The 144179-nt window shown below is 48.5% G+C and overlaps 1 protein-coding gene across 1 annotated transcript; it reads left to right on the top strand.

The window, feature by feature from the left end:
• The first annotated feature begins 37595 nt into the window (after window positions 1-37595).
• ST8SIA1 (ST8 alpha-N-acetyl-neuraminide alpha-2,8-sialyltransferase 1) lies at window positions 37596-110877 on the top strand. Its single transcript, XM_069762808.1, has 5 exons — window positions 37596-37914; window positions 96337-96481; window positions 97214-97323; window positions 99805-99897; window positions 108551-110877. Exons 1-5 carry the CDS (start codon window positions 37733-37735, stop codon window positions 109026-109028), a joined length of 1008 nt encoding a protein of 335 aa, XP_069618909.1. The 5' UTR covers window positions 37596-37732; the 3' UTR covers window positions 109029-110877.
• The last annotated feature ends 33302 nt before the right edge of the window (window positions 110878-144179 follow it).

Here is a 144179-nt window from a genome sequence, read left to right as displayed (position 1 = left end):
AATGTATCTGATCGGTGTAATGCAGAATGTATCTGATCGGTGTAATATTTGATACAATGTATCTGATCGGTGTAATATTTGATACAATGTATCTGATCGGTGTAATGTAGAATGTATCTGATCGGTGTAATGTAGAATGTATCTGATCGGTGTAATATTTGATACAATGTATCTGATCGGTGTAATATTTGATACAATGTATCTGATCGGTGTAATGTAGAATGTATCTGATCGGTGTAATGCAGAATGTATCTGATCGGTGTAATATTTGATACAATGTATCTGATCGGTGTAATATACAATGCATCTGATCGGTGTAATATTTGATACAATGTATCTGATCGGTGTAATATACAGTGTATCTGATCAGTGTAATTTTTGATAGAATGTATCTGATCGGTGTAATGTAGAATGTATCTGATCGGTGTAATATTTGATACAATGTATCTGATCAGTGTAATTTTTGATAGAATGTATCTGATCGGTGTAATGTAGAATGTATCTGATCGGTGTAATGTAGAATGTATCTGATCGGTGTAATATTTGATACAATGTATCTGATCGGTGTAATGTAGAATGTATCTGATCGGTGTAATATTTGATACAATGTATCTGATCGGTGTAATGTAGAATGTATCTGATCGGTGTAATGTAGAATGTATCTGATCGGTGTAATATTTGATACAATGTATCTGATCGGTGTAATGTAGAATGTATCTGATCGGTGTAATGCAGAATGTATCTGATCGGTGTAATATTTGATACAATGTATCTGATCGGTGTAATATACAATGCATCTGATCGGTGTAATATTTGATACAATGTATCTGATCGGTGTAATATACAATGCATCTGATCGGTGTAATGTAGAATGTATCTGATCGGTGTAATATTTGATACAATGTATCTGATCGGTGTAATATACAATGCATCTGATCGGTGTAATGTAGAATGTATCTGATCGGTGTAATATTTGATACAATGTATCTGATCGGTGTAATGCAGAATGTATCTGATCGGTGTAATATTTGATACAATGTATCTGATCGGTGTAATATACAATGCATCTGATCGGTGTAATATTTGATACAATGTATCTGATCGGTGTAATATACAATGCATCTGATCGGTGTAATGTAGAATGTATCTGATCGGTGTAATATTTGATACAATGTATCTGATCGGTGTAATATACAATGCATCTGATCGGTGTAATGTAGAATGTATCTGATCGGTGTAATATTTGATACAATGTATCTGATCGGTGTAATGTAGAATGTATCTGATCGGTGTAATATTTGATACAATGTATCTGATCGGTGTAATATACAGTGTATCTGATCAGTGTAATTTTTGATAGAATGTATCTGATCGGTGTAATGTAGAATGTATCTGATCGGTGTAATATTTGATACAATGTATCTGATCGGTGTAATATACAGTGTATCTGATCAGTGTAATTTTTGATACAATGTATCTGATCGGTGTAATGTAGAATGTGTCTGATCGGTGTAATGTAGAATGTGTCTGATCGGTGTAATGCAGAATGTATCTGATTGGTGTAATGTAGAATGTATCTGATTAGATACAATGTATCTGATCGGTGTAATATTTGATACAATGTATCTGATCGGTGTAATATACAGTGTATCTGATCGGTTTAATGTAGAATGTATCTGATCGGTGTAATATACAGTGTATCTGATCGGTGTAATGTAGAATGTATCTGATCGGTGTAATGTAGAATGTATCTGATCGGTGTAATGTAGAATGTATCTGATCGGTGTAATATTTGATACAATGTATCTGATCGGTGTAATATACAATTTATCTGATCGGTGTAATATTTGATACAATGTATCTGATCGGTGTAATATACAATGCATCTGATCGGTGTAATGTAGAATGTATCTGATCGGTGTAATGCAGAATGCATCTGATCGGTGTAATATTTGATACAATGTATCTGATCGGTGTAATATACAGTGTATCTGATCGGTGTAATATTTGATACAATGTATCTGATCGGTGTAATGTAGAATGTATATGATCGGTGTAATGTAGAATGTATCTGATCGGTGTAATGTAGAATGTATCTGATCGGTGTAATATTTGATACAATGTATCTGATCGGTGTAATATACAATTTATCTGATCGGTGTAATATTTGATACAATGTATCTGATCGGTGTAATATACAATTTATCTGATCGGTGTAATATTTGATACAATGTATCTGATCGGTGTAATGTAGAATGTATTTGATGTGTGTAATATACAATGTATCTGATCGGTGTAATGTAGAATGTATCTGATCGGTGTAATATACAGTGTATCTGATGTGTGTAATATACAATGTATCTGATCGGTGTAATGTACAATGTATCTGATCGGTGTAATGTAGAATGTATCTGATCGGTATAATGTAGAATATATCTGATTGGTGTAATGTAGAATGTATCTGATCGGTGTAATGTAGAATGTATCTGATCGGTGTAATATACAGTGTATCTGATCGGTATAATGTAGAATGTATCTGATCGGTTTAATGTAGAATGTATCTGATCGGTTTAATGTAGAATGTATCTGATCGGTATAATGTAGAATGTATCTGATCGGTGTAATGTAGAATGTATCTGATCGGTGTAATGTACAATGTATCTGATCGGTGTACTATACAATGTATCTGATTGGTGTAATGTACAATGTATCTGATTGGTGTAATGTACAATGTATCTGATCTGTGTAATGTACAATGTATCTGATCGGTGTAATATACAGTGTATCTGATCAGTGTAATTTTTGATACAATGTATCTGATCGGTGTAATGTAGAATGTGTCTGATCGGTGTAATGTAGAATGTGTCTGATCGGTGTAATGCAGAATGTATCTGATTGGTGTAATGTAGAATGTATCTGATTAGATACAATGTATCTGATCGGTGTAATATTTGATACAATGTATCTGATCGGTGTAATATACAGTGTATCTGATCGGTTTAATGTAGAATGTATCTGATCGGTGTAATATACAGTGTATCTGATCGGTGTAATGTAGAATGTATCTGATCGGTGTAATGTAGAATGTATCTGATCGGTGTAATATACAGTGTATCTGATCGGTTTAATGTAGAATGTATCTGATCGGTGTAATATACAGTGTATCTGATCGGTTTAATGTAGAATGTATCTGATCGGTGTAATGTACAATGTATCTGATCGGTGTAATGTAGAATGTATCTGATCGGTGTAATGTAGAATGTATCTGATTGGTGTAATGTACAATGTATCTGATCGGTGTAATGTACAATGTATCTGATCGGTGTAATTATACAATGTATCTAATTGGTGTACTGTACAATGTATCTGATTGGTGTAATGTACAATGTATCTGATTGGTGTAATGTACAATGTATCTGATTGGTGTAATGTACAATGTATCTGATCGGTGTAATGTACAATGTATCTGATCGGTGTAATATACAGTGTATCTGATCAGTGTAATTTTTGATACAATGTATCTGATCGGTGTAATGTAGAATGTATCTGATCGGTGTAATGTAGAATGTGTCTGATCGGTGTAATGTAGAATGTATCTGATCGGTGTAATTATACAATGTATCTAATTTGATACAATGGATGTGATCGGTGTAATGCAATATACAGTGTATCTGATCGGTGTAATGTAGAATGTGTCTGATTGGTGTAATGTAGAATGTATCTGATTTGATACAATGTATCTGATCGGTGTAATATTTGATACAATGTATCTGATCGGTGTAATGCAGAATGTATCTGATCGGTGTAATTTTTGATACAATGTATCTGATCGGTGTAATGTAGAATGTATCTGATCGGTGTAATATTTGATACAATGTATCTGATCGGTGTAATATTTGATACAATGTATCTGATCGGTGTAATGTAGAATGTATCTGATCGGTGTAATATACAATTTATCTGATCGGTGTAATATTTGATACAATGTATCTGATCGGTGTAATTTTTGATACAATGTATCTGATCGGTGTAATGTAGAATGTATCTGATCGGTGTAATGCAGAATGTATCTGATCGGTGTAATATTTGATACAATGTATCTGATCGGTGTAATATACAATGCATCTGATCGGTGTAATGTAGAATGTATCTGATCGGTGTAATGCAGAATGCATCTGATCGGTGTAATATTTGATACAATGTATCAGATCGGTGTAATATACAATGCATCTGATCGGTGTAATGTAGAATGTATCTGATCGGTGTAATATTTGATACAATGTATCTGATCGGTGTAATGCAGAATGTATCTGATCGGTGTAATGCAGAATGTATCTGATCGGTGTAATATACAATGTATCTGATCGGTGTAATGTAGAATGTATCTGATCGGTGTAATGTAGAATGTATCTGATCGGTGTAATGCAGAATGTATCTGATCGGTGTAATATTTGATACAATGTATCTGATCGGTGTAATATACAGTGTATCTGATCAGTGTAATTTTTGATAGAATGTATCTGATCGGTGTAATGTAGAATGTATCTGATCGGTGTAATGCAGAATGTATCTGATCGGTGTAATATTTGATACAATGTATCTGATCAGTGTAATTTTTGATAGAATGTATCTGATCGGTGTAATGTAGAATGTATCTGATCGGTGTAATGTAGAATGTATCTGATCGGTGTAATATTTGATACAATGTATCTGATCGGTGTAATATTTGATACAATGTATCTGATCGGTGTAATGTAGAATGTATCTGATCGGTGTAATGCAGAATGTATCTGATCGGTGTAATATTTGATACAATGTATCTGATCGGTGTAATATACAATGCATCTGATCGGTGTAATATTTGATACAATGTATCTGATCGGTGTAATGTAGAATGTATCTGATCGGTGTAATATTTGATACAATGTATCTGATCGGTGTAATATACAATGCATCTGATCGGTGTAATGTAGAATGTATCTGATCGGTGTAATATTTGATACAATGTATCTGATCGGTGTAATGCAGAATGGCAGACGCGGTACTGAATAAGGTGCGCGTCTCTGACTGGGGAGCACATAGAGAGAGCTGCACGTAAAGGTTGTCAGTGCCAGTTCCCCCCTAGCATCACTCCCCCTTAGTGATGCACTAATTAGAAGACCCCCAGCCGGCCAGTGGTCACTAGAGGGGAGGGGTCCTACGGCCACTCCTACAGGGGTTAAATCCAGGTGTCCGGCCGGGAACTTTCTCTTTCACTCTCGGCAGGACACCTGGAAGCTTTTGTCCCACCCACCCTCCCTTTTAAAGGCTAATGATGAAACTAACCCGCAGGATAATGTAAATGTGTGAATTATGTTGTAATATTTATTAAAAAAAAAAAATGTATTTACATACGTATGTTGATATAACTAACCCTGGTAGCCTCTATTAAGTCACAGCGGAAGAAGCGGAGGAGGGCAAAGGTCGTAACCGCTCGTTGGGCCAATTCCCCTGTCGATCACGGACAGGAGCTCGGCGCGAGCCGCTCGTTACGATATGTAATTGCCTTTCTCTGCTTATTTAATTAATAAACTGTGACCGACCTGTTCAACCCACCTAGGACTGTGTGTGTTTCATTACGGGAGTGATGGGAGGGGGGAAGGCACTGGTTACGACACCCAGGTCTCCACAGTCTGTATCTGATCGGTGTAATGCAGAATGTATCTGATCGGTGTAATATTTGATACAATGTATCTGATCGGTGTAATATACAGTGTATCTGATCAGTGTAATTTTTGATAGAATGTATCTGATCGGTGTAATGTAGAATGTATATGATCGGTGTAATGTAGAATGTATCTGATCGGTGTAATATTTGATACAATGTATCTGATCGGTGTAATATACAATGTATCTGATCGGTGTAATATACAATTTATCTGATCGGTGTAATATTTGATACAATGTATCTGATCGGTGTAATATACAATTTATCTGATCGGTGTAATATTTGATACAATGTATCTGATCGGTGTAATATACAGTGTATCTGATCAGTGTAATTTTTGATAGAATGTATCTGATCGGTGTAATGTAGAATGTACATGATCGGTGTAATGTAGAATGTATCTGATCGGTGTAATGTAGAATGTATCTGATCGGTGTAATATACAGTGTATCTGATGTGTGTAATATACAATGTATCTGATCGGTGTAATATACAATGTATCTGATTTGATACAATGGATGTGATCGGTGTAATGTAGAATGTATCTGATCGGTGTAATATACAGTGTATCTGATCGGTTTAATGTAGAATGTATCTGATCGGTGTAATGTAGAATGTATCTGATCGGTGTAATGTACAATGTATCTGATCGGTGTAATGTAGAATGTATCTGATCGGTGTAATATACAGTGTATCTGATCGGTTTAATGTAGAATGTATCTGATCGGTTTAATATAGAATGTATCTGATCGGTGTAATGTAGAATGTATCTGATCGGTGTAATGTACAATGTATCTGATCGGTGTAATGTACAATGTATCTGATCGGTGTAATGTAGAATGTATCTGATCGGTGTAATGTACAATGTATCTGATCGGTGTAATGTACAATGTATCTGATCGGTGTAATGTACAATGTATCTGATCGGTGTAATATACAGTGTATCTGATCAGTGTAATTTTTGATACAATGTATCTGATCGGTGTAATGTAGAATGTATCTGATCGGTGTAATGTAGAATGTATCTGATCGGTGTAATGTAGAATGTGTCTGATCGGTGTAATGTAGAATGTATCTGATCGGTGTAATTATACAATGTATCTAATTTGATACAATGGATGTGATCGGTGTAATGTAATATACAGTGTATCTGATCGGTGTAATGTACAATGTATCTGATCGGTGTAATGTACAATGTATCTGATCGGTGTAATGTACAATGTATCTGATCGGTGTAATATACAATGTATCTGATCGGTGTAATGTAGAATGTGTCTGATCGGTGTAATGTAGAATGTATCTGATTTGATACAATGTATCTGATCGGTGTAATATTTGATACAATGTATCTGATCGGTGTAATGCAGAATGTATCTGATCGGTGTAATGCAGAATGTATCTGATCGGTGTAATTTTTGATACAATGTATATGATCGGTGTAATGTAGAATGTACATAAATAGAGAAAAAATGAAGAGACTGGATCATAAGTAATTTAAACTATAAAAACCATCTATTTATTAATTACAAAAATATAAAAACATCATGACATAACACTTACAATAACAAAGTGAGAAACGGTCACACAAACGGAGTCTTCACAGAGCCAAAGGCTGACATCCCCTCTCTCCAAATAGAGTGACTACAGGTTAAGGTATAACTAGTCCAGCTGCACACTAGTAGCATACTGTCATAACGAGTCACTGGTGCAATGGCGCAGCTAAATACATACACCACATGTAACGCCTAAACCTAATCTAAATATAATAGCTCATACAAGTTGATAGAGTACTAGGTGCGTGGCAAAGGCTGCATATATGGTGAAGTAAACGCGGTGATAATACCTGTAGTCATGTTGGTCAGACCCAGAAGAGAGGGGACACACAACCTGGAGCGCACCTCGACGCGCGTTTCGCCGGGCTACCGGCTTCGTCAGGAGGTAGTCCTAGTGCTGCCCTGGTCTTCTTATAGCGGTCATGTATTCCTAAATTGCTGCCATGTGTGGGAAGTTGCGCACCGCCGCCATGATGCATCGTCACTGAGAGAGACAGCGCTCAGTACGTGCGTCATCCCCAATTCTGAGCAGTAGATGCCGTTATGGCTGCATGGTATGTGGCTAGTGTGTTATAGTATGTGCACTTAGATACTCACATCTTGCATGTCTGTGTGATGACGCACGGCGCGCATGCGCTGCATCGCCGCTGTGGGGAGGCGCTCTCTGGTTGCGATGCGTGGTCATGGTTACCTGCCGGGTCATGTGACCCGGACATGTGACCGGATGACGCACGTACTGAGCGCTGTCTCTCTCAGTGACGATGCATCATGGCGGCGGTGCGCAACTTCCCACACATGGCAGCAATTTAGGAATACATGACCGCTATAAGAAGACCAGGGCAGCACTAGGACTCTACCTCCTGACGAAGCCGGTAGCCCGGCGAAACGCGCGTCGAGGTGCGCTCCAGGTTGTGTGTCCCCTCTCTTCTGGGTCTGACCAACATGACTACAGGTATTATCACCGCGTTTACTTCACCATATATGCAGCCTTTGCCACGCACCTAGTACTCTATCAACTTGTATGAGCTATTATATTTAGATTAGGTTTAGGCGTTACATGTGGTGTATGTATTTAGCTGCGCCATTGCACCAGTGACTCGTTATGACAGTATGCTACTAGTGTGCAGCTGGACTAGTTATACCTTAACCTGTAGTCACTCTATTTGGAGAGAGGGGATGTCAGCCTTTGGCTCTGTGAAGACTCCGTTTGTGTGACCGTTTCTCACTTTGTTGTAAGTGTTATGTCATGTTGTTTTTATATTTTTGTAATTAATAAATAGATGGTTTTTATAGTTTAAATTACTTATGATCCAGTCTCTTCATTTTTTCTCTATTTATGCCCATTATATATTAATGGAGGGATCTTAGCAATATTATGAGGATATTTGTAGCTATAATGTAGAATGTATCTGATCGGTGTAATGTAGAATGTATCTGATCGGTGTAATATTTGATACAATGTATCTGATCGGTGTAATATACAATTTATCTGATCGGTGTAATATTTGATACAATGTATCTGATCGGTGTAATTTTTGATACAATGTATCTGATCGGTGTAATGTAGAATGTATCTGATCGGTGTAATGTAGAATGTATCTGATCGGTGTAATGTAGAATGTATCTGATCGGTGTAATGCAGAATGTATCTGATCGGTGTAATATTTGATACAATGTATCTGATCGGTGTAATATACAATGCATCTGATCGGTGTAATATTTGATACAATGTATCTGATCGGTGTAATATACAATGCATCTGATCTGTGTAATGTAGAATGTATCTGATCGGTGTAATATTTGATACAATGTATCTGATCGGTGTAATATACAATTTATCTGATCGGTGTAATATTTGATACAATGTATCTGATCGGTGTAATTTTTGATACAATGTATCTGATCGGTGTAATGTAGAATGTATCTGATCGGTGTAATGTAGAATGTATCTGATCGGTGTAATGCAGAATGTATCTGATCGGTGTAATATTTGATACAATGTATCTGATCGGTGTAATATACAATGCATCTGATCGGTGTAATATTTGATACAATGTATCTGATCGGTGTAATATACAATGTATCTGAACGGTGTAATGTAGAATGTATCTGCTCGGTGTAATATTTGATACAATGTATCTGATCGGTGTAATATACAATGTATCTGATCGGTGTAATATTTGATACAATGTATCTGATCGGTGTAATATACAATGCATCTGATCGGTGTAATATTTGATACAATGTATCTGATCGGTGTAATGTACAATGTATCTGATCGGTGTAATATTTGATACAATGTATCTGATCGGTGTAATATACAATTTATCTGATCGGTGTAATATTTGATACAATGTATCTGATCGGTGTAATTTTTGATACAATGTATCTGATCGGTGTAATGTAGAATGTATCTGATCGGTGTAATGTAGAATGTATCTGATCGGTGTAATGTAGAATGTATCTGATCGGTGTAATGCAGAATGTATCTGATCGGTGTAATATTTGATACAATGTATCTGATCGGTGTAATATACAATGCATCTGATCGGTGTAATATTTGATACAATGTATCTGATCGGTGTAATATACAATTCATCTGATTGGTGTAATGTAGAATGTATCTGATCGGTGTAATATTTGATACAATGTATCTGATCGGTGTAATATACAATGTATCTGATCGGTGTAATATTTGATACAATGTATGTGATCGGTGTAATATACAATGTATCTGAACGGTGTAATGTAGAATGTATCTGCTCGGTGTAATATTTGATACAATGTATCTGATCGGTGTAATATTTGATACAATGTATCTGATCGGTGTAATATACAATGTATCTGATCGGTGTAATGTAGAATGTATCTGCTCGGTGTAATATTTGATACAATGTATCTGATCGGTGTAATATTTGATACAATGTATCTGATCGGTGTAATATACAATGTATCTGATCGGTGTAATGTAGAATGTATCTGATCGGTGTAATGTAGAATGTATCTGATCGGTGTAATATACAATGCATCTGATCGGTGTAATATAGAATGCATCTGATCGGTGTAATATTTGATACAATGTATCTGATCGGTGTAATGTACAATGTATCTGATCGGTGTAATATTTGATACAATGTATCTGATCGGTGTAATATACAATGTATCTGATCGGTGTAATGTACAATGTATCTGATCGGTGTAATGTAGAATGTATCTGATCGGTGTAATGTAGAATGTATCTGATCGGTGTAATGTAGAATGGATCTGATCGGTGTAATGTAGAATGGATCTGATCGGTGTAATGTAGAATGGATCTGATCGGTGTAATGTAGAATGTATCTGATCGGTGTAATGTACAATGTATCTGATCGGTGTAATGTAGAATGTATCTGATCGGTGTAATGTAGAATGTATCTGATCGGTGTAATATTTGATACAATGTATCTGATCGGTGTAATATACAATTTATCTGATCGGTGTAATATTTGATACAATGTATCTGATCGGTGTAATGTAGAATGTATCTGATCGGTGTAATGTAGAATGTATCTGATCGGTGTAATATTTGATACAATGTATCTGATCGGTGTAATATTTGATACAATGTATCTGATCGGTGTAATATTTGATACAATGTATCTGCTCGGTGTAATATTTGATACATTGTATATTACACCGATCAGATACATTGTATCTGCTCGGTGTAATATACAATGTATCTGATCGGTGTAATGTAGAATGTATCTGATCGGTGTAATATACAATGCATCTGATCGGTGTAATATTTGATACAATGTATCTGATCGGTGTAATGTAGAATGTATCTGATCGGTGTAATATACAATGTAGCTGATCGGTGTAATATTTGATACAATGTATCTGATCGGTGTAATGTACAATGTATCTGATCGGTGTAATGTAGAATGTATCTGATCGGTGTAATGTAGAATGTGTCTGATCGGTGTAATGTAGAATGTATCTGATCGGTGTAATGTACAATGTATCTGATCGGTGTAATGTAGAATGTATCTGATCGGTGTAATGTAGAATGTATCTGATCGGTGTAATGTACAATGTATCTGATCGGTGTAATATTTGATACAATTTATCTGATCGGTGTAATATTTGATACAATGTATCTGATCGGTGTAATGTAGAATGTATCTGATCGGTGTAATGTAGAATGTATCTGATCGGTGTAATATTTGATACAATGTATCTGATCGGTGTAATATTTGATACAATGTATCTGCTCGGTGTAATATTTGATACATTGTATATTACACCGATCAGATACATTGTATCTGCTCGGTGTAATATACATTGTATCTGCTCGGTGTAATATACAATGTATCTGATCGGTGTAATGTAGAATGTATCTGATCGGTGTAATATACAATGCATCTGATCGGTGTAATATTTGATACAATGTATCTGATCGGTGTAATGTAGAATGTATCTGATCGGTGTAATATACAATGCATCTGATCGGTGTAATATTTGATACAATGTATCTGATCGGTGTAATGTAGAATGTATCTGATCGGTGTAATGTAGAATGTATCTGATCGGTGTAATATTTGATACAATGTATCTGATCGGTGTAATGTACAATGTATCTGATCGGTGTAATGTAGAATGTATCTGATCGGTGTAATGTAGAATGTATCTGATCGGTGTATTGTAGAATGTATCTGATCGGTGTAATGTAGAATGTATCTGATCGGTGAAATGTAGAATGTATCTGATCGGTGTAATGTAGAATGTATCTGATCGGTGTAATGTAGAATGTATCTGATCGGTGTAATGTACAATGTATCTGATCGGTGTAATGTACAATGTATCTGATCGGTGTAATGTACAATGTATCTGATCGGTGTAATGTACAATGTATCTGATCGGTGTAATGTACAATGTATCTGATCGGTGTAATGTACAATGTATCTGATCGGTGTAATGTACAATGTATCTGATCGGTGTAATGTACAATGTATCTGATCGGTGTAATGTACAATGTATCTGATCGGTGTAATGTACAATGTATCTGATCGGTGTAATGTAGAATGTATCTGATCGGTGTACTGTACAATGTATCTGATCGGTGTAATATTTGATACAATGTATCTGATCGGTGTAATGTAGAATGTATCTGATCGGTGTAATGTAGAATGTATCTGATCGGTGTAATATACAATGCATCTGATCGGTGTAATATAGAATGCATCTGATCGGTGTAATATTTGATACAATGTATCTGATCGGTGTAATGTACAATGTATCTGATCGGTGTAATATTTGATACAATGTATCTGATCGGTGTAATATACAATGTATCTGATCGGTGTAATGTACAATGTATCTGATCGGTGTAATGTAGAATGTATCTGATCGGTGTAATGTAGAATGTATCTGATCGGTGTAATGTAGAATGGATCTGATCGGTGTAATGTAGAATGGATCTGATCGGTGTAATGTAGAATGGATCTGATCGGTGTAATGTAGAATGTATCTGATCGGTGTAATGTACAATGTATCTGATCGGTGTAATGTAGAATGTATCTGATCGGTGTAATGTAGAATGTATCTGATCGGTGTAATATTTGATACAATGTATCTGATCGGTGTAATATACAATTTATCTGATCGGTGTAATATTTGATACAATGTATCTGATCGGTGTAATGTAGAATGTATCTGATCGGTGTAATGTAGAATGTATCTGATCGGTGTAATATTTGATACAATGTATCTGATCGGTGTAATATTTGATACAATGTATCTGATCGGTGTAATATTTGATACAATGTATCTGCTCGGTGTAATATTTGATACATTGTATATTACACCGATCAGATACATTGTATCTGCTCGGTGTAATATACAATGTATCTGATCGGTGTAATGTAGAATGTATCTGATCGGTGTAATATACAATGCATCTGATCGGTGTAATATTTGATACAATGTATCTGATCAGTGTAATGTAGAATGTATCTGATCGGTGTAATATACAATGTAGCTGATCGGTGTAATATTTGATACAATGTATCTGATCGGTGTAATGTACAATGTATCTGATCGGTGTAATGTAGAATGTATCTGATCGGTGTAATGTAGAATGTGTCTGATCGGTGTAATGTAGAATGTGTCTGATCGGTGTAATGTAGAATGTATCTGATCGGTGTAATGTACAATGTATCTGATCGGTGTAATGTAGAATGTATCTGATCGGTGTAATGTAGAATGTATCTGATCGGTGTAATGTACAATGTATCTGATCGGTGTAATATTTGATACAATTTATCTGATCGGTGTAATATTTGATACAATGTATCTGATCGGTGTAATGTAGAATGTATCTGATCGGTGTAATGTAGAATGTATCTGATCGGTGTAATATTTGATACAATGTATCTGATCGGTGTAATATTTGATACAATGTATCTGCTCGGTGTAATATTTGATACATTGTATATTACACCGATCAGATACATTGTATCTGCTCGGTGTAATATACATTGTATCTGCTCGGTGTAATATACAATGTATCTGATCGGTGTAATGTAGAATGTATCTGATCGGTGTAATATACAATGCATCTGATCGGTGTAATATTTGATACAATGTATCTGATCGGTGTAATGTAGAATGTATCTGATCGGTGTAATATACAATGCATCTGATCGGTGTAATATTTGATACAATGTATCTGATCGGTGTAATGTAGAATGTATCTGATCGGTGTAATGTAGAATGTATCTGATCGGTGTAATATTTGATACAATGTATCTGATCGGTGTAATGTACAATGTATCTGATCGGTGTAATGTAGAATGTATCTGATCGGTGTAATGTAGAATGTATCTGATCGGTGTATTGTAGAATGTATCTGATCGGTGTAATGTAGAATGTATCTGATCGGTGTAATGTAGAATGTATCTGATCGGTGTAATGTAGAATGTATCTGATCGGTGTAATGTACAATGTATCTGATCGGTGTAATGTACAATGTATCTGATCGGTGTAATGTACAATGTATCTGATCGGTGTAATGTACAATGTATCTGATCGGTGTAATGTACAATGTATCTGATCGGTGTAATGTACAATGTATCTGATCGGTGTAATGTACAATGTATCTGATCGGTGTAATGTACAATGTATCTGATCGGTGTAATGTACAATGTATCTGATCGGTGTAATGTACAATGTATCTGATCGGTGTAATGTACAATGTATCTGATCGGTGTAATGTAGAATGTATATGATCGGTGTACTGTACAATGTATCTGATCGGTGTAATATTTGATACAATGTATCTGATCGGTGTAATGTAGAATGTATCTGATCGGTGTAATGTAGAATGTATCTGATCGGTGTAATGTAGAATGTGTCTGATCGGTGTACTGTACAATGTATCTGATCGGTGTAATATTTGATACAATGTATCTGATCGGTGTAATGTAGAATGTATCTGATCGGTGTAATGTACAATGTATCTGATCGGTGTAATGTACAATGTATCTGATCGGTGTAATGTAGAATGTATCTGATCGGTGTAATGTAGAATGTATCTGATCGGTGTAATGTAGAATGTATCTGATCGGTGTAATGTAGAATGTATCTGATCGGTGTAATGTAGAATGTATCTGATCGGTGTAATGTAGAATGTGTCTGATCGGTGTACTGTACAATGTATCTGATCGGTGTAATATTTGATACAATGTATCTGATCGGTGTAATGTAGAATGTATCTGATCGGTGTAATGTACAATGTATCTGATCGGTGTAATGTACAATGTATCTGATCGGTGTAATGTAGAATGTATCTGATCGGTGTAATGTAGAATGTATCTGATCGGTGTAATGTAGAATGTATCTGATCGGTGTAATGTACAATGTATCTGATCGGTGTACTGTACAATGTATCTGATCGGTGCAATATACAATGTATCTGATCGGTGTAATGTAGAATGTATCTGATCGGTGTACTGTACAATGTATCTGATCGGTGCAATATACAATGTATCTGATGTGTGTAATGTACAATGTATCTGATCGGTGTAATGTAGAATGTATCTGATCGGTGTAATATTTGATACAATGTATCTGATCGGTGTAATATACAATTTATCTGATCGGTGTAATATTTGATACAATGTATCTGATCGGTGTAATTTTTGATACAATGTATCTGATCGGTGTAATGTAGAATGTATCTGATCGGTGTAATGTAGAATGTATCTGATCGGTGTAATGCAGAATGTATCTGATCGGTGTAATATTTGATACAATGTATCTGATCGGTGTAATATACAATGCATCTGATCGGTGTAATATTTGATACAATGTATCTGATCGGTGTAATATACAATGTATCTGAACGGTGTAATGTAGAATGTATCTGCTCGGTGTAATATTTGATACAATGTATCTGATCGGTGTAATATACAATGTATCTGATCGGTGTAATATTTGATACAATGTATCTGATCGGTGTAATATACAATGCATCTGATCGGTGTAATATTTGATACAATGTATCTGATCGGTGTAATGTACAATGTATCTGATCGGTGTAATATTTGATACAATGTATCTGATCGGTGTAATATACAATTTATCTGATCGGTGTAATATTTGATACAATGTATCTGATCGGTGTAATTTTTGATACAATGTATCTGATCGGTGTAATGTAGAATGTATCTGATCGGTGTAATGTAGAATGTATCTGATCGGTGTAATGTAGAATGTATCTGATCGGTGTAATGCAGAATGTATCTGATCGGTGTAATATTTGATACAATGTATCTGATCGGTGTAATATACAATGCATCTGATCGGTGTAATATTTGATACAATGTATCTGATCGGTGTAATATACAATTCATCTGATCGGTGTAATGTAGAATGTATCTGATCGGTGTAATATTTGATACAATGTATCTGATCGGTGTAATATACAATGTATCTGATCGGTGTAATATTTGATACAATGTATGTGATCGGTGTAATATACAATGTATCTGAACGGTGTAATGTAGAATGTATCTGCTCGGTGTAATATTTGATACAATGTATCTGATCGGTGTAATATTTGATACAATGTATCTGATCGGTGTAATATACAATGTATCTGATCGGTGTAATGTAGAATGTATCTGCTCGGTGTAATATTTGATACAATGTATCTGATCGGTGTAATATTTGATACAATGTATCTGATCGGTGTAATATACAATGTATCTGATCGGTGTAATGTAGAATGTATCTGATCGGTGTAATGTAGAATGTATCTGATCGGTGTAATATACAATGCATCTGATCGGTGTAATATAGAATGCATCTGATCGGTGTAATATTTGATACAATGTATCTGATCGGTGTAATGTACAATGTATCTGATCGGTGTAATATTTGATACAATGTATCTGATCGGTGTAATATACAATGTATCTGATCGGTGTAATGTACAATGTATCTGATCGGTGTAATGTAGAATGTATCTGATCGGTGTAATGTAGAATGTATCTGATCGGTGTAATGTAGAATGGATCTGATCGGTGTAATGTAGAATGGATCTGATCGGTGTAATGTAGAATGGATCTGATCGGTGTAATGTAGAATGTATCTGATCGGTGTAATGTACAATGTATCTGATCGGTGTAATGTAGAATGTATCTGATCGGTGTAATGTAGAATGTATCTGATCGGTGTAATATTTGATACAATGTATCTGATCGGTGTAATATACAATTTATCTGATCGGTGTAATATTTGATACAATGTATCTGATCGGTGTAATGTAGAATGTATCTGATCGGTGTAATGTAGAATGTATCTGATCGGTGTAATATTTGATACAATGTATCTGATCGGTGTAATATTTGATACAATGTATCTGATCGGTGTAATATTTGATACAATGTATCTGCTCGGTGTAATATTTGATACATTGTATATTACACCGATCAGATACATTGTATCTGCTCGGTGTAATATACAATGTATCTGATCGGTGTAATGTAGAATGTATCTGATCGGTGTAATATACAATGCATCTGATCGGTGTAATATTTGATACAATGTATCTGATCGGTGTAATGTAGAATGTATCTGATCGGTGTAATATACAATGTAGCTGATCGGTGTAATATTTGATACAATGTATCTGATCGGTGTAATGTACAATGTATCTGATCGGTGTAATGTAGAATGTATCTGATCGGTGTAATATTTGATACAATGTATCTGATCAAAGACATACTGATAGGAATTCTAGATTGTGAGCCCAATCGGGGACAGTGATGATAATGTGTGCAAGCTGTAAAGCGCTGCGGAATATGTTAGCGCTATATAAAAATAAAGATTATTATTATTATTATTATCTGATCGGTGTAATATACAATGTAGCTGATCGGTGTAATATTTGATACAATGTATCTGATCGGTGTACTGTACAATGTATCTGATCGGTGTAATGTAGAATGTATCTGATCGGTGTAATGTAGAATGTGTCTGATCGGTGTAATGTAGAATGTATCTGATCGGTGTAATGTACAATGTATCTGATCGGTGTAATGTAGAATGTATCTGATCGGTGTAATGTAGAATGTATCTGATCGGTGTAATGTACAATGTATCTGATCGGTGTAATATTTGATACAATTTATCTGATCGGTGTAATATTTGATACAATGTATCTGATCGGTGTAATGTAGAATGTATCTGATCGGTGTAATGTAGAATGTATCTGATCGGTGTAATATTTGATACAATGTATCTGATCGGTGTAATATTTGATACAATGTATCTGCTCGGTGTAATATTTGATACATTGTATATTACACCGATCAGATACATTGTATCTGCTCGGTGTAATATACATTGTATCTGCTCGGTGTAATATACAATGTATCTGATCGGTGTAATGTAGAATGTATCTGATCGGTGTAATATACAATGCATCTGATCGGTGTAATATTTGATACAATGTATCTGATCGGTGTAATATACAATGCATCTGATCGGTGTAATATTTGATACAATGTATCTGATCGGTGTAATGTAGAATGTATCTGATCGGTGTAATGTAGAATGTATCTGATCGGTGTAATATTTGATACAATGTATCTGATCGGTGTAATATACAATTTATCTGATCGGTGTAATATTTGATACAATGTATCTGATCGGTGTAATTTTTGATACAATGTATCTGATCGGTGTAATGTAGAATGTATCTGATCGGTGTAATGTAGAATGTATCTGATCGGTGTAATGCAGAATGTATCTGATCGGTGTAATATTTGATACAATGTATCTGATCGGTGTAATATACAATGCATCTGATCGGTGTAATATTTGATACAATGTATCTGATCGGTGTAATATACAATGTATCTGAACGGTGTAATGTAGAATGTATCTGCTCGGTGTAATATTTGATACAATGTATCTGATCGGTGTAATATACAGTGTATCTGATCGGTGTAATATTTGATACAATGTATCTGATCGGTGTAATGTAGAATGTATATGATCGGCTGTAATGTAGAATGTATCTGATCGGTGTAATGTAGAATGTATCTGATCGGTGTAATATACAGTGTATCTGATCGGTTTAATGTAGAATGTATCTGATCGGTATAATGTAGAATGTATCTGATCGGTGTAATATTTGATACAATGTATCTGATCGGTGTAATATACAATTTATCTGATCGGTGTAATATTTGATACAATGTATCTGATCGGTGTAATATACAATTTATCTGATCGGTGTAATATTTGATACAATGTATCTGATCGGTGTAATGTAGAATGTATTTGATGTGTGTAATATACAATGTATCTGATCGGTGTAATGTAGAATGTATCTGATCGGTGTAATATACAGTGTATCTGATGTGTGTAATATACAATGTATCTGATCGGTGTAATGTACAATGTATCTGATCGGTGTAATGTAGAATGTATCTGATCGGTGTAATGTAGAATGTATCTGATCGGTGTAATATACAGTGTATCTGATCGGTATAATGTAGAATGTATCTGATCGGTTTAATGTAGAATGTATCTGATCGGTTTAATGTAGAATGTATCTGATCGGTATAATGTAGAATGTATCTGATCGGTGTAATGTAGAATGTATCTGATCGGTGTAATGTACAATGTATCTGATCGGTGTAATGTACAATGTATCTGATTGGTGTAATGTACAATGTATCTGATCTGTGTAATGTACAATGTATCTGATCGGTGTAATATACAGTGTATCTGATCAGTGTAATTTTTGATACAATGTATCTGATCGGTGTAATATACAGTGTATCTGATCAGTGTAATTTTTGATACAATGTATCTGATCGGTGTAATGTAGAATGTGTCTGATCGGTGTAATGTAGAATGTATCTGATTGGTGTAATGTAGAATGTATCTGATTAGATACAATGTATCTGATCGGTGTAATATTTGATACAATGTATCTGATCGGTGTAATATACAGTGTATCTGATCGGTTTAATGTAGAATGTATCTGATCGGTGTAATATACAGTGTATCTGATCGGTGTAATGTAGAATGTATCTGATCGGTGTAATGTAGAATGTATCTGATCGGTGTAATATACAGTGTATCTGATCGGTTTAATGTAGAATGTATCTGATCGGTGTAATATACAGTGTATCTGATCGGTTTAATGTAGAATGTATCTGATCGGTGTAATGTACAATGTATCTGATCGGTGTAATGTAGAATGTATCTGATCGGTGTAATGTAGAATGTATCTGATTGGTGTAATGTACAATGTATCTGATCGGTGTAATGTACAATGTATCTGATCGGTGTAATTATACAATGTATCTAATTGGTGTACTGTACAATGTATCTGATTGGTGTAATGTACAATGTATCTGATTGGTGTAATGTACAATGTATCTGATTGGTGTAATGTACAATGTATCTGATCGTTGTAATGTACAATGTATCTGATCGGTGTAATATACAGTGTATCTGATCAGTGTAATTTTTGATACAATGTATCTGATCGGTGTAATGTAGAATGTATCTGATCGGTGTAATGTAGAATGTGTCTGATCGGTGTAATGTAGAATGTATCTGATCGGTGTAATTATACAATGTATCTAATTTGATACAATGGATGTGATCGGTGTAATGCAATATACAGTGTATCTGATCGGTGTAATGTAGAATGTGTCTGATTGGTGTAATGTAGAATGTATCTGATTTGATACAATGTATCTGATCGGTGTAATATTTGATACAATGTATCTGATCGGTGTAATGCAGAATGTATCTGATCGGTGTAATTTTTGATACAATGTATCTGATCGGTGTAATGTAGAATGTATCTGATCGGTGTAATGTAGAATGTATCTGATCGGTGTAATATTTGATACAATGTATCTGATCGGTGTAATATTTGATACAATGTATCTGATCGGTGTAATGCAGAATGTATCTGATCGGTGTAATGCAGAATGTATCTGATCGGTGTAATTTTTGATACAATGTATCTGATCGGTGTAATGTAGAATGTATCTGATCGGTGTAATATTTGATACAATGTATCTGATCGGTGTAATATTTGATACAATGTATCTGATCGGTGTAATGTAGAATGTATCTGATCGGTGTAATATACAATTTATCTGATCGGTGTAATATTTGATACAATGTATCTGATCGGTGTAATTTTTGATACAATGTATCTGATCGGTGTAATGTAGAATGTATCTGATCGGTGTAATGCAGAATGTATCTGATCGGTGTAATATTTGATACAATGTATCTGATCGGTGTAATATACAATGCATCTGATCGGTGTAATGTAGAATGTATCTGATCGGTGTAATGCAGAATGTATCTGATCGGTGTAATATTTGATACAATGTATCAGATCGGTGTAATATACAATGCATCTGATCGGTGTAATGTAGAATGTATCTGATCGGTGTAATATTTGATACAATGTATCTGATCGGTGTAATGCAGAATGTATCTGATCGGTGTAATGCAGAATGTATCTGATCGGTGTAATATACAATGTATCTGATCGGTGTAATGTAGAATGTATCTGATCGGTGTAATGTAGAATGTATCTGATCGGTGTAATGCAGAATGTATCTGATCGGTGTAATATTTGATACAATGTATCTGATCGGTGTAATATACAGTGTATCTGATCAGTGTAATTTTTGATAGAATGTATCTGATCGGTGTAATGTAGAATGTATCTGATCGGTGTAATGCAGAATGTATCTGATCGGTGTAATATTTGATACAATGTATCTGATCAGTGTAATTTTTGATAGAATGTATCTGATCGGTGTAATGTAGAATGTATCTGATCGGTGTAATGTAGAATGTATCTGATCGGTGTAATATTTGATACAATGTATCTGATCGGTGTAATATTTGATACAATGTATCTGATCGGTGTAATGTAGAATGTATCTGATCGGTGTAATGCAGAATGTATCTGATCGGTGTAATATTTGATACAATGTATCTGATCGGTGTAATATACAATGCATCTGATCGGTGTAATATTTGATACAATGTATCTGATCGGTGTAATGTAGAATGTATCTGATCGGTGTAATATTTGATACAATGTATCTGATCGGTGTAATATACAATGCATCTGATCGGTGTAATGTAGAATGTATCTGATCGGTGTAATATTTGATACAATGTATCTGATCGGTGTAATGCAGAATGGCAGACGCGGTACTGAATAAGGTGCGCGTCTCTGACTGGGGAGCACATAGAGAGAGCTGCACGTAAAGGTTGTCAGTGCCAGTTCCCCCCTAGCATCACTCCCCCTTAGTGATGCACTAATTAGAAGACCCCCAGCCGGCCAGTGGTCACTAGAGGGGAGGGGTCCTACGGCCACTCCTACAGGGGTTAAATCCAGGTGTCCGGCCGGGAACTTTCTCTTTCACTCTCGGCAGGACACCTGGAAGCTTTTGTCCCACCCACCCTCCCTTTTAAAGGCTAATGATGAAACTAACCCGCAGGATAATGTAAATGTGTGAATTATGTTGTAATATTTATTAAAAAAAAAAAATGTATTTACATACGTATGTTGATATAACTAACCCTGGTAGCCTCTATTAAGTCACAGCGGAAGAAGCGGAGGAGGGCAAAGGTCGTAACCGCTCGTTGGGCCAATTCCCCTGTCGATCACGGACAGGAGCTCGGCGCGAGCCGCTCGTTACGATATGTAATTGCCTTTCTCTGCTTATTTAATTAATAAACTGTGACCGACCTGTTCAACCCACCTAGGACTGTGTGTGTTTCATTACGGGAGTGATGGGAGGGGGGAAGGCACTGGTTACGACACCCAGGTCTCCACAGTCTGTATCTGATCGGTGTAATGCAGAATGTATCTGATCGGTGTAATATTTGATACAATGTATCTGATCGGTGTAATATACAGTGTATCTGATCAGTGTAATTTTTGATAGAATGTATCTGATCGGTGTAATGTAGAATGTATATGATCGGTGTAATGTAGAATGTATCTGATCGGTGTAATGTAGAATGTATCTGATCGGTGTAATGTAGAATGTATCTGATCGGTGTAATATTTGATACAATGTATCTGATCGGTGTAATATACAATGTATCTTATCGGTGTAATATACAATTTATCTGATCGGTGTAATATTTGATACAATGTATCTGATCGGTGTAATATACAATTTATCTGATCGGTGTAATATTTGATACAATGTATCTGATCGGTGTAATATACAGTGTATCTGATCAGTGTAATTTTTGATAGAATGTATCTGATCGGTGTAATGTAGAATGTACATGATCGGTGTAATGTAGAATGTATCTGATCGGTGTAATGTAGAATGTATCTGATCGGTGTAATATACAGTGTATCTGATGTGTGTAATATACAATGTATCTGATCGGTGTAATATACAATGTATCTGATTTGATACAATGGATGTGATCGGTGTAATGTAGAATGTATCTGATCGGTGTAATATACAGTGTATCTGATCGGTTTAATGTAGAATGTATCTGATCGGTGTAATGTAGAATGTATCTGATCGGTGTAATGTACAATGTATCTGATCGGTGTAATGTAGAATGTATCTGATCGGTGTAATATACAGTGTATCTGATCGGTATAATGTAGAATGTATCTGATCGGTTTAATATAGAATGTATCTGATCGGTGTAATGTAGAATGTATCTGATCGGTGTAATGTACAATGTATCTGATCGGTGTAATGTACAATGTATCTGATCGGTGTAATGTAGAATGTATCTGATCGGTGTAATGTACAATGTATCTGATCGGTGTAATGTACAATGTATCTGATCGGTGTAATGTACAATGTATCTGATCGGTGTAATATACAGTGTATCTGATCAGTGTAATTTTTGATACAATGTATCTGATCGGTGTAATGTAGAATGTATCTGATCGGTGTAATGTAGAATGTATCTGATCGGTGTAATGTAGAATGTGTCTGATCGGTGTAATGTAGAATGTATCTGATCGGTGTAATTATACAATGTATCTAATTTGATACAATGGATGTGATCGGTGTAATGTAATATACAGTGTATCTGATCGGTGTAATGTACAATGTATCTGATCGGTGTAATGTACAATGTATCTGATCGGTGTAATGTACAATGTATCTGATCGGTGTAATATACAATGTATCTGATCGGTGTAATGTAGAATGTGTCTGATCGGTGTAATGTAGAATGTATCTGATTTGATACAATGTATCTGATCGGTGTAATATTTGATACAATGTATCTGATCGGTGTAATGCAGAATGTATCTGATCGGTGTAATGCAGAATGTATCTGATCGGTGTAATTTTTGATACAATGTATATGATCGGTGTAATGTAGAATGTACATAAATAGAGAAAAAATGAAGAGACTGGATCATAAGTAATTTAAACTATAAAAACCATCTATTTATTAATTACAAAAATATAAAAACAACATGACATAACACTTACAATAACAAAGTGAGAAACGGTCACACAAACGGAGTCTTCACAGAGCCAAAGGCTGACATCCCCTCTCTCCAAATAGAGTGACTACAGGTTAAGGTATAACTAGTCCAGCTGCACACTAGTAGCATACTGTCATAACGAGTCACTGGTGCAATGGCGCAGCTAAATACATACACCACATGTAACGCCTAAACCTAATCTAAATATAATAGCTCATACAAGTTGATAGAGTACTAGGTGCGTGGCAAAGGCTGCATATATGGTGAAGTAAACGCGGTGATAATACCTGTAGTCATGTTGGTCAGACCCAGAAGAGAGGGGACACACAACCTGGAGCGCACCTCGACGCGCGTTTCGCCGGGCTACCGGCTTCGTCAGGAGGTAGTCCTAGTGCTGCCCTGGTCTTCTTATAGCGGTCATGTATTCCTAAATTGCTGCCATGTGTGGGAAGTTGCGCACCGCCGCCATGATGCATCGTCACTGAGAGAGACAGCGCTCAGTACGTGCGTCATCCCCAATTCTGAGCAGTAGATGCCGTTATGGCTGCATGGTATGTGGCTAGTGTGTTATAGTATGTGCACTTAGATACTCACATCTTGCATGTCTGTGTGATGACGCACGGCGCGCATGCGCTGCATCGCCGCTGTGGGGAGGCGCTCTCTGGTTGCGATGCGTGGTCATGGTTACCTGCCGGGTCATGTGACCCGGACATGTGACCGGATGACGCACGTACTGAGCGCTGTCTCTCTCAGTGACGATGCATCATGGCGGCGGTGCGCAACTTCCCACACATGGCAGCAATTTAGGAATACATGACCGCTATAAGAAGACCAGGGCAGCACTAGGACTCTACCTCCTGACGAAGCCGGTAGCCCGGCGAAACGCGCGTCGAGGTGCGCTCCAGGTTGTGTGTCCCCTCTCTTCTGGGTCTGACCAACATGACTACAGGTATTATCACCGCGTTTACTTCACCATATATGCAGCCTTTGCCACGCACCTAGTACTCTATCAACTTGTATGAGCTATTATATTTAGATTAGGTTTAGGCGTTACATGTGGTGTATGTATTTAGCTGCGCCATTGCACCAGTGACTCGTTATGACAGTATGCTACTAGTGTGCAGCTGGACTAGTTATACCTTAACCTGTAGTCACTCTATTTGGAGAGAGGGGATGTCAGCCTTTGGCTCTGTGAAGACTCCGTTTGTGTGACCGTTTCTCACTTTGTTGTAAGTGTTATGTCATGTTGTTTTTATATTTTTGTAATTAATAAATAGATGGTTTTTATAGTTTAAATTACTTATGATCCAGTCTCTTCATTTTTTCTCTATTTATGCCCATTATATATTAATGGAGGGATCTTAGCAATATTATGAGGATATTTGTAGCTATAATGTAGAATGTATCTGATCGGTGTAATGTAGAATGTATCTGATCGGTGTAATATTTGATACAATGTATCTGATCGGTGTAATATACAATTTATCTGATCGGTGTAATATTTGATACAATGTATCTGATCGGTGTAATGTAGAATGTATCTGATCGGTGTAATATACAATTTATCTGATCGGTGTAATATTTGATACAATGTATCTGATCGGTGTAATGTAGAATGTATCTGATCGGTGTAATGTAGAATGTATCTGATCGGTGTAATGTAGAATGTATCTGATCGGTGTAATGCAGAATGTATCTGATCGGTGTAATATTTGATACAATGTATCTGATCGGTGTAATATACAATGCATCTGATCGGTGTAATATTTGATACAATGTATCTGATCGGTGTAATATACAATGCATCTGATCTGTGTAATGTAGAATGTATCTGATCGGTGTAATATTTGATACAATGTATCTGATCGGTGTAATATACAATGCATCTGATCGGTGTAATATTTGATACAATGTATCTGATCGGTGTAATATACAATGTATCTGAACGGTGTAATGTAGAATGTATCTGATCGGTGTAATATTTGATACAATGTATCTGATCGGTGTAATGCAGAATGTATCTGATCGGTGTAATATTTGATACAATGTTTCTGATCGGTGTAATATACAATGTATCTGATCGGAGTAATGTAGAATGTATCTGATCGGTGTAATATACAATGTATCTGATCGGTGTAATGTACAATGTATCTGATCGGTGTAATGTAGAATGTATCTGATCGGTGTAATATTTGATACAATGTATCTGATCGGTGTAATATACAATTTATCTGATCGGTGTAATATTTGATACAATGTATCTGATCGGTGTAATTTTTGATACAATGTATCTGATCGGTGTAATGTAGAATGTATCTGATCGGTGTAATGTACAATGTATCTGATCGGTGTAATGTAGAATGTATCTGATCGGTGTAATATTTGATACAATGTATCTGATTGGTGTAATATACAATTTATCTGATCGGTGTAATATTTGATACAGTGTATCTGATCGGTGTAATTTTTGATACAATGTATCTGATCGGTGTAATGTAGAATGTATCTGATCGGTGTAATGTAGAATGTATCTGATCGGTGTAATGCAGAATGTATCTGATCGGTGTAATATTTGATACAATGTATCTGATCGGTGTAATATACAATGCATCTGATCGGTGTAATATTTGATACAATGTATCTGATCGGTGTAATATACAATGTATCTGAACGGTGTAATGTAGAATGTATCTGCTCGGTGTAATATTTGATACAATGTATCTGATCGGTGTAATATACAATGTATCTGATCGGTGTAATATTTGATACAATGTATCTGATCGGTGTAATATACAATGCATCTGATCGGTGTAATATTTGATACAATGTATCTGATCGGTGTAATGTACAATGTATCTGATCGGTGTAATATTTGATACAATGTATCTGATCGGTGTAATATACAATTTATCTGATCGGTGTAATATTTGATACAATGTATCTGATCGGTGTAATTTTTGATACAATGTATCTGATCGGTGTAATGTAGAATGTATCTGATCGGTGTAATGTAGAATGTATCTGATCGGTGTAATGCAGAATGTATCTGATCGGTGTAATATTTGATACAATGTATCTGATCGGTGTAATATACAATGCATCTGATCGGTGTAATATTTGATACAATGTATCTGATCGGTGTAATATACAATTCATCTGATCGGTGTAATGTAGAATGTATCTGATCGGTGTAATATTTGATACAATGTATCTGATCGGTGTAATATACAATGTATCTGATCGGTGTAATATTTGATACAATGTATGTGATCGGTGTAATATACAATGTATCTGAACGGTGTAATGTAGAATGTATCTGCTCGGTGTAATATTTGATACAATGTATCTGATCGGTGTAATATTTGATACAATGTATCTGATCGGTGTAATATACAACGTATCTGATCGGTGTAATGTAGAATGTATCTGCTCGGTGTAATATTTGATACAATGTATCTGATCGGTGTAATATTTGATACAATGTATCTGATCGGTGTAATATACAATGTATCTGATCGGTGTAATGTAGAATGTATCTGATCGGTGTAATGTAGAATGTATCTGATCGGTGTAATATACAATGCATCTGATCGGTGTAATATAGAATGCATCTGATCGGTGTAATATTTGATACAATGTATCTGATCGGTGTAATGTACAATGTATCTGATCGGTGTAATATTTGATACAATGTATCTGATCGGTGTAATATACAATGTATCTGATCGGTGTAATGTACAATGTATCTGATCGGTGTAATGTAGAATGTATCTGATCGGTGTAATGTAGAATGTATCTGATCGGTGTAATGTAGAATGGATCTGATCGGTGTAATGTAGAATGGATCTGATCGGTGTAATGTAGAATGGATCTGATCGGTGTAATGTAGAATGTATCTGATCGGTGTAATGTACAATGTATCTGATCGGTGTAATGTAGAATGTATCTGATCGGTGTAATGTAGAATGTATCTGATCGGTGTAATATTTGATACAATGTATCTGATCGGTGTAATATACAATTTATCTGATCGGTGTAATATTTGATACAATGTATCTGATCGGTGTAATGTAGAATGTATCTGATCGGTGTAATGTAGAATGTATCTGATCGGTGTAATATTTGATACAATGTATCTGATCGGTGTAATATTTGATACAATGTATCTGATCGGTGTAATATTTGATACAATGTATCTGCTCGGTGTAATATTTGATACATTGTATATTACACCGATCAGATACATTGTATCTGCTCGGTGTAATATACAATGTATCTGATCGGTGTAATGTAGAATGTATCTGATCGGTGTAATATACAATGCATCTGATCGGTGTAATATTTGATACAATGTATCTGATCGGTGTAATGTAGAATGTATCTGATCGGTGTAATATACAATGTAGCTGATCGGTGTAATATTTGATACAATGTATCTGATCGGTGTAATGTACAATGTATCTGATCGGTGTAATGTAGAATGTATCTGATCGGTGTAATGTAGAATGTGTCTGATCGGTGTAATATAGAATGTATCTGATCGGTGTAATATTTGATAGAATGTATCTGATCGGTGTAATGTAGAATGTATCTGATCGGTGTAATATTTGATACAATGTATCTGATCGGTGTAATGCAGAATGTATCTGATCAGTGTAATTTTTGATAGAATGTATCTGATCGGTGTAATGTACAATGTATCTGATCGGTGTAATGTAGAATGTATCTGATCGGTGTAATGTACAATGTATCTGATCGGTGTAATATTTGATACAATTTATCTGATCGGTGTAATATTTGATACAATGTATCTGATCGGTGTAATGTAGAATGTATCTGATCGGTGTAATGTAGAATGTATCTGATCGGTGTAATATTTGATACAATGTATCTGATCGGTGTAATATTTGATACAATGTATCTGCTCGGTGTAATATTTGATACATTGTATATTACACCGATCAGATACATTGTATCTGCTCGGTGTAATATACATTGTATCTGCTCGGTGTAATATACAATGTATCTGATCGGTGTAATGTAGAATGTATCTGATCGGTGTAATATACAATGCATCTGATCGGTGTAATATTTGATACAATGTATCTGATCGGTGTAATGTAGAATGTATCTGATCGGTGTAATATACAATGCATCTGATCGGTGTAATATTTGATACAATGTATCTGATCGGTGTAATGTAGAATGTATCTGATCGGTGTAATGTAGAATGTATCTGATCGGTGTAATATTTGATACAATGTATCTGATCGGTGTAATGTACAATGTATCTGATCGGTGTAATGTAGAATGTATCTGATCGGTGTAATGTAGAATGTATCTGATCGGTGTATTGTAGAATGTATCTGATCGGTGTAATGTAGAATGTATCTGATCGGTGTAATGTAGAATGTATCTGATCGGTGTAATGTAGAATGTATCTGATCGGTGTAATGTAGAATGTATCTGATCGGTGTAATGTACAATGTATCTGATCGGTGTAATGTACAATGTATCTGATCGGTGTAATGTACAATGTATCTGATCGGTGTAATGTACAATGTATCTGATCGGTGTAATGTACAATGTATCTGATCGGTGTAATGTACAATGTATCTGATCGGTGTAATGTACAATGTATCTGATCGGTGTAATGTACAATGTATCTGATCGGTGTAATGTACAATGTATCTGATCGGTGTAATGTACAATGTATCTGATCGGTGTAATGTACAATGTATCTGATCGGTGTAATGTAGAATGTATCTGATCGGTGTACTGTACAATGTATCTGATCGGTGTAATATTTGATACAATGTATCTGATCGGTGTAATGTAGAATGTATCTGATCGGTGTAATGTAGAATGTATCTGATCGGTGTAATATACAATGCATCTGATCGGTGTAATATAGAATGCATCTGATCGGTGTAATATTTGATACAATGTATCTGATCGGTGTAATGTACAATGTATCTGATCGGTGTAATGTAGAATGTATCTGATCGGTGTAATGTAGAATGTATCTGATCGGTGTAATGTAGAATGTATCTGATCGGTGTAATGTAGAATGGATCTGATCGGTGTAATGTAGAATGTATCTGATCGGTGTAATATTTGATACAATGTATCTGATCGGTGTAATATACAATGTATCTGATCGGTGTAATGTACAATGTATCTGATCGGTGTAATGTAGAATGTATCTGATCGGTGTAATGTAGAATGTATCTGATCGGTGTAATGTAGAATGGATCTGATCGGTGTAATGTAGAATGGATCTGATCGGTGTAATGTAGAATGGATCTGATCGGTGTAATGTAGAATGTATCTGATCGGTGTAATGTACAATGTATCTGATCGGTGTAATGTAGAATGTATCTGATCGGTGTAATGTAGAATGTATCTGATCGGTGTAATATTTGATACAATGTATCTGATCGGTGTAATATACAATTTATCTGATCGGTGTAATATTTGATACAATGTATCTGATCGGTGTAATGTAGAATGTATCTGATCGGTGTAATGTAGAATGTATCTGATCGGTGTAATATTTGATACAATGTATCTGATCGGTGTAATATTTGATACAATGTATCTGATCGGTGTAATATTTGATACAATGTATCTGCTCGGTGTAATATTTGATACATTGTATATTACACCGATCAGATACATTGTATCTGCTCGGTGTAATATACAATGTATCTGATCGGTGTAATGTAGAATGTATCTGATCGGTGTAATATACAATGCATCTGATCGGTGTAATATTTGATACAATGTATCTGATCGGTGTAATGTAGAATGTATCTGATCGGTGTAATATACAATGTAGCTGATCGGTGTAATATTTGATACAATGTATCTGATCGGTGTAATGTACAATGTATCTGATCGGTGTAATGTAGAATGTATCTGATCGGTGTAATGTAGAATGTATCTGATCGGTGTAATGTACAATGTATCTGATCGGTGTAATATTTGATACAATTTATCTGATCGGTGTAATATTTGATACAATGTATCTGATCGGTGTAATGTAGAATGTATCTGATCGGTGTAATGTAGAATGTATCTGATCGGTGTAATATTTGATACAATGTATCTGATCGGTGTAATATTTGATACAATGTATCTGCTCGGTGTAATATTTGATACATTGTATATTACACCGATCAGATACATTGTATCTGCTCGGTGTAATATACATTGTATCTGCTCGGTGTAATATACAATGTATCTGATCGGTGTAATGTAGAATGTATCTGATCGGTGTAATATACAATGCATCTGATCGGTGTAATATTTGATACAATGTATCTGATCGGTGTAATGTAGAATGTATCTGATCGGTGTAATATACAATGCATCTGATCGGTGTAATATTTGATACAATGTATCTGATCGGTGTAATGTAGAATGTATCTGATCGGTGTAATGTAGAATGTATCTGATCGGTGTAATATTTGATACAATGTATCTGATCGGTGTAATGTACAATGTATCTGATCGGTGTAATGTAGAATGTATCTGATCGGTGTAATGTAGAATGTATCTGATCGGTGTATTGTAGAATGTATCTGATCGGTGTAATGTAGAATGTATCTGATCGGTGTAATGTAGAATGTATCTGATCGGTGTAATGTAGAATGTATCTGATCGGTGTAATGTAGAATGTATCTGATCGGTGTAATGTACAATGTATCTGATCGGTGTAATGTACAATGTATCTGATCGGTGTAATGTACAATGTATCTGATCGGTGTAATGTACAATGTATCTGATCGGTGTAATGTACAATGTATCTGATCGGTGTAATGTACAATGTATCTGATCGGTGTAATGTACAATGTATCTGATCGGTGTAATGTACAATGTATCTGATCGGTGTAATGTACAATGTATCTGATCGGTGTAATGTACAATGTATCTGATCGGTGTAATGTACAATGTATCTGATCGGTGTAATGTACAATGTATCTGATCGGTGTAATGTAGAATGTATCTGATCGGTGTACTGTACAATGTATCTGATCGGTGTAATATTTGATACAATGTATCTGATCGGTGTAATGTAGAATGTATCTGATCGGTGTAATGTAGAATGTATCTGATCGGTGTAATATACAATGCATCTGATCGGTGTAATATAGAATGCATCTGATCGGTGTAATATTTGATACAATGTATCTGATCGGTGTAATGTACAATGTATCTGATCGGTGTAATATTTGATACAATGTATCTGATCGGTGTAATATACAATGTATCTGATCGGTGTAATGTACAATGTATCTGATCGGTGTAATGTAGAATGTATCTGATCGGTGTAATGTAGAATGTATCTGATCGGTGTAATGTAGAATGGATCTGATCGGTGTAATGTAGAATGGATCTGATCGGTGTAATGTAGAATGGATCTGATCGGTGTAATGTAGAATGTATCTGATCGGTGTAATGTACAATGTATCTGATCGGTGTAATGTAGAATGTATCTGATCGGTGTAATGTAGAATGTATCTGATCGGTGTAATATTTGATACAATGTATCTGATCGGTGTAATATACAATTTATCTGATCGGTGTAATATTTGATACAATGTATCTGATCGGTGTAATGTAGAATGTATCTGATCGGTGTAATGTAGAATGTATCTGATCGGTGTAATATTTGATACAATGTATCTGATCGGTGTAATATTTGATACAATGTATCTGATCGGTGTAATATTTGATACAATGTATCTGCTCGGTGTAATATTTGATACATTGTATATTACACCGATCAGATACATTGTATCTGCTCGGTGTAATATACAATGTATCTGATCGGTGTAATGTAGAATGTATCTGATCGGTGTAATATACAATGCATCTGATCGGTGTAATATTTGATACAATGTATCTGATCGGTGTAATGTAGAATGTATCTGATCGGTGTAATATACAATGTAGCTGATCGGTGTAATATTTGATACAATGTATCTGATCGGTGTAATGTACAATGTATCTGATCGGTGTAATGTAGAATGTATCTGATCGGTGTAATGTAGAATGTGTCTGATCGGTGTAATGTAGAATGTGTCTGATCGGTGTAATGTAGAATGTATCTGATCGGTGTAATGTACAATGTATCTGATCGGTGTAATGTAGAATGTATCTGATCGGTGTAATGTAGAATGTATCTGATCGGTGTAATGTACAATGTATCTGATCGGTGTAATATTTGATACAATTTATCTGATCGGTGTAATATTTGATACAATGTATCTGATCGGTGTAATGTAGAATGTATCTGATCGGTGTAATGTAGAATGTATCTGATCGGTGTAATATTTGATACAATGTATCTGATCGGTGTAATATTTGATACAATGTATCTGCTCGGTGTAATATTTGATACATTGTATATTACACCGATCAGATACATTGTATCTGCTCGGTGTAATATACATTGTATCTGCTCGGTGTAATATACAATGTATCTGATCGGTGTAATGTAGAATGTATCTGATCGGTGTAATATACAATGCATCTGATCGGTGTAATATTTGATACAATGTATCTGATCGGTGTAATGTAGAATGTATCTGATCGGTGTAATATACAATGCATCTGATCGGTGTAATATTTGATACAATGTATCTGATCGGTGTAATGTAGAATGTATCTGATCGGTGTAATGTAGAATGTATCTGATCGGTGTAATATTTGATACAATGTATCTGATCGGTGTAATGTACAATGTATCTGATCGGTGTAATGTAGAATGTATCTGATCGGTGTAATGTAGAATGTATCTGATCGGTGTATTGTAGAATGTATCTGATCGGTGTAATGTAGAATGTATCTGATCGGTGTAATGTAGAATGTATCTGATCGGTGTAATGTAGAATGTATCTGATCGGTGTAATGTAGAATGTATCTGATCGGTGTAATGTACAATGTATCTGATCGGTGTAATGTACAATGTATCTGATCGGTGTAATGTACAATGTATCTGATCGGTGTAATGTACAATGTATCTGATCGGTGTAATGTACAATGTATCTGATCGGTGTAATGTACAATGTATCTGATCGGTGTAATGTACAATGTATCTGATCGGTGTAATGTACAATGTATCTGATCGGTGTAATGTACAATGTATCTGATCGGTGTAATGTACAATGTATCTGATCGGTGTAATGTACAATGTATCTGATCGGTGTAATGTACAATGTATCTGATCGGTGTAATGTAGAATGTATCTGATCGGTGTACTGTACAATGTATCTGATCGGTGTAATATTTGATACAATGTATCTGATCGGTGTAATGTAGAATGTATCTGATCGGTGTAATGTAGAATGTATCTGATCGGTGTAATATACAATGCATCTGATCGGTGTAATATAGAATGCATCTGATCGGTGTAATATTTGATACAATGTATCTGATCGGTGTAATGTACAATGTATCTGATCGGTGTAATATTTGATACAATGTATCTGATCGGTGTAATATACAATGTATCTGATCGGTGTAATGTACAATGTATCTGATCGGTGTAATGTAGAATGTATCTGATCGGTGTAATGTAGAATGTATCTGATCGGTGTAATGTAGAATGGATCTGATCGGTGTAATGTAGAATGGATCTGATCGGTGTAATGTAGAATGGATCTGATCGGTGTAATGTAGAATGTATCTGATCGGTGTAATGTACAATGTATCTGATCGGTGTAATGTAGAATGTATCTGATCGGTGTAATGTAGAATGTATCTGATCGGTGTAATATTTGATACAATGTATCTGATCGGTGTAATATACAATTTATCTGATCGGTGTAATATTTGATACAATGTATCTGATCGGTGTAATGTAGAATGTATCTGATCGGTGTAATGTAGAATGTATCTGATCGGTGTAATATTTGATACAATGTATCTGATCGGTGTAATATTTGATACAATGTATCTGATCGGTGTAATATTTGATACAATGTATCTGCTCGGTGTAATATTTGATACATTGTATATTACACCGATCAGATACATTGTATCTGCTCGGTGTAATATACAATGTATCTGATCGGTGTAATGTAGAATGTATCTGATCGGTGTAATATACAATGCATCTGATCGGTGTAATATTTGATACAATGTATCTGATCGGTGTAATGTAGAATGTATCTGATCGGTGTAATATACAATGTAGCTGATCGGTGTAATATTTGATACAATGTATCTGATCGGTGTAATGTACAATGTATCTGATCGGTGTAATGTAGAATGTATCTGATCGGTGTAATGTAGAATGTGTCTGATCGGTGTAATGTAGAATGTGTCTGATCGGTGTAATGTAGAATGTATCTGATCGGTGTAATGTACAATGTATCTGATCGGTGTAATGTAGAATGTATCTGATCGGTGTAATGTAGAATGTATCTGATCGGTGTAATGTACAATGTATCTGATCGGTGTAATATTTGATACAATGTATCTGATCGGTGTAATGTAGAATGTATCTGATCGGTGTAATGTAGAATGTATCTGATCGGTGTAATATTTGATACAATGTATCTGATCGGTGTAATATTTGATACAATGTATCTGCTCGGTGTAATATTTGATACATTGTATATTACACCGATCAGATACATTGTATCTGCTCGGTGTAATATACATTGTATCTGCTCGGTGTAATATACAATGTATCTGATCGGTGTAATGTAGAATGTATCTGATCGGTGTAATATACAATGCATCTGATCGGTGTAATATTTGATACAATGTATCTGATCGGTGTAATGTAGAATGTATCTGATCGGTGTAATATACAATGCATCTGATCGGTGTAATATTTGATACAATGTATCTGATCGGTGTAATGTAGAATGTATCTGATCGGTGTAATGTAGAATGTATCTGATCGGTGTAATATTTGATACAATGTATCTGATCGGTGTAATGTACAATGTATCTGATCGGTGTAATGTAGAATGTATCTGATCGGTGTAATGTAGAATGTATCTGATCGGTGTATTGTAGAATGTATCTGATCGGTGTAATGTAGAATGTATCTGATCGGTGTAATGTAGAATGTATCTGATCGGTGTAATGTAGAATGTATCTGATCGGTGTAATGTAGAATGTATCTGATCGGTGTAATGTAGAATGTATCTGATCGGTGTAATGTAGAATGTATCTGATCGGTGTAATGTACAATGTATCTGATCGGTGTAATGTACAATGTATCTGATCGGTGTAATGTACAATGTATCTGATCGGTGTAATGTACAATGTATCTGATCGGTGTAATGTACAATGTATCTGATCGGTGTAATGTACAATGTATCTGATCGGTGTAATGTACAATGTATCTGATCGGTGTAATGTACAATGTATCTGATCGGTGTAATGTACAATGTATCTGATCGGTGTAATGTACAATGTATCTGATCGGTGTAATGTAGAATGTATATGATCGGTGTACTGTACAATGTATCTGATCGGTGTAATATTTGATACAATGTATCTGATCGGTGTAATGTAGAATGTATCTGATCGGTGTAATGTAGAATGTATCTGATCGGTGTAATGTAGAATGTGTCTGATCGGTGTACTGTACAATGTATCTGATCGGTGTAATATTTGATACAATGTATCTGATCGGTGTAATGTAGAATGTATCTGATCGGTGTAATGTACAATGTATCTGATCGGTGTAATGTACAATGTATCTGATCGGTGTAATGTAGAATGTATCTGATCGGTGTAATATTTGATACAATGTATCTGATCGGTGTAATGTACAATGTATCTGATCGGTGTAATGTAGAATGTATCTGATCGGTGTAATATTTGATACAATGTATCTGATCGGTGTACTGTAAAATGTATCTGATCGGTGCAATATACAATGTATCTGATCGGTGTACTGTACAATGTATCTGATCGGTGTAATGTACAATGTATCTGATCGGTGCAATATACAATGTATCTGATGTGTGTAATGTACAATGTATCTGATCGGTGCAATATACAATGTATCTGATCGGTGTAATGTAGAATGTATCTGATCGGTGTAATATTTGATACAATGTATCTGATCGGTATAATGCAGAATGTATCTGATTTGATACAATGTATCTGATCAGGGGGACCTCAGACTTCCCGGGCCCCGGGTTTGGGCTGTGGCCGGGGGCTCTGGGGGTCTTCATTGTCTCGGGGTCCTGGACTCGCAGGACAATAGCGGGGCTGCAGATTTGGGCGCTGGGGGAGGAGGCGGATCGGGCGCAGGGGGAGGAGGATCTGTGCTCGGGGATGGGGATGCTGCTGCTGCAGACTTCTTCTCCTGGAGGCTGCTCGGCAGGACAGGACGGTTAGGGCCCCGGGGGCCCCCGGCTCCTCCCCGGCATGGTGCACGGTGCCCCCAGCTGAAGCCGCAGGAAGATGTGGTGGAAATGCCCCCGCACCCGACTCCCGGTGGGCGCCGGAGCCCTGGCGGTGACCGTGCTGTGCTGGCTCTACGTCTTCCCGGTGGAGCGGCCGCCGGACGAGAAGGAGCTGGTGCGGGAGGTGGTGCGGCGCGGCCGGGCCTGGGCGCGGAACCTCAGCGCGGTGCGGGCGTTCAGGTACCGGCTGCGACCCCCGAGATGTGTGTGCGACCCCCAATGTCTATGTATTTACCCCCAATATGTGTGTGCGACCCCCCGAGATGTGGGTGCGACCCCGAATGTCTATGTATTACCCCCGAGATGTGTGCGACCCCCAATGTCTATGTATATACCCCCGAGATGTGTGTGCGACCCCCGAGATGTGTGTGCGACCCCCAATGTCTATGTATTTACCCCCGAGATGTGTGCGACCCCCAATGTCTATGTATTTACCCCCGAGATGTGTGTGCGACCCCCCGAGATGTGTGTGCGACCCCCCGAGATGTGGGTGCGACCCCCCGAGAAGTGGGTGCGACCCCGAATGTCTATGTATTACCCCCGAGATGTGTGTGCGACCCCCCAATATGTGTGTGCAACCCTCCAAGATGTGTCTGCGACCCCCCAAGATGTGTGCGCGCCCCCTAGTGTCTATGTATTACCCCCCAAGATGTGTGTGCGACCCCCCAACATGTGTGTGCGACCCCCCAATGTCTATGTATTACCCCCCAAGATGTGTGTGCGACCCCCCAATGTCTATGTATTACCCCCCAATATGTGTGTGCGACCCCCCAAGATGTGTGCGACTCCCCAAGATGTGTGTGCGACCCCCCAATGTCTATGTATTACCCCCCAAGATGTGTGTGCGACCCCCAAGATGTGTGCGACCCCCCAAGATGTGTGTGCGACCCCCCCAATGTCTATGTATTTACCCCCAAGATGTGTGTGCAACCCCCAATGTCTATGTATTACCCCCCAAGATGTGTGTGCTACCCCCAATGTCTATGTATTACCCCCAAGATGTGTGTGCGACCCCCCAAGATTTGTGTGCGACCCCCCAAAGTGTATGTATTACCCCCCAAGATGTGTGTGCAACCCCCCCAAGATGTGTGTGCGACCCCCCAAACTCTATGTATTACCCCCCAAGATGTGTGTGCAACCCGCCAATGTCTATGTATTACCCCCCAATATGTGTGTGCGACCCCCCCCAAGATGTGTGCGACCCCCAATGTCTATGTATTACCCCCCAAGATGTGTGTGCGACCCCCCAAGATGTGTGCGACCCCCAATGTCTATGTATTTACCCCCAAGATGTGTGTGCGACCCCCAATGTCTATGTATTTACCCCCAAGATGTGTGTGTGACCCCCCCAAGATGTGTGCGCGACCCCCAATGTCTATGTATTTGCCCCCAAGATGTGTGTGCGACCCCCAATGTCTATGCATTACCCCCCAATATGTGTGTGCGACCCCCAATATGTGTGTCACCCCCTATATACACATCTGGCCCCCAATATTGGCGGACACAGACAGATGTGGCCCCTGTGTAAGAACAGTATCCAGGAGCCCAGAAGCCGCTAAAAATGCAAAATTGCACCTGCTTTGGAGTTAGATGTGGCCCCCAATATATGTATGTGACCCCAATATATCAACAACCAATTCATGTATAGGTGTCACCCCTCCTACTCCTCTACACCCCCCGCTCTCACCCCTCCTACTCCTCTACACCCCTCGCTCTCACCCCTCGTACTCCTCTACACCCCCCGCTCTCACCCCTCGTACTCCTCTACACCCCCCGCTCTCACCCCTCGTACTCCTCCACACCCCCCGCTCTCACCCCTCGTACTCCTCTACACCTCGCTCTCACCCCTCGTACTCCTCTACACCCCCGCTCTCACCCCTCCTACTCCTCTACACCCCCGCTCTCACCCCTCGTACTCCTCTACACCCCCCGCTCTCACCCCTCGTACTCCTCTACACCTCCCGCTCTCACCCCTCGTACTCCTCTACACCCCTCGCTCTCACCCCTCGTACTCCTCTACACCCCCCGCTCTCACCCCTCGTACTCCTCTACACCCCCCGCTCTCACCCCTCGTACTCCTCTACACCACCCGCTCTCACCCCTCGTACTCCTCTACACCCCCCGCTCTCACCCGCTCTCACCCCTCGTACTCCTCTACACCCCCCACTCTCACCCCTCGTACTCCTCTACACCCCCGCTCTCACCCCTCGTACTCCTCTACACTCCCCGCTCTCACCCCTCGTACTCCTCTACACACCCCGCTCTCACCCCTCCTACTCCTCTACACCCCTCGCTCTCACCCCTCGTACTCTTCTACACCCCCCGCTCTCACCCCTCGTACTCCTCTACACCCCCCGCTCTCACCCCTCGTACTCCTCCACACCCCCCGCTCTCACCCCTCGTACTCCTCTACACCCCCCGCTCTCACCCCTCGTACTCCTCTACACCCCCCACTCTCACCCCTCGTACTCCTCTACACCCCCGCTCTCACCCCTCGTACTCCTCTACACTCCTCGCTCTCACCCCTCGTACTCCTCTACATCCCCGCTCTCACCCCTCGTACTCCTCTACACCCCCGCTCTCACCCCTCGTACTCCTCTACACTCCCCGCTCTCACCCCTCGTACTCCTCTACACCCCCGCTCTCACCCCTCGTACTCCTCTACACTCCCCGCTCTCACCCCTCGTACTCCTCTACACCCCCCGCTCTCACCCCTCGTACTCCTCTACACCCCCCGCTCTCACCCCTCGTACTGCTCTACACCCCCCGCTCTCACCCCTCGTACTCCTCTACACCCCCCGCTCTCACCCCTCGTACTCCTCTACACCCCCGCTCTCACCTCTCGTACTCCTCTACACCCCCCGTACTCCTCTACACCCCCCGCTCTCACCCCTCGTACTCCTCTACACCCCCCGCTCTCACCCCTCGTACTCCTCTACACACACCGCTCTCACCCCTCGTACTCCTCTACACCCCCCGCTCTCAGCCCCTCGTACTCCTCTACACCCCCGCTCTCACCCCTCGTACTCCTCTACACCCCCCTAACTCACCCCTCGTACTCCTCTACACCCCCCGCTCTCACCCCTCGTACTCCTCTACACCCCCCGCTCTCACCCCTCGTACTCCTCTACACCCCCCGCTCTCACCCCTCGTACTCCTCTACACACCCCGCTCTCACCCCTCGTACTCCTCTACACACCCCGCTCTCACCCCTCGTACTCCTCTACACCCCCCGCTCTCACCCCTCGTACTCCTCTACACCCCCCGCTCTCACCCCTCGTACTCCTCTACACCCCCCGCTCTCACCCCTCGTACTCCTCTACACACCCCGCTCTCACCCCTCGTACGCCTCTACACCCCCCGCTCTCAGCCCTCGTACTCCTCTACACCCCCGCTCCCACCCCTCGTACTCCTCTACACCCCCCGCTCTCACCCCTCGTACTCCTCTACACACCCCGCTCTCACCCCTCATACTCCTCTACACCCCCCGCTCTCACCCCTCGTACTCCTCTACACCCCCGCTCTCACCCCTCGTACTCCTCCACACCCCCCGCTCTCACCCCTCGTACTCCTCTACACCTCCCGCTCTCACCCCTCGTACTCCTCTACACCCCCGCTCTCACCCCTCGTACTCCTCTACACCCCCCGCTCTCACCCCTCGTACTCCTCTACACCCCCGCTCTCACCCCTCGTACTCCTCTACACCCCCCGCTCTCACCCCTCGTACTCCTCTACACCCCCCGCTCTCACCCCTCGTACTCCTCTACACCCCCCGCTCTCACCCCTCGTACTCCTCTACACCCCCGCTCTCACCCCTCGTACTCCTCTACACCCCCCGTACTCCTCTACACCCCCCGCTCTCACCCCTCGTACTCCTCTACACCCCCCGCTCTCACCCCTCGTACTCCTCTACACCCCCTGCTCTCACCCCTCGTACTACTCTATACCCCCCGCTCTCACCCCTCGTACTCCTCTACACCCCCGCTCTCACCCCTCGTACTCCTCTACACCCCCGCTCTCACCCCTCGTACTCCTCTACACCCCCCGCTCTCACCCCTCGTACTCCTCTACACCCCCGCTGTCACCCCTCCTACTCCTCTACACCCCCACTTTCACCCCTCGTACTCCTCTACACTCCCCGCTTTCACCCCTCGTACCCCTCTACACCCCCGCTCTCACCCCTCGTACTCCTCTACATCCCCGCTCTCACCCCTCGTACTCCTCTACACTCCCCGCTCTCACCCCTCGTACTCCTCTACACCCCCCGCTCTCACCCCTCGTACTCCTCTACACCCCCCGCTCTCACCCCTCGTACTCCTCTACACCCCCGCTCTCACCCCTCGTACTCCTCTACACCCCCGCTCTCACCCCTCGTACTCCTCTACACCCCCGCTCTCACCCCTCGTACTCCTCTACACCCCCCGCTCTCACCCCTCGTACTCCTCTACACACCCCGCTCTCACCCCTTGTACTCCTCTACACCCCTGCTCTCACCCCTCGTACTCCTCTACACCCCCCGCTCTCACCCCTCGTACTCCTCTACACCCCCGCTCTCACCCCTCGTACTCCTCTACACCCCCGCTCTCACCCCTCGTACTCCTCTACACCCCCCGCTCTCACCCCTCGTACTCCTCTACACACACCCCGCTCTCACCCCTCGTACTCCTCTACACCCCCGCTCTCACCCCTCGTACTCCTCTACACCCCCCGCTCTCACCCCTCGTACTCCTCTACACACCCCGCTCTCACCCCTCGTACTCCTCTACACACCCCGCTCTCACCCCTCGTACTCCTCTACACCCCCGCTCGTACTCCTCTACACCCGCCGCTCTCACCCCTCGTACTCCTCTACACCCCACTCTCACCCCTCGTACTCCTCTACACCCCCCGCTCTCACCCCTCGTACTCCTCTACACCCCCGCTCTCACCCCTCGTACTCCTCTACACCCCCCGCTCTCACCCCTCGTACTCCTCTACACCCCCGCTCTCACCCCTCCTACTCCTCTACACCCCCGCTTTCACCCCTCGTACTCCTCTACACTCCCCGCTTTCACCCCTCGTACTCCTCTACACTCCCCGCTCTCACCCCTCGTACTCCTCTACACTCCCCGCTCTCACCCCTCGTACTCCTCTACACCCCCCGCTCTCACCCCTCGTACTCCTCTACACCCCCCGCTCTCACCCCTCGTACTCCTCTACACCCCGCTCTCACCCGTCGTGCTCCTCTACACCCCTGCTCTCACCCCTCGTGCTCCTCTACACCCCCCGCTCTCACCCCTCGCACTCCTCTACACACCCCCCGCTCTCACCCCTCGTACTTCTCTACACCCCCGCTCTCACCCCTCGTACTCCTCTACACCCCCCGCTCTCACCCCTCGTACTCCTCTACACCCCCGCTCTCACCCCTCGCACTCCTCTACACACCCCCCGCTCTCACCCCTCGTACTTCTCTACACCCCCGCTCTCACCCCTCGTACTCCTCTACACCCCCCGCTCTCACCCCTCGTACTCCTCTACACCCCCGCTCTCACCCCTCGCACTCCTCTACACACCCCCCGCTCTCACCCCTCGTACTTCTCTACACCCCCGCTCTCACCCCTCGTACTCCTCTACACCCCCCGCTATCACCCCTCGTACTCCTCTACACCCCCGCTCTCACCCCTCGTACTCCTCTACACCCCCGCTCTCACCCCCCGTACTCCTCTACACCCCCGCTCTCACCCCTCGTACTCCTCTACACCCCCCGCTCTCACCCCTCGTACTCCTCTACACACACCCCGATCTCACCCCTCGTACTCCTGTACACACCCCGCTCTCACCCCTCGTACTCCTCTACACACCCCGCTCTCACCCCTCGTACTCCTCTACACACCCCGCTCTCACCCCTCGTACTCCTCTACACCCCCGCTCGTACTCCTCTACACCCGCCGCTCTCACCCCTCGTACTCCTCTACACCCCCCGCTCTCACCCCTTGTACTCCTCTACACCCCCCGCTCTCACCCCTCGTACTCCTCTACACCCCGCTCTCACCCGTCGTGCTCCTCTACACCCCTGCTCTCACCCCTCGTGCTCCTCTACACCCCCCGCTCTCACCCCTCGCACTCCTCTACACACCCCCCGCTCTCACCCCTCGTACTTCTCTACACCCCCGCTCTCACCCCTCGTACTCCTCTACACTCCCCGCTTTCACCCCTCGTACCCCTCTACACCCCCGCTCTCACCCCTCGTACTCCTCTACATCCCCGCTCTCACCCCTCGTACTCCTCTACACTCCCCGCTCTCACCCCTCGTACTCCTCTACACCCCCCGCTCTCACCCCTCGTACTCCTCTACACCCCCCGCTCTCACCCCTCGTACTCCTCTACACCCCCGCTCTCACCCCTCGTACTCCTCTACACCCCCGCTCTCACCCCTCGTACTCCTCTACACCCCCGCTCTCACCCCTCGTACTCCTCTACACCCCCCGCTCTCACCCCTCGTACTCCTCTACACACCCCGCTCTCACCCCTTGTACTCCTCTACACCCCCCGCTCTCACCCCTCGTACTCCTCTACACACACCCCGCTCTCACCCCTCGTACTCCTCTACACACCCCGCTCTCACCCCTCGTACTCCTCTACACCCCCGCTCGTACTCCTCTACACCCGCCGCTCTCACCCCTCGTACTCCTCTACACCCCCGCTCTCACCCCTCGTACTCCTCTACATCCCCGCTCTCACCCCTCGTACTCCTCTACACTCCCCGCTCTCACCCCTCGTACTCCTCTACACACCCCGCTCTCACCCCTCGTACTCCTCTACACACCCCGCTCTCACCCCTCGTACTCCTCTACACCCCCGCTCGTACTCCTCTACACCCGCCGCTCTCACCCCTCGTACTCCTCTACACCCCACTCTCACCCCTCGTACTCCTCTACACCCCCCGCTCTCACCCCTCGTACTCCTCTACACCCCCGCTCTCACCCCTCGTACTCCTCTACACCCCCCGCTCTCACCCCTCGTACTCCTCTACACCCCCGCTCTCACCCCTCCTACTCCTCTACACCCCCGCTTTCACCCCTCGTACTCCTCTACACTCCCCGCTTTCACCCCTCGTACTCCTCTACACCCCCGCTCTCACCCCTCGTACTCCTCTACACTCCCCGCTCTCACCCCTCGTACTCCTCTACACCCCCCGCTCTCACCCCTCGTACTCCTCTACACCCCCCGCTCTCACCCCTCGTACTCCTCTACACCCCGCTCTCACCCGTCGTGCTCCTCTACACCCCTGCTCTCACCCCTCGTGCTCCTCTACACCCCCCGCTCTCACCCCTCGCACTCCTCTACACACCCCCCGCTCTCACCCCTCGTACTTCTCTACACCCCCGCTCTCACCCCTCGTACTCCTCTACACCCCCCGCTCTCACCCCTCGTACTCCTCTACACCCCCGCTCTCACCCCTCGCACTCCTCTACACACCCCCCGCTCTCACCCCTCGTACTTCTCTACACCCCCGCTCTCACCCCTCGTACTCCTCTACACCCCCCGCTCTCACCCCTCGTACTCCTCTACACCCCCGCTCTCACCCCTCGCACTCCTCTACACACCCCCCGCTCTCACCCCTCGTACTTCTCTACACCCCCGCTCTCACCCCTCGTACTCCTCTACACCCCCCGCTCTCACCCCTCGTACTCCTCTACACCCCCCGCTCTCACCCCTCGTACTCCTCTACACACACCCCGATCTCACCCCTCATACTCCTGTACACACCCCGCTCTCACCCCTCGTACTCCTCTACACACCCCGCTCTCACCCCTCGTACTCCTCTACACCCCCGCTCTCACCCCTCGTACTCCTCTACACCCCCCGCTCTCACCCCTCGTACTCCTCTACACCCCCGCTCTCACCCCTCGTACTCCGCTACACCCCCCGCTCTCACCCCTCGTACTCCTCTACACCCCCGCTCTCACCCCTCCTACTCCTCTACACCCCCGCTTTCACCCCTCGTACTCCTCTACACTCCCCGCTTTCACCCCTCGTACTCCTCTACACCCCCGCTCTCACCCCTCGTACTCCTCTACACTCCCCGCTCTCACCCCTCGTACTCCTCTACACCCCCCGCTCTCACCCCTCGTACTCCTCTACACCCCCCGCTCTCACCCCTCGTACTCCTCTACACCCCGCTCTCACCCGTCGTGCTCCTCTACACCCCTGCTCTCACCCCTCGTGCTCCTCTACACCCCCCGCTCTCACCCCTCGCACTCCTCTACACACCCCCCGCTCTCACCCCTCGTACTTCTCTACACCCCCGCTCTCACCCCTCGTACTCCTCTACACCCCCCGCTCTCACCCCTCGTACTCCTCTACACCCCCGCTCTCACCCCTCGCACTCCTCTACACACCCCCCGCTCTCACCCCTCGTACTTCTCTACACCCCCGCTCTCACCCCTCGTACTCCTCTACACCCCCCGCTCTCACCCCTCGTACTCCTCTACACCCCCGCTCTCACCCCTCGCACTCCTCTACACACCCCCCGCTCTCACCCCTCGTACTTCTCTACACCCCCGCTCTCACCCCTCGTTCTCCTCTACACCCCCCGCTCTCACCCCTCGTACTCCTCTACACCCCCGCTCTCACCCCCCGTACTCCTCTACACCCCCGCTCTCACCCCTCGTACTCCTCTACACCCCCCGCTCTCACCCCTCGTACTCCTCTACACACACCCCGATCTCACCCCTCATACTCCTGTACACACCCCGCTCTCACCCCTCGTACTCCTCTACACACCCCGCTCTCACCCCTCGTACTCCTCTACACACCCCGCTCTCACCCCTCGTACTCCTCTACACCCCCGCTCGTACTCCTCTACACCCGCCGCTCTCACCCCTCGTACTCCTCTACACCCCCCGCTCTCACCCCTTGTACTCCTCTACACCCCCCGCTCTCACCCCTCGTACTCCTCTACACCCCCCGCTCTCACCCCTCGTACTCCTCCACACCCCCCGCTCTCACCCCTCGTACTCCTCTACACCCCCCGCTCTCACCCCTCGTACTCCTCTACACCCCCCGCTCTCACCCCTCGTACTCCTCTACACCCCCGCTCGTACTCCTCTACACCCGCCGCTCTCACCCCTCGTACTCCTCTACACCCCACTCTCACCCCTCGTACTCCTCTACACCCCCCGCTCTCACCCCTCGTACTCCTCTACACCCCCGCTCTCACCCCTCGTACTCCTCTACACCCCCCGCTCTCACCCCTCGTACTCCTCTACACCCCCGCTCTCACCCCTCGTACTCCGCTACACTCCCCGCTTTCACCCCTCGTACTCCTCTACACCCCCGCTCTCACCCCTCGTACTCGCTACACTCCCCGCTCTCACCCCTCGTACTCCTCTACACTCCCCGCTCTCACCCCTCGTACTCCTCTACACCCCCCGCTCTCACCCCTCGTACTCCTCTACACCCCCCGCTCTCACCCCTCGTACTCCTCTACACCCCCGCTCTCACCCCTCGTACTCCTCTACACCCCCGCTCTCACCCCTCGTACTCCTCTACACCCCCGCTCTAACCCCTCGTACTCCTCTGCACCCCCCGCTCTCACCCCTCGTACTCCTCTACACCCCGCTCTCACCCGTCGTGCTCCTCTACACCCCCCGCTCTCACCCCTCGTACTCCTCTACACCCCCCGCTCTCACCCCTCGTGCTCCTCTACACCCCCCGCTCTCACCCCTCGCACTCCTCTACACACCCCCCGCTCTCACCCCTCGTACTTCTCTACACCCCCGCTCTCACCCCTCGTACTCCTCTACACCCCCCGCTCTCACCCCTCGTACTCCTCTACACCCCCCGCTCTCACCCCCCGTACTCCTCTACACCCCCGCTCTCACCCCTCGTACTCCTCTACACCCCCCGCTCTCACCCCTCGTACTCCTCTACACACACCCCGATCTCACCCCTCGTACTCCTCTACACCCCCGCTCTCACCCCTCGTACTCCTCTACACCCCCCGCTCTCACCCCTCGTACTCCTCTACACACCCCGCTCTCACCCCTCTACACACCCCGCTCTCACCCCTCGTACTCCTCTACACACCCCGCTCTCACCCCTCGTACTCCTCTACACCCCCGCTCGTACTCCTCTACACCCCCCGCTCTCACCCCTTGTACTCCTCTACACCCCCCGCTCTCACCCCTCGTACTCCTCTACACACACCCCGCTCTCACCCCTCGTACTCCTCTACACCCCCCGCTCTCACCCCTTGTACTCCTGTACACCCCCCGCTCTCACCCATCGTACTCCTCTACACACACCCCGCTCTCACCCCTCGTACTCCTCTACACCCCCCGCTCTCACCCCTCGTACTCCTCTACACCCCCCGCTATCACCCCTCGTACTCCTCTACACACACCCCGCTCTCACCCCTCGTACTCCTCTACACCCCCCGCTCTCACCCCTCGTACTCCTCTACACCCCCCGCTCTCACCCCTCGTACTCCTCTACACCCCCCGCTCTCACCCCTCGTACTCCTCTACACACCCCCCGCTCTCACCCCTCGTACTCCTCTACACCTCCCGCTCTCACCACTCGTACTCCTCTACACACCCCGCTCTCACCCCTCGTACTCCTCTACACACCCCGCTCTCACCCCTCGTACTCCTCTACACACCCCGCTCTCACCCCTCGTACTCCTCTACACCCCCGCTCGTACTCCTCTACACCCGCCGCTCTCACCCCTCGTACTCCTCTACACCCCGCTCTCACCCCTCGTACTCCTCTACACCCCCCGCTCTCACCCCTTGTACTCCTCTACACCCCCCGCTCTCACCCCTCGTACTCCTCTACACACACCCCGCTCTCACCCCTCGTACTCCTCTACACCCCCCGCTATCACCCCTCGTACTCCTCTACACACACCCCGCTCTCACCCCTCGTACTCCTCTACACCCCCCGCTCTCACCCCTCGTACTCCTCTACACCCCCCGCTCTCACCCCTTGTACTCCTCTACACCCCCCGCTCTCACCCCTCGTACTCCTCTACACACCCCCCGCTCTCACCCCTCTTACTCCTCTACACCTCCCGCTCTCACCCCTCGTACTCCTCTACACACCCCGCTCTCACCCCTCGTACTCCTCTACACCCCCGCTCGTACTCCTCTACACCCGCCGCTCTCACCCCTCGTACTCCTCTACACCCCGCTCTCACCCCTCGTACTCCTCTACACCCCCCGCTCTCACCCCTTGTACTCCTCTACACCCCCCGCTCTCACCCCTCGTACTCCTCTACACCTCCTGCTCTCACCCCTCGTACTCCTCTACACACCCGCTCTCACCCCTCGTACTCCTCTACACTCCCTGCTCTCACCCTTCGTACTCCTCTTCACCTCCTGCTCTCACCCCTCGTACTACTCTACACCCCTGCTCTCACCCCTCGTACTCCTCTACACCTCCCGCTCTCACCCCTCGTACTCCTCTACACCCCCCGCTCTCACCCCTCGTACTCCTCTACACCCCCCGCTCTCACCCCTCGTACTCCTGTACACCCCCCGCTCTCACCCCTCGTACTCCTCTACACCTCCCGCTCTCACCCCTCGTACTCCTCTACACTCCCCGCTCTCACCCTTCGTACTCCTCTACACTCCCCGCTCTCACCCCTCGTACTCCTCTACACACCCCCCGCTCTCACCCCTCGTGCTCCTCTACACCCCCCGCTCTCACCCCTCGCACTCCTCTACACACCCCCAGCTCTCGCTCTCACCCCTCGTACTTCTCTACACCCCCGCTCTCACCCCTCGTACTCCTCTACACCCCCCGCTCTCACCCCTCGTACTCCTCTACACCCCCGCTCTCACCCCTCGCACTCCTCTACACACCCCCCGCTCTCACCCCTCGTACTTCTCTACACCCCCGCTCTCACCCCTCGTACTCCTCTACACCCCCCGCTCTCACCCCTCGTACTCCTCTACACCCCCGCTCTCACCCCTCGCACTCCTCTACACACCCCCCGCTCTCACCCCTCGTACTTCTCTACACCCCCGCTCTCACCCCTCGTACTCCTCTACACCCCCCGCTCTCACCCCTCGTACTCCTCTACACCCCCCGCTCTCACCCCTCGTACTCCTCTACACACACCCCGATCTCACCCCTCATACTCCTGTACACACCCCGCTCTCACCCCTCGTACTCCTCTACACACCCCGCTCTCACCCCTCGTACTCCTCTACACCCCCGCTCTCACCCCTCGTACTCCTCTACACCCCCCGCTCTCACCCCTCGTACTCCTCTACACCCCCGCTCTCACCCCTCGTACTCCGCTACACCCCCCGCTCTCACCCCTCGTACTCCTCTACACCCCCGCTCTCACCCCTCCTACTCCTCTACACCCCCGCTTTCACCCCTCGTACTCCTCTACACTCCCCGCTTTCACCCCTCGTACTCCTCTACACCCCCGCTCTCACCCCTCGTACTCCTCTACACTCCCCGCTCTCACCCCTCGTACTCCTCTACACCCCCCGCTCTCACCCCTCGTACTCCTCTACACCCCCCGCTCTCACCCCTCGTACTCCTCTACACCCCGCTCTCACCCGTCGTGCTCCTCTACACCCCTGCTCTCACCCCTCGTGCTCCTCTACACCCCCCGCTCTCACCCCTCGCACTCCTCTACACACCCCCCGCTCTCACCCCTCGTACTTCTCTACACCCCCGCTCTCACCCCTCGTACTCCTCTACACCCCCCGCTCTCACCCCTCGTACTCCTCTACACCCCCGCTCTCACCCCTCGCACTCCTCTACACACCCCCCGCTCTCACCCCTCGTACTTCTCTACACCCCCGCTCTCACCCCTCGTACTCCTCTACACCCCCCGCTCTCACCCCTCGTACTCCTCTACACCCCCGCTCTCACCCCTCGCACTCCTCTACACACCCCCCGCTCTCACCCCTCGTACTTCTCTACACCCCCGCTCTCACCCCTCGTTCTCCTCTACACCCCCCGCTCTCACCCCTCGTACTCCTCTACACCCCCGCTCTCACCCCCCGTACTCCTCTACACCCCCGCTCTCACCCCTCGTACTCCTCTACACCCCCCGCTCTCACCCCTCGTACTCCTCTACACACACCCCGATCTCACCCCTCATACTCCTGTACACACCCCGCTCTCACCCCTCGTACTCCTCTACACACCCCGCTCTCACCCCTCGTACTCCTCTACACACCCCGCTCTCACCCCTCGTACTCCTCTACACCCCCGCTCGTACTCCTCTACACCCGCCGCTCTCACCCCTCGTACTCCTCTACACCCCCCGCTCTCACCCCTTGTACTCCTCTACACCCCCCGCTCTCACCCCTCGTACTCCTCTACACCCCCCGCTCTCACCCCTCGTACTCCTCCACACCCCCCGCTCTCACCCCTCGTACTCCTCTACACCCCCCGCTCTCACCCCTCGTACTCCTCTACACCCCCCGCTCTCACCCCTCGTACTCCTCTACACCCCCGCTCGTACTCCTCTACACCCCCCGCTCTCACCCCTTGTACTCCTCTACACCCCCCGCTCTCACCCCTCGTACTCCTCTACACACACCCCGCTCTCACCCCTCGTACTCCTCTACACCCCCCGCTCTCACCCCTTGTACTCCTGTACACCCCCCGCTCTCACCCATCGTACTCCTCTACACACACCCCGCTCTCACCCCTCGTACTCCTCTACACCCCCCGCTCTCACCCCTCGTACTCCTCTACACCCCCCGCTATCACCCCTCGTACTCCTCTACACACACCCCGCTCTCACCCCTCGTACTCCTCTACACCCCCCGCTCTCACCCCTCGTACTCCTCTACACCCCCCGCTCTCACCCCTCGTACTCCTCTACACCCCCCGCTCTCACCCCTCGTACTCCTCTACACACCCCCCGCTCTCACCCCTCGTACTCCTCTACACCTCCCGCTCTCACCACTCGTACTCCTCTACACACCCCGCTCTCACCCCTCGTACTCCTCTACACACCCCGCTCTCACCCCTCGTACTCCTCTACACACCCCGCTCTCACCCCTCGTACTCCTCTACACCCCCGCTCGTACTCCTCTACACCCGCCGCTCTCACCCCTCGTACTCCTCTACACCCCGCTCTCACCCCTCGTACTCCTCTACACCCCCCGCTCTCACCCCTTGTACTCCTCTACACCCCCCGCTCTCACCCCTCGTACTCCTCTACACACACCCCGCTCTCACCCCTCGTACTCCTCTACACCCCCCGCTATCACCCCTCGTACTCCTCTACACACACCCCGCTCTCACCCCTCGTACTCCTCTACACCCCCCGCTCTCACCCCTCGTACTCCTCTACACCCCCCGCTCTCACCCCTTGTACTCCTCTACACCCCCCGCTCTCACCCCTCGTACTCCTCTACACACCCCCCGCTCTCACCCCTCTTACTCCTCTACACCTCCCGCTCTCACCCCTCGTACTCCTCTACACACCCCGCTCTCACCCCTCGTACTCCTCTACACCCCCGCTCGTACTCCTCTACACCCGCCGCTCTCACCCCTCGTACTCCTCTACACCCCGCTCTCACCCCTCGTACTCCTCTACACCCCCCGCTCTCACCCCTTGTACTCCTCTACACCCCCCGCTCTCACCCCTCGTACTCCTCTACACCTCCTGCTCTCACCCCTCGTACTCCTCTACACACCCGCTCTCACCCCTCGTACTCCTCTACACTCCCTGCTCTCACCCTTCGTACTCCTCTTCACCTCCTGCTCTCACCCCTCGTACTACTCTACACCCCTGCTCTCACCCCTCGTACTCCTCTACACCTCCCGCTCTCACCCCTCGTACTCCTCTACACCCCCCGCTCTCACCCCTCGTACTCCTCTACACCCCCCGCTCTCACCCCTCGTACTCCTGTACACCCCCCGCTCTCACCCCTCGTACTCCTCTACACCTCCCGCTCTCACCCCTCGTACTCCTCTACACTCCCCGCTCTCACCCTTCGTACTCCTCTACACTCCCCGCTCTCACCCCTCGTACTCCTCTACACACCCCCCGCTCTCACCCCTCGTGCTCCTCTACACCCCCCGCTCTCACCCCTCGCACTCCTCTACACACCCCCCGCTCTCACCCCTCGTACTTCTCTACACCCCCGCTCTCACCCCTCGTACTCCTCTACACCCCCCGCTCTCACCCCTCGTACTCCTCTACACCCCCGCTCTCACCCCTCGCACTCCTCTACACACCCCCCGCTCTCACCCCTCGTACTTCTCTACACCCCCGCTCTCACCCCTCGTACTCCTCTACACCCCCCGCTCTCACCCCTCGTACTCCTCTACACCCCCGCTCTCACCCCTCGCACTCCTCTACACACCCCCCGCTCTCACCCCTCGTACTTCTCTACACCCCCGCTCTCACCCCTCGTACTCCTCTACACCCCCCGCTCTCACCCCTCGTACTCCTCTACACCCCCCGCTCTCACCCCTCGTACTCCTCTACACACACCCCGATCTCACCCCTCATACTCCTGTACACACCCCGCTCTCACCCCTCGTACTCCTCTACACACCCCGCTCTCACCCCTCGTACTCCTCTACACCCCCGCTCTCACCCCTCGTACTCCTCTACACCCCCCGCTCTCACCCCTCGTACTCCTCTACACCCCCGCTCTCACCCCTCGTACTCCGCTACACCCCCCGCTCTCACCCCTCGTACTCCTCTACACCCCCGCTCTCACCCCTCCTACTCCTCTACACCCCCGCTTTCACCCCTCGTACTCCTCTACACTCCCCGCTTTCACCCCTCGTACTCCTCTACACCCCCGCTCTCACCCCTCGTACTCCTCTACACTCCCCGCTCTCACCCCTCGTACTCCTCTACACCCCCCGCTCTCACCCCTCGTACTCCTCTACACCCCCCGCTCTCACCCCTCGTACTCCTCTACACCCCGCTCTCACCCGTCGTGCTCCTCTACACCCCTGCTCTCACCCCTCGTGCTCCTCTACACCCCCCGCTCTCACCCCTCGCACTCCTCTACACACCCCCCGCTCTCACCCCTCGTACTTCTCTACACCCCCGCTCTCACCCCTCGTACTCCTCTACACCCCCCGCTCTCACCCCTCGTACTCCTCTACACCCCCGCTCTCACCCCTCGCACTCCTCTACACACCCCCCGCTCTCACCCCTCGTACTTCTCTACACCCCCGCTCTCACCCCTCGTACTCCTCTACACCCCCCGCTCTCACCCCTCGTACTCCTCTACACCCCCGCTCTCACCCCTCGCACTCCTCTACACACCCCCCGCTCTCACCCCTCGTACTTCTCTACACCCCCGCTCTCACCCCTCGTTCTCCTCTACACCCCCCGCTCTCACCCCTCGTACTCCTCTACACCCCCGCTCTCACCCCCCGTACTCCTCTACACCCCCGCTCTCACCCCTCGTACTCCTCTACACCCCCCGCTCTCACCCCTCGTACTCCTCTACACACACCCCGATCTCACCCCTCATACTCCTGTACACACCCCGCTCTCACCCCTCGTACTCCTCTACACACCCCGCTCTCACCCCTCGTACTCCTCTACACACCCCGCTCTCACCCCTCGTACTCCTCTACACCCCCGCTCGTACTCCTCTACACCCGCCGCTCTCACCCCTCGTACTCCTCTACACCCCCCGCTCTCACCCCTTGTACTCCTCTACACCCCCCGCTCTCACCCCTCGTACTCCTCTACACCCCCCGCTCTCACCCCTCGTACTCCTCCACACCCCCCGCTCTCACCCCTCGTACTCCTCTACACCCCCCGCTCTCACCCCTCGTACTCCTCTACACCCCCCGCTCTCACCCCTCGTACTCCTCTACACCCCCGCTCGTACTCCTCTACACCCGCCGCTCTCACCCCTCGTACTCCTCTACACCCCACTCTCACCCCTCGTACTCCTCTACACCCCCCGCTCTCACCCCTCGTACTCCTCTACACCCCCGCTCTCACCCCTCGTACTCCTCTACACCCCCCGCTCTCACCCCTCGTACTCCTCTACACCCCCGCTCTCACCCCTCGTACTCCGCTACACTCCCCGCTTTCACCCCTCGTACTCCTCTACACCCCCGCTCTCACCCCTCGTACTCGCTACACTCCCCGCTCTCACCCCTCGTACTCCTCTACACTCCCCGCTCTCACCCCTCGTACTCCTCTACACCCCCCGCTCTCACCCCTCGTACTCCTCTACACCCCCCGCTCTCACCCCTCGTACTCCTCTACACCCCCGCTCTCACCCCTCGTACTCCTCTACACCCCCGCTCTCACCCCTCGTACTCCTCTACACCCCCGCTCTAACCCCTCGTACTCCTCTGCACCCCCCGCTCTCACCCCTCGTACTCCTCTACACCCCGCTCTCACCCGTCGTGCTCCTCTACACCCCCCGCTCTCACCCCTCGTACTCCTCTACACCCCCCGCTCTCACCCCTCGTGCTCCTCTACACCCCCCGCTCTCACCCCTCGCACTCCTCTACACACCCCCCGCTCTCACCCCTCGTACTTCTCTACACCCCCGCTCTCACCCCTCGTACTCCTCTACACCCCCCGCTCTCACCCCTCGTACTCCTCTACACCCCCCGCTCTCACCCCCCGTACTCCTCTACACCCCCGCTCTCACCCCTCGTACTCCTCTACACCCCCCGCTCTCACCCCTCGTACTCCTCTACACACACCCCGATCTCACCCCTCGTACTCCTCTACACCCCCGCTCTCACCCCTCGTACTCCTCTACACCCCCCGCTCTCACCCCTCGTACTCCTCTACACACCCCGCTCTCACCCCTCTACACACCCCGCTCTCACCCCTCGTACTCCTCTACACACCCCGCTCTCACCCCTCGTACTCCTCTACACCCCCGCTCGTACTCCTCTACACCCCCCGCTCTCACCCCTTGTACTCCTCTACACCCCCCGCTCTCACCCCTCGTACTCCTCTACACACACCCCGCTCTCACCCCTCGTACTCCTCTACACCCCCCGCTCTCACCCCTTGTACTCCTGTACACCCCCCGCTCTCACCCATCGTACTCCTCTACACACACCCCGCTCTCACCCCTCGTACTCCTCTACACCCCCCGCTCTCACCCCTCGTACTCCTCTACACCCCCCGCTATCACCCCTCGTACTCCTCTACACACACCCCGCTCTCACCCCTCGTACTCCTCTACACCCCCCGCTCTCACCCCTCGTACTCCTCTACACCCCCCGCTCTCACCCCTCGTACTCCTCTACACCCCCCGCTCTCACCCCTCGTACTCCTCTACACACCCCCCGCTCTCACCCCTCGTACTCCTCTACACCTCCCGCTCTCACCACTCGTACTCCTCTACACACCCCGCTCTCACCCCTCGTACTCCTCTACACACCCCGCTCTCACCCCTCGTACTCCTCTACACACCCCGCTCTCACCCCTCGTACTCCTCTACACCCCCGCTCGTACTCCTCTACACCCGCCGCTCTCACCCCTCGTACTCCTCTACACCCCGCTCTCACCCCTCGTACTCCTCTACACCCCCCGCTCTCACCCCTTGTACTCCTCTACACCCCCCGCTCTCACCCCTCGTACTCCTCTACACACACCCCGCTCTCACCCCTCGTACTCCTCTACACCCCCCGCTATCACCCCTCGTACTCCTCTACACACACCCCGCTCTCACCCCTCGTACTCCTCTACACCCCCCGCTCTCACCCCTCGTACTCCTCTACACCCCCCGCTCTCACCCCTTGTACTCCTCTACACCCCCCGCTCTCACCCCTCGTACTCCTCTACACACCCCCCGCTCTCACCCCTCTTACTCCTCTACACCTCCCGCTCTCACCCCTCGTACTCCTCTACACACCCCGCTCTCACCCCTCGTACTCCTCTACACCCCCGCTCGTACTCCTCTACACCCGCCGCTCTCACCCCTCGTACTCCTCTACACCCCGCTCTCACCCCTCGTACTCCTCTACACCCCCCGCTCTCACCCCTTGTACTCCTCTACACCCCCCGCTCTCACCCCTCGTACTCCTCTACACCTCCTGCTCTCACCCCTCGTACTCCTCTACACACCCGCTCTCACCCCTCGTACTCCTCTACACTCCCTGCTCTCACCCTTCGTACTCCTCTTCACCTCCTGCTCTCACCCCTCGTACTACTCTACACCCCTGCTCTCACCCCTCGTACTCCTCTACACCTCCCGCTCTCACCCCTCGTACTCCTCTACACCCCCCGCTCTCACCCCTCGTACTCCTCTACACCCCCCGCTCTCACCCCTCGTACTCCTGTACACCCCCCGCTCTCACCCCTCGTACTCCTCTACACCTCCCGCTCTCACCCCTCGTACTCCTCTACACTCCCCGCTCTCACCCTTCGTACTCCTCTACACTCCCCGCTCTCACCCCTCGTACTCCTCTACACTCCCTGCTCTCACCCCTCGTACTCCTCTACACACCCGCTCTCACCCCTCGTACTCCTTTACACTCCCTGCTCTCACCCTTCGTACTCTTCTTCACCTCCTGCTCTCACCCCTCGTACTCCTCTACACACCCGCTCTCACCCCTCGTACTCCTCTACACTCCCTGCTCTCACCCTTCGTACTCCTCTTCACCTCCTGCTCTCACCCCTCGTACTCCTCTACACTCCCCGCTCTCACCCCTCGTACTCCTCTACACCCCCCGCTCTCACCCTTCGTACTCCTCTTCACCTCCTGCTCTCACCCCTCGTACTACTCTACACCCCCGCTCTCACCCCTCGTACTACTCTACACCTCCCGCTCTCACCCCTCGTACTCCTCTACACTCCCCGCTCTCACCCCTCGTACTCCTCTACACTCCCTGCTCTCACCCCTCGTACTCCTCTACACTCCCTGCTCTCACCCTTCGTACTCCTCTTCACCTCCTGCTCTCACCCCTCGTACTCCTCTACACCCCCCGCTCTCACCCCTCGTACTCCTCTACACCCCCCGCTCTCACCCCTCGTACTCCTCTACACCCCCCGCTCTCACCCCTCGTACTCCTCTACACCTCCCGCTCTCACCCCTCGTACTCCTCTACACCCCCGCTCTCACCCCTCGTACTCCTCTACACCCCCGCTCTCACCCCTCGTACTCCTCTACACCTCCCGCTCTCACCCCTCGTACTCCTCTACACTCCCCGCTCTCACCCTTCGTACTCCTCTACACTTCCCGCTCTCACCCCTCGTACTCCTCTACACTCCCTGCTCTCACCCCTCGTACTCCTCTACACACCCGCTCTCACCCCTCGTACTCCTCTACACTCCCTGCTCTCACCCTTCGTACTCTTCTTCACCTCCTGCTCTCACCCCTCGTACTCCTCTACACACCCGCTCTCACCCCTCGTACTCCTCTACACTCCCTGCTCTCACCCTTCGTACTCCTCTTCACCTCCTGCTCTCACCCCTCGTACTACTCTACACCCCTGCTCTCACCCCTCGTACTCCTCTACACCTCCCGCTCTCACCCCTCGTACTCCTCTACACCCCCCACTCTCACCCTTCGTACTCTTCTTCACCTCCTGCTCTCACCCCTCGTACTCCTCTACACACCCGCTCTCACCCCTCGTACTCCTCTACACTCCCTGCTCTCACCCTTCGTACTCCTCTTCACCTCCTGCTCTCACCCCTCGTACTACTCTACACCCCCGCTCTCACCCCTCGTACTACTCTACACCTCCCGCTCTCACCCCTCGTACTCCTCTACACTCCCCGCTCTCACCCCTCGTACTCCTCTACACTCCCCGCTCTCATCCCTCGTACTCCTCTACACTCCCTGCTCTCACCCTTCGTACTCCTCTTCACCTCCTGCTCTCACCCCTCGTACTACTCTACACCCCCGCTCTCAACCCTCGTACTCCTCTACACCTCCCGCTCTCACCCCTCTTACTCCTCTACACTCCCCGCTCTCACCCCTCGTACTCCTCTACACTCCCCGCTCTCACCCCTCGTACTCCTCTACACCTCCTGCTCTCACCCCTCGTACTCCTCTACACCCCCGCTCTCACCCCTCGTACTCCTCTACACCTCCCGCTCTCACCCCTCGTACTCCTCTACACCCCCGCTCTCACCCCTCGTACTCCTCTACACACCCCGCTCTCACCCCTCGTACTCCTCTACACACCCGCTCACACCCCTCGTACTCCTCTACACCCCCCGCTCTCACCCCTCGTATTCCTCTACACCTCCCGCTCTCACCCCTCGTACGCCTCTACACCTCCCGCTCTCACCCCTCGTACTCCTCTACACCCCCCGCTCTCACCTCTCGTACTCCTGTACACCCCCCACTCTCACCCCTCGTACTCCTTTTCACCTCCCGCTCTCGCCCCTCGTACTCCTCTACACCCCCGCTTTCACCCCTCGTACTCCTCTACACACCCCGCTCTCGCCCCTCGTACTCCTCTACACCCCCGCTTTCACCCCTCGTACTCCTCTACACACCCCGCTCTCACCCCTCGTACTCCTCTACACCCCCCGCTCTCACCCCTCGTACTCCTCTACACCCCCGCTTTCACCCCTCGTACTCCTCTACACACCCCGCTCTCACCCCTCGTACTCCTCTACACCCCCCGCTCTCACCCCTCGTACTCCTCTTCACCTCCTGCTCTCACCCCGTATGACTCTATACTCCCCACTGTCACCCCAGTTCTCCTTTACACCCCCACTCCTTCCCTGTACTCCTCTACACCCCCCGCTCTCACCCTGTACTCCTCTACACACCCCGCTCTCACCCTGTACTCCTCTACACTTCCAATGATGACTCCCTCGTTAACCCCCCGTGGTCCACTCTGCAGCTTTCCACCCCTATTCCCAATCATTGGTCTCTGCACACAAAGCCTCTGCCCCTTCCCCTCATTGTCAGACCCTTAGACCCCTTGGACAGAAGCCAGCAATGGCGGAGATGATGTCACGGCCCCCTGTTAACCCTTCATGTCTGTTGTCTTTGTTTCATCTCTTTGGAGGAATCGGAGATCTGGAAATGTCAATCAGATAGATTGTATCCGGCGTCACATGACCTGCGGCGTCTCCAGATGCCGGGAGATGATGAATCTGGGGCTGATGTGTAACTGCGAGAAATTAGCCACAGCGGCGGCCCCCATAACCCAGTGACACCAGAGTAAGGGAAGACTGTGCTCGGTGACTGCCCCCGAGGGGCAAGAGACTGCGCACGGTGACTGCCCCCGAGGGGCAAGAGACTGCGCACGGTGACTGCCCCCGAGGGGCAAGAGGCTGCGCACGGTGACTGCCCCCGAGGGGCAAGAGGCTGCGCACGGTGACTGCCCCCGAGGGGCAAGAGACTGCGCACGGTGACTGCCCCCGAGGGGCAAGAGACTGCGCACGGTGACTGCCCCCGAGGGGCAAGAGGCTGCGCACGGTGACTGCCCCCGAGGGGCAAGAGGCTGCGCACGGTGACTGCCCCCGAGGGGCAAGAGGCTGCGCACGGTGACTGCCCCCGAGGGGCTAGAGACTGCGCACGGTGACTGCCCCCGAGGGGCAAGAGACTGCGCACGGTGACTGCTGTGCAAGAGGAAAAGACTGCCTCAGAGGGGCGAGAGGATTTTTCACTTCATATTGATGATCTCTCCATTAATATCAGCTGGGGAGGCACCCACTGACAAGTGGCCTCGGGTAACCAAGTACAGCGCTCCTTGACATTGTGTTGTGGCTGCTCCATACACAATGTGAAACAGCGCCGTACTCCATCACACCCGGCCATACAGTGTGAAACAGCGCCGTACTCCATCACACCCGGCCATACAGTGTGAAACAGCGCCGTACTCCATCACACCCGGCCATACAGTGTGACATAGCGCCGTACTCCATCACACCCGGCCATACAGTGTGACATAGCACCGTACTCCATCACACCCGGCCATACAGTGTGAAACAACGCCGTACTCCATCACACCCGGCTGTACAGTGTGACATAGCGCCGTACTCCATCACACCCGGCCATACAGTGTGAAACAGCGCCGTACTCCATCACACCCGGCCATACAGTGTGAAACAGCGCCGTACTCCATCACACCCGGCCATACAGTGTGACATAGCGCCGTACTCCATCACACCCGGCCATACAGTGTGACATAGCACCGTACTCCATCACACCCGGCCATACAGTGTGAAACAGCGCCGTACTCCATCACACCCGGCTGTACAGTGTGACATAGCGCCGTACTCCATCACACCCGGCCATACAGTGTGACATAGCGCCGTACTCCATCACACCCGGCCATACAGTGTGACATAGCGCCGTACTCCATCACACCCGGCCATACAGTGTGAAACAACGCCGTACTCTATCACACCCGGCCATACAGTGTGAAACAGCGCCGTACTCCATCACACCCGGCCATACAGTGTGACATAGCGCCGTACTCCATCACACCCGGCCGTACAGTGTGACATAGCGCCGTACTCCATCACACCCTGCCGTACAGTGTGACATAGCGCCGTACTCCATCACACCCGGCTGTACAGTGTGACATAGCGCCGTACTCCATCACACCCGGCTGTACAGTGTGACATAGCGCCGTACTCCATCACACCCTGCCGTACAGTGTGACATAGCGCCGTACTCCATCACACCCTGCCGTACAGTGTGACATAGCGCCGTACTCCATCACACCCGGCCATACAGTGTGACATAGCGCCGTACTCCATCACACCCGGCCATGCAGTGTGACATAGCGCCGTACTCCATCACACCCGGCCATGCAGTGTGACATAGCGCCGTACTCCATCACACCCGGCTGTACAGTGTGACATAGCGCCGTACTCCCAAAAAAATGATGAAGGACAGCATCCAATCCAGGTGAAAAAAACGTCTTTTATTGTGCCAAGTGCAACGTTTCAACATCAGCATGCTTGAAAAAGACCTTTGATGGTTGAAACGTTGCACTTGGCACAATAAAAGAAGTTTTTTTCACCTGGATTGGATGCTGTCCTTCATCATTTTTTTTAGGTATGTACACTTCCACTTTGGTCCGTGGGACTAGGACAGGCATCCCATTGCCAGTTGTGCTGTCAGCTACTCTCTGAATTTCAAATAGCACCGTACTCCATCACACCCGGCCGTATAGTGTGACATAGCACCGTACTCCATCACACCCGGCCGTATAGTGTGACATAGCACCGTACTCTATCACACCCTGCCATACAGTGTGACATAGCGCCGTACTCCATCACACCCGGCTGTACAGTGTGACATAGCACCGTACTCCATCACACCCGGACACAGTGCCGTACTTCATCACATCAGGCTGTACAGTGTGAGTAGTGGAAAACCCCTTTAACTCTTTCCTTTCTGCTACGACAAGGTCTCATAATGTGTTGTCAGTTCTGCAGCTTCCTTATTGTTTCCATTTGTAAGAATGTTCATGAGCTCTGCTTGCTGTCAGTGACTGGTGATGATTGTGTCCATCTGAGGGTCCAGAGATTGCGGGTCAGGACGGTTCTGTTTACCCATAGAAGTAGGGCGGCCTCTTGTCACCTGTGTGACGTCATCTACAGACAGAACTTTAAAATGACTGTAAACAGGAGGGGTTACTCATATATATATTTATAAAGGGGTGCACCCCTGTATCAATCATGAAAACAGGGTGCAAAACCTGGTCTGTAGAATAAATTGAATGAAACACAGAAGAGAAAAGACTTGACCAATCTGTCTGACTATCTGTCAGTCCTGCCCCCTTTCTGTCAGTCCTGCCCCCCATTCTCAGTCCTGCCCCCCCCTTTCTGTCAGTCCTGCCTCCCTTTCTGTCAGTCCTGCCCCCCATTCTCAGTCCTGCCCCCCATTCTCATTCCTGCCCCCTTTCTGTTAGTTCTGCCCCCCATTCTCAGTCCTGCCCCCCTTTCTGTCAGTCCTGCCCCCATTCTCAGTCCTGCCCCCCTTCTGTCAGTCCTGCCCCCCATTCTCAGTCCTGCCCCCCTTTCTGTCAGTCCTGCCCCCTTTCTGTCAGTCCTGCCCCCCATTCTCAGTCCTGCCCCCCATTCTCAGTCCTGCCCCCCTTTCTGTCAGTCCTGCCCCCTTTCTGTCAGTCCTGCCCCCCATTCTCAGTCCTGCCCCCCATTCTCAGTCCTGCCCCCCATTCTCAGTCCTGCCCCCCATTCTCAGTCCTGCCCCCCTTCTGTCAGTCCTGCCCCCCATTCTCAGTCCTGCCCCCCTTTCTGTCAGTCCTGCCCCCCATTCTCAGTCCTGCCCCCCCATTCTCAGTCCTGCCCCCTATTCTCAGTCCTGCCCCCCATTCTCAGTCCTGCCCCCCTTTCTGTCAGTCCTGCCCCCATTCTCAGTCCTGCCCCCCCCCTTCTGTCAGTCCTGCCCCCTCTTTGTCAGTCCTGCCCCCTTCTATAAATTCTGCCCCCTTTCTGTCAGACTGCAGAGACACGTGTGTCATAAATAGTGCCTTCCCCCCTACCACCAATCCCGAAAAGACAACACGAACAGGCTCAGATGGGTTGAACTAGTCGGTCACAGTTTATTATTTTGATAAGCAGGGAGGGGCAAATTAAATTTCGCAATGGGCTCACAGCCGTGGGCCCAGTCTGCGACCGACGGGCGGGCAGCCAATGAGCGGCTACGAAGCTTCGCCCGTCCCTCCACTTCCGCCATGGAGGATCGTGTACTACCTACACGTGACTCCGACCCCCACCCATCAGCGTTTGGGCCTGTTCGATTCCGTCTTGTAGACCTGACAAAAATATATCCAGACCAATGTCTGTGAGGTGAATGCCGTCGGGCCTGAGCAGTCCTGATTTGTCACCTTCCAGTTAGTAGTGGCGAACTACAATGCCAAATTTTGATTTTACAAATCTTGCCATTCTCAGGTTGACCTTTTTTCTTGATCGTTCTAAGCCTCTTGGGTCCTTAGCCCCGTGCCAGACTGCTCGTGGCTCCATCTCCGACCACACCAATATATCAGGCAACAGGTGGAAGAAACGCTCGATATCAGCTGTCATCGTTGAAGTGAGCTCAGTACATCTCCGTTTTCCCAGATCGTTGCCGCCGGCATGCAAGACTAGGATCACTGGCCCTTTGGCCCTATTAGCGATGTCAACGACTTCTGGGAAGATTTTTGGCCACTGTAGGCCTCTTATCCCTCTCCAGTTGACCTCTACGTTCCTGAAGCCTAGATTCACACCCCCGGGCCGAAGTTCGGCCCATGTCTTTGCCCAGTAGATATATGAATGTCCAACCACCCAAACTGCAGGTTTTTGGGCGCCTGAAGAGACAAGATATGTTACTTAAGCAGGTCGGGTCTTATGTATCTGGCGAAGCATGCGGATTTCCATCGACACAATCGCTGCACTTCAGCCTCTGGGATCCCAGCTTTAGCCGCCTCGGTAGCAGCCCCTATACGGAAAGAATGTGTTCCGTATTCCGATGGATTGACGCTAACGGCTTCGAGACACCGATTAAAAATTGTGTGGAACTGGTATTTAGTAAGGGGGGAGCCATCTGCATGTGACAGAAAGAATCTACTCGCGCGTTTCGTTGCTATGTATCTTTTTACTACGTTTAGTGGGCATACGGGACCATCTGACGACTTAACGAGGACCCACGTCCCTCTCCCGGCGGGGTCGCATTTGGATTTACGCACCCTAATGCGCAGTGCGTCGTTACATATGATGAGGTCTTCTGTTGTGAATTCTGTGGCTGAATTCACTCCTGTGGTCACAAGTGGTACTGCAGCTTCTGGGCTTCCTCCCTCAGGTGTTCTGGTGAGCTCGTTGGCTGCCTTGTTATTTAACTCCACCTGATTCTGTCTTCCTTGCTCCTTGTCAATGTTCCAGTGTTGGATCTGAGCTTCTGGATATTTCCTTTGGCCTGCTGCTCTGCTTAGATAAGTGCTTCTTTGCTTTTGTTGCTGTTTTTTCTGTCCAGCTTGTCTATTCGTTTTTGCTGGAAGCTCTGAGATGCAAAGGGTGTACCGCCGTGCCGTTAGTTCGGCACGGTGGGTCTTTTTGCCCCCTTTGCGTGGTTTTTTGCTTTAGGGTTTTTTGTAGACTGCAAAGTTCTCTTTGCTATCCTTGCTCTATCTAGAATATCGGGCCTCACTTTGCTGAATCTATTTCATCCCTACGTTTTGTCTTTTCATCTTGCTAACAGTCATTATATGTGGGGGGCTGCCTTTTCCTTTGGGGAATTTCTCTGAGGCAAGTCAGACTTGTTTTTCTATCTTCAGGCTAGTCAGCTCCTCAGGCTGTGCCGAGTTGCATAGGTAGTGTCAGGCGCAATCCACAGCTGCCTTTAGTTGTGTTTAGGATAGGTTCAGGTATTGCGGTCTACAGAGATTCCACGTCTCCGAGCTCGTTCTATTGTTTTTGGGTTATTGTCAGATCACTGTATGTGCTCTGATTACTGCACACTGTGTCACTGGATTGCCTACATAACAGTACAAGGAGCCAACCTAATGATTCTCAATAGAGGGAAAAAAGAAGTTCTGACATCATTTTTTTTTCTCAGCTCTGTGTTCAGTCTTTTTTTTCCCCTAGACATTAGGGTGCTTCAGGACACAGCTGTGAACATGGATATTCAGGCTCTGTGCTCTTCAATGGATAATCTCGTTATAAATGTACAAAAGATTCAAGATACTATTGATCGGAAATCTATGCTAGAACCAAGAATTCATATTCCTGATTTTTTTTGGTGATAGAACTAAGTTTCTGAGCTTCAAAAATAATTGTAAGCTATTTCTGGCCTTGAAACCTCATTCTTCTGGTAATTCTGTTCAACAGGTTTTGATTATTATTTCTTTTTTGCGCGGCGACCCTCAGGACTGGGCATTTTCTCTTGTGCCAGGAGACCCTGCATTGAGTGGTGTCGATGCGTTTTTCCTGGCGCTCGGATTGCTGTACGATGAGCCTAATTCAGTGGATCAGGCTGAGAAAAATTTGCTGGCTTTGTGCCAGGGTCAGGATGATATAGAAGTATATTGTCAGAAATTTAGGAAGTGGTCAGTACTCACTCTGTGGAATGAATCTGCGCTGGCAGCTTTGTTCAGAAAGGGTCTCTCTGAGGCTCTTAAGGATGTCATGGTGGGATTTCCTATGCCTGCTGGTTTGGATGAGTCTATGTCTTTGGCCATTCAGATCAGTCGTCGCTTGCGCGAGCGTAAATCTGTGCACCATCTGGCGGTATTGTCTGAGGTTAAACCTGAGCCTATGCAGTGCGATAGGACTATGACTAGAGTTGAACGGCAAGAACACAGACGTCTGAATGATCTGTGTTTCTACTGTGGTGATTCCACTCATGCTATTTCTGATTGCCCTAAGCGCACTAAGCGGTCCGCTAGGTCTGCCGTCATTGGTACTGTACAGTCCAAATTCCTTCTGTCCATTACCTTGATCTGCTCTTTGTCATCGTATTCTGTCATGGCGTTTGTGGATTCAGGCGCTGCCCTGAATCTGATGGATTTGGATTATGCTAAACGTTGTGGATTTTTCTTGGAGCCCTTGCAGTGTCCTATTCCATTGAGAGGAATTGATGCTACACCTTTGGCCAAGAATAAACCTCAGTACTGGGCCCAGCTGACCATGTGCATGGCTCCTGCACATCAGGAAGTTATTCGCTTTCTGGTGTTGCATAATCTGCATGATGTGGTCGTGTTGGGGTTGCCATGGCTACAAACCCATAATCCAGTATTGGATTGGAATTCCATGTCGGTATCCAGCTGGGGTTGTCAGGGAGTACATGGTGATGTTCCATTTTTGTCTATTTCGTCATCCACTCCTTCTGAGGTCCCAGAGTTCTTGTCGGACTTTCAGGATGTATTTGAAGAGTCCAAGTCCGATGCTCTACCTCCGCATAGGGATTGTGATTGTGCTATCAATTTGATTCCTGGTAGTAAATTCCCTAAAGGTCGATTATTTAATTTATCCGTGCCTGAACACACCGCTATGCGCAGTTATGTGAAGGAATCCCTGGAGAAGGGACATATTCGCCCATCGTCATCACCACTGGGAGCAGGGTTCTTTTTTGTAGCCAAGAAGGATGGTTCGCTGAGACCGTGTATTGATTACCACCTTCTTAATAAGATCACTGTAAAGTTTCAGTATCCCTTGCCATTGTTATCTGACTTGTTTGCTCGGATTAAGGGGGCTAGTTGGTTCACTAAGATAGATCTTCGTGGTGCGTATAATCTGGTGAGAATCAGGCAAGGAGATGAATAGAAAACGGCATTTAAGACGCCCGAGGGTCATTTTGAGTATCTAGTGATGCCGTTCGGACTTGCCAATGCTCCATCTGTTTTTCAGTCTTTTATGCATGACATCTTCCGTGAGTATCTGGATAAATTCCTGATTGTTTACTTGGATGACATTTTGATCTTCTCAGATGATTGGGAGTCTCATGTGAAGCAGGTCAGAACGGTTTTTCAGGTCCTGCGTGCTAATTCTTTGTTCGTGAAGGGATCAAAGTGTCTCTTCGGTGTGCAGAAAGTTTCATTTTTGGGGTTCATCTTTTCCCCTTCTACTATCGAGATGGATCCGGTTAAGGTCCAAGCCATCCAGGATTGGACTCAGCCGACATCTCTGAAAAGTCTGCAAAAGTTCCTGGGCTTTGCTAATTTTTATCGTCGCTTCATCTGTAATTTTTCTAGCATTGCCAAACCATTGACCGATTTGACCAAGAAGGGTGCTGATTTGGTTAATTGGTCTTCTGCTGCCGTGGAAGCTTTTCAGGAGTTGAAGCGTCGTTTTTATTCTGCCCCTGTGTTGTGTCAACCAGATGTTTCGCTTCCGTTCCAGGTCGAGGTTGATGCTTCTGAGATTGGAGCAGGGGCGGTTTTGTCACAGAGAGGTTCTGGTTGCTCAGTGTTGAAACCATGTGCTTTCTTTTCCAGGAAGTTTTCTGCTGCTGAGCGTAATTATGAAGTGGGCATTCGAGGAATGGCGTCATTGGCTTGAAGGAGCTAAGCATCGCGTGGTGGTATTGACTGATCATAAGAACTTGACTTATCTCGAGTCTGCCAAGCGCTTGAATCCTAGACAGGCCCGTTGGTCGTTATTTTTTGCTCGCTTCGATTTTGTGATTTTGTACCTTCCGGGCTCTAAAAATGTGAAGGCGGATGCTCTGTCTAGGAGTTTTGTGCCCGACTCTCCGGGTTTATCTGAGCCGGCGAGTATCCTCAAGGAAGGAGTCATTGTGTCTGCCATCTCCCCTGATTTGCGGCGAGTGTTGTAAAAATTTCAGGCTAATAAACCTGATCGTTGTCCGGCCGAGAAACTGTTCGTCCCTGATAGGTGGACTAGTAAAGTTATCTCTGAACTTCATTGTTCGGTGTTGGCTGGTCATCCAGGAATCTTTGGTACCAGAGAGTTAGTGGCTAGATCCTTCTGGTGGCCATCTCTGTCACGGGATGTACGTACTTTTGTGCAGTCCTGTGGGATTTGTGCTAGGGCTAAGCCCTGCTGTTCACGTGCCAGTGGGTTGCTTTTGCCCTTGCCGGTCCCGAAGAGGCCTTGGACACATATTTCGATGGATTTCATTTCTGACCTTCCCGTTTCTCAAAAGATGTCAGTCATTTGGGTGGTCTGTGATCGCTTTTCTAAAATGGTCCATCTGGTGCCCTTGGCTAAATTGCCTTCCTCCTCTGATTTGGTGCCTTTGTTCTTCCAGCATGTGGTTCGTTTGCATGGCATTCCTGAGAATATTGTTTCTGACAGAGGTTCCCAGTTTGTTTCAAGGTTCTGGCGAGCCTTTTGTGGTAGGATGGGCATTGACCTATCTTTTTCCTCGGCTTTCCATCCTCAGACTAATGGCCAGACCGAACGAACCAATCAGACCTTGGAAACATATCTGAGATGTTTTGTTTCTGCAGACCAGGATGATTGGGTGTCCTTTTTGCCGTTGGCTGAGTTCGCCCTTAATAATCGGGCCAGCTCGGCTACCTTGGTCTCTCCATTTTTCTGCAATTCTGGGTTCCATCCTCGTTTCTCTTCAGGACAGGTTGAGTCTTCGGACTGTCCTGGTGTGGATTCTGTGGTGGACAGGTTGCAGCAGATCTGGACTCAGGTAGTGGACAATTTGACCTTGTCCCAGGAGAAGGCTCAGCTTTTCGCTAATCGCAGACGCCGTGTGGGACCCCGACTTCGTGTTGGGGATCTGGTTTGGTTATCTTCTCGTCATATTCCTATGAAGGTTTCCTCTCCTAAATTTAAACCTCGTTTTATTGGTCCGTATAGGATTTCTGAGATTCTCAATCCTGTGTCCTTTCGTCTGACCCTCCTGGATTCCTTTTCCATACATAATATATTCCATAGGTCGTTGTTGCGGAGATACGTGGCACCTATGGTTCCATCTGTTGAGCCTCCTGCCCCTGTTTTGGTGGAGGGGGAATTGGAGTATATTGTGGAGAAAATTTTGGATTCTCGTGTCTCTAGACGGAAACTCCAGTATCTGGTTAAATGGAAGGGTTATGCTCAGGAAGATAATTCCTGGGTTTTTGCCTCTGATGTCCATGCTCCAGATCTTGTTCGTGCCTTTCATGTGGCTCATCCTGGTCGGCCTGGGGGCTCTGGTGAGGGTTCGGTGACCCCTCCTCAAGGGGGGGTACTGTTGTGAATTCTGTGGCTGAATTCACTCCTGTGGTCACAAGTGGTACTGCAGCTTCTGGGCTTCCTCCCTCAGGTGTTCTGGTGAGTTCGTTGGCTGCCTTGTTATTTAACTCCACCTGATTCTGTCTTCCTTGCTCCTTGTCAATGTTCCAGTGTTGGATCTGAGCTTCTGGATCTTTCCTTTGGCCTGCTGCTCTGCTTAGATAAGTGCTTCTTTGCTTTTGTTGCTGTTTTTTCTGTCCAGCTTGTCTATTCGTTTTTGCTGGAAGCTCTGAGACGCAAAGGGTGTACCGCCGTGCCGTTAGTTCGGCACGGTGGGTCTTTTTGCCCCCTTTGCGTGGTTTTTTGCTTTAGGGTTTTTTGTAGACTGCAAAGTTCTCTTTGCTATCCTCGCTCTATCTAGAATATCGGGCCTCACTTTGCTGAATCTATTTCATCCCTACGTTTTGTCTTTTCATCTTGCTAACAGTCATTATATGTGGGGGGCTGCCTTTTCCTTTGGGGTATTTCTCTGAGGCAAGTCAGGCTTAACATAGTAACATAGTTAGTAAGGCCGAAAAAAGACATTTGTCCATCCAGTTCAGCCTATATTCCATCATAATAAATCCCCAGATCTACGTCCTTCTACAGAACCTAATAATTGTATGATACAATATTGTTCTGCTCCAGGAAGACATCCAGGCCTCTCTTGAACCCCTCGACTGAGTTCGCCATCACCACCTCCTCAGGCAAGCAATTCCAGATTCTCACTGCCCTAACAGTAAAGAATCCTCTTCTATGTTGGTGGAAAAACCTTCTCTCCTCCAGACGCAAAGAATGCCCCCTTGTGCCCGTCACCTTCCTTGGTATAAACAGATCCTCAGCGAGATATTTGTATTGTCCCCTTATATACTTATACATGGTTATTAGATCGCCCCTCAGTCGTCTTTTTTCTAGACTAAATAATCCTAATTTCGCTAATCTATCTGGGTATTGTAGTTCTCCCATCCCCTTTATTAATTTTGTTGCCCTCCTTTGTACTCTCTCTAGTTCCATTATATCCTTCCTGAGCACCGGTGCCCAAAACTGGACACAGTACTCCATGTGCGGTCTAACTAGGGATTTGTACAGAGGCAGTATAATGCTCTCATCATGTGTATCCAGACCTCTTTTAATGCACCCCATGATCCTGTTTGCCTTGGCAGCTGCTGCCTGGCACTGGCTGCTCCAGGTAAGTTTATCATTAACTAGGATCCCCAAGTCCTTCTCCCTGTCAGATTTACCCAGTGGTTTCCCGTTCAGTGTGTAATGGTGATATTGATTCCCTCTTCCCATGTGTATAACCTTACATTTATCATTGTTAAACCTCATCTGCCACCTTTCAGCCCAAGTTTCCAACTTATCCAGATCCATCTGTAGCAGAATACTATCTTCTCTTGTATTAACTGCTTTACATAGTTTTGTATCATCTGCAAATATCGATATTTTACTGTGTAAACCTTCTACCAGATCATTAATGAATATGTTGAAGAGAACAGGTCCCAATACTGACCCCTGCGGTACCCCACTGGTCACAGCGACCCAGTTAGAGACTATACCATTTATAACCACCCTCTGCTTTCTATCACTAAGCCAGTTACTAACCCATTTACACACATTTTCCCCCAGACCAAGCATTCTCATTTTGTGTACCAACCTCTTGTGCGGCACGGTATCAAACGCTTTGGAAAAATCGAGATATACCACGTCCAATGACTCACCGTGGTCCAGCCTATAGCTTACCTCTTCATAAAAACTGATTAGATTGGTTTGACAGGAGCGATTTCTCATAAACCCATGCTGATATGGAGTTAAACAGTTATTCTCATTGAGATAATCCAGAATAACATCCCTCAGAAACCCTTCAAATATTTTACCAACAATAGAGGTTAGACTTACTGGCCTATAATTTCCAGGTTCACTTTTAGAGCCCTTTTTGAATATTGGCACCACATTTGCTATGCGCCAGTCCTGCGGAACAGACCCTGTCGCTATAGAGTCACTAAAAATAAGAAATAATGGTTTATCTATTACATTACTTAGTTCTCTTAGTACTCGTGGGTGTATGCCATCCGGACCCGGAGATTTATCTATTTTAATCTTATTTAGCCGGTTTCGCACCTCTTCTTGGGTTAGATTGGTGACCCTTAATATAGGGTTTTCATTGTTTCTTGGGATTTCACCTAGCATTTCATTTTCCACCGTGAATACCGTGGAGAAGAAGGTGTTTAATATGTTAGCTTTTTCCTCGTCATCTACAACCATTCTTTCCTCACTATTTTTTAAGGGGCCTACATTTTCAGTTTTTATTCTTTTACTATTGATATAGTTGAAGAACAGTTTGGGATTAGTTTTACTCTCCTTAGCAATGTGCTTCTCTGTTTCCTTTTTGGCAGCTTTAATTAGTTTTTTAGATAAAGTATTTTTCTCCCTATAGTTTTTTAGAGCTTCAATGGTGCCATCCTGCTTTAGGCTTGTATTTCTTTCTTCAGGCTAGTCAGTTTCTCAGGCTGTGCCGAGTTGCATAGGTAGTGTCAGGCGCAATCCACAGCTGCCTTTAGTTGTGTTTAGGATAGGTTCAGGTATTGCGGTCTACAGAGATTCCACGTCTCAGAGCTCGTTCTATTGTTTTTGGGTTATTGTCAGATCACTGTATGTGCTCTGATTACTGCACACTGTATTACTGGATTGCCTTCATAACAGTCTTCGTTGATTAGTCCGCCGTCTAGTGAGGTTTTTGAACGCGGTACCAGCTCGCTAATCTGAAGCGCTCCGAAAAAGGCGATGGCAAACGCGGCTGACACTAGGACTGACTCGTAATGGGAGGTGCATACCGACGGGGAAATCATGATAATATCGTGTAGTAAACTCAAAGAAATGGGACGACGACACTCCTGACTAGGTTGGAGCCTTTTCCAGCCTTTAACGGCTTGTCTGATGAAAAAATATTTCGTCACGTCTGCCCACCCCAAAAGCTGGAAGAAAAAGGCTATTTCCGAAAGATGACGCTGCGCCGATGTTCCTCATGTGCCTCTTTGCCTGAGCAGGTTCAAGAGATCAACCAGCACCTCGCATCTCGCCCGATCGCACCTATCGGCTGGTCTTCCATGAATTAATGAGCACCACTCGTCCCACGCCTTACCGTAAACCTGCCAGGTAGCCGGCGTAACTGATTCGCGGATCAGTGGCATCATTGATTGGCTACCATGTCCAAAAGGAGTGTTGGACACTGGACACCTGATGGTTGCGCGTTCGGAAGGAGAGCTTTGAAGGCCTGCCAATCGGAAAATAACAGAGCGAGATTATCATTGACCGACGTCACTGTGGCACGACACCAGATGTTGTGATTTAAGCATAGTAATGCTAGGCGGCATAGCAGTGCGATGCGAGTAAAGGTAGGGATGCAGAAGACATGCTGTTCAAGCTCTTTGCTGTGTCGGGGTAACATAGTAACATAGTTAGTAAGGCCGAAAAAAGACATTTGTCCATCCAGTTCAGCCTATATTCCATCATAATAAATACCCAGATCTACGTCCTTCTACAGAACCTAATAATTGTATGATACAATATTGTTCTGCTCCAGGAAGACATCCAGGCCTCTCTTGAACCCCTCGACTGAGTTCGCCATCACCACCTCCTCAGACAAGCAATTCCAGATTCTCACTGCCCTAACAGTAAAGAATCCTCTTCTATGTTGGTGGAAAAACCTTCTCTCCTCCAGACGCAAAGAATGCCCCCTTGTGCCCGTCACCTTCCTTGGTATAAACAGATCCTCAGCGAGATATTTGTATTGTCCCCTTATATACTTATACATGGTTATTAGATCGCCCCTCAGTCGTCTTTTTTCTAGACTAAATAATCCTAATTTCGCTAATCTATCTGGGTATTGTAGTTCTCCCATCCCCTTTATTAATTTTGTTGCCCTCCTTTGTACTGTCTCTAGTTCCATTATATCCTTCCTGAGCACCGGTGCCCAAAACTGGACACAGTACTCCATGTGCGGTCTAACTAGGGATTTGTACAGAGGCAGTATAATGCTCTCATCATGTGTATCCAGACCTCTTTTAATGCACCCCATGATCCTGTTTGCCTTGGCAGCTGCTGCCTGGCACTGGCTGCTCCAGGTAAGTTTATCATTAACTAGGATCCCCAAGTCCTTCTCCCTGTCAGATTTACCCAGTGGTTTCCCGTTCAGTGTGTAATGGTGATATTGATTCCCTCTTCCCATGTGTATAACCTTACATTTATCATTGTTAAACCTCATCTGCCACCTTTCAGCCCAAGTTTCCAACTTATCCAGATCCATCTGTAGCAGAATACTATCTTCTCTTGTATTAACTGCTTTACATAGTTTTGTATCATCTGCAAATATCGATATTTTACTGTGTAAACCTTCTACCAGATCATTAATGAATATGTTGAAGAGAACAGGTCCCAATACTGACCCCTGCGGTACCCCACTGGTCACAGCGACCCAGTTAGAGACTATACCATTTATAACCACCCTCTGCTTTCTATCACTAAGCCAGTTACTAACCCATTTACACACATTTTCCCCCAGACCAAGCATTCTCATTTTGTGTACCAACCTCTTGTGCGGCACGGTATCAAACGCTTTGGAAAAATCGAGATATACCACGTCCAATGACTCACCGTGGTCCAGTCTATAGCTTACCTCTTCATAAAAACTGATTAGATTGGTTTGACAGGAGCGATTTTTCATAAACCCATGCTGATATGGAGTTAAACAGTTATTCTCATTGAGATAATCCAGAATAACATCCCTCAGAAACCCTTCAAATATTTTACCAACAATAGAGGTTAGACTTACTGGCCTATAATTTCCAGGTTCACTTTTAGAGCCCTTTTTGAATATTGGCACCACATTTGCTATGCGCCAGTCCTGCGGAACAGACCCTGTCGCTATAGAGTCACTAAAAATAAGAAATAATGGTTTATCTATTACATTACTTAGTTCTCTTAGTACTCGTGGGTGTATGCCATCCGGACCCGGAGATTTATCTATTTTAATCTTATTTAGCCGGTTTCGCACCTCTTCTTGGGTTAGATTGGTGACCCTTAATATAGGGTTTTCATTGTTTCTTGGGATTTCACCTAGCATTTCATTTTCCACCGTGAATACCGTGGAGAAGAAGGTGTTTAATATGTTAGCTTTTTCCTCGTCATCTACAACCATTCTTTCCTCACTATTTTTTAAGGGGCCTACATTTTCAGTTTTTATTCTTTTACTATTGATATAGTTGAAGAACAGTTTGGGATTAGTTTTACTCTCCTTAGCAATGTGCTTCTCTGTTTCCTTTTTGGCAGCTTTAATTAGTTTTTTAGATAAAGTATTTTTCTCCCTATAGTTTTTTAGAGCTTCAATGGTGCCATCCTGCTTTAGTAGTGCAAATGCTTTCTTTTTACTGTTAATTGCCTGTCTTACTTCTTTGTTTAGCCACATTGGGTTTTTCCTATTTCTAGTCCTTTTATTCCCACAAGGTATAAACCGCTTACATTGCCTATTTAGGATGTTCTTAAACATTTCCCATTTATTATCTGTATTCTCATTTCTGAGGATATTGTCCCAGTCTACCAGATTAAGGGCATCTCTAAGCTGTTCAAACTTTGCCTTCCTAAAGTTCAATGTTTTTGTGACTCCCTGACAAGTCCCCCTAGTGAAAGACAGGTGAAACTGCACAATATTGTGGTCGCTATTTCCTAAATGCCCAACCACCTGCAGATTTGTTATTCTGTCAGGTCTATTAGATAGTATTAGGTCTAAAAGTGCTGCTCCTCTGGTTGGATTCTGCACCAATTGTGAAAGATAATTTTTCTTGGTTATTAGCAGAAACCTGTTGCCTTTATGGGTTTCACAGGTTTCTGTTTCCCAGTTAATATCCGGGTAGTTAAAGTCCCCCATAACCAGGACCTCATTATGGGTTGCAGCTTCATCTATCTGCTTTAGAAGTAGACTTTCCATGCTTTCTGTTATATTTGGGGGTTTGTAACAGACCCCAATGAGAATTTTGTTACCATTTTTCCCTCCATGAATTTCAACCCATATGGACTCGACATCCTCATTCCCTTCGCTAATATCCTCCCTTAAAGTGGACTTTAGACAAGACTTTACATAGAGACAAACCCCTCCTCCTCTCCGATTTTTACGATCCTTTCTAAACAGACTGTAACCCTGTAAGTTAACTGCCCAGTCATAGCTTTCATCTAACCATGTCTCGGTTATTCCCACTATGTCAAAGTTACCTGTAGATATTTCTGCTTCTAGTTCTTCCATCTTGTTTGTCAGGCTTCTGGCGTTTGCGAGCATGCAGTTTAGAGGATTTTGTTTTGTTCCAATCTCCTCACTGTGGATTGTTTTAGAAATGTTCTTACCTCCCTTCTGAGTATGTTTTCCTGGGTCGTCTTTGTTCGAGTCTAATGTTTTTCTTCCCGTCCCCTCTTCTTCTAGTTTAACGCCCTCCTGATGAGTGTAGCGAGTCTTCTGGCGAATGTGTGTTTCCCAGGTTTGTTGAGGTGTAGTCCGTCTCTGGCGAGGAGTCCATCATACCAGTAATTCACACCGTGGTCCAGGAATCCAAATCCTTGTTGTCTGCACCATCGTCTTAGCCAGTTGTTTGCATCAAGGATCCTGTTCCATCTCCTGGTGCCATGCCCGTCTACTGGAAGGATAGAAGAAAAAACTACCTGTGCATCCAGTTCCTTTACTTTCTTCCCCAACTCTTCAAAGTCCTTGCAGATTGTCGGGGTGTTTTGTAGAGAATCTTATGTTCCTGTTATCTAGTTGTGCGCCCCAGAGCTCTACTGCAGCTACGATCGCAAAGACTTCTAGCAGGGCTGGGTCGCGGCCCCAGTCGGCTGTGGCCCATAAAGCTGGCCAGCTCGCTTTGCACCATTGGTCTTGGTAGATTGCCACAAACCTGTCTCTGAGATTTCCTCTCGCTGCTAGTCCTAGCTCTTTGCTTAGTGTCTATCGAGACATGAGGCAAGTATGGCCGTTGTAGGAATTTAGGAATGTTTTCCAGACTAGCAAGACTTCCTTCAGTGTGCGAGTAAGCCTAATTCTATGGCCTGGCTGGGAGATTCCCTTCGTCGCCAGCGATAGTCGGCGTGAAAAGGTTCTGCCCACCGGCATTACGCGGCAATCGAAATTGAGCAAACCTAGCAGGGACTGCATCTGTTGGAGGGTGACTTTTTTAACCCTGCAGAAATCTTCAACCATTTGCAGAGTTTTTTGCAATTTATCCTCTGGCAATCTAAAAACCATTGCGTTGGTGTCTATCTCTATGCCGAGGAAAGGCAGCACACGCCGAAGTGACTGGTTAGAAATGTAAATTTTTAGAGGAGGAAATAGCAAAACTTAGAGTCTTTTGGCCCGACGAACAAGAAATCGTCGAGGTAATGAACCGACGAATTGCTGCCGGTTTCGTAACGCACTACCCAGTCAAGAAAAGTTCTGAAAAGCTCGAAATAGTGACAGGAGATGGAGCAGCCCATCAGTAGGCACATGTCAAAGTAGAAGAGCTGGTCCACCTTACAATCTAACAGGTGGAAGCACTCGGGGTGAAAGGGCAATAGGCAGAATGCTGACTTTATGTCTGATTTTGCCAGCAGGGCGCCGGGCCTGGCTGTTCGCACGAGCTCGACCGCCCTGTCAAATGAAGTGTAGGTTACTGATGCTTCTTCTGGGAATATCGCATCGTTAACCGAATCGCCTTTAGGGTATGAGAGGTGATGGATTAACCAATATTTTCCCGGTTCTTTTTTAGGGACGATGCCCAGGGGTGAGATTCTAAAATTTCTGAATGGCAGCGATGTAAATGGGCCCGCCATCCTGCCTAGTTCTATCTCTTTTTGAATTTTTTCCCATAGGATCTCGGGGAATTCACGAGCAGATTTCAGATTATTCGCCGATTTCGGGGTGCGACTAAAGTTCAAGGGTTTAAAGAAACCGCCTCTCTATTGGGGTAGAGGCTTAGCCAGGAGCCCATTGCGGTGATGATCACCGGGGTTACGCCTTGCAGGTGCTTAGCGCGTACATCTTGCTGCAGGGTGTCTGCCTCCGCAGGCGGAGCAGTCGTGTTTATATCTACAGGCCCCATGGAAGCGGCAGTACCCCTCGTTATACAGCAAGCAGGCCCCTGGTCTCCGTACGACCACTGAATATTGGCCTGCTGTGACTGGGTAATTAGTGGCCGACGAAGAAAAGGGAGGTTGTTTTTGGGATAGCATAAGACGCAACCAAACATCCGTCGTTTTAATGCCCCAGCCTAGGTCGGGTTGCATGGCAAGCCGCCTGCGGAATTCTTCGTTGTACCGCCTCCACGCTGACCCGCCGTGAGACTTATATGAGTTATATACTAGGTCCTGGTATATGAATAGCTCGAAACAGCGTTCTGGGTGTTTTTGACCCATAATGCAGCCTAAGACTGCAAAGGCCTGAAGCCAGTTGTTCATGGTTTGCACAATTTTCGGTCTGTTTCTTTCATATCCTGCCCTCCGCTCTTTATCTACCGATTGTTGGTCTTCTGACAATAGTGACCATATATCCAAGTAATTGTTATCCCATATTTTCTGTTTTATCTCTGGATCTACGTGTGTACCTAGGGGACTAATTCCGCAGAAAAAATGCGTCTTTGTGAAGTCTAGCTGATTGAGCTGTCCTTGTGTCAGTTGGTCCGGCAGGGCGAGACAGCTGGTGGACCAGCGCCCTGATAGTGGATGCTAATTCTCCTTCCCCTGTGATGTGTATGGCGTGGTGCTCGCTGAATTTAGAGCTCTTACCGCTGTCTGACGCAGGCCGAGTGTCTCCCGTGGTGGAGGGACTCCGACTCCCGTCGTAGCGACGACTTGTTGGCGGGAAGCCCAGGGAGGTGGAGATGGGGTTCCCTGGCCGGTAGGTGATGCCGCTGCACGTGGTTGTATACAGCCGTGTGCCGGGGCTAGATTGCCTCTTCCGATGTGGTGGTGCATCGTTGATGTTGGCCAGTAGCCCGGGGACATGAGGGTGGGTATCACCTGCCGACAGCCGAGGCTGGAGCACGTGACAGCGATGGCTCGTCGTGTGCCTGAGCAGTTACCGCTGATGGTGTAGCTCCAGCCCTGTTGATGGATCCTCAGGGTGACCGCCGTCTTCTACGGTACCGCCTATCGTGGCACTCGGAACTGTCGGACCGTCCCGATGAGGATGGTGAGCGCCATCTAGCGGACCGGGACCTGTGGTGGTACGTATGCGCGCTGCGTCTGTGCCGATAAGGAGAGTGGTGGGAATTAGAGGGACAGTGATCGTAATGTTGGGAGACTTTGGAGGAGGATGGGGACGGTCTGCGGCATATACGCCTGTGACTGTCGTGGTTAGGGGATGTGACGGAGGCGCGCTGGCTGTGTGTCATAACTGGTGGTGTGGGGCGTGGTGACAGCGTTGACGATAAAGTGGCGACATTAGCTGCAAGGGGTGTGCTGGAAAGGACCGGGGAGGGTGTGTTAAACAGATCAATTTGCGTCTGCGTGTATGGGGGTGTCGGCGGTGCACCGTTTATTAGTGGTGTGTACGTGTTGCGTGCGACCGTGCTTGTGTTATACTGTAATGGTTGCGGAGCGCGCTGGTCGGTCGAGATGGACTGATCAGTGCGCTCTGTGACCGCGTTCCTGGGTGAAAGGCCTGACCCCAGGGCCCCGTGCAGGCATTGCAGCTATGCCTGCCGGAAGGACGTTGTGGGCCAGGCTGCGGCTGGCGGATGGTCTGTGCTGGGGCGGCGGGTGGATGAGCGGGACCTGGCTTGGAGGGCTAGGGAGTGCTGCCTGTGAGGCGCACCTCCGAACGATTTGGTGGGCTGGGGCCCCGCAGGCTAGCGCTGTGCTAGCAGTGAGTGCAGGGGCGGAAGTGGGCGGGGCGTGATGGTGGCGGGCCAGCATCAGGGAGGAAAGGCTCTCTGACGCTGCAGGGCACCTGCAGCGCGCCCGGGCTGGCTGGCCGCGCCACACCCCGTTCCTGCTGAGTGACTGGCGTGCCGCAGAGGCAACTGAGGCGGCGGGCGGTCCCTCGCCTGCCTGCACAGCGCCCGGGCCTGCAGGGAGGAAGTAGGGCCGTAAGTGGGCGAGTCTCTCCAGGCTCGCACTGTGCTCTGGGCGACAGGTCCGGCCTGCATTGTGGGCGGGGCTTCCTCCACATGTGTCGGGCCCCAGTCTGCAAAACAGGGACCGGAAGCGATGGTGCCTGTGTCACAATTCACACCGGGACTGTCACCCCCCCACGTCACGGATCGGGGTGACTTTAGGCCAACAGACGGCTATCACATGTGCAGGGGGCTTATCTTAGTTATCGCTCCACTGCTACAATGTGATGGAAAAACACACACAAGGCTATTGACCTCTTAGTTTACAGCGGGGGCTTATTTTAGATATCCCACTGCTCTTCAATATATCACGAACTGCAGGGATTTATATATATCCCGCTTTACAGTTCTGCTTGAACTTGCAGCTCTCTGGCGCCCCCTTACCCTCAGGTCAGATTAGGCACTGCACCTAGGGTAATTAGTCGCTAGAAAGGCTGCCTGCTATGCACTGGCTATGGGGCACGCTGCAGCGAAGCGATTTAACTACTCCCACTCAGGCAGGAACAATAATTATCAACGCCGCAGTCGCTACAACGACTCCCAAAGGCACTGTACAAGGTATGCTGCCACCAGCTCCGATTAAACGGGTCCGAAGCTAACCCAAAACAGTAGCGTAATTTCCTTCAGAAGACTTAGGGTACGTTTTAGAGCAGAAGAACGATTCTAGTATATTAAATATTATACTCCATAAAAGATTTTAAGGCAGTGTTTATAAAAAGGCATATAAAGATTTTACAAAAGAGACAATTGAAAATATGTAGAAGGTAATTATAAAAATAACAGGGGTTAAATGAGAAATTAACACTTACATGTGTTCAGGTCATTTCAGGCAAAACCAGGCTAGTGAGCGGAGCTCCCAAATGTCCCAATGCATCAGGACTGGCAGTGAGGGCTCCTCAAATCAGACTCAGACAGACTCTGAAGACTGGGTAAAGTGGAGTCACTTAAATAACAACAGCCTCGTGACATCACTAACAGGGCTGGTTTCCTCAGACCCTCCTATCTCTTCAGTCTTACTAAATTTAACACAAGTTTGTCTAATGCCTGTATCTCCGCTACAGAACATGTCAGAATCATAACACACCCAGCATTCATCTTGTATTAACATTGGCGTTCTAATGAGGCCAAATTTGGGCTTGATGGGATGCATAGTTCCAGGGAAATCCGTACTTTTTTACCTGTTGGAATTAGAGGCTAGCGCTTACAGTGGTGGATAGATGCGCCAATGGACTTTAGCAATATGTACTTTATTTTCCTAGCCCAAATCGCTGGCCCAGAATCTTACAAGATTAAGAGAAAGAGCCTTATGTTTTAAAAGGGAGATCAGACCAGTTTCAGCTGGTACAACTGTCTATGCATCTATACTGATCGTAAAAATTCCTTTGGGAGGGGCATGAGGGGTTTGGGAGCTGAAAGTCAGGAATTTGCAGCAAGAAGCAATAAAAGCTCTTCTACACCCATTGAATAGAAAATCTAAACCCTGAAGTAAAGGGGGGTCAATGCCCACAGTATGGTGCTAGCAGGCAAGAGAAACTAAGCTTATATACATTTTCCTCACAGCCTGGCACCGGCGGGCTTGATGAATGGGCACCTTGCGGCTGGCAGCGGGGCCCAGTGAAGATGTCACGACTCCCGCCGCGCCCCCCCCGGAGCCATGCGTGGGGCAGAGGAGGGAGCATGGCGACATGGAAGCGCCGGCTCCCCGCCGACGCATAGGCGTTCCAGAGGGTCAGCCGGGAGAAAGAGGAAGGAACTGACCCCGGCACCTGGATTTAACCCTTGTGGGTGTGGACGGACGCCCCTTCCTCTCTCTTCCCGTTGGTCAGCTGGGCGTCCCAATTAGTGCATCACCTCGGGGAGTAGTGAGAGGGGGGAATTGGCACTGCACGGTGTTTACTATTAGCTTTTTTCCATAAGGGGCTCTGCAGTCCGAGGCACATTCCCTATGCGGTACCGTGCCTGCCACTCCTGCCCCCCATTTCTATCAGTCCTGCCCCCCTTTCTGTCAGTCTTGCCCCCTTTCTGTTAGTCCTGGCCTCCCTTTCTTTCCGTCCTGGCCTCCCTTTCTTTCAGTCCTGCCCCCTTCTATAAATCCTGGCCCCTCTATCTGTCAGTCCTGCCCCCCTCTGAGGTCTGCCCCCTCTTTCCGTCAGTCCTGCCCCTCCTATCAGTCCTGCCCCTCCTTTTCTCAGTCCTGCCCCCCCTTTCTGTCAGTCCCGACCACCCTTTATCAGTCCTGCCCCCCTTTCTATCAGTCCTGCCCCCCTTTATCAGTCCTGCCCCCTTTCTATCAGTCCTGGGCCCTCTTTCTCAGTCCTGCCCCCCCTCATATCAGTCCTGTCCCCCTTTTATCAGTCCTGCCCCCTTTCAATCAGTCCTGCCCCCTCTTTCTCAGTCCTGCCCCCCTTTCTGTCAGTCCTGCCCCCCTTTCTATCAGTCCTGCCCCCTTTCTATCAGTCCTGCCCCCTCTTTCTCAGTCCTGCTCCCCCTTTCTGTCAGTCCTCCCCCCCCTTTCTATCAGTCCTGCCCCCCCTTTCTGTCGTTCTTGCCCCCCATCTCGTTAGCGCTCTGGTCTGTGGTCGCCTTCTTCTTCCTCGATGATCAGTGAAGCGTCGTCTGGACACAATGGACACAATGTTCCGCATTCATTGCGCCGCTCCACATGTTTCCTTATTATATGGGGTCACCTCGTCTGACCCTGGGGCCCCGGACCCTGCGTTCATAGAATCATCATCATAGAAGCTCCCGGGGCCCCGGACCCTGCGTTCATAGAATCATCATCATAGAAGCTCCTGGGGCCCCGGACCCTGCGTTCATAGAATCATCATCATAGAAGCTCCCGGGGCCCCGGACCCTACATTCATAGAATCATCATCATAGAAGCTCCCGGGGCCCCGGACCCTGCGTTCATAGAATCATCATCATAGAAGCTCCCGGGGCCCCGGACCCTGCGTTCATAAAATCATCATCATAGAAGCTCCCGGGGCCCCGGACCCTGCGTTCATAGAATCATCATCATAGAAGCTCCCGGGGCCCCGGACCCTGCGTTCATAGAATCATCATCATCATAGAAGCTCCCGGGGCCCCGGACCCCGCGTTCATAGAATCATCATCATAGAAGCTCCCGGGGCCCCGGACCCTGCGTTCATAGTATCATCATCATAGAAGCTCCCGGGGCCCCGGACCCTGCGTTCATAGAATCATCATCATAGAAGCTCCCGGGGCCCCGGACCCTGCGTTCATAGAATCATCATCATAGAAGCTCCCGGGGCCCCGGACCCTGCGTTCATAGAATCATCATCATAGAAGCTCCCGGGGCCCCGGACCCTGCGTTCATAGAATCATCATCATCATAGAAGCTCCCGGGGCCCCGGACCCCGCGTTCATAGAATCATCATCATAGAAGCTCCCGGGGCCCCGGACCCTGCGTTCATAGTATCATCATCATAGAAGCTCCCGGGGCCCCGGACCCTGCATTCATAGAATCATCATAGAAGCTCCCGGGGCCCCGGACCCTGCATTCATACAATCATCATAGAAGCTCCCGGGGCCCCGGACCCTGCATTCATAGAATCATCATAGAAGCTCCCGGGGCCCCGGACCCTGCATTCATACAATCATCATAGAAGCTCCCGGGGCCCCGGACCCTGCATTCATAGAATCATCATCGTAGAAGCTCCCGGGGCCCCGGACCCTGCGTTCATAGTATCATCATCGTAGAAGCTCCCGGGGCCCCGGACCCTGCATTCATAGAATCATCATCGTAGAAGCTCCCGGGGCCCCGGACCCTGCATTCATAGAATCATCATCATAGAAGCTCCCGGGGCCCCGGACCCTGCATTCATAGAATCATCATAGAAGCTCCCGGGGCCCCGGACCCTGCATTCATAGAATCATCATAGAAGCTCCCGGGGCCCCGGACCCTGCATTCATAGAATCATCATCGTAGAAGCTCCCGGGGCCCCGGACCCTGCGTTCATAGTATCATCATCGTAGAAGCTCCCGGGGCCCCGGACCCTGCATTCATAGAATCATCATCGTAGAAGCTCCCGGGGCCCCGGACCCTGCATTCATAGAATCATCATAGAAGCTCCCGGGGCCCCGGACCCTGCATTCATAGAATCATCATAGAAGCTCCCGGGGCCCCGGACCCTGCATTCATAGAATCATCATCTTAGAAGCTCCCGGGGCCCCGGACCCTGCGTTCATAGAATCATCATCTTAGAAGCTCCCGGGGCCCCGGACCCTGCGTTCATAGAATCATCATCATAGAAGCTCCCGGGGCCCCGGACCCTGCGTTCATAGAATCATCATCATAGAAGCTCCCGGTGCCCCGGACCCTGCATTCATAGAATCATCATCATAGAAGCTCCCGGTGCCCCGGACCCTGCATTCATAGAATCATCATCATAGAAGCTCCCGGGGCCCCGGACCCTGCATTCATAGAATCATCATCAGAGAAGGGAAAGAGAGTGAGGGATGCCATTCCTGTGATGTCATAGTGGGTGTGGCCAGGAGTAAAATGTTAATGAGGAAAGGTAGGAATAGTGGGTGTGACAAGGAGTAATATGGTAATGAGGGGTAGGAATAGTGGGTGTGGCCCGGAGTAACATAGTAATGAGGAGGGTTAGGAATAGTGGGTGTAACCAGGAGTAATATGGTAATGAGAAGGGGGTAGGTGTGATCAGGAGTAATATGGTAATGAGGAGGGGTAGGAATAATAGGTGTGGCCAGAAGCAATATGGTAATGAGGAGGGGTAGGAATAGTTGATGTAATCAAGAGTAATATGGTAATGAGGAGGGGTAGCAATAGTGGGTGTGATCAGGAGTAATATGGTAATGAGAAGGAGTAGGAATAGTAGGTGTGGCCAGGAGCAATATAGTAATGAGGAGTAGGACTAGTGGGTGTGACCAGGAGTAATATGGTAATGAGAAGGAGTAGGAATAGTAGGTGTGGCCAGGCGCAATATGGTAATGAGGAGGGGTAGGAATAGTGGGTGTGACCAGGAGCAATATGGTAATGAGGAGGGGTAGAAATAGTGGGTGTGACCAGGAGCAATATGGTAATGAGGAGGGGTAGGAATAGTAGGTGTGGCCAGGAGCAATATGGTAATGAGGAGGGGTAGGAATAGTGGGTGTGACCAGGAGCAATATGGTAATGAGGAGGGGTAGGAATAGTAGGTGTGGCCAGGAGCAATATGGTAATGAGGAGGGGTAGGAATAGTGGGTGTGATCAGCAGTAATATGGTAATGAGGAGGGGTAGGAATAGTAGGTGTGGCCAGGAGCAATATGGTAATGAGGAGGGGTAGGAATAGTAGGTGTGACCAGGAGCAATATGGTAATGAGGAAGGGTAGGAATAGTAGGTGTGACCAGGAGCAATATGGTAATGAGGAGGGGTAGGAATAGTGGGTGTGATCAGGAGTAATATGGTAATGAGGAGGGGTAGGAATAGTGGGTGTGTCCAGATGTAATATGGTAATGAGGAGGGGTAGGAATAGTAGGTGTGGCCAGGAGCAATATGGTAATGAGGAGGGGTAGGAATAGTGGGTGTGGCCAGGAGTAATATGTTAATGAGGGGTAGGAATAATGGGTGTGGCTAGGAGTAATATGGTAATGAGGAGAGGTAGGAATAGTGGTTGTGGCCAGGAGTAATATGGTAATGAGGAGGGATAGGAATAGTGGGTGTGGCCAGAAGTAATATGGTAATGAGGAGGGATAGGAATAGTGGCAGGATGTGAATCAGGTGAGTGGCCATTTAAGATGGATCACATGATGGTGGCAGATGAGCTGATACATGCGGGATGAACCAATAATGATAGGTGCGGGGGGTTCACGGCCGTCACTGAGCAGACCTGGGATGTGACGGATGGAATGCGGGGTGACGCCGTGGCTCCAGCAGCTCCTCCGCCAGCGCTATTTATATCCTGAGCAGAGGGGCCAGCTTGGGGGGCCGACATCTGAGTGGCCCCTGATTACAGCTATGGTGGCGCACTGTAATTGTGGGTAGAGGAACCTCGGCAGATGACCCTGCTGTAACTAAAAAATGTCTCTACAAAGACCAGCACTGATAATACCGCCATATAGTGGTAGATACCGGTGCTACAGAACATACAGTACAGACCAAAAGTTTGGACACACCTTCTCATTTAAAGATTTTTCTGTATTTTCATGACTATGAAAATTGTACATTCACACTGAAGGCATCAAAACTATGAATTATCACATGTGGAATTATATACTTAACAAAAAAGTGTGAAACAACTGAAAATATGTCTTATATTCTAGGTTCTTCAAAGTAGCCACCTTTTGCTTTGATGACTGCTTTGCACACTCTTGGCATTCTCTTGATGAGCTTCAAGAGGTAGTCACCGGGAATGGTCTTCCAACAATCTTGAAGGAGTTCCCAGAGATGCTTAGCACTTGTTGGCCCTTTTGCCTTCACTCTGCGGTCCTGCTCACCCCAAACCATCTCGATTTGGTTCAGGTCTGGTGACTGTGGAGGCCAGGTCATCTGGCGTAGCCCCCCATCACTCTCCTTCTTGGTCAAATAGCCCTTACACATCCTGGAGGTGTTTGGGGTCATTGTCCTGTTGAAAAATAAATGATGGTCCAACTAAATGCAAACCGGATGGAATAGCATGCCACTGCAAGATGCTGTGGTAGCCATGCTGGTTCAGTATGCCTTCAATTTTGAATAAATCCCCAACAGTGTCACCAGCAAAGCCCCCCACACCATCACACCTCCTCCTCCATGCTTCACGGTGGGAACCAGGCATGTAGAGTCCATCCGTTCACCTTTTCTGCGTCACACAAAGACACGGTGGTTGGAACCAAAGATCTCAAATTTGGACTCATCAGACCAAAGCACAGATTTCCACTGGTCTAATGTCCATTCCTTGTGTTCTTTAGCCCAAACAAGTCTCTTCTGCTTGTCTGCTTGTTGCCTGTCCTTAGCAGGGGTTTCCTAGCAGCTATTTTACCATGAAGGCTGCTGCACAAAGTCTCCTCTTAACAGTTGTTGTAGAGATGTGTCTGCTGCTAGAACTGTGTGGCACTGACCTGGTCACTAATCTGAGCTGCTGTTAACCTGCGATTTCTGAGGCTGGTGACTCGGATAAACTTATCCTCAGAAGCAGAGGTGACTCTTGGTCTTCCTTTCCTGGGGCGGTCTTCATGTGAGCCAGTTTCTTTGTAGCGCTTGAAGGTTTTGGAAACTGCACTTGGGGACACTTTCAAACTTTTCCCAATTTTTCGGACTGACTGACCTTCATTTCTTAAAGTAATGATGGCCACTCATTTTTCTTTACTTCGCTGCTTTTTTCTTGACATAATACAAATTCTAACAGTCTATTCAGTAGGACTATCAGCTGTGTATCCACCAGACTTCTGCACAACACAACTGATGGTGCCAACCCCATTTATAAGGCAAGAAATCCCACTTATTAAACCTGACAGTGCACACCTGTGAAGTGAAGACCATTCCCGGTGACTACCTCTTGAAGCTCATCAAGAGAATGCCAAGAGCAGTCATCAAAGCAGAAGGTGGCTACTCTGAAGAACCTGGAATATAAGACATAATTTCAGTTGTTTCACACTTTTTTGTTAAGTATATAATTCCACATGTGCTAATTCATAGTTTTGATGCCTTCAGTGTGAATGTACAATTTTCATAGTCATGAAAATACAGAAAAATCTTTAAATGAGAAGGTGTGTCCAAACTTTTGGTCTGTGCTGTATAAGAGATCACAGCACAGTTACAGATGGTGACTTACCGCTGACGTCCTTTCTGATGGAATTGTTCACTTTTCCATCTGGCCCAGACCGACATGACAACTTATCCCAGCCAGGACCCGGCTGCTGAGAATACAACAAAGACAAATTTCACTTATCACCATCTATTCCCGACCTGCACAAACTCCTCATCCTGCTGATACCCCAATACTGAGCCGCTGCTGCCGTTTGTGTCCCTATTACTGCACCTGCTGTGTGGTACGAAAGCAGGAATCCTTTTTCTGCCCCATATAGTAATGCCATCACTGTGCCCTTACATAGTAAAATGACTCCTTTGTGCCCTCACAGTATAATGACCCCCACATTAGCTCCCATGCTGCATAATGACCCCCGCATAATCTCCCACGCTGTATAATGACCCCCGCATTATCTCCCACGCTGTATAATGGCCCCCGCATTATCTCCCATGCTGTATAATGGCCTCTGCATTATCTCCCATGCTGTATAATGGCCTCTGCATTATCTCCCACGCTGTATAATGGCCTCTGCATTATCTCCCACGCTGTATAATGGCCCCCGCATTATCTCCCATGCTGTATAATGGCCCCTGCATTATCTCCCACGCTGAATAATGGCCCCCGCATTATCTCCCACGCTTTATAATGGCCCCCGCATTATCTCCCATGCTGTATAATGGCCCCTGCATTATCTCCCACGCTGTATAATGGCCCCCGCATTATCTCCCATGCTGTATAATGGCCCCTGCATTATCTCCCACGCTGTATAATGGCCCCCGCATTATCTCCCACGCTTTATAATGGCCCCCGCATTATCTCCCATGCTGTATAATGGCCCCTGCATTATCTCCCACGCTGTATAATGGCCCCCGCATTATCTCCCATGCTGTATAATGGCCCCTGCATTATCTCCCACGCTGAATAATGGCCCCCGCATTATCTCCCACGCTTTATAATGGCCCCCGCATTATCTCCCATGCTGTATAATGGCCCCTGCATTATCTCCCACGCTGTATAATGGCCCCCGCATTATCTCCCATGCTGTATAATGGCCCCTGCATTATCTCCCACGCTGTATAATGGCCCCCGCATTATCTCCCACGCTGTATAATGACCCCCGCATAATCTCCCACGCTGTATAATGACCCCCGCATAATCTCCCACGCTGTATAATGACCCCCGCATTATCTCCCACGCTGTATAATGGCCCCCGCATTATCTCCCATGCTGTATAATGGCCTCTGCATTATCTCCCATGCTGTATAATGGCCTCTGCATTATCTCCCACGCTGTATAATGGCCTCTGCATTATCTCCCACGCTTTATAATGGCCCCCGCATTATCTCCCATGCTGTATAATGGCCCCTGCATTATCTCCCATGCTTTATAATGGCCCCCGCATTATCTCCCATGCTGTATAATGGCCCCCGCATTATCTCCCATTCTGTATAATGGCCCCCGCATTATCTGCCATGCTGTATAATGGCCTCCGCATTATCTCCCATGCTGTATAATGGCCTCTGCATTATCCCACGCTGTATAATGGCCCCCGCATTATCTCCCATGCTGTATAATGGCCTCTGCATTATCTCCCACGCTGTATAATGGCCCCCGCATTATCTCCCATGCTGTATAATGGCCCCCGCATTATCTCCCATGCTGTATAATGGCCCCCGCATTATCTCCCACTCTGTATAATGGCCTCCGCATTATCTCCCACGCTGTATAATGGCCCCCGCATTATCTCCCATGCTGTATAATGGCCCCCGCATTATCTCCCACGCTGTATAATGGCCTCCGCATTATCTCCCATGCTCTATAATGACCCTTGCATTATCTCCCATTCTGTATAATGGCCCCCGCATTATCTCCCACGCTGTATAATGGCCTCCGCTTTATCTGCCACGCTTTATAATGGCCATCGCATTATCTCCCATGCTGTATAATGGCCTCCGCATTATCTCCCACGCTGTATAATGGCCCCCGCATTATCTCCCATTCTGTATAATGGCCTCCGCATTATCTCCCATGCTGTATAATGGCCCCCGCATTATCTCCCATTCTGTATAATGGCCTCCGCATTATCTCCCATGCTGTATAATGGCCTCCGCATTATCTCCCACTCTGTATAATGACCCCCGCATTATCTCCCACGCTGTATAATGGCACCCGCATTATCTCCCATGCTGTATAATGGCCCCCGCATTATCTCCCACGCTGTATAATGGCCTCCGCATTATCTCCCACGCTGTATAATGGCCCCTGCATTATCTCCCATGCTGTATAATGGCCCCCGCATTATCTCCCACGCTGTATAATGGCCTCCGCATTATCTCCCATGCTCTATAATGACCCTTGCATTATCTCCCATTCTGTATAATGGCCCCCGCATTATCTCCCACGCTGTATAATGGCCTCCGCTTTATCTGCCACGCTTTATAATGGCCATCGCATTATCTCCCACGCTGTATAATGGCCTCCGCATTATCTCCCACGCTGTATAATGGCCCCCGCATTTTCTCCCATTCTGTATAATGGCCTCCGCATTATCTCCCATGCTGTATAATGGCCCCCGCATTATCTCCCATTCTGTATAATGGCCTCCGCTTTATCTCCCACGCTTTATAATGGCCTCCGCATTATCTCCCATGCTGTATAATGGCCCCCGCATTATCTCCCATTCTGTATAATGGCCTCCGCATTATCTCCCATTCTGTATAATGGCCCCGCATTATCTGCCATGCTGTATAATGGCCTTCGCATTATCTCCCATTCTGTATAATGGCCCCCGCATTATCGCCCACGCTTTATAATGGCCTCCGCATTATCTCCCATTCTGTATAATGGCCCCCGCATTATCTGCCACGCTTTATAATGGCCTCCGCATTATCTCCCATGCTGTATAATGGCCCCCGCATTATCTCCCATTCTGTATAATGGCCCCTGCATTATCTCCCATTCTGTATAATGGCCCCCGCATTATCTCCCATTCTGTATAATGGCCTCCGCATTATCTCCCATTCTGTATAATGGCCCCTGCATTATCTGCCATGCTGTATAATGGCCTTCGCATTATCTCCCATTCTGTATAATGGCCCCCGCATTATCTCCCACGCTTTATAATGGCCTCCGCATTATCTCCCATTCTGTATAATGGCCCCCGCATTATCTGCCACGCTTTATAATGGCCTCCGCATTATCTCCCATGCTGTATAATGGCCCCCGCATTATCTCCCATTCTGTATAATGGCCCCTGCATTATCTCCCATTCTGTATAATGGCCCCCACATTATCTCCCATTCTGTATAATGGCCCCCGCATTATCTCCCATTCTGTATAATGGCCTCTGCATTATCTCCCACGCTGTATAATGGCCTCTGCATTATCTCCCATGCTGTATAATGGCCCCCGCATTATCTCCCACGCTGTATAATGGCCCCCGCATTATCTCCCATGCTGTATAATGGCCTCCGCTTTATCTCCCACGCTGTATAATGGCCTCCGCTTTATCTCCCACGCTGTATAATGGCCTCCGCTTTATCTCCCACGCTGTATAATGGCCTCCGCTTTATCTCCCACGCTGTATAATGGCCTCCGCTTTATCTCCCACGCTGTATAATGGCCTCTGCATTATCTCCCACGCAGTATAATGGCCTCCGCTTTATCTCCCACGCTTTATAATGGCCCCTGCATTATCTCCCACGCTGTATAATGGCCTCCGCTTTATCTCCCATTCTGTATAATGGCCCCCGCATTATTTCCCATGCTGTATAATGGCCTCCGCTTTATCTCCCACGCTTTATAATGGCCTTCGCATTATCTCCCATGCTGTATAATGGCCCCTGCATTATCTCCCATGCTGTATAATGGCCCCCGCATTATCTCCCATGCTGTATAATGGCCCCCGCATTATCTCCCATGCCTTAGATTCCGGTTTCTGTCCGTTCCTGGCTGTCGGCTGCTCCTTGCACAGTCCTGACAAATCGCTAAATAGAAGAAAATAGAAACAGCCTGTGGATGTGTACAGAGGCCGATGTATGGGTACAGCCCCCTGAAGACCCCAAAGAGGGAAACGGAAAGGAGGGAACCACAAGAAAGAGCAGAGGTAGAATATTACCAATCTAAAGAAGAAAGTACACCCCCTGGCTCGTCTGTTCCTCTCTTTTTGCCTTTCTCCCCCTTTGGGGGTCTTGTTGTGTACACTCAGTATATGTTCAGGGGTCTGCACCCATATGTGACTTTCTATACGCACCTACTGGCTGTTTCTATTTTCTTCTGTCTGGCCATTTATCATATATCATATATATACAGCCTCAACTTTAAAAAAAAAAAAAGGTTTTCTAATGGGGTCTTTGTGTTTACCACCATGAATTTACTGATATGAGAACATACAGTGGTCTGATAGGACCCCGACCCGGCTATAGGACTGCAACACATTATATATATATATATATATATATATATATATATATATATATATAGAGGAGACATATACCGTCATCTGTGGGGTCCTGCAGCCGGGGTCACGTCTATCAGTGCACCTCATTACCGGCCAGTCTTGTCAGTATATATATATACCTTAGATTTACTGATATGATCATACAGACACTGGTGTGATAGGACCCCAACCTCGGCTATAGGACCGCATCACTATATATATATACAGTATATATATCCTGTAGTCAGGGTCCTATGACACCAGTGTCTGTATGATCCTATCAGTAAATCCAAGGTACATACAGCTCTGGCAAAAATGAAGAGACCCCTGCAGAATGTTCAGTTTGTCTGATTTTCCTCTTTATATTTTAGAGTAAGATGTAAATTGTTCTTTTATTCTGTGAACTACTGACAACGTCTCCGAAGTTCCAAGCAATAGATTTTGTATTTATTTTCTGAAAATGAGAAATGGTCAAAATAACAAAAAATTGTGTGGTGATGAGAGTTCATCCTTGTTCTCAGTTTCTGCCCTGTCTCCCCCACATACAGACCCCCAGTTGGACATTTGGTACAAATAATTAGGTACACCACATTAGAAGTGACGCAGCTGAAAGTACCTGGGATCTTGTAGTCCTGATGTGAGTTGTGATCTTTATCTTGTCCGTGGTCATTATAAATGGACGGGTTTTACATTTTTGCTGATGGAGAGGACAGGGAGCTTCTGACAATGATGCTTCTTAGATTTGGGGGCTGCCTAAAACACAGTAGTGGGGGGTCTGGAAATATGGATTGTATTCCGGCATCTTTTTGTAGTAAAGGTTATAATTTCCATGCAGCTCCCCTCAGCACCTCCAGATTTGGATTGTAGGTGACCACTAGAGGCTCCCGGTTATTTTGTTCTTTAGCTTTGTAATGTAGCAGGTGATTCCTTGATATTCCGGTGGTTCTTGTGATCTGGTTTTCAATTGTTCTTGGATGGTCGCCCTGATTCAAGAAGGTCTTTCTGAGGCGACCAAGGTGTTCATCCCTATCCATGGGGTTGGGACATATACGATTGTATCTGATGGCTTGGCTGTAGACAATGGAGTTTATGTGTTTTGGATGGAAACTGTCCCATTTAAGGTATGTTGGACGGTCGATTGGCTTCTGATACAGGGATGTCTCTATTTTATTGTTCTGCAGCTTAATGATGGCGTCCAAAAAGTAAATTTCAGTGCAGGAGTGGTTGAGTGTCAAGTTGATGGTGGGATGAAATTGATTAAACTGTTCATGGAACGTCTTCAGCTGCGGCTCAGACTCCGTCCAGATGATTAAAATATCATCAATGTACCGGTAGTAGGCCAGAGGCCTGATGGGGCATGAGGACAAAGTCGCTTCCAAGCTTGGCCATGATAAGATTTGCATACTGTGGGGCCATTTTACTTCCCATTGCTCTGCCAGTCTCCTGTAGATGGATCTTCTTGTCAAACTCAAAGTAATTGTGGATGAGCATGAATTTTATAAGTTTCACCACAGAATTTGCATCAGTCCCTGCATTTTCCAGGAAGAATTTGTAGGCATTTAATCCATCCTGGTGTGGGATATTGGAGTACAGAGATTCCACATCCATGGTGGCCAGGATGGTTCCTTATGGTAGAAGATCTATTGCTGATAGTTTATTCAATAGGTCAGTTGTGTCCTGAATGAAGCTGGGTGTCTCCTTTACCAGGGGTTTAATAATACCCTCTACCCATCCAGATACCTGCTCAGTAAGGTGCCCACACATGAGATAATTGGGCTTCCTGGGTTTCCAGATTTTTGGATTTTGGGAAGCATGTAGAATGTCCCTGTTCTTGGACTTTCTGGTATCAGGTCATCGGCTCTTACGGATTCGTCTTTAGTTCCTTGTAATAGTCCTGTGTAGGTTCCTGTAGTAGCGTGTGTCCATAAGTCGTCTGTTTGCTTCCCTCATATAGTCTGATGTGTTCATCATGACTACTGCACCTCCCTTGTCCGCAGGTTTGATGATGATTTCTGTATGGCCTTCCTCTCCTGGGCACTGATGTTGGATGCTTGTCTCCTGTTAGTATCTATGATGGTGGATTTTATCAAATGTCTGAAGGAGTCTATATAGTTATCCAAATGAGGGTTGCGTCCAGGTGGTGTCGTCCAGTCTGACCTCTTCTTTGTTGTTAGGATCCATTTTCCATCAGTCCAGGTGGGTTCTGAATCTTCTATATCATAGAAATATTCCCTCAGGCCATTTATAATGACCACGGACAAGATAAAGATCACAACTCACATCAGGACTACAAGATCCCAGGTACTTTCAGCTGCGTCACTTCTAATGTGGTGTACCTAATTATTTGTACTAAATGTCCAACTGGGGGTCTGTATGTTGGGGAGATAGGGCAGAAACTGAGAACAAGAATGAACTCTCATCACCACACAATAAGAGAAAAAAGAATGGATCTACCTGTGGCCAAACATTTCTGTATGTCTGATCACAGCACCATGGACATGAGATTACTGGTATTAAAGGGTAACTTCAAATCACAGAGAGACAGAAGAGTCTGGGAATATAAACTGATGACGACCTTTGACACTCTCAGTGCAGGAATGAATGTGTCGCATGGATTTATGTCTTTTTACATCAACTAAGGAATTTGCTCCTCAGACCTTGTGGGGTCATCACAACACAGAACCAGACCCCAATCAGAGGACAATAAAACATTCACACTCCTTATCTATGAACTGCTCCAATATCTATGAACATAACTGTTTATCACTCACATAATGGTGGTTCTGCTTCACGTCACCTGTCTTATCTATGGCATTATTCTGTGCTGTGTATAAATATGTGATTCTTAAGAATTTGTTTTAGTCTATGACTGATGAAGAGACTGTGTAGTCTCGAAAGCTGCAATTTGTTACCATCTTTTCAGTTCGCCATTAAAAGGTATCAGCCACTGAGGACTCTCAATTCTAAATATGTTTCTATCTACTGGCTAACACGGTACTAAGATATATATCTATTCTTCCTATATATATATTATTATTTTTTTTTTCATATATCCTCATTTGTGGGGTCCGCAGCCGGGGTCACATCTATCAGTGCCCATTACCAACCAGTTTAGTCTGTCTGTCTGAGGCACCATGAGATTTATGGCAGCTGCTTTGAAGTGTTTTACAGATCGGCTGATGCGCGGGGACTCGCACTGACAGTGACCCGAGCTGTGTAAGCAGGCGCCATAAATCTACTGTGCCTCAGAAGAGCTGTGTAAGCAGCCGCCATAAATCTACTGTGCCTCAGAAGAGCTGTGTAAGCAGCCGCCATAAATCTACTGTGCCTCAGAAGAGCTGTGTAAGCAGCCGCCATAAATCTACTGTGCCTCAGAAGAGCTGTGTAAGCAGCCGCCATAAATCTACTGTGCCTCAGAAATGGCAGCTACAGCACAGGAATCCCGGGGTCTTATCAGGAGGGAGCCTCGTCCTGCCAACTCCTCCCTGCACGGTGCAGACACCTCCGGCTTTTACTTACAGCATTATTTTTATTATGTGTCCTGTGCTGCTTCTCTCTGGAGGGAAGAAACGTCGTGCGTCCTGACTTCTCTGCAGCAGGACGCTCAGCGTGCAATGTGCTTGTGTCTGCTGTATAGTGGAGGCAGCAGGTACAGTTCCAGCACCTAGCGTCCCGGAGGGTATATGCTCCCCTGTCCTCCTCTGCCTCTCCCCGCCGCGGTACTGCAGGGAGTTCATGTCTCCTACTCTACCACAGACTTAACTATAACAGAGAGCTGTGCACGCTCATATAATTAATGGTAGTGTAGCTCCGGGTGGGCCCCTGTGATCGGTGGGCCCTGGGCGACCGCACCCTCTGCCCCCTGGTGGCTATGCTACTGACTGGTGAACATCACTGATCTATACCCGATTCATGCGGCCCCCGTATGTCCCACCATGGCGGGGCCCAGCACCTAATGTCACTATGGATAACACCAGAATCTCGGCACAGCGCTGGTTATGCCGGGTGACTGGCGGGGGAACTGGAAACAGCACTGATACAATGTAACCACAGATTAACCCCTCGTTCTGATAGACGAGCAGCTGTGGGACCGGAGCCGCCTGACCAATCTCATCCATCTGTCATGTGACCTCCAGAGCTGCACTCACTATTCTGCTGTTACATCGTGTCTTATCCTCCAGTCACTTCCAGAGCTGCACTCACTATTCTGCTGTTACATCGTGTCTTATCCTCCAGTCACCTCCAGAGCTGCACTCACTATTCTGCTGTTACATCGTGTCTTATCCTCCAGTCACCTCCAGAGCGGCAGTCACTGTTCTGCTGTTACATCGTATCTTATCCCCCAGTCACCTCCAGAGCTGCACTCACTATTCTGCTGTTACATCCTGTCTTATCCTCCAGTCACCTCCAGAGCTGCACTCACTATTCTGCTGTTACATCGTGTCTTATCCTCCAGTCACCTCCAGAGCTGCACTCACTATTCTGCTGTTACATCGTGTCTTATCCTCCAGTCACCTCCAGAGCTGCACTCACTATTCTGCTGTTACATCGTGTCTTATCCTCCAGTCACCCCCAGAGCTGCAGTTCCATTGTTACAGCTCATTGAACATCTGATACATTTCTTGACAACCATATTTAGTGATGCAGCAGAATATTGAGCGCAGCTCTGGAGGTGACTCTTCTCTGGCCTTGTTCTCACTCTCTTTGTGTCTTGCAGGACGCAGTTGGACGCCTGCTGTGACCCGGGTCACCTCTTCTCTATGACTAAAGTGAACACCCCGGTGGGCGAGAACCTGTGGTTTGATGGGGAGTTCCTGTACTCGCTGATCATCGATAACGCCACATACAGCCTCTTCCCGCCGGTTAGTGTCCCCCGCCGCTGCCGCGCACGTCCTTGTGTGTGATATGTCCTCCTGGAGGGGCAGTAACCGCACGGGTGGTCACCCAGCTTTCCCAGGAGCTGCGGATGTGACGACTGGGATTATCCCGAGATTCGTAGATACAGGAGCTCGATCCTCTCCCGATTGGGCAAAGAATGGGGCGTCTGTAATAATGGCCGGAAAAGACGACGGAATCTCAGATAATAACAGGACGTCACATGGCGGCATCGTTACATCATTAATTACCGCAAGAAATAATGAGCGAAACAATAGAAGCACGAAGCGTAAGAGCGGGTCCAGAAACCTGATCTTCACCAAGTTTATACACAAATCTATTATCTATCTATTATCTGTCTATTATCTATCTGTTATTTATCTATTATCTATCTATTATCTGTCTATTATCTGTCTATTATCTATCTGTTATCTATCTATTATCTGTCTATTATCTATTATATATCTATTATATATTTATTATCTATCTATCTATCTATTATCTATCATCTATTATCTATCTATTCTATCTATTATCTATCTATCTATCTATGTATTGATCGTCTCTTCCTCCGTTCTCGCTGTTGCCGGTGGGGCAGACCCTTGCTCACTGATGCGCAGACCTCGGTGGCGCCGCTTCTCTCTGGCCGGTTTCCCCGCTCTCCGTCCCCTGCTGCTACATTGTGTCACTGACAATCGCGCTCTCCTCTCTGTTGCTAGGATACTCCATTCCGACTCCCCCTGAAGCGCTGCTCCGTGGTGGGGAATGGTGGGATACTGAAGGGGAGCAGGTGCGGGAAACAGATTGATGAGGCCGATTTCGTTATCCGGTATGTGAGATTTTAAAATGAAAAATCGAGAAACATTGATCAATCACTGAATGCACTGATCTGGTATAACCTGGGAATCTTCTGGATGTTTATACAAAAGGTCTTCACACCCCGGGAACTTTCCACATTTTTAATTTTACATTCACAAACTTCCATGTTTGTTATTGGGATTTTCTGTATATATATACCTGTATATATATATATATATATATATATATATATGTACAGCCGGTATAACCTGGGCATCTCCTGTATATAATTATATATGTACAGCTGGTATAACCTGGGCATCTCCTGTATATAATTATATATGTACAGCCGGTATAACCTGGGCATCTCCTGTATATAATTATATATGTACAGCCGGTATAACCTGGACATCTCCTGTATATAATTATATATGTACAGCTGGTATAACCTGGGCATCTCCTGTATATAATTATATATGTACAGCCGGTATAACCTGGACATCTCCTGTATATAATTATATATGTACAGCCGGTATAACCTGGGCATCTCCTGTATATAATTATATATGTACAGCTGGTATAACCTGGGCATCTCCTGTATATAATTATATATGTACAGCTGGTATAACCTGGGCATCTCCTGTATATAATTATATATGTACAGCTGGTATAACCTGGGCATCTCCTGTATATAATTATATATGTACAGCCGGTATAACCTGGGCATCTCCTGTATATAATTATATATGTACAGCCGGTATAACCTGGGCATCTCCTGTATATAATTATATATGTACAGCTGGTATAACCTGGGCATCTCCTGTATATCATTATATATGTACAGCTGGTATAACCTGGGCATCTCCTGTATATAATTATATATGTACAGCCGGTATAACCTGGGCATCTCCTGTATATAATTATATATGTACAGCCGGTATAACCTGGACATCTCCTGTATATAATTATATATGTACAGCCGGTATAACCTGGGCATCTCCTCTATATAATTATATCTGTACAGCTGGTATAACCTGGGCATCTCCTGTATATAATTATATATGTACAGCTGGTATAACCTGGGCATCTCCTGTATATAATTATATATGTACAGCTGGTATAACCTGGGCATCTCCTGTATATAATTATATATGTACAGCCGGTATAACCTAGGCATCTCCTGTATATAATTATATATGTACAGCTGGTATAACCTGGGCATCTCCTGTATATAATTATATATGTACAGCTGGTATAACCTGGGCATCTCCTGTATATAATTATATATGTACAGCTGGTATAACCTGAACATCTCCTGTATATAATTATATATGTACAGCTGGTATAACCTGGGCATCTCCTGTATATAATTATATATGTACAGCTGGTATAACCTGAACATCTCCTGTATATAATTATATATGTACAGCTGGTATAACCTGGGCATCTCCTGTATATAATTATATATGTACAGCTGGTATAACCTGGGTATCTCCTGTATATAATTATATATGTACAGCTGGTATAACCTGGGTATCTCCTGTATATAATTATATCTGTACAGCTGGTATAACCTGGGCATCTCCTGTATATAATTATATATGTACAGCCGGTATAACCTGGGCATCTCCTGTATATAATTATATATGTACAGCTGGTATAACCTGGGCATCTCCTGTATATAATTATATATGTACAGCTGGTATAACCTGGGCATCTCCTGTATATAATTATATATGTACAGCCGGTATAACCTGGGCATCTCCTGTATATAATTATATATGTACAGCCGGTATAACCTGGACATCTCCTGTATATAATTATATATGTACAGCCGGTATAACCTGGGCATCTCCTCTATATAATTATATCTGTACAGCTGGTATAACCTGGGCATCTCCTGTATATAATTATATATGTACAGCTGGTATAACCTGGGCATCTCCTGTATATAATTATATATGTACAGCCGGTATAACCTGGGCATCTCCTGTATATAATTATATATGTACAGCTGGTATAACCTGGGCATCTCCTGTATATAATTATATATGTACAGCTGGTATAACCTGGGCATCTCCTGTATATAATTATATATGTACAGCCGGTATAACCTGGGCATCTCCTGTATATAATTATATATGTACAGCCGGTATAACCTGGGCATCTCCTGTATATAATTATATATGTACAGCTGGTATAACCTGGACATCTCCTGTATATAATTATATATGTACAGCTGGTATAACCTGAACATCTCCTGTATATAATTATATCTGTACAGCCGGTGTAACCTGGGTATCTCCTGTATATAATTATATCTGTACAGCCGGTATAACCTGGGCATCTCCTGTATATAATTATACATGTACAGCCGGTATAACCTGGGCATCTCCTGTATATAATTATATCTGTACAGCTGGTATAACCTAGGCATCGCCTGTATGTAATTATATATGTACAGCTGGTATAACCTGGGTAATAATCCTTGTCCCGTGCCGCTCTCTCGCAGGTGTAATCTGCCTCCTCTGGGTAGTGACTACAGTCTGGATGTTGGACTGAAGACGCAGCTGGTGACTGTGAACCCCTCCATTATAGATAAAAGGTATTGGTTGTCACCCCTCCCCCAATGCTATAATACTGGGGCATGGGGTGAGGCGGCCTGACATCAGAACTCCAGGAGATCAGAGGGGTCTGGTGTGAAGTGTCCACATCCTGCGGGGTCTCTGCAGCCACAGATGCACAGGAAGAGTCTGCAGGGTGGGAGCAGAGGTTACATGGAGGACGGAGACTTCCAGGGGTCAGGAAGTGGTCACAGAAAGAGATGAGACAAGGGGGGGGGGGTGTCAGGACTAATCCCATCCTCCACATGTGACTCCCATCAATGTATACACTGTATCCCCCCCCCCTCCCGCTGTACGCCTGTCTGCCCCCAGCCCCCTTTACATCTAGTATGTCACCGTTCCCCCCCCCCCCGCTGTATGTCTTCGATCTGTCCTCCTCATACTCCCTTGCTGTATGCCTTCCGTCTGTCCTCCTGATACTCCCATGCTGTATGTCTTCCGTCTGTCCTCCTGATACTCCCCTGCTGTATGCCTTCCGTTTGTCCTCCTGATACTCTCCTGCTGTATGCCTTCCGTCTGTCCACCTTATACACCCCCGCTGTATGCCTTCCTTCTGTCCTCCTGATACCCCCCTGTATGCCTTCCGTCTGTATTCCAGGTACCCCCCTGCTGTTTGCCTTCCGTCTGTCCTCCTAATACCCCCCTGCTGTATGCCTTCCGTCTGTCCTCCTGATACCCACTGCTGTATGCCTTCTGTCTTTCCTCCTGATACCCCCCTGCTGTATGCCTTCCATCTGTCCTCCTGATACCCCCCTGCTGTATGCCTTCCGTCTGTCCTCCTGATACCCCGTGCTGTATGCCTTCCGTCTGTCCTCCTGATACCCCCCCGTATGCCTTCTGTCTGTCCTCCTGATACCCCCCTGCTGTATGCCTTCCGTCTGTCCTCCTGATACCCCCCTGTATTCCTTCCGTCTGTATTCCTGATACCCCCTGCTGTATGCCTTCCGTCTGTCCTCCTGATACCCCCCGCTGTATGCCTACCATCTGTCCTCCTGATACCCCCCGTATGCATTCCGTCTGTCCTCCTGATACTCCCTGCTGTATGCCTTCTATCTGTCCTCCTGATACCTCCCTGATGTATGCCTTCCGTCTGTCCTCCTGATACCCCCTCCGTATGCCTTCCGTCTGTCTTCCTGATACCCCCCGCTGTATGCCTTCCGTTTATCCTCCTGATACCCCCCGCTGTAAGCCTTCCGTCTGTCCTCCTGATACCCCCCTCTTGTATGCCTTCCATCTGTCCTCCTGATACCCCCCCGCTGTATGCCTTCCATCTGTCCTCCTGATACTCCCCCACTGTATGCCTTCCGTTTATCCTCCTGATATCCCCCCCGCTGTATGCCTTCCGTCTGTCCTCCTGATACTCCCCCACTGTATGCCTTCCGTCTGTCCTCCTTATACCCCCACGCTGTATGCCTTCCATCTGTCCTCCTGATACCCCCGCTGTATGCCTTCCGTCTGTCCTCCTGATATTCCCCTGCTGTATGCCTTCCGTCTGTCCTCCTGATACCCCCGCGCTGTATGCCTAACATCTGTCCTCCTGATACTCCCCTGCTGTATGCCTTCCGTCTGTCCTGATAATCCCCTGCTGTATGCCTTCCATCTGTCCTCCTGATACTCCACTGCTGTATTTCTTCCGTCTATCCTCCTGATATCCCTCTGCTGTATGCCTTCTATCTGTCCTACTGATACCCCCCTGCTGTATGCTTTCCATCTGTCCTCCTGATATCCTCTGCTGTATGCCATCCATCTGTCCTCGTGATACCCCCCCGCTGTATGCCTTCCATCTGTCCTCCTGATATTCCCCTGCTGTATGCTTTCCGTCTGTCCTCCTGATTCTCCCCTGCTGTATGCCTTCCGTCTGTCATCCTGATACCCCCCCACTGTATGCCTTCCGTCTGTCCTCCTGATACCCCCACGCTGTATGCCTTCCATCTGTCCTCCTGATACCCCCGCTGTATGCCTTCCGTCTGTCCTCCTGATATTCCCCTGCTGTATGCCTTCCGTCTGTCCTCCTGATACCCCCGCGCTGTATGCCTAACATCTGTCCTCCTGATACTCCCCTGCTGTATGCCTTCCGTCTGTCCTGATAATCCCCTGCTGTATGCCTTCCATCTGTCCTCCTGATACTCCACTGCTGTATTTCTTCCGTCTATCCTCCTGATATCCCTCTGCTGTATGCCTTCTATCTGTCCTACTGATACCCCCCTGCTGTATGCTTTCCATCTGTCCTCCTGATATCCTCTGCTGTATGCCATCCATCTGTCCTCCTGATACCCCCTCCGTATGCCTTCCGTCTGTCTTCCTGATACCCCCCGCTGTATGCCTTCCGTTTATCCTCCTGGAACCCCCCGCTGTAAGCCTTCCGTCTGTCCTCCTGATACCCCCCTCTTGTATGCCTTCCATCTGTCCTCCTGATACCCCCCCCGCTGTATGCCTTCCATCTGTCCTCCTGATACTCCCCCACTGTATGCCTTCCGTTTATCCTCCTGATATCCCCCCCGCTGTATGCCTTCCGTCTGTCCTCCTGATACTCCCCCACTGTATGCCTTCCGTCTGTCCTCCTGATACCCCCACGCTGTATGCCTTCCATCTGTCCTCCTGATACCCCCGCTGTATGCCTTCCGTCTGTCCTCCTGATATTCCCCTGCTGTATGCCTTCCGTCTGTTCTCCTGATACCCCCGCGCTGTATGCCTAACATCTGTCCTCCTGATACTCCCCTGCTGTATGCCTTCCGTTTGTCCTGATAATCCCCTGCTGTATGCCTTCCATCTGTCCTCCTGATACTCCACTGCTGTATTTCTTCCGTCTATCCTCCTGATATCCCTCTGCTGTATGCCTTCTATCTGTCCTACTGATACCCCCCTGCTGTATGCTTTCCATCTGTCCTCCTGATATCCTCTGCTGTATGCCATCCATCTGTCCTCGTGATACCCCCCCGCTGTATGCCTTCCATCTGTCCTCCTGATATTCCCCTGCTGTATGCTTTCCGTCTGTCCTCCTGATTCTCCCCTGCTGTATGCCTTCCGTCTGTCATCCTGATACCCCCCCACTGTATGCCTTCCGTCTGTCCTCCTGATACCCCCACGCTGTATGCCTTCCATCTGTCCTCCTGATACCCCCGCTGTATGCCTTCCGTCTGTCCTCCTGATATTCCCCTGCTGTATGCCCTCCGTCTGTCCTCCTGATACCCCCGCGCTGTATGCCTAACATCTGTCCTCCTGATACTCCCCTGCTGTATGCCTTCCGTCTGTCCTGATAATCCCCTGCTGTATGCCTTCCATCTGTCCTCCTGAGACTCCACTGCTGTATTTCTTCCGTCTATCCTCCTGATATCCCTCTGCTGTATGCCTTCTATCTGTCCTACTGATACCCCCCTGCTGTATGCTTTCCATCTGTCCTCCTGATATCCTCTGCTGTATGCCATCCATCTGTCCTCGTGATACCCCCCCGCTGTATGCCTTCCATCTGTCCTCCTGATATTCCCCTGCTGTATGCTTTCCGTCTGTCCTCCTGATTCTCCCCTGCTGTATGCCTTCCGTCTGTCATCCTGATACCCCCCCCCCGCTGTATGCCCTCCGTCTGTCATCCTGATACCCCCCCCGCTGTATGCCCTCCATCTGTCCTCCTGATACTCCCCTGCTGTATGCCTCCCGTCTGTCCTCCTGATACTTCCCTGCTGTGTGCCTTCCGTCTGTCCCCCTGATACTCCCCTGCTGTATGCCTTCCATCTGTCCTCCTGATACTCCCCTGCTGTATGCCTTCCGTCTGTCCTGATAATCCCCTGCTGTATGCCTTCCATCTGTCCTCCTGATACTCCACTGCTGTATTTCTTCCGTCTATCCTCCTGATATCCCTCTGCTGTATGCCTTCTATCTGTCCTACTGATACCCCCCTGCTGTATGCTTTCCATCTGTCCTCCTGATATCCTCTGCTGTATGCCATCCATCTGTCCTCCTGATACCCCCTCCGTATGCCTTCCGTCTGTCTTCCTGATACCCCCCGCTGTATGCCTTCCGTTTATCCTCCTGATACCCCCCGCTGTAAGCCTTCCGTCTGTCCTCCTGATACCCCCCTCTTGTATGCCTTCCATCTGTCCTCCTGATACCCCCCCCGCTGTATGCCTTCCATCTGTCCTCCTGATACTCCCCCACTGTATGCCTTCCGTTTATCCTCCTGATATCCCCCCCGCTGTATGCCTTCCGTCTGTCCTCCTGATACTCCCCCACTGTATGCCTTCCGTCTGTCCTCCTGATACCCCCACGCTGTATGCCTTCCATCTGTCCTCCTGATACCCCCGCTGTATGCCTTCCGTCTGTCCTCCTGATATTCCCCTGCTGTATGCCTTCCGTCTGTTCTCCTGATACCTCCGCGCTGTATGCCTAACATCTGTCCTCCTGATACTCCCCTGCTGTATGCCTTCCGTCTGTCCTGATAATCCCCTGCTGTATGCCTTCCATCTGTCCTCCTGATACTCCACTGCTGTATTTCTTCCGTCTATCCTCCTGATATCCCTCTGCTGTATGCCTTCTATCTGTCCTACTGATACCCCCCTGCTGTATGCTTTCCATCTGTCCTCCTGATATCCTCTGCTGTATGCCATCCATCTGTCCTCGTGATACCCCCCCCGCTGTATGCCTTCCATCTGTCCTCCTGATATTCCCCTGCTGTATGCTTTCCGTCTGTCCTCCTGATTCTCCCCTGCTGTATGCCTTCCGTCTGTCATCCTGATACCCCCCCACTGTATGCCTTCCGTCTGTCCTCCTGATACCCCCACGCTGTATGCCTTCCATCTGTCCTCCTGATACCCCCGCTGTATGCCTTCCGTCTGTCCTCCTGATACCCCCGCGCTGTATGCCTAACATCTGTCCTCCTGATACTCCCCTGCTGTATGCCTTCCGTCTGTCCTGATAATCCCCTGCTGTATGCCTTCCATCTGTCCTCCTGATACTCCACTGCTGTATTTCTTCCGTCTATCCTCCTGATATCCCTCTGCTGTATGCCTTCTATCTGTCCTACTGATACCCCCCTGCTGTATGCTTTCCATCTGTCCTCCTGATATCCTCTGCTGTATGCCATCCATCTGTCCTCGTGATACCCCCCCGCTGTATGCCTTCCATCTGTCCTCCTGATATTCCCCTGCTGTATGCTTTCCGTCTGTCCTCCTGATTCTCCCCTGCTGTATGCCTTCCGTCTGTCATCCTGATACCCCCCCCGCTGTATGCCCTCCGTCTGTCATCCTGATACCCCCCCCCCGCTGTATGCCCTCCATCTGTCCTCCTGATACTCCCCTGCTGTATGCCTCCCGTCTGTCCTCCTGATACTTCCCTGCTGTGTGCCTTCCGTCTGTCCCCCTGATACTCCCCTGCTGTATGCCTTCCACCTGTCCTCCTGATACTCCCCTGCTGTATGCCTTCCGTCTGTCCTCCTGATACTCCCCTGCTGTATGCCTTCTGTCTGTCCTCCTGATATCCCCCTGCTGTATGCCTTCTGTCTGTCCTCCTGATATCCCCCTGCTGTATGCCTTCTGTCTGTCCTCCTGATACTCCCCTGCTGTATGCCTTCTGTCTGTCCTCCTGATACTCCCCTGCTGTATGCCTTTTGTCTGTCCTCCTGATACTCCCCTGCTGTATGCCTTCCGTCTGTCCTCCTGATACTCCCCTGCTGTATGCCTTCCGTCTGTCCTCCTGATACTCCCCTGCTGTATGCCTTCCATCTGTCCTCCTGATATCCCCCTTCTGTATGTCTGTCTGTCCTCCTGATACTCCCCTGCTGTATTCCTTCGTCTGTCCTCCTGATACCCCCCTGCTGTTTGTCTTCCGTCTGTCCTCCTGATACTCCCCTACTGTATGTCTTCCGTCTGTCCTCCTGACACTCCCCTGCTGTATGCCTTCCATCTGTCCCCCTGTTACCCCCTGCTGTATGCCTTCCGTCTGTCCTCCTGATACCCCCCGCTGTATGCCTTCCGTCTGTCCCCCTGTTACCCCCTGCTGTATGCCTTCCGTCTGTCCTCCTGATACACCCCCCCGCTGTATGCCTTCCGTCTGTCCTCCTGATACTCCCCTGCTGTATGCCTTCCATCTGTCCTACTGATACTTCCCTGCTGTATGCTTTCCATCTGTCCTACTGATACTTCCCTGCTGTATGCCTTCCGTCTGTCCTCCTGATACTCTACTGCTGTATGCCTTCCGTCTGTCCTCCTGATACTCCCCTGCTGTATGTTTTCCGTCTGTCCTCCTGACACTCCCCTGCTGTATGCCTTCCATCTGTCCCCCTGTTACCCCCTGCTGTATGCCTTCCGTCTGTCCTCCTGATACCCCCCGCTGTATGCCTTCCATCTGTCCTCCTGATACCTCCACGCTGTATGCCTTCCATCTGTCTTCCTGATACCCCCGCTGTATGCCTTCCGTCTGTCCTCCTGATATTCCCCTGCTGTATGCCTTCCGTCTGTCCTCCTGATATTCCCCTGCTGTATGCCTTCCATCTGTCCTCCTGATACTCCCCTGCTGTATGCCTCACGTCTGTCCTCCTGATACTCCCCTGCTGTATGCCTTCTGTCTGTCCTCTTGATAACCCCCTGCTGTATGCCTTCCGTCTGTCCTCCTGATATCCCCCCCGCTGTATGCCTTCTGTCTGTCCTCCTGATTCCCCCCCGTATGCCTTCTGTCTGTCCTCCTGATACGCCCCTGCTGTATGTCTTCCTTCTGTCCTCCTGATACTGCCCTGCTGTATGCCTTCCGTCTGTCCCCCTGTTATCCCCTGCTGTATGCCTTCCATCTGTCCTCCTGATACCCCCCGCTGTATGCCTTCCGTCTGTCCTACTGATACTTCCCTGCTGTATGTCTTTCGTCTGTCCTCCTGATACTCCCCTGCTGTATGCCTTCCGTCTGTCCTCCTGATACCCCCCCGCTGTATGCCTTCCGTCTGTCCTCCTGATACCCCCCGCTGAGCGGTTTCTGTCTCCCCCTCCCTCCATCTCATCCCCATCTTGGATTCCTGCCTCTTGCATGTACTCTGCAGTGCTGAGAACACACTGCGTAGTATTGGGGGGTCCGCAGATCCCGCCAGGAACATTTACTTCTCTCGCCGGCGGCCTCTTCTGCAGACGATTCATTAATTACATTTATACTGAAGTTTTCCGTCCGCGGCTCCGACTATCAGGCGATGATCAGGGTGAACAGGAAGGTGACACCAGATGCGCGGTGCAGGGTTTCCGGGTGATCGGGGGTCACAGCGCCGCTGTGCTACTCACTCTGATCATGGAGCCAGATGAAGGATCCAGATAACGGAGCTGTGTACAGAAAACGGTGTGAGTACCCTGCAGAGGGGTCCCGATATAACATAGGACATATAGCACCCTGAAGAGGGGTCCTGGAGAGCGACAGTGCCCTGATATAACATAGGACATGTAGCATCCTGCAGAGGGGTCCCGATATAACATAGGACATGTAGCACCCTGCAGAGGGGTCCTGGGGAGCGGCAGTGCCCCGTTATAACATAGGACATGTAGCATCCTGCAGAGGGGTCCTGGGGAGCGGCAGTGCCCCGATATAACATAGGACATGTAGCATCCTGCAGAGGGGTCCTGGGGAGCGGCAGTGCCCCGTTATAACATAGGACATGTAGCATCCTGCAGAGGGGTCCTGGGGAGCGACAGTGCCCCGATATAACATAGGACATGTAGCATCCTGCAGAGGGGTCCTGGAGAGCGGCAGTGCCCTGATATAACATAGGACATGTAGCATCCTGCAGAGGGGTCCTGGGGAGCGGCAGTGCCCCGATATAACATAGGACATGTAGCATCCTGCAGAGGGGTCCTGGAGAGCGGCAGTGCCCTGATATAACATAGGACATGTAACATCCTGCAGAGGGGTCCTGGGGAGCGACAGTGCCCCGATATAACATAGGACATGTAGCATCCTGCAGAGGGGTCCTGGGGAGTGGCAGTGCCCCGATATAACATAGGACATGTAGCATCCTGCAGAGGGGTCCTGGGGAGCGGCAGTGCCCCGATATAACATAGGACATGTAGCATCCTGCAGAGGGGTCCTGGGGAGCGGCAGTGCCCCGATATAACATAGGACATGTAGCATCCTGCAGAGGGGTCCTGGGGAGCGGCAGTGCCCCGATATAACATAGGACATGTAGCATCCTGCAGAGGGGTCCTGAGGAGCGACAGTGCCCCGATATAACATAGGACATGTAGCATCCTGCAGAAGGGTCCTGGGGAGCGGCAGTGCCCCGATATAACATAGGACATGTAGCATCCTGCAGAGGGGTCCTGAGGAGCGGCATTGCCCCGATATAACATAGGACATGTAGCATCCTGCAGAGGGGTCCTGGGGAGCGGCAGTGCCCCGATATAACATAGGACATGTAGCATCCTGCAGAGGGGTCCTGGGGAGCGGCAGTGCCCCGATATAACATAGGACATGTAGCATCCTGCAGAGGGGTCCTGGGGAGCGGCAGTGCCCGATATAATATGGGAAAAAGGTAAATGACATTTTTAGATCTCCACCTTCATCCTCGTGTGTCACATAGTAAGACTTCCCCCATCCTAGGGGCTCTGCAGGTTGTGGCCCCTGATCTCACCCTTGCAGTCGCCCCATTCTGACCCGTGTCCCCTTTTCCCCCAGGTTCCAGAACTTGCTGTGGTCCCGGAGGTCCTTTGTGGAGAGTCTGAAGATCTACAAGTCCAGTTTTGTCTACATGCCGGCGTTCTCCATGCGCCATGGCACCGAGCCGTCCTTGAGAGTCTACTACACCCTCGCCGACTTCAGCGCCAACCAGTCCGTGCTGTTCGCCAACCCCAACTTCCTGCGCAACGTCGGCAAGTTCTGGAAGAGCAAGGGCGTCCACTCCAAGCGCCTGTCCACCGGCCTCTTCATGGTCAGCGCCGCCCTGAGCCTGTGCGAGGAGGTGACCGTCTACGGCTTCTGGCCCTTCCAGATAGACCTGAAGGGGAGTCCAATCCGGCACCACTACTACGATGACGTCCCACCGCTCAGGGGCTTCCACTCCATGCCTGAGGAGTTCCTGCAGCTCTGGTTACTTCACAAGTCGGGGGTCTTGCGGGTGCAGCTGGGACATTGTAACCCGGAGGAGCCTCAATGAAAATGACCACTGTGGGGCACTGCGAGGACACCCCTGGATCTGCACCCCATGGTGGTCCGCAGCCTGCGATGGTCTGCACTGGATGGAACGACTGGTGACTGAAGTGCCAAAGTGACCCAAGCGGGTGCGGAGCTCCAGGCAAACCTCGGAATTTTGGATCTTTTTTTTGGGCTGCTGATTTTAGTTTTTTTTTTTAGAAATGAATGTAGTATTACAAAAAATAAAAATCCAGACGCGAGCGTCCGGCACCAGCAAAGCGCCCGGCAAGAGCAGGCGTCCAGCACCAGCAAGCACCCAGCAACAACAGGCGTCCTGCTCCGGCGATCGTCCTGCTCTGGCAAGCATCCGGCACCTGTGAGCATCCGGCACCTGTGAGCGTCCGTCACCAGTGAGCATCCGGCACCAGTGAGCATCCAGGACCTGCAAGTGTCCTCCGGCGATCGTCCTGCTCTGGCAAACATCCGGCACCTGCGAGCGTCCGTCACCAGTGAACGTCCAGCATCTGCAAGCGTCCGGCACCGGCGAGCATCTGGCACTGGCGGTTGTCCTGCTCCTGCGATCGTCCTGCTCTGGCAAGCATCCGTCACCAGTGAGCATCCGACACCTGTGAGCATCAGGCACCTGTGAGCGTCCATCACCAGTGAGCATCCGGCACCTGCAAGTGTCCTGCTCCAGCGATCGTCCTGCTCCGGCAAGCATACGGCACCTGTAAGCATCCGGCACCTGTGAGCGTCCGTCACCAGTGAACATCCAGAATCTGCAAGCGTCCGGCACCGGCGAGCATCTGGCACTGGCAATTGTCCTGCTCCTGCGAGCGTCTGGCACCTGCTAGGGTCCTGCTCCGGCAAGCATCTGGCATCGGCGATTGTCCTGCTCCTGTGAGCGTCCGGCACCGGCGAGCATCTGGCACTGGCGATTGTCCTGCTCCTGCGAGCATCCGGCAGCTGCTAGGGTCCTGCTCTGGCAAGCATCTGGCACTGGCGATCGTCCTTCTCTGGCAATTGTCCTGCTGCTGCGGGCGTCCGGCAGCTGCTAGGGTCCTGCTCTGGCGAGCGTCTGGCACTGGCGATTGTCCTGCTCCTGCGAGCGTCCGGCACCGGCTTTTTTGTTTCCTGTACAGATGCCAGGACTTAGATTTGCCTTGATTTGGTGTCAGACCAAACCAGCTGATCGTTTCTATACTTTTTGCATACGCAGGATGCGGGGCGGTGAGGGATGGCGCTGCGATGCATGATGCCGTCGGCGCTCTCGCTGTTGTCCAGTGGCGGTCTGTGCTCGCCGTCTTCAGGACGGGTCACTGCACGTCTGCATCCGTGTTCTCCGCATGTATGTTCTGTGTGTGGCGGTTGTGAATGGGGAGAAAATGTGAACGATTTCAGGGATTTATTACGTAGATCGGCGCCGGCGCGCTCCTGTTACGATTGTTTTCTACATTCCTTGTGCCACACAGCGACTTGTGGTTCCTGCTATGTTGGTTTCTTTCGATGCACTGATACATTGTAACATTTCCCCTGCGGTGGAATTGACTTCCTAACTTTTGTTCCGGCCAGCGCTATTTTAGCAATCAGAGTCTGCCGCGGTCCGCCGGCGCTAATAAGGACAGAGAGCGTAATGCGGACTGATCGGGGCTCAGTTTCCCCCAGATGCAGAAGGAGCTCATAGGTCTTGATTACTGCACGAAATTTGTATAACGCGCAGCATGACGATATAATCCAGCGCTATTCTTACCAGACGTAACTAGAAGCTGCGTCCATCCTGCAATAACCACAGAACTGATCACTGGATTGGGGCGTAACCACGTCCTATGGCATTGTGAGGAATAAAATGTGAAACCATTGTCGACCCTGAATGTCTTATCCGTCATTTTACATAGACATCCTGTATTATACTCCAGAGCTGCACTCACTATTCTGCTGGTGCAGTCACTGTGTACATACATTACATTACTGATCCTGAGTTACCTCCTGTATTATACTCCAGAGCTGCACTCACTATTCTGCTGGTGTAGTCACTGTGTACATACATTACATTACTGATCCTGAGTTACCTCCTGTATTATACTCCAGAGCTGCACTCACTATTCTGCTGGTGCAGTCACTGTGTACATACATTACATTACTGATCCTGAGTTACCTCCTATATTATACTCCAGAGCTGCACTCACTATTCTGCTGGTGTAGTCACTGTGTACATACATTACATTACTGATCCTGAGTTACCTCCTGTATTATACCCCAGAGCTGCACTCACTATTCTGCTGGTGCAGTCATTGTGTACATACATTACATTACTGATCCTGAGTTACATCCTGTATTATACTCCAGAGCTGCACTCACTATTCTGCCGGTGCAGTCATTGTGTACATACATTACTGATCCTGAGTTACATCCTGTATTATACCCCAGAGCTGCACTCACTATTCTGCTGGTGCAGTCACTGTGTACATACATTACATTACTGATCCTGAGTTACCTCCTGTATTATACTCCAGAGCTGCACTCACTATTCTGCTGGTGCAGTCACTGTGTACATACATTACATTACTGATCCTGAGTTACATCCTGTATTATACCTCAGAGCTGCACTCACTATTCTGCTGGTGCAGTCACTGTGTACATACATTACATTACTGATCCTGAGTTACATCCTGTATTATACCCCAGAGCTGCACTCACTATTCTGCTGGTGCAGTCACTGTGTACATACATTACATTACTGATCCTGAGTTACCTCCTGCATTATACTCCAGAGCTGCACTCACTATTCTGCTGGTGCAGTCACTGTGTACATACATTACATTACTGATCCTGAGTTACCTCCTGCATTATACTCCAGAGCTGCACTCACTATTCTGCTGGTGCAGTCACTGTGTACATACATTACATTACTGATCCTGAGTTACATCCTCTATTATACTCCAGAGCTGCGCTCACTATTCTGCTGGTGCAGTCACAGTGTACATACATTACATTACTGATCCTGAGTTACATCCTGTATTATACTCCAGAGCTGCACTCACTATTCTGCTGGTGCAGTCACTGTGTACATACATTACTGATCCTGAGTTACATCCTGTATTATACCCCAGAGCTGCACTCACTATTCTGCTGGTGCAGTCACTGTGTACATACATTACATTACTGATCCTGAGTTACCTCCTGCATTATACTCCAGAGCTGCACTCACTATTTTGCTGGTGCAGTCACTGTGTACATACATTACATTACTGATCCTGAGTTACCTCCTGCATTATACTCCAGAGCTGCACTCACTATTTTGCTGGTGCAGTCACTGTGTACATACATTACATTACTGATCCTGAGTTACCTCCTGCATTATACCCCAGAGCTGCACTCACTATTCTGCTGGTGCAGTCACTGTGTACATACATTACATTACTGATCCTGAGTTACCTCCTGCATTATACTCCAGAGCTGCACTCACTATTCTGCTGCTGCAGTCACTGTGTACATACATTACATTACTGATCCTGAGTTACCTCCTGCATTATACCCCAGAGCTGCACTCACTATTCTGCTAGTGCAGTCACTGTGTACATACATTACATTACTGATCCTGAGTTACCTCCTGCATTATACTCCAGAGCTGCACTCACTATTCTGCTGGTGCAGTCACAGTGTACATACATTACATTACTGATCCTGAGTTACATCCTGTATTATACTCCAGAGCTGCACTCACTATTCTGCTGGTGCAGTCACTGTGTACATACATTACTGATCCTGAGTTACATCCTGTATTATACCCCAGAGCTGCACTCACTATTCTGCTGGTGCAGTCACTGTGTACATACATTACTGATCCTGAGTTACATCCTGTATTATACCCCAGAGCTGCACTCACTATTCTGCTGGTGCAGTCACTGTGTACATACATTACATTACTGATCCTGAGTTACCTCCTGCATTATACTCCAGAGCTGCACTCACTATTTTGCTGGTGCAGTCACTGTGTACATACATTACATTACTGATCCTGAGTTACCTCCTGCATTATACCCCAGAGCTGCACTCACTATTCTGCTGGTGCAGTCACTGTGTACATACATTACATTACTGATCCTGAGTTACATCCTGTATTATACCCCAGAGCTGCACTCACTATTCTGCTGGTGCAGTCACTGTGTACATACATTACATTACTGATCCTGAGTTACCTCCTGCATTATACTCCAGAGCTGCACTAGCAGTGAAATGCTGAGCAGCCCATTATGTTTAATAGCAGTTTGTTATAGTGCACCCAATCTAATTGCAGCTTTGGATGTGACTAGAGGGGGTTGGAATCCGCACCTCGTCATTAATAGCAGAGGGCAGGATATTTTTGCTCTGCTGTTCTGGGCTCTAGGAGAGCTGGGTGATGGTGATGTAACAAACGGAAGCGCAGAGTGAGAGATTTCTATTTTCATCTTACCTCCAGCGATCTGCGCTTCCCCTTTACATTTTGGCGTCTCGGCATCAAGTGCAAAATCTCAGCCCTAAAGATTTCTACTGACCCGAAACAAGTACTACATAGAGGAAGGAAAATATCAGTGGTGTAATAATCTGCAGGAGGTGGAGGAGCGATGCTCTGCAGAGAGGTCAGTGGTGTAATAATCTGCAGAATATATCACTATGTGTCTGTCAGGAGGTGGAGGAGCGATGCTCTGCAGAGAGGTCAGTGGTGTAATAATCTGCAGAATATATCACTATGTGTCTGTCAGGAGGTGGAGGAGCGATGCTCTGCAGAGAGGTCAGTGGTGTAATGATCTGCAGGATATATCACTATGTCAGCAGGAGTAGCGATGCTCTGCAGAGAGGTCAGCGGTGTAATAATCTGCAGAATATATCACTATGTATCTGTCAGGAGGTGGAGGAGCGATGCTCTGCAGAGAGGTCAGTGGTGTAATAATCTCCAGGATATATCACTATGTATCTGTCAGGAGGAGGAGGAGCGATGCTCTGCAGAGAGGTCAGTGGTGTAATAATCTGCAGGATATATCACTATGTATCTGTCAGGAGGTGGAGGAGCGATGCTCTGCAGAGAGGTCAGTGGTGTAATAATCTGCAGAATATATCACTATGTATCTGTCAGGAGGTGGAGGAGCGATGCTCTGCAGAGGTCAGTGGTGTAATAATATGCAGAATATATCACTGTGTCTGTCAGGAGGTGGAGGAGCGATGCTCTGCAGAGAGGTCAGTGGTGTAATGATCTGCAGGATATATCACTGTATCTGTCAGGAGGTGGAGGAGCGATGCTCTGCAGGGAGGTCAGTGGTGTAATAATCTGCAGGATATATCACTGTATGTCAGCAGGAGTAGCGATGCTCTGCAGAGAGGTCAGTGGTGTAATAATCTGCAGAATAGATCACTGTATCTGTCAGGAGGTGGAGGAGCGATGCTCTGCAGAGAGGTCAGTGGTGTAATTGCAGGATATATCACTATGTATCTGTCAGGAGGTGGAGGAGCGATGCTCTGCAGAGGTCAGTGGTATAATAACATGCAGAATATATCACTATGTATCTGTCAGGAGGTGGAGGAGCGATGCTCTGCAGAGAGGTCAGTGGTGTAATAATCTGCGGGATATATCACTATGTATCTGTCAGGAGGTGGAGGAGCGATGCTCTGCAGGGAGGTCAGTGGTGTAATAATCTGCAGAATAGATCACTGTGTATCTGTCAGGAGGTGGAGGAGCGATGCTCTGCAGAGAGGTCAGTGGTGTAATAATCTGCAGGATATATCGTTATGTATCTGTCAGGAGGTGGAGGAGCGATGCTCTGCAGAGAGGTCAGTGGTGTAATCTGCAGGATATATCACTGTGTATCTGTCAGGAGGTGGAGAAGTGATGCTCTGCAGAGAGGTCAGTGGTGTAATAATCTGCAGGATATATCACTGTGTATCTGTCAGGGGTGGAGGAGCGATGCTCTGCAGAGAGGTCAGTGGTGTAATAATCTGCAGGATATATCACTGTTATCTGTCAGGGGGTGGAGGAGCGATGCTCTGCAGAGAGGTCAGTGGTGTAATAATCTGCAGGATATATCACTGTGTATCTGTCAGGGGGTGGAGGAGCGATGCTCTGCAGAGAGGTCAGTGGTGTAATAATCTGCAGGATATGTCACTGTATCTGTCAGGGGGTGGAGGTGCGATGCTCTGCAGAGAGGTCAGTGGTGTAATAATCTGCAGCATATATCACTATGTATCTGTCAGGAGGTGGAGGAGCGATGCTCTGCAGAGAGGTCAGTGGTGTAATAATCTGCAGGATATATCACTGTGTATCTGTCAGGGGGTGGAGGAGCGATGCTCTGCAGAGAGGTCAGTGGTGTAATAATCTGTAGGATATATCACTATGTATCTGTCAGGAGGTGGGGGAGCGATGCTCTGCAGAGAGGTCAGTGGTGTAATAATCTGCAGGATATATCACTATGTATCTGTCAGGAGATGGAGGAGCGATGCTCTGCAGAGAGGTCAGTGGTGTAATAATCTGCAGGATATATCACTGTGTATCTGTCAGGAGGCGGAGGAGCGATGCTCTGCAGAGAGGTCAGTGGTGTAATAATCTGCAGGATATATCACTATGTATCTGTCAGGAGGTGGAGGAGCGATGCTCTGCAGAGAGGTCAGTGGTGTAATAATCTGCAGGATATATCACTATGTATCTGTCAGGAGGTGGAGGAGCGATGCTCTGCAGGGAGGTTAGTGGTGTAATAATCTGCAGGATATATCACTATGTATCTGTCAGGAGATGGAGGAGCGATGTTCTGCAGAGAGGTCAGTGGTGTAATAATCTGCAGGATATATCACTAAGTATCTGTCAGGAGGTGGAGGAGCGATGCTCTGCAGAGAGGTCAGTGGTGTAATAATCTGCAGGATAGATCACTATGTATCTGTCAGGAGGTGGAGGAGCGATGCTCTGCAGAGAGGTCAGTGGTGTAATAATCTGCAGGATATATCACTGTGTATCTGTCAGGAGGTGGAGGAGCGATGCTCTGCAGAGAGGCCAGTGGTGTAATAATCTGCAGGATAGATCACTATGTATCTGTCAGGAGGTGGAGGAGCGATGCTCTGCAGAGAGGTCAGTGGTGTAATAATCTGCAGGATAGATCACTATGTATCTGTCAGGAGGTGGAGGAGCGATGCTCTGCAGAGAGGTCAGTGGTGTAATAATCTGCAGGATATATCACTGTGTATCTGTCAGGAGGTGGAGGAGCGATGCTCTGCAGAGAGGTCAGTGGTGTAATAATCTGCAGGATAGATCACTATGTATCTGTCAGGAGGTGGAGGAGTGATGCTCTGCAGAGAGGTCAGTGGTGTAATAATCTGCAGGATATATCACTATGTATCTGTCAGGAGGTGGAGGAGCGATGCTCTGCAGAGATGTCAGTGGTGTAATAATCTGCAGGATATATCACTATGTATCTGTCAGGAGGTGGAGGAGCGATGCTCTGCAGAGAGGTCAGTGGTGTAATAATCTGCAGGATATATCACTATGTATCTGTCAGGAGGTGGAGGAGCGATGCTCTGCAGAGAGGTCAGTGGTGTAATAATCTGCAGGATAGATCACTATGTATCTGTCAGGAGGTGGAGGAGCGATGCTCTGCAGAGAGGTCAGTGGTGTAATAATCTGCAGGATATATCACTATGTATCTGTCGAGGTGGAGGAGCGATGCTCTGCAGGGAGGTCAGTGGTGTAATAATATGTATAATATATCACTATGTATGTGTCAGGAGGTGGAGGAGCGATGCTCTGCAGAGAGGTCAGTGGTGTAATAATCTGCAGGATGTATCACTATGTATCTGTCAGGAGGTGGAGGAGCGATGCTCTGCAGACAGGTCAGTGGTGTAGTGATCTGCAGGATATATCACCAGCGTCAGACTAGAACACCTTGGGTCCACCAGAGAAAATAATTTTTGGAGCCCACTATGTAGCTATATACAAGGTAGTACACGTCTTGATAACATAGCAGGGTTGGGTTGCCCTCATACTGTATAATACTGCCCCCTCATAGGGTATAATGCTGCCTCCTCATAGGGTATAATGCTGCCCCCTCATAGAGTATAATGCAACCCCCTCCTAGGGTATAATGCTGCCCCCTTCATAGGGTGTAATGCATGCCCCTCATAGGGTATAATGCTGCCCCCCTCATAGGGTTTAATGCATGCCCCTCACATAATGCAGCCCCCCTCATACGGTATACTGCATCCCCCTCAAAGGGTATAATGCAACCCCCTTCATAGGGTATAATGCTGCCCCCCTCATAGCGTATAATGCATCCCCCTCATAGGGTATAATGCATCCCCCTCATAGGGTAAAATGCTGTCCCCTCATAGGGTATAATGGATCCCCCTCATAGTGTATAATGCTGCTCCCTCATAAGGTATAATACAGCCCCCCTCGTAGGGTGTATTGCTGCCCCTTGATATAGTATAAGGCATCCCCCTCATAGGGTATAATGCAGCCCCCTCAGGGTATAATGTAACTCCCCTCATAGGGCATAATGCCTCCCCCCTCATAGGGTATAATACATCCCCCTCATAGGGTATAATGCTGTCCCCCTCATAGGCTATAATGCAGCCCCCCTCAGAGGGTATAATGCTGCCCCCTAATAGGGTATAATGCAGCCCCTTCATAGTGTATAATGCTGCCCCCTCATAAGGTATAATACAGCCCCCCTCATAGGGTGTAATGCTGCCCCCTCATAGGGTATAATGCAGCCCCCTCATAGGGTATAATGCTGCCCCTAACAGGGTATAATGCTGCCCCTCATAGGGTAAGTGATGAAGTGACATCATTGCACACCAGCTGTGTCAGAGGCTGAGGGGAATGATGGGGGAGGGAGCATCATCTGTCGCTCTCTCTCCTCTCCATTATTTCTTTCAACTGTATTTCTTGTTGTCTCGTCGCACTCTTGTGTCAGTTCTGTGATATTACATGGTTCAGGCACATTCTCATCTGCAAGTACAATTTAATAATAATATAGGGTATAATGCAACCCCCTCATAGTGTACAATGCAGCCCTCCACATAGGGTATAATGCAGCCCACTCCTAGGGTACAATGCATCCCCCTCATAGGGTATAATGCATCCCCCTCATAGGGCATAATGCATCCCCCTCATAGGGTATAATGCATCCGCCTCATAGGGTATAATGCATCCCCCTCATAGAGTATAATGCAAATCCCCTCATAGGGTATAATGCTGCCCCCTCATAGGGTATAATGCATCCCCCTCATAGGGTATAAAGCATCCCCCTCATAGGGTATAATGCTGTCCCCCTCATAGGGTGTAATGCAGCCCCCCTCATAGGGTATAATGCTTCCTCCCTCATAGGGTATAATGCTGCCCCCATCATAGGGTATAATGCATCCCCCTCATAGAGTATAATGCATCCCCCTCATAGGGTATAATGCTGCCCCCCTCATAGGGTATAATGCATCCCCCTCATAGAGTATAATGCATCCCCCTCATAGGGTATAATGCTGTCCCCTTCATAGGGTATAATGCTGCCCCCCCTCATAGGGTATAATGCTTCCACCCTCTTAGGGTATAATTCAACCCTCTCATAGGGTATAATGCTACCCCCTCATAGGGTATAATGCAGCCCCTTCCTAGGGAATAATGCTAGCCCCTTCATAGGGTATAATGCTGCCCCCTCATAGGGTATAATGCATCCTCCTGATAGGGTATAATTGTTCCTTTCATAGGGTATAATGCATCCCCTCATGGGATATGATGCATCCCTGTCATAGGGTATAATGCATCCCCCTCATAAGGTATAATGCAGCCCCCCTCATAGGGTATAATGCAGCCCCCTCATAGGGTATAATGCAACTCCCTTAATAGGGTATAATGATGCCCCCCTCATAGGGTATAATGCATCCCCCTTGTGGTGAAATATGTGTATAAATATATATATATCTATATGTGTGTAGGAGCATACGTCTAGGGTTATATGTGTGACTAGTGATAATGTAACATCTGTCCTGAAGGCAAGTCGCACCTAGGTATTAATAGGTACTTCCTTGGGACAAGTAAGACCTCTGTCTCCAGATCTCACCAGGAGGCCTAGCTAGAGCCAAGAACAAAGGAACACTTGACACCTCTGAGTGCTTGGAGGGGAGATGCTAATTGCGGCTTGAGGGTTAGCTATTCCTGGGAACCATCTCACAAGTGTCTCCAGAGGAAAATAATATATATTTATTAGTAGCGCGGCTGTGGCCCAATAAAACAGGCAGCAGTTATGATATTGGCCTGATGGGCCAGTCTAGAAACCTGACCTCAGACCAAAGTTATAAATTTAGGCTGTAGACAGAGAATTGTGTTCACTAGTGTTGAGCATTCCGATACCGCAAGTATCGGGTATCGGCCGATACTTGCGGTATCGGAATTCCGATACCGAGATCCGATACTTTTGTGGTATCGGGTATCGGTATCGGATCCATAGTGAGGTGTAAAATAAAGAATTAAAATAAAAAATATTGATATATTCACCTCTCCGGCGGCCCCTGGACATCACTGCGGGTAACCGGCAGGCTTCTTTGTTTAAAATGAGCGCGTTTAGGACCTGAGGAATGACGTTGCGGCTTCTGATTGGTCGCGTGCCGCCCATGTGACCGCCACACGACCAATCAGAAGCCGCGACGTCATTCTCAGGCACTAAACTCCTCATTCTAGGAATTTAGGACCTGAGGAAAGACGTCGCGGCTTCTGATTGGTCGCGTGGCAGTCACATGGGCGGCACGCGACCAATCAGAAGCCGCGACGTCATTCCTCAGGTCCTAAACGCGCTCATTTTAAACAAAGAAGCCTGCCGGTTACCCGCGGTGATGTCCAGGGGCCGCCGGAGAGGTGAATATATCAATATTTTTTATTTTAATTCTTTATTTTACACATTAATATGGATCCCAGGGCCTGAAGGAGAGTTTCCTCTCCTTCAGACCCTGGGAACCATCAGGATACCTTCCGATACTTGGTGTCCCATTGACTTGTATTGGTATCGGATATCGGTATCGGCGATATCCGATACTTTTCGGGTATCGGCTGATACTATCCGATACCGATACTTTCAAGTATCGGACGGTATCGCTCAACACTAGTGTTCACATGATGAGGGCAGCCTGAGAAGCTGATGTGTTCCAACTCCATTCACCCCCCTCAGGGAGCAGAAAGCAACTACCAGTTAGATAATTTCTGTAAGTTTTCTCCTGTTTATTTTGATACTGTCTTGCATAAGTTGTATGTCTTTTTATTATATTTTTATACCTTTTTTCTTATTGTAAGCATTGAACCTTTTGCTATTAAATTATAAAACTTTAATAAGCTGAACCTTGAATGTTCTAAAGAATCCATAGCCTAGAGGTGTGTGAGCCTTATGAGTTATAACATATTTTTATTAGTATTATTTCTGGGACTCATCGCCCGTGTATTCGATGAGTGGTGGCAGCGTGTATGAGCGGGTGTGTGGCCTGGGTCGGTATGTGATTTATGCTCCCATTACAGCATAGGACAGAGGTTGAATGCTGCACTGAGAGTGGGGAGATAGATTAACCCTTGCAGGCATAACCCCAAGTCATGTATGAGAGCAGGCACGTGACGAATAAGTTACACCACGGAGTAGGGATCAGTGACACCCCTCATAGGGCATAATGCATCCCCCACATAGGGTATAATGCAGTCCCCCTCATAGGGTATAATGCATCCCCCTTATAGGGTACTAGATTGTGGCCCGATTCTAACGCATCGGGTATTCTAGAATATGCATGTCCCCGTAGTATATGGACAATGATGATTCCAGAATTCGCGGCAGACTGTGCCCGTCGCTGATTGGTCGAGGCAACCTTTATGACATCATCGTCGCCATGGCAATCATTATGACATCTACGTCGATACTGTGCCCGTCGCTGAATCAGAAACGTGGGATTTCTACGTCCTTTATGACATCATCGTCGCTGTGACCGTCGCTGATTGGTCGAAGCCTGGCAGCCTCGACCAATCAGAGACGCGAGATGTCTACGTCCTTTATGACATCATCGTCGCTGTGCCCGTCGCTGATTGGTCGAGGCCTGGCAGCCTCGACCAATCAGAGACGCGGGATGTCTACGTCCTTTATGACATCATCGTCGCTGTGCCCGTCGCTGATTGGTCGAGGCCTGGCGGCCTCGACCAATCAGAGACGCGGGATTTCCAGGACAGACAGACAGACAGAAAGACAGACAGACAGACAGACAGATGGAAAAACCCTTAGACAATTATATATATAGATAATATTGCCCCCTCATAAGATATAATACAGCCCCCTTCATAGGGTATAATGCTGCTCCCCTCATAGGGTATAATGCTTCCTCCCTCATAGGGTATAATGCATCCCCCTCATAGGGTATAATGCCTCCCCCTCATAGGGTATAATGCCTCCCCCTCATAGGGTATATTGTAACCCCCCTCATAGGGTATAATGCTGCCCACTCATAGGGTATAATGCATCCCCCTCATAGGGTATAATGCATCACCCTCAAAGGGTATAAAGCATCCCCCTCATAGGGTAGGATGCTGTCCCCCTCATAGGGTATAATGCAGCCTCCCTCATAGGGTATAATGCAGCCCCCCTCATGGGGTATGATGCTGCCCCCTCATAGGGTATAATGCATCCCCCTCTTAGTGTATAATGGTGCCCCCTCATTGTCTCATTGCCCTGTTGTGTCAGATCTGTGGTATTATGTGGTTCAGGCTCATTCTCATCTGCAAGTACAATCCAATAATAATATAGGGTATAATGCAACCCCCTCATAGTGTATGATGCAACCCCCCTCATAGGGTATAATGCAGCCCCCTCCTAGGGTATAATGCCTCCCCCTTCATAGGGTATAATGCTGTCCCACTCATAGGGTATAATGCAGCCCCCTCATAGGGTATAATGCTTCCTCCCTCATAGAGTATAATGCAACCCTCTCATAGGGTACAATGCTGTCCCCCTCATAGGGTATAATGCATCCCCCTCATAGAGTATAATGCATCCCCCTCATAGGGTATAATGCATCCCCCTGATAAGGTATAATGCAACCCCCTCATAGGGTATAATGCTGCCCCACTCTTAGGGTATAATGCATCCCCCTCATAAGGTATAATGCTGTCCCTCTCATAGGGTATAATCCAGCCCCCCTCATAGGGTATAATGCTTCCCCCTCATAGGGTATAATGCATCCCCCTCATAGGGTATAATGCTGTCCCTCTCATAGGGTATAATCCAGCCCCCCTCATAGGGTATAATGCTGCCCCACTCTTAGGGTATAATGCATCCCCCTCATAAGGTATAATGCTGTCCCTCTCATAGGGTATAATCCAGCCCCCCTCATAGGGTATAATGCTACCCCCTCATAGGGTATAATGCATCCCCCTCATAGTGTATAATGCTGCCCCCCTCATAGGGTGTAATGCTGCCCCTGCATAGGGTATAATGCATCCCCCTCATAGGGTATAATGCAGCCCCCTCATAGGGTATAATGCTGCCCCCCTCATAGGGTATAATGCTGCCCCCCTCATAGGGTATAATGCTGCCCCTCATAGGGTGCGTGATGAAGTGACATCATCGCACACAGGCTGTGTCAGAGGCAGAGGAGAATGATGGGAGAGGGAGCATCATCTGTCGCTCTCTCTCCTCCATTATTTCTTTCTACTGTATTTCTTGTTGTATCGTCGGTCATCGCTCTGTTGTGTCAGATTTGTGGTATTACATAGTTCAGGCTCATTCTCATCTGCAAGTACAATCCAATAATAATAATATCCCCTCATGCTCTGCCCAATGTTATTCTATGATTCTCTGCTCTTCTGCCATTTTTGTTCTCAGATTGGGCTGCATTTTTTTCTTGTATCTAGGATGAGACCCCTTTTTGCAAGTCAATGGGTGTGTTTTTAAAAAAATAAAATAAAATATGGACCATGTGAACATCGTGGCAAGTGGGGTGATGGTAATGGGGTTTGTCACGATAATGTAAAAATACCACGGTCTGTGGGATTTTTTCAGAAGATGCCATGGTTCCAGACACTCCTCCTAGAAAGCTCTCCTCCTCTGTCTTGGCCTGCAAGCAACTCTCTCCCCCCTGAACTCAGCTGTAACTTGAAACTCCAGTGTGGGACTCTGTCCCCCCCTTCCTCTAGAATGCAGGAGTGTGTAAATATCCTTTGTCTGAAAGGCTACGTTCACACTAGCGTTCTGCTAGTGTGCGTCGCCTTAGCGTCGGGCGACGCAGCGGCGACGCACGCGTCATGCGCCCCTATGTTTAACATGGGGGACGCATGCGTTTTTGTGTGTTGCGTTTTGCAACACTTGCGTCTTTTTTGCCGCTAGCGTCGGACCAAGAAAACGCAGCAAGTTGCATTTTTCTTGCGTCCGATTTTCGGCAAAAAACGACGCACGCGTCGCAAAACGCAGCGTTTTTGCGTGCGTTTTGCCGCGTTTTTGTGTGCGTCGTGCGTTGCGTCGCCGACGCAGCGGCGCGCAACGCTAGTCTGAACGTAGCCAAAAACATGTTCCCTCCTGCTCATGTACCACCTTAATAGTAAGTCATCACTTGACCCCAATTAGCGACAGAGATATGGAAGTTATATATTTGGTATGTGCATCGGCCAGGCCATCACACAGTGCGTTTTCTAGGCGCAGCACCTAGCGAATATGGAGAAACGGATTGCTGCTTAACAGGGGCTCATAACCATGTCGAGTTTGGGCTCAAACTAACGCCCAGCTAATGAAGAATGGTACTTCCGTGATCGCTATACGAGGTTGCATCCTGGAGCTACGGGGGATATGAATGTTCCATAACTCTTAGTCCCTCTGAGAAAGTAGGAGTGCATTTCATAGCTCCACCCACTCAGTGATATCATGACCAAGGGGTATAAGACCCTGAGAGCTCAGTTTTCACTAGCCTTTGACCAGGAAGCTAGCTGAGAGACACTCTGTAATGCATCTTGATGTATCGCCTCTCCCCCGAGCCACATGGTCTGCCATGAGCTAAAATTATATAAGAAAGTGTAAGTGTTTTTTTTTTCTTCTGTTAATCCCTTTTTATTGGTATTCGTCTGTACATACCTAGTCATCTTATTTTATAATATCTTTTTATACCTCTGTAAACACTGCCTACCTTTTTTGGAGTAAAATATAAAATTAGTAGCTGTGTCTCTCCTTACTCTATAACGAACTGTCACGTCCTCTGAAGTGAATTACACTACTAATCTGGGTGGGCTCCAGACCCATTAATAATTAATACAATCAGAGCTGGTGGCAGCAGATTTGTCCTGTGCAGTTGGGAGTCTTTGCAGCGACTGGCGGCATAGATAATTATTGTTCCCACCTGAGTGGGAGCAGTTATATCACCCCCACTGCAGTGTGCCCCATAGCCAGTACATAGCAGGCAACCTTTCTTGCGACTAATTACCCTAGGTGCAGTACCCGGTCTGACCTGAGGGTAAGGGGGATGTGCCAGAGAGCTGCAAGTTCCAAACCGGAACTGGGAAGTGATATAGATAAATCCCCTTCAAACTGAACCAGGGGCAACCAAACAACCCCGGTTCATGACAAATTGGTGTGAGTGGTGGGGATGATAAAAGTATCCTCCCTGTGAACCGTGACAGGGTTGATGTTACATTTGTATTGTCAGATGACATGAAGCCCAGGGGTTAGTAATTGTGAGACATCTATAAGACATCCCTCCCCAATTACTAATCCCATATTCAAATTGTCAAAAAAATTATTCTGGGTGTTTAAGTTCTTTATTTGAACAAATGACACAGACTCCTTTATGGACTTTAAATTAACCAAAAACACATGTACTCACCTAACGCCCAATCCACTGAAGCCAATGTCCCCTGTAAAAGAATTAAAATAACCATATTCCTCACCTGTCCGCCAAGAAGATAATAATATAATTGTTACGCTACGTGTCTAGGTCTGCTACACTAGATGGCATGCTCCATTGTTGCTTGATGCGACTATACAGCCTGCCATCCAGCAGAGACACTGAGCTGTGCAAGTGCCTCGCAGTGACATTCTAAAGCTGACACCACCGTGAGCGAAAGTTCTCATGCTCATGGTGCAGTCAGAAAGTTCTGAGTTCATTGGCTCTTAAATCCAATTACTGCCAAAGTGTCTCTGCTCGATGGCAGGTTGTATAGTTGCATCATGCAACAATGCAGCCTGCCATCTAGATGTAGCTAGACGTGTTGCGGGACAAATGGATTATCTTTGTGTCGGACAGGTGAGGAATATGGTTGTTAATTATTATAATTCTTTTACAGGGGACATTGGCTTCAATAGATTGGGTGTCAGTGAGTACACGTGTTTTTGGTTACAGTCCTCAAAGGAGTCTGTGTCATTTGTTCAAATAAAGGACTTGACAATTTGACTATGGGGTTAGTAATGGGGGCGTCTTATAGATGCCTCTCCATTTCTAATCTCTGGGCTGATTGTCATGTGACAGTACAAAGGTGACATCAGCCCCAATATCATCACCCCACCTGCCACTGCATCAGGGCAAGTGGGAAGATCAAGGCTAAGTGCCAGACTTGGCGTATTTTATGGATGTGCCATTTCTGGGGCGGCTGAGAGATTATCTCTTTAGTCTGAGGGGGCCAATATCCATCACCCCTTCCTAAGCTATTAAAGTCAGCCTGCACCTGTCTGCTTAGCCTCTGCTGGTTATTAATTATTATTATTTATTTATTAATTTATAGAGCACCATTAATTCCATGGTGCTGTACATGAGAAGGGGTTACATACAGGGTTATAGATATCGTTTACAGTAAACAGGTTTACAGTGACGGACTGGTACAGAGGGGAGAGGACCCTGTCCTTGTGGACTTACATTCTATGGGATAGTGGGGAAGAGACAGAAGGTCGGGGTGAGGCGGCGGCTCTGGCGGTGGTGAGGCGGCGGCTCTGGCGGTGGTGAGGCGGCGGCTCTGGCGGTGGTGAAGCGGCGGCTCTGGGGGTGGTGAGGCGGCGGCTCCGTTATTGTTGGCTGTAGGCTTTCCTGAAGAGATGCGTTTTCAGGTTCCGTCTGAAGGATCCGAGGGTGGTGTATAATCGGACATGTTGAGGCATGGAATTCCAGAGGATGGGGGATATTCGGGAGAAATCTTGGAGGCGGTTGTGTGAGGAACGAATAAGTGTGGAGGAGAGTAGGAGGTCTCGGGAGGATCGAAGATTACGTGAGGGAAGATATTGGGAGATTAGTTCCGAGATATAGGGAGGGGACAGGTTGTGAATTAGGAAACCCTTTGTCATTTTTGGGGGGTCCCCCATTTTAATAACCAGTAAAGGCTAAATATTCAGCTGTGAGCTGATATTAATAGCCTGGGAAGCTCCATGGGTATTACCCCCTTCCCAGGCTATAAACATCTGCCCCCAGCAGTTGGCTTTTCCTCAGCTGGTTAATAACATTTCAGGGGGCCCCAAGCCATTATTTTCAGAAAATAATTTATTTAGTAATAAATTATATATACAGTAAACTACAGACACAGCACATACTACGGTATGTGGAGTGCCCCGCCCTTGGGGTACTTGGTACCGGGTCCGATCTTAAAGGGGATGTCCCATAGGCTGCAACCCGGTTCTTGGCCGAGTGTCCAAATAAAGGGGAACGGTGTTTAAGGGGATACTGTAAATGAGTCTGTGGTGATGCCACCTGTGGCGTTCGGTCAATAGTGGGACCAACGTTGTGTTAAAGGGGTCCCCTGAGGGATGTTGTCATAGCAATGATGGTAACGCTTTCCACAGGTAAAGCGGGGTCCCCAGAGGTCCTGAAGTGTATGGCGATGATGGTGTAGGCCGGTAAAATGAGTAAAAGACACAAGTTGTAAGTCTTTACCTGGTTTACTGTAGTTAGCAGGCCACAGTCCAGGGTACCAGGCACTGGTGATGGTATGGCTTGGTCGGCTCGGAGGCAATGGAGGATTCCCATTTTCCAGTCGAGGTCCATGAGCCTTTCCAACTAGCGCTTGCTGTACATGACGTCCCTGCTGCCTGAAGCTTTCTGCAGAGTCCTCTATTCCCCCTGTCCTGAGACAGGTACCTACATGTCGGGCAGCTTGAGCCTTTTTACAGGGACTATATCATGCCCTGGGCTCCTCAGGTGCTGCTGCGTCTCAGGTGTGATGTGGGCCAATCCCATAAAGTTCTCAGCCCTCCGGTTCTGCCAAGTGTCCTACAGTTCCACTAAAGCCTCGGGCTCCCATTACCCGGTACTGCGCTTCGGCTCTGAGGGTGCCCGGTCACAGTTCCACTCACAGGCCTGTTCCTCTCCTTTGCTCCTTTCCTCTGAAGCTCCACCACATACAACCCCTCGGGTTATCTGTCCTTTCAGAGGCTGCAGCTCCCTCTTGGATGCGAGGCCTCTCTGTCTGCTCTCAGTTCCAGACTTCCTTCTCCTTCAGTGTCTCTATCAGACTGCCCTACTTGGTCTCCCTGGACCAACTAGCTAACTCCTCCTCCAGACCAGGACATATATATATATATATATTTGAGGGAAGCTCCCCCGAATCTTGGTCTTGAGCTCCCCCTCCTGGCCTGGATTCAGAATGTGTTGCATGCGGGTGCCTTACCTGGTGAAGAGAACTCCATTGCCTCTGAGCATGATATTACCCTCCCCGAAGGGAAAGCAGCATCACTGCAAATGCCAGAAATACTTTATGTAAAAGCTCATGTTAAAAATCGCACTGCAATCGGATCATCTTCACATGTAAATCTGATGTCATCCGGATGCTAGGTGACAAAAATCGCATTGTCCTCACAGGAAAATCGCATGACACTCTCCCCACTTTTCTGCACCGATATTGGACCGTTTGTATTTTTATGGGGATGGGTATGAGCCCTAATAATGAGAGTAAATCGGCAGAGATCGCCCTCAAATATATATCTGCGGAGCCGATTATCTGGTGTAGACGAGATCTGCAGGATGCAGCCATGACCAGAGATGGCGCTAGAGACTGATCCTACATGACACGTGCTGTTACACGACTCACATAGGCGGCCGAAGACAGAACATCCGTGAGAAGGAGAAATTATGTTTGGTGCCGTTGGAAATGACAATTCTGCAAAAAACAATACATTTTATTATGCACATTTAATAAAAACAATTTAAAAAGTAGAAACAGAAGAATCCAAACAAGAATGTCTTAAAGGATAAGTGGCCACGAGTGCAGCCTCGGTCAACACGTGCCGTCTGCAGGGCCGCCATCAGGGCATGACAGCCATGACTGGCGTATGGGGCCCAGTGGGCAGAGGGGGCCCGCACGTCAATAGTTAACAGTCGCCGCCAGCCAGTCGGAGGCTGGCAGCTGACTTGAACGGCGGCAGTGCGCAGTCGCACCTCGCCGGCGTCTGACGTCATCGTCAGCCGCCGGCGAGTGCGTCCTTCACCTGCGTGGAGGAGCTTCGCCCGCCGCGGGAGCATGGCAAGGTAAGAAGTTTTTTTTTTTTTTTGGTAGCGGCGATCCAGGGGAGGGGGCCCGGGGCAGAGGAGATGCTGGACACAGACAGGGGCAGAGGGGATGCTGGACACACAGGGGCAGAGGAGATGCTGGACACAGACAGGGGCAGAGGAGATGCTGGACACAGACAGGGGCAGAGGAGATGCTGGACACAGACAGGGGCAGAGGAGATGCTGGACACAGACAGGGGCAGAGGAGATGCTGGACACAGACAGGGGCAGAGGAGATGCTGGACACAGACAGGGGCAGAGGAGATGCTGGACACAGGGGCAGAGGAGATGCTGGACAGACAGGGGCAGAGGAGATGCTGGACACACAGGGGCAGAGGAGATGCTGGACACAGACAGGGGCAGAGGAGATGCTGGACACAGACAGGGGCAGAGGAGATGCTGGACACAGACAGGGGCAGAGGAGATGCTGGACACAGACAGGGGCAGAGGAGATGCTGGACACAGACAGGGGCAGAGGAGATGCTGGACACAGACAGGGGCAGAGGAGATGCTGGACACAGACAGGGGCAGAGGAGATGCTGGACACAGACAGGGGCAGAGGAGATGCTGGACACAGGGGCAGAGGAGATGCTGGACACAGACAGGGGCAGAGGAGATGCTGGACACACAGGGGCAGAGGAGATGCTGGACACAGACAGGAGCAGAGGAGATGCTGAACACAGACAGGGGCAGAGGAGATGCTGGACACAGGGGCAGAGGAGATGCTGGACACAGGGGCAGAGGAGATGCTGAACACAGACAGGGGCAGAGGAGATGCTGGACACAGACAGGGGCAGAGGAGATGCTGGACACACAGGGGCAGAGGAGATGCTGGACACAGACAGGGGCAGAGGAGATGCTGAACACAGACAGGGGCAGAGGAGATGCTGAACACAGACAGGGGCAGAGGAGATGCTGGACACAGGGGCAGAGGAGATGCTGGACACAGGGGCAGAAGAGATGCTGGACACACAGGGGCAGAGGAGATGCTGGACACAGACAGGGGCAGAGGAGATGCTGGACACAGACAGGGGCAGAGGAGATGCTGGACACACAGGGGCAGAGGAGATGCTGGACACAGACAGGGGCAGAGGAGATGCTGAACACAGACAGGGGCAGAGGAGATGCTGGACACACAGGGGCAGAGGAGATGCTGGACACAGACAGGGGCAGAGGAGATGCTGGACACACAGGGGCAGAGGAGATGCTGAACACAGACAGGGGCAGAGGAGATGCTGGACACAGACAGGGGCAGAGGAGATGCTGGACACACAGGGGCAGAGGAGATGCTGGACACACAGGGGCAGAGGAGATGCTGGACACAGGGGCAGAGGAGATGCTGGACACAGACAGGGGCAGAGGGGATGCTGGACACACAGGGGCAGAGGAGATGCTGGACACAGACAGGGGCAGAGGAGATGCTGGACACAGGGGCAGAGGAGATGCTGGACACACAGGGGCAGAGGAGATGCTGGACACAGGGGCAGAGGAGATGCTGGACACAGACAGGGGCAGAGGAGATGCTGGACACAGACAGGGGCAGAGGAGATGCTGGACACAGACAGGGGCAGAGGAGATGCTGGACACAGGGGCAGAGGAGATGCTGGACAGACAGGGGCAGAGGAGATGCTGGACACAGACAGGGGCAGAGGAGATGCTGGACACAGACAGGGGCAGAGGAGATGCTGGACACAGACAGGGGCAGAGGAGATGCTGGACACAGACAGGGGCAGAGGAGATGCTGGACACAGACAGGGGCAGAGGAGATGCTGGACACAGACAGGGGCAGAGGAGATGCTGAACACAGACAGGGGCAGAGGAGATGCTGGACACAGGGGCAGAGGAGATGCTGGACACACAGGGGCAGAGGAGATGCTGGACACAGGGGCAGAGGAGATGCTGGACACAGACAGGGGCAGAGGAGATGCTGGACACACAGGGGCAGAGGAGATGCTGGACACAGACAGGAGCAGAGGAGATGCTGAACACAGACAGGGGCAGAGGAGATGCTGGACACAGGGGCAGAGGAGATGCTGGACACAGGGGCAGAGGAGATGCTGAACACAGACAGGGGCAGAGGAGATGCTGGACACAGACAGGGGCAGAGGAGATGCTGGACACACAGGGGCAGAGGAGATGCTGGACACAGACAGGGGCAGAGGAGATGCTGGACACAGACAGGGGCAGAGGAGATGCTGGACACAGACAGGGGCAGAGGAGATGCTGGACACAGGAGCAGAGGAGATGCTGGACACACAGGGGCAGAGGAGATGCTGGACACACAGGGGCAGAGGAGATGCTGAACACAGACAGGGGCAGAGGAGATGCTGGACACAGACAGGGGCAGAGGAGATGCTGGACACACAGGGGCAGAGGAGATGCTGGACACAGACAGGGGCAGAGGAGATGCTGGACACACACAGGGGCAGAGGAGATGCTGGACACAGGGGCAGAGGAGATGCTGGACACAGACAGGGGCAGAGGAGATGCTGGACACACAGGGGCAGAGGAGATGCTGGACACAGACAGGGGCAGAGGAGATGCTGGACACAGACAGGGGCAGAGGAGATGCTGAACACAGGAGCAGAGGAGATGCTGAACACAGACAGGGGCAGAGGAGATGCTGGACACAGGGGCAGAGGAGATGCTGGACACAGACAGGGGCAGAGGAGATGCTGGACACAGGGGCAGAGGAGATGCTGGACACAGACAGGGGCAGAGGAGATGCTGGACACACAGGGGCAGAGGAGATGCTGGACACAGACAGGGGCAGAGGAGATGCTGGACACAGACAGGGGCAGAGGAGATGCTGGACACAGGGGCAGAGGAGATGCTGAACACAGACAGGGGCAGAGGAGATGCTGGACACAGACAGGGGCAGAGGAGATGCTGGACACACAGGGGCAGAGGAGATGCTGGACACACAGGGGCAGAGGAGATGCTGGACACAGACAGGGGCAGAGGAGATGCTGGACACACACAGGGGCAGAGGAGATGCTGGACACAGGGGCAGAGGAGATGCTGGACACAGACAGGGGCAGAGGAGATGCTGGACACACAGGGGCAGAGGAGATGCTGGACACAGACAGGGGCAGAGGAGATGCTGGACACAGACAGGGGCAGAGGAGATGCTGAACACAGGAGCAGAGGAGATGCTGAACACAGACAGGGTCAGAGGAGATGCTGGACACAGACAGGGGCAGAGGAGATGCTGGACACAGGGGCAGAGGAGATGCTGGACACAGACAGGGGCAGAGGAGATGCTGGACACAGACAGGGGCAGAGGAGATGCTGGACACAGGGGCAGAGGAGATGCTGGACACAGACAGGGGCAGAGGAGATGCTGGACACAGACAGGGGCAGAGGAGATGCTGGACACAGGGGCAGAGGAGATGCTGGACACAGACAGGGGCAGAGGAGATGCTGGACACAGACAGGGGCAGAGGAGATGCTGGACACACAGGGGCAGAGGAGATGCTGGACACAGGGGCAGAGGAGATGCTGGACACAGACAGGGGCAGAGGAGATGCTGGACACACAGGGGCAGAGGAGATGCTGGACACAGGGGCAGAGGAGATGCTGGACACACAGGGGCAGAGGAGATGCTGGACACAGACAGGGGCAGAGGAGATGCTGAACACAGACAGGGGCAGAGGAGATGCTGAACACAGACAGGGGCAGAGGAGATGCTGGACACACAGGGGCAGAGGAGATGCTGGACACAGACAGGGGCAGAGGAGATGCTGGACACACAGGGGCAGAGGAGATGCTGAACACAGACAGGGGCAGAGGAGATGCTGGACACAGACAGGGGCAGAGGAGATGCTGGACACACAGGGGCAGAGGAGATGCTGGACACACAGGGGCAGAGGAGATGCTGGACACAGGGGCAGAGGAGATGCTGGACACAGACAGGGGCAGAGGAGATGCTGGACACAGACAGGGGCAGAGGAGATGCTGGACACAGGGGCAGAAGAGATGCTGGACACACAGGGGCAGAGGAGATGCTGGACACAGACAGGGGCAGAGGAGATGCTGGACACAGACAGGGGCAGAGGAGATGCTGGACACAGGGGCAGAGGAGATGCTGGACACAGACAGGGGCAGAGGAGATGCTGGACACAGACAGGGGCAGAGGAGATGCTGGACACAGGGGCAGAGGAGATGCTGGACACAGACAGGGGCAGAGGAGATGCTGGACACAGACAGGGTCAGAGGAGATGCTGGACACAGACAGGGGCAGAGGAGATAATGGACACAGGGGCAGAGGAGATGCTGGACACAGACAGGGGCAGAGGAGATGCTGGACACAGACAGGGGCAGAGGGGATGCTGGACACACAGGGGCAGAGGAGATGCTGGACACAGACAGGGGCAGAGGAGATGCTGGACACAGACAGGGGCAGAGGAGATGCTGGACACAGACAGGGGCAGAGGAGATGCTGAACACAGACAGGGGCAGAGGAGATGCTGAACACAGACAGGGGCAGAGGAGATGCTGGACACACAGGGGCAGAGGAGATGCTGGACACAGACAGGGGCAGAGGAGATGCTGGACACACAGGGGCAGAGGAGATGCTGAACACAGACAGGGGCAGAGGAGATGCTGGACACAGACAGGGGCAGAGGAGATGCTGGACACACAGGGGCAGAGGAGATGCTGGACACACAGGGGCAGAGGAGATGCTGGACACAGGGGCAGAGGAGATGCTGGACACAGACAGGGGCAGAGGAGATGCTGGACACAGACAGGGGCAGAGGAGATGCTGGACACAGACAGGGGCAGAGGAGATGCTGGACACAGACAGGGTCAGAGGAGATGCTGGACACAGACAGGGGCAGAGGAGATAATGGACACAGGGGCAGAGGAGATGCTGGACACAGACAGGGGCAGAGGAGATGCTGGACACAGACAGGGGCAGAGGAGATGCTGGACACACAGGGGCAGAGGAGATGCTGGACACAGACAGGGGCAGAGGAGATGCTGAACACAGACAGGGGCAGAGGAGATGCTGGACACACAGGGGCAGAGGAGATGCTGGACACAGACAGGGGCAGAGGAGATGCTGGACACAGACAGGGGCAGAGGAGATGCTGGACACAGACAGGGGCAGAGGAGATGCTGGACACACAGGGGCAGAGGAGATGCTGAACACAGACAGGGGCAGAGGAGATGCTGGACACAGACAGGGGCAGAGGAGATGCTGGACACACAGGGGCAGAGGAGATGCTGGACACACAGGGGCAGAGGAGATGCTGGACACAGACAGGGGCAGAGGAGATGCTGGACACAGACAGGGGCAGAGGAGATGCTGGACACAGACAGGGTCAGAGGAGATGCTGGACACAGACAGGGGCAGAGGAGATAATGGACACAGGGGCAGAGGAGATGCTGGACACAGACAGGGGCAGAGGAGATGCTGGACACAGACAGGGGCAGAGGAGATGCTGGACACACAGGGGCAGAGGAGATGCTGGACACAGACAGGGGCAGAGGAGATGCTGAACACAGACAGGGGCAGAGGAGATGCTGGACACAGACAGGGGCAGAGGAGATGCTGGACACACAGGGGCAGAGGAGATGCTGGACACAGACAGGGGCAGAGGAGATGCTGGACACAGACAGGGGCAGAGGAGATGCTGGACACACAGGGGAAGAGGAGATGCTGGACACAGGGTCAGAGGAGATGCTGGACACACAGGGGCAGAGGAGATGCTGGACACAGACAGGGGCAGAGGAGATGCTGGACACACAGGGGCAGAGGAGATGCTGGACACAGGGGCAGAGGAGATGCTGGACACAGACAGGGGCAGAGGAGATGCTGGACACACAGGGGCAGAGGAGATGCTGGACACAGACAGGGGCAGAGGAGATGCTGGACACACAGGGGCAGAGGAGATGCTGGACACACAGGGGCAGAGGAGATGCTGGACACAGACAGGGGCAGAGGAGATGCTGGACACAGGGGCAGAGGAGATGCTGGACACAGGGGCAGAATGGAGATACGGGGTATGATGAAAGACATGGGGGCATGACTGGAGACAGATCTTGCAGGATCATGGGGCAGGATTGATATGATGGAGACAAATGGGTCAGGATGAGGAGATCATATGGGGCAGAATGGATACTCATGAGTGCAGGATGGGAGAACATATGGCTGACGCCAGGAATGAGACACACGGTGGCCAGGATGGGGAATATTATTACCATAGGGACTAATTTAGGGATATTATTACTGCAGTGATGTATTTATTTTATTTTTTGAGGATACTGTTTTAAATGAGGGGGCGATCCTGTTACTGTGTAGAGTGATACTATGTCGCCTCTTTTTCTTCATGTGGTGTAATGTAGAAGTTGGGAAAATTAATTAATGTATTCTACAAGCAGAGCTCGAGATAACTGTGTTATTTCCTGCAGAAACGAGTCCTGGCTGGATGAAATGATGGCGGTCTGTGCTGGATGAAAGATGAAGGACTTCACCTAGAGACGTCACTGGTGAGTCAGTGTTACCTATACACTGACACTATACACTGTATACAGAGCTCCTGTGTATAATTTCACTAGTGATCACTGTATTATCTGTACACAGACACTGCATACTAAGTACAGATCTCCTGTGTATAATGGCACTTATGGTGATAGTATGGTGCTTTTTTTTTTATTACTGATCAGAATTGTAGTATTCAGTCACTATGTGGTGGTAATATGTGGTCTGGTCATGGTGTAGCAGTATTTGTTCTTTGTATGTGATATTATTGGTCATTTAAAAAATTGAAAAATAAATATAAATATACCTAAATTGTATTGCATATTTTAACAAATATTTAATAGGTTACAGTAGAGTAGGGCCCGGCCAAAAGTGTCTACTGTGTTATGGTGGCGGCATAAAAAATCTTTTGGCCAAAACAAAAGCTGCCGGCTATATGTGTGATCTGGTGATGGGAACTGTTAATGTGTGATAGGTGAGAAGTGGAGTTTTTCCAAGAGAGAGCGGTGGGACTGTGGACAGCTCGAGGGGTGGAGCCTGGAGGCGGGGCTGGGGTGGAGCCTGGGCGGAGTCTCAAGGGGGCCCCGAAAATTTTGCCAGTATGGGGCCCCGAAATTTCTAGTGGCAGCCCTGGCCGTCTGGTCCATGTTTTCAGCCTCAGTCCAGGAGTGCAGCATCGGCCCATGTTTGCAGCCTCGGTCCACACGCTCTGCCTCGGTCAATGCATGCAGTCAGGTCCATGAATGCAGCCTCGGTCAATGCGTGCAGTCTGGTCCATGAGTGCAGCTTCGGTCAATGCGTGCAGTCAGGTCCATGAATGCAGCTTCGGTCAATGCGTGCAGTCAGGTCCATAAATGCAGCCTCGGTCAATGCGTGCAGTCTGGTCCATGAGTGCAGCCTCGGTCAATGCATGCAGTCAGGTCCATGAGTGCAGCCTCGGTCAATGCGTGCAGTCAGGTCCATGAGTGCAGCCTCGGTCAATGCGTGCAGTCAGGTCCATGAGTGCAGCCTCGGTCAATGCGTTCAGTCTGGTCCATGAGTGCAGCTTTGGTCAATGCGTGCAGTCAGGTCCATGAGTGCAGCCTCGGTCAATGCATGCAGTCATGTCCATGAGTGCAGCCTCGGTCAATGCGCGCAGTCAGGTCTATGAGTGCAGCCTCGGTCAATCCTTGCAGTCTGGTCCATGAGTGCAGCTTCGGTCAATGCGTGCAGTCAGGTCCATAAATGCAGCCTCGGTCAATGCGTGCAGTCTGGTCCATGAGTGCAGCTTCGGTCAATGCGCGCAGTCAAGTCCATGAATGCAGCCTCGGTCAATGCGTGCAGTCTGGTCCATGAGTGCAGCCTCGGTCAATGCGTGCAGTCAGGTCCATAAATGCAGCCTCGGTCAATGCGTGCAGTCAGGTCCATAAATGCAGCCTCGGTCAATGCGTGCAGTCAGGTCCATGAGTGCAGCCTCGGTCAATGCGTGCAGTCTGGTCCATGAGTGCAGCTTCGGTCAATGCGCGCAGTCAGGTCTATGAGTGCAGCCTCGGTCAATCCTTGCAGTCTGGTGCATGAGTGCAGCCTCGGTCAATGCATGCAGTCTGGTCCATGAATGCAGCTTCGGTCAATGCGTGCAGTCAGGTTTATGAGTGCAGCCTCGGTCAATCCTTGCAGTCTGGTGCATGAGTGCAGCCTCGGTCAATGCATGCAGTCTGGTCCATGAATGCAGCTTCGGTCAATGCGTGCAGTCAGGTCCATAAATGCAGCCTCGGTCAATGCGTGCAGTCAGGTCCATGAGTGCAGCCTCGGTCAATGTGTGCAGTCAGGTCCATGAGTGCAGCTTCGGTCAATGCGTGCAGTCAGGTCCATGAGTGCAGCCTCGGTCAATGTGTGCAGTCTGGTCCATGAATGCAGCCTCGGTCAATGCATGCAGTCAGGTCCATGAGTGCAGCCTCGGTCAATGCGTGCAGTCAGGTCCATGAGTGCAGCCTCGGTCAATGCGTGCAGTCAGGTCCATGAGTGCAGCCTCGGTCAATGCGTGCAGTCAGGTCTATGAGTGCAGCCTCGGTCAATGCGTGCAGTCAGGTCCATGAGTGCAGCTTCGGTCAATGTGTGCAGTCAGGTCCATGAGTGCAGCCTCGGTCAATGCGTGCAGTCAGGTCCATGAGTGCAGCCTCGGTCAATGCGTGCAGTCAGGTCTATGAGTGCAGCCTCGGTCAATGCGTGCAGTCAGGTCCATGAGTGCAGCCTCGGTCAATGTGTGCAGTCAGGTCCATGAGTGCAGCCTCGGTCAATGTGTGCAGTCTGGTCCATGAGTGCAGCCTCGATCAATGCGTGCAGTCAGGTCCATGAGTGCAGCCTCGGTCAATGCGTGCAGTCTGGTCCATGAGTGCAGCCTCGGTCAATGTGTGCAGTCAGGTCCATGAGTGCAGCCTCGGTCAATGCGTGCAGTCAGGTCCATGAGTGCAGCCTCGGTCAATGTGTGCAGTCAGGTCCATGAGTGCAGCTTCGGTCAATGTGTGCAGTCAGGTCCATGAGTGCAGCCTCGGTCAATGCGTGCAGTCAGGTCCATAAATGCAGCCTCGGTCAATGCGTGCAGTCAGGTCCATGAGTGCAGCCTCGGTCAATGTGTGCAGTCAGGTCCATGAGTGCAGCTTCGGTCAATGCGTGCAGTCAGGTCCATGAGTGCAGCCTCGGTCAATGTGTGCAGTCTGGTCCATGAATGCAGCCTCGGTCAATGCATGCAGTCAGGTCCATGAGTGCAGCCTCGGTCAATGCGTGCAGTCAGGTCCATGAGTGCAGCCTCGGTCAATGCGTGCAGTCAGGTCCATGAGTGCAGCCTCGGTCAATGCGTGCAGTCAGGTCTATGAGTGCAGCCTCGGTCAATGCGTGCAGTCAGGTCCATGAGTGCAGCTTCGGTCAATGTGTGCAGTCAGGTCCATGAGTGCAGCCTCGGTCAATGCGTGCAGTCAGGTCCATGAGTGCAGCCTCGGTCAATGCGTGCAGTCAGGTCTATGAGTGCAGCCTCGGTCAATGCGTGCAGTCAGGTCCATGAGTGCAGCCTCGGTCAATGTGTGCAGTCAGGTCCATGAGTGCAGCCTCGGTCAATGTGTGCAGTCTGGTCCATGAGTGCAGCCTCGATCAATGCGTGCAGTCAGGTCCATGAGTGCAGCCTCGGTCAATGCGTGCAGTCTGGTCCATGAGTGCAGCCTCGGTCAATGTGTGCAGTCAGGTCCATGAGTGCAGCCTCGGTCAATGCGTGCAGTCAGGTCCATGAGTGCAGCCTCGGTCAATGTGTGCAGTCAGGTCCATGAGTGCAGCTTCGGTCAATGTGTGCAGTCAGGTCCATGAGTGCAGCCTCGGTCAATGCGTGCAGTCAGGTCCATGAGTGCAGCCTCGGTCAATGTGTGCAGTCAGGTCTATGAGTGCAGCCTCGGTCAATGCGTGCAGTCAGGTCCATGAGTGCAGCCTCGGTCAATGTGTGCAGTCAGGTCCATGAGTGCAGCCTCGGTCAATGTGTGCAGTCTGGTCCATGAGTGCAGCCTCGGTCAATGCGTGCAGTCAGGTCCATAAGTGCAGCCTCGGTCAATGCGTGCAGTCTGGTCCATGAGTGCAGCCTCGGTCAATGCGTGCAGTCAGGTCCATGAGTGCAGCCTCGGTCAATGTGTGCAGTCAGGTCCATGAGTGCAGCCTCGGTCAATGGGTGCAGTCTGGTCCATGAGTGCAGCCTCGGTCAATGGGTGCAGTCTGGTCCATGAGTGCAGCCTCGGTCAATGCGTGCAGTCAGGTCCATGAGTGCAGCTTCGGTCAATGCGTGCAGTCAGGTCCATGAGTGCAGCTTCGGTCAATGCGTGCAGTCAGGTCCATGAGTGCAGCCTCGGTCAATGCGTGCAGTCAGGTCCATGAGTGCAGCCTCGGTCAATGCGCGCAGTCAGGTCCATGAGTACAGCTTCGGTCACTGCGTGCAGTCAGGTCCATGAGTGCAGCCTCGGTCAATGCGTGCAGTCAGGTCCATGAGTGCAGCCTCGGTCAATGCGTGCAGTCAGGTCCATGAGTGCAGCCTCGGTCAATGCGTGCAGTCTGGTCCATGAGTGCAGCCTCGGTCAATGCGTGCAGTCAGGTCCATGAGTGCAGCCTCGGTCAATGTGTGCAGTCAGGTCCATGAGTGCAGCCTCGGTCAATGCAGCCTCGGTCACTGCGTGCAGTCAGGTCCATGAGTGCAGCCTCGGTCAATGCGTGCAGTCCGGTCCATGAGTGCAGCTTCGGTCAATGCGTGCAGTCCGGTCCATGAGTGCAGCCTCGGTCACTGCGTGCAGTCCGGTCCATGAGTGCAGCCTCGGTCAATGCGCGCAGTCTGGTCCATGAGTGCAGCCTCGGTCAATCCTTGCAGTCTGGTCCATGAGTGCAGCCTCGGTCAATCCTTGCAGTCTGGTCCATGAGTGCAGCCTCGGTCAATGCGCGCAGTCTGGTGCATGAGTGCAGCCTCGGTCAATCCTTGCAGTCTGGTCCATGAGTGCAGCCTCGGTCAACCGTTGCAGTCTGGTCCATGAGTGCAGCCTCGGTCAATGCGTGCAGTCAGGTCCATGAGTGCAGCCTCGGTCAATGTGTGCAGTCCGGTCCATGAGTGCAGCCTCGGTCAATCCTTGCAGTCTGGTCCATGAGTGCAGCCTCGAATCCTTGCAGTCTGGTCCATGAGTGCAGCCTCGGTCAATCCTTGCAGTCTGGTCCATGAGTGCAGCCTCGAATCCTTGCAGTCTGGTCCATGAGTGCAGCCTCGGTCAATCCTTGCAGTCCGGTCCATGAGTGCAGCCTCGGTCAATGCGCGCAGTCAGGTCCATGAGTGCAGCTTCGGTCAATGCGTGCAGTCAGGTCCATGAGTGCAGCTTCGGTCAATGCGTGCAGTCTGGTCCATGAGTGCAGCCTCGGTCAATGCGTGCAGTCAGGTCCATGAGTGCAGCCTCGGTCAATGTGTGCAGTCAGGTCCATGAGTGCAGCCTCGGTCAATGCGTGCAGTCAGGTCCATGAGTGCAGCCTCGGTCAATGCGTGCAGTCAGGTCCATGAGTGCAGCCTCGGTCAATGCGTGCAGTCAGGTCCATGAGTGCAGCTTCGGTCAATGCATGCAGTCAGGTCCATGAGTGCAGCCTCGGTCACTGCGTGCAGTCAGGTCCATGAGTGCAGCCTCGGTCAATGCGTGCAGTCCGGTCCATGAGTGCAGCTTCGGTCAATGCGTGCAGTCAGGTCCATGAGTGCAGCCTCGGTCAATGCGCGCAGTCAGGTCCATGAGTGCAGCTTCGGTCAATGCGTGCAGTCAGGTCCATGAGTGCAGCCTCGGTCAATGCGTGCAGTCTGGTCCATGAGTGCAGCCTCGGTCAATCCTTGCAGTCTGGTCCATGAGTGCAGCCTCGGTCAATGCGTGCAGTCTGGTCCATGAGTGCAGCCTCGGTCAATGCGTGCAGTCTGGTCCATGAGTGCAGCCTCGGTCAATGCGTGCAGTCAGGTCCATGAGTGCAGCTTCGGTCAATGTGTGCAGTCCGGTCCATGAGTGCAGCCTCGGTCAATCCTTGCAGTCCGGTCCATGAGTGCAGCCTCAGTCAATGCGTGCAGTCCGGTCCATGAGTGCAGCCTCGGTCAATGCGTGCAGTCCGGTCCATGAGTGCAGCCTCGGTCAATCCTTGCAGTCTGGTCCATGAGTGCAGCCTCGGTCAATCCTTGCAGTCTGGTCCATGAGTGCAGCCTCGGTCAATGCGTGCAGTCAGGTCCATGAGTGCAGCCTCGGTCAATCCTTGCAGTCTGGTCCATGAGTGCAGCCTCGGTCAATGCGTGCAGTCCGGTCCATGAGTGCAGCCTCGGTCAATCCTTGCAGTCTGGTCCATGAGTGCAGCCTCGGTCAATGCGTGCAGTCTGGTCCATGAGTGCAGCCTCGGTCAATGCGTGCAGTCTGGTCCATGAGTGCAGCCTCGGTCAATGCGTGCAGTCAGGTCCATGAGTGCAGCTTCGGTCAATGTGTGCAGTCCGGTCCATGAGTGCAGCCTCGGTCAATCCTTGCAGTCCGGTCCATGAGTGCAGCCTCGGTCAATGCGTGCAGTCCGGTCCATGAGTGCAGCCTCGGTCAATGCGTGCAGTCCGGTCCATGAGTGCAGCCTCGGTCAATCCTTGCAGTCAGGTCCATGAGTGCAGCTTCGGTCAATGCGCGCAGTCAGGTCCATGAGTGCAGCCTCGGTCAATCCTTGCAGTCCGGTCCATGAGTGCAGCCTCGGTCAATGCGTGCAGTCCGGTCCATGAGTGCAGCCTCGGTCAATGCGTGCAGTCCGGTCCATGAGTGCAGCCTCGGTCAATCCTTGCAGTCAGGTCCATGAGTGCAGCTTCGGTCAATGCGTGCAGTCAGGTCCATGAGTGCAGCCTCGGTCAATGCGTGCAGTCCGGTCCATGAGTGCAGCCTCGGTCAATCCTTGCAGGCAGGTCCATGAGTGCAGCCTCGGTCAATGCGTGCAGTCCGGTCCATGAGTGCAGCCTCGGTCAATGCGTGCAGTCCGGTCCATGAGTGCAGCCTCGGTCAATCCTTGCAGTCTGGTCCATGAGTGCAGCCTCGGTCAATCCTTGCAGTCTGGTCCATGAGTGCAGCCTCGGTCAATGCGTGCAGTCAGGTCCATGAGTGCAGCTTCGGTCAATGTGTGCAGTCCGGTCCATGAGTGCAGCCTCGGTCAATCCTTGCAGTCCGGTCCATGAGTGCAGCCTCGGTCAATGCGTGCAGTCCGGTCCATGAGTGCAGCCTCGGTCAATGCGTGCAGTCCGGTCCATGAGTGCAGCCTCGGTCAATCCTTGCAGTCAGGTCCATGAGTGCAGCTTCGGTCAATGCGCGCAGTCAGGTCCATGAGTGCAGCTTCGGTCAATGCGTGCAGTCAGGTCCATGAGTGCAGCCTCGGTCAATGCGTGCAGTCCGGTCCATGAGTGCAGCCTCGGTCAATCCTTGCAGTCAGGTCCATGAGTGCAGCTTCGGTCAATGCGTGCAGTCTGGTCCATGAGTGCAGCCTCTGTCAATGCGTGCAGTCAGGTCCATGAGTGCAGCTTCGGTCAATGCGTGCAGTCAGGTCCATGAGTGCAGCTTCGGTCAATGCGTGCAGTCAGGTCCATGAGTGCAGCTTCGGTCAATGCGTGCAGTCTGGTCCATGAGTGCAGCCTCGGTCAATGCGTGCAGTCAGGTCCATGAGTGCAGCCTCGGTCAATGCGTGCAGTCAGGTCCATGAGTGCAGCCTCGGTCAATGCGCGCAGTCAGGTCCATGAGTGCAGCTTCGGTCAATGCGTGCAGTCAGGTCCATGAGTGCAGCCTCGGTCAATGCGTGCAGTCAGGTCCATGAGTGCAGCCTCGGTCAATGCATGCAGTCAGGTCCATGAGTGCAGCCTCGGTCACTGCATGCAGTCAGGTCTATGAGTGCAGCTTCGGTCAATGCGTGCAGTCAGGTCCATGAGTGCAGCCTCGGTCAATGTGTGCAGTCAGGTCCATGAGTGCAGCCTCGGTCAATGCGTGCAGTCAGGTCCATGAGTGCAGCCTCGGTCAATGCGTGCAGTCAGGTCCATGAGTGCAGCTTCGGTCAATGCATGCAGTCAGGTCTATGAGTGCAGCCTCGGTCAATGCGTGCAGTCAGGTCCATGAGTGCAGCCTCGGTCAATGTGTGCAGTCAGGTCCATGAGTGCAGCCTCGGTCAATGCGTGCAGTCAGGTCCATGAGTGCAGCCTCGGTCAATGCGTGCAGTCAGGTCCATGAGTGCAGCTTCGGTCAATGCATGCAGTCAGGTCTATGAGTGCAGCCTCGGTCAATGCGTGCAGTCAGGTCCATGAGTGCAGCTTCGGTCAATGCGTGCAGTCAGGTCCATGAGTGCAGCCTCGGTCACTGCATGCAGTCAGGTCTATGAGTGCAGCTTCGGTCAATGCGTGCAGTCAGGTCCATGAGTGCAGCCTCGGTCAATGTGTGCAGTCAGGTCCATGAGTGCAGCCTCGGTCAATGCGTGCAGTCAGGTCCATGAGTGCAGCCTCGGTCAATGCGTGCAGTCAGGTCCATGAGTGCAGCTTCGGTCAATGCATGCAGTCAGGTCTATGAGTGCAGCCTCGGTCAATGCGTGCAGTCAGGTCCATGAGTGCAGCCTCGGTCAATGTGTGCAGTCAGGTCCATGAGTGCAGCCTCGGTCAATGCGTGCAGTCAGGTCCATGAGTGCAGCCTCGGTCAATGCGTGCAGTCAGGTCCATGAGTGCAGCTTCGGTCAATGCATGCAGTCAGGTCTATGAGTGCAGCCTCGGTCAATGCGTGCAGTCAGGTCCATGAGTGCAGCTTCGGTCAATGCGTGCAGTCAGGTCCATGAGTGCAGCCTCGGTCAATGCATGCAGTCAGGTCCATGAGTGCAGCTTCGGTCAATGCATGCAGTCAGGTCTATGAGTGCAGCCTCGGTCAATGCGTGCAGTCAGGTCCATGAGTGCAGCTTCGGTCAATGCGTGCAGTCAGGTCCATGAGTGCAGCTTCGGTCAATGCGTGCAGTCAGGTCCATGAGTGCAGCTTCGGTCAATGCGCGCAGTCAGGTCCATGAGTGCAGCTTCGGTCAATGCGTGCAGTCTGGTCCATGAATGCAGCTTCGGTCAATGCATGCAGTCAGGTCCATGAGTGCAGCCTCGGTCAATGCGTGCAGTCAGGTCCATGAGTGCAGCCTCGGTCAATGCATGCAGTCTGGTCCATGAGTGCAGCCTCGGTCAATGCGTGCAGTCAGGTCCATGAGTGCAGCCTCGGTCAATGCGTGCAGTCAGGTCCATGAGTGCAGCCTCGGTCAATGCATGCAGTCAGGTCCATGAGTGCAGCCTCTGTCAATGCGTGCAGTCAGGTCCATGAGTGCAGCCTCGGTCAATGCGCGCAGTCAGGTCCATGAGTGCAGCTTCGGTCAATGCGTGCAGTCTGGTCCATGAGTGCAGCCTCGGTCAATGCATGCAGTCAGGTCCATGAGTACAGCCTCGGTCAATGCGTGCAGTCAGGTCCATGAGTGCAGCCTCGGTCAATGCATGCAGTCAGGTCCATGAGTGCAGCCTCTGTCAATGCGTGCAGTCAGGTCCATGAGTGCAGCCTCGGTCAATGCGCGCAGTCAGGTCCATGAGTGCAGCTTCGGTCAATGCGTGCAGTCAGGTCCATGAGTGCAGCCTCGGTCAATGCATGCAGTCAGGTCCATGAGTACAGCCTCGGTCAA

This window comes from Ranitomeya imitator, chromosome 4 (genome assembly GCF_032444005.1).
Source record: "Ranitomeya imitator isolate aRanImi1 chromosome 4, aRanImi1.pri, whole genome shotgun sequence".
In the NCBI taxonomy this organism is placed as follows: domain Eukaryota; kingdom Metazoa; phylum Chordata; class Amphibia; order Anura; family Dendrobatidae; genus Ranitomeya; species Ranitomeya imitator.
The sequence above is the reverse complement of the archived record's forward strand: the minus strand, read 5'-3'. Positions and strand labels throughout refer to the sequence as shown.

Excerpts from the sequence above, each read along its gene's own strand:
- ST8SIA1 (XM_069762808.1), top strand. The coding sequence starts at position 37,733 with ATGTGGTGGAAATGCCCCCGCACCCGACTCCCGGTGGGCGCCGGAGCC. Across the intron at positions 37,915-96,336 it reads AGCGCGGTGCGGGCGTTCAG|GACGCAGTTGGACGCCTGCT; the intron begins GTACCGGCTGCG and ends TGTGTCTTGCAG. Across the intron at positions 96,482-97,213 it reads CATACAGCCTCTTCCCGCCG|GATACTCCATTCCGACTCCC; the intron begins GTTAGTGTCCCC and ends CTCTGTTGCTAG.